The sequence below is a fragment of the Loxodonta africana genome, chromosome 23 (genome assembly GCF_030014295.1).
Source record: "Loxodonta africana isolate mLoxAfr1 chromosome 23, mLoxAfr1.hap2, whole genome shotgun sequence".
NCBI lineage: Eukaryota > Metazoa > Chordata > Mammalia > Proboscidea > Elephantidae > Loxodonta > Loxodonta africana.
The window spans coordinates 68,490,646-68,634,824 of NC_087364.1; the positions used below are offsets into that span (position 1 = coordinate 68,490,646).

A 144,179-nucleotide genomic window follows, 5' to 3' on the forward strand; every position below is an offset into this window, starting at 1 on the left:
CTTATTGGATACGTAATTTGCAAGTATTTTCTCCCAATCTGTGGGTTGTTTTTTCTTGATGGTGTTCTTTGAAACATACACACACACTTTTTTTTTTTTTGAAGTCCAACTTATCAATCCTCTCTTTCATCACGTGTACTTTTGGCATTATGTCTATGAAATCATTACCCAACCCAAGATCACAAAGATTTACTCCTGTGTTTTCTTCTAGAAATTCTATATTTTCAGCTCTTACATTTAGGTCTTTGATCCACTTTGAGTTAAATTTTGTGTGTGGTGTGAGGTAGGGGTCCAGATTTATTCATTTGCATGTGGGTGTTCAGTTGTCAGCACCATTTGTTGAAAAGAATATTCTTTCCCCATTGAATATCTTGGCCTTTTTGTCAAAAATCAGTTGACCCTAAGAGTTAGGGTTTATTTCTGGACTCTCAATTCTGTTTCATTCATCCACAAGTCTATCTTCAAATAGCCTATTTCTGAAAAATCTTTTTATTAACTATAATCTACATGTAAAAATGGGTATAACTTTTATGTGTATAATCTTTGATGAATTTTTACAAAGTGAACACAACTATGTAGCCAGCCCAGACTAAGAAATATAATATCACTAGCACCCCTTAAGTTTCTATGTATCCCTCCTAGCCACTACCTCCAAAGATAACTACTGCTCTCCAGATCTCTATTGACGCAGGTTAGTCTTGCCTGTTTTTGAACTATACTTAAATGGAACATATACCATGTGCTATTTCCTGACTCAGTGGTACTGGGTTTGGGGTTTTTTATTTCCTGTCTGGCTTCTCTCTCTCAGCATTGTACTTGTGAGATCCGTCCATGTTGTTGCTTGTAGCAATAGTTCATTCATTCGCATTTCTGTTTAGAATTCTATAACATTCCAGTTTTTGTTGACACATTCTACTGTTGTTGAACATTTGGGCTGTTTCCAGTTTTGGCTGTTGAGAGCAATCCTGCCTTAAACATTCTCGTGTTCGTTTTTTAGTGAGCCTAAGTATGCATTTCCGTCAGGTATATACCTGTATACCTAGGGGTAGAATTACTGATGGAGTCCCTCAATGGCGCAAACAGTTAAGTGCTTGGCCACCAGCTGAGAGGCTGACAGTTCAAACCCACCTAGAGGCACTTTGGAAGAAAGGCCTGGAGATCTACTTCTGAAAGGTCGCAGCCATGAAAACCCTATGGAGCAGTTCTATTCTGCAACACTTGGGGTACGCCCTGAGTTGAACTGACTCCGTGGCAACTGCTTAGAGCTGCTGAGTCACAGAGTATGCAGATGCTCGGCTTTAGGAGACACTGTGGGACCATTCTGCAAAGTGGTTATACAAGTTTACACTGAAATGAAGAATGTCTGTCTATCAAAAACGTCATTAACACAGTGAAAAGGCCACAGAGTGGAAGAAGACATTTGCAGCACAGGCATTTATATCAGAATAAGTAAATTACTCCTACAAATGAATAACAGAAAGACAAGACCGCTGAATAGGAAAATGGGCACATGAACGGACAGTTTTTGTTCACAAAGAAGATAGCAAAATGGCCAGTGAACACGTGAAAAGGAGCTCAACTTCATTAGTCATCAGGGAAATACAAATTGAAACCACAAAATGATACAATGTGCTCACCAGAACGGTCAGGATGTCGGGGAAAATGTGGAGCAGCTGGAACTGTCACACACGGTAGCTGGTAATTTAAATTGGCGCAAAGAACCTTGGAAGTGTGCCGACTTATGACTTCAATTTCACAAGATTTCGTCCCCACAAACGTGTGTAAAGTGTTTCAACACAATCATCAGATGGAGTATTAAGTTGTATCCGTGTCTAAAAGTTGTATCCATGTGTAATATTTTGCAGGTTAAGGAACTGGGATAGTGTGGTCACCTAGCTACTGCCTGGTGAACCTTCCCTTACTTCTGCTCTCAATATATTTCTTAGAAAATGACAAAGTCTGCTTTTAAGTCCTCAAGCTGTGGTCTTATTCTCTAACACAGTCGGGGCAAGCAACCTTGAAAGAAGCAGATCTGCGAGCCAGCTGGGGCAGCACCGGGAATCCAGGTTCTGTGTGAGGTTTCAGCATCCCCATGGTTTCTCTCTGGCTGTTTCCTAGCTCTGCGTTTGCATGAGCTCTGTGACTCTGACAGCCTGTTCCTGGTTTGGGCTTCAGGTCTTTGGATCTGGGCTTCTTTCCTAGAATGCTGGCGTCTCAGCGGGCTCGGCTCCTGCATCTAGGCTCTCTCTTGGCGACTGCCGGCTTCAGGCTCTGGCTCAGCCTCAGCTCTGCCTTCTGGACATCGTTAGAGTGAGCCCTAAGTCCTGGGCACAGGAAATCAGGTAGGGACCAGAAGTGCACATGATGAGGTGTGAGTTAAACACCTGGGAGGGTGGAAGGGGAGGGGGAGAGCTTAATCAGGGCACAGAGGTCAAGGTAGGCAGAGTGAACACTCAGCCCAGTGCCCAGTCAGCTTTCTTCTTGTAACAGCACATTGATGGTCCTTGAGGAATTATTCCTTCAGTCTATATGATTTGGACAGAGCTAAATCCACTTCCAGCTCCAGGGCACTCAGGTGACCTGAGACTGGCCAATCAGAGCTTCCTATCCCCCTGGTCACAGGGATTGGTTCAGGCAGAGGCGTGTGACCTGGTTAGAACTTTGTGGTATAGCTGAGGGTGAATTGCTTCTTCTGCTGATGAGGCTGAGAAGGGAGAACAAAAGCTGGAGGGTCTCGGAAGCCATTTTACCAGCAGGAACGGAACACAGGACATGGATGACATCTCAATATAAAGAAAACAAAAATCCTCACAACTGGACCAATAAGCAACATCATGATAAACAGAGAAAAGATTGACGTTGCCAAGGATTTCATTTTACTTGGATCCACAATCAACAGCCATAGAAACAGCAGTTAAGAAATCAAACGCCGCATTGCACTGGGCAAATCTGCTGCAAAAGACCTCTTTAAGTGAAATTAGGCAGTTGCAAAAGGACAAATATTGTATAAGACCACTATTATAAGAACTTGAGAAATAGTTTAAACTGAGAAGAAAACATTCTTTTGTGGTTACGAGAGGGGGGAGGGAGGGAAAGTGGGAGAGGGGTCCTTGCTAATTAGATAGTAGATAAGAACTGCTTTAGGTGAAGGGAAAGACGGCACACAATACAGGGGAGGTCAGCACAATTGGACTAAACCAAAAGCAAAGAAGTTTCCTGAATAAACTGAATGCTTCGAAGGCCAGCGTAGCAGGGGCAGGGGTCTGTGGACCATGGTTTCAGGGGACATCTAGGTCAATTGGCATGATAAAATCTATTAACAAAAAACATTCTGCATCCCACTTTGAAGGGTGGCATCTGGGGTCTTGAACGCTAGTAGGCGGCCATCTAAGATGTATTAATTGATCTCAACCCACCCGGATCAAAGGAGAGTGAAGAATACCAGGGACACAAGGTGATTACGAGCCCAGGAGACAGACAGGGCCACATGAACTAGCAACTACATCATCCTGGGGCCAGGGGAACTAGATGGTGCCTGGCTACAACCGATGACTGTCCTGACAGGGAACACAACAGAGAACCCCTGAGGAAGCAGTGGGATGCAGACCCCAAATTCTCATAAGACTAGACTTAATGGTCTGACTGAGACTGGAAGGACCCCGGTGGTCATGGCCCCCAGACCTTCGGTTAACCCAGGACAGGAACCATTCCCGAAGCCAGCTCTTCAGACATGGATTGGACTGGACAATGGGTTGGAGAGGGATGCTGGTGAGGAGTGAGCTTCTTGGATCAGGTGGACACTTGAGACTATGTTGGTGTCTCCTGCCTGGAGGGGAGATGAGAGGGTGGAGGGGGTTAGAAGCTGATGAAAAGGACACAAAAAGAGAGTGGAGGGAGAGAGCAGGCTATCTCATTGCGGGGAGGGTAGTTGGGAGTGTGTAGCGGGGTGTATGTGGGTTTTTGTGTGGGAGGCTGACTTGATTTGTGGACTTTCACTTAAAGCACAATAAAAATTATTATTATTTTTTTTTTAAAAAGGACCTCTTTAAAAAAAAACAAAGATGTTACTTCAAGGGCTAAAGTGAACCTGACCCAAGCCATGATGTTTTCAACGGCCTCATATTGATGCCTTTGAATTATAGCGTTGGCGAAGAATACCAAGTATACAATAGACTGCCAGAAGAAGGAACAAATCTGTCTTGGAAGTATAGACAAAATGCTCCCTAAAAGCAAGGATGGCGAGACTTTGTCTCACATACTTTGGACATGTTATCAGGAGGGACCAGTCCCTGGAGAAGGACATCATGCTTGGTAGAGTAGACGGTCAGCAAAAAAGAGGAAGACCATCAATGATAAGGACTGACACAGTGGCTGCAACAATGGGCTCAACCATAACAATAATGATGGCAGAGGACCAGGCAGTTTCATCCTGTTGTATGTAGGGTCGCTATGAGTTGGAACTGACTCGATGGCACCTAACAGCAAGATTTTGACATTTCGTCTTAAGTGCATAGAAATTATTAAGTGTGTTTGAATTACTATATTACAATCAGACTTGAATTTTTAAAAGCTTACTCTGATGGCTGTGCGAAAAGGATTGGAAGGGGTAAGAGAGAGGATGAGAGGACTCACTGGACAGCTGCTGTAACAGCTCAGGTAAGAGCGGGGGTGCCCGCACGGAGAGGCAGCAATGCAGTGGACTTAGCTCACAGGAGCAGCTCTGACCGCCTGCTTGGAGTGGCGGAGGGAGGGTGGCTGCTAGGTTAGAACACCCTACACACTAGCAAGGTAACACCAATCCTACCTCTGACACCAGTTAAATATCTACTAAATCAGTTTTATAAATCAGTTTTTTAAAATATATTTTAAGGGTTAAAATATGTACATATGATTAAATTACCCGCATTTACTTTGATAATTTGGTTATGTTTTTTTTTTTAATGAAATTGGAAAAAGTTACTTTCATAGCACCACCTTGTGGACAGTAGTGAGAAAGGTTTTTTTGTTTTGGTTTGGTTTTTTGTTGGAATTGGATTCACTCGCTAAAAAAATAAGACGCGCAAAGTTCTTCAAAAGGTTTACCGGTTACCAGTCACCCAAGTTCTTTTTAGAAGGACGTGGAGTATGAATACATTCAATGGAGTTAGATTTAAACTGGCTACCCCCGGTGGCGCAGTGGTTAAGGACTTGGCTGCTAACCCAAAGGTCCACAGCTTAAATCCACCAGTCGCTCCTTGGAAACCCTATGGGGCAGTTCTACTCGGTCCTGTAGGGTCGCCCTAAGTCAGAATCCACTCCACCGCAACAGGTTTTTTTTTTTTGTATCCTGAAAATAGGAGCCCAGTGGCGCAGTGGCTAAGAGCTCAGCTGCTAACCAAAAGGTTGGCAGCTCGAATCCACCAGCTGCTCCTCGGAAGCCCTCTGGGGCAGTTCTACTCTGTCCTATAGTGTCACTGTGAGTCAGAATCCACTCGATGGCAACAGAATCCTGAAAATAACTGGTTGAATTCATTCACATTTGATCCTCTCTGGTTGATTTTAACACAAAGAATTATTGCCTAAAAGTACTTTGTTATTTATCACCTGATTGCCACTAATAGTACTTTTTTTATGTCAAAATACGTTTCTTCAATGCACGTCTTCGTTATGTAGTGCTGCTTTCACAGAAATACCACAAGTGGATGGCTTTAACAAAGAGAAATTTATTTCGTCACAGTAAAGTGGGCTAAAAGCCCAAATTCAGGGCGCCAGCTCCCGGGGAAGGCTTTCTGTCTCTGCTGGCCTTCTCATCCATCTTCCCCCAGACTAGCAGCTTCCCTGCGCAGGCACCCGGGGTCCAAACGACGCACTGTGCTCCCGGCGCTGCCGTCTGTGTGGTGTGAGGTCCCCCTCGTCTCTCTGCTGGCTTCTCTCTTTTATAGTCCCCAGTTTTCAACTTTGCATCCAGTGAAGTCGTTATTAGGTTAATGCCGTCGCCTCAGAAGAGCCCGAGCTCCGTGAGAGAAGAGGGGCTACCTCTGATTTGGCTCATTGTGTCTCCCAGTGCCCGGCCTAGCACCTGGCACGTGGCGGTTGTTAGTTGCCGTGGAGTTGCGACCGACTCATGGCAAACCCATAGGCTCAGAGTAGAACTGCCCCATAGGGTTTTCAAAGCTGTGACCTCTCAGAAGCCGATTGCCAGGCCTGTCTTCCAAGGAGCCTCTGTGCGGGTTCAAACCATTGAACTCTTGGTTAGTAGTCAAGCACTTAACAGTTTCTGCTGCCAAGGGCTACATGCCTCGCATGTAAACCAAAAACCAAACCCACTGACAGCCATGGAGTTGATTCTGACTTGTAGCGACCCCACAGGGTTTCCAAGGCTGTAAATCTCTATGGAAGCAGACTGCCACATCTTTCTCCCGTGGAGCCGCTGGTGTTTTTGAACCACTGACCTTTCAGTTAGCTGTCAATCGCTTTAACTACTGTGCACCAGGGCACATCTGTACCTGTTACCATCAAGTCGATTCTGAATCACAGTGACAGAGAACAGAGCAGAACTCCCTCCCCGCCCCACCCCAGTTTCCAAGGAGCAGCTGGTGGAGTCAAACTGTCAACCTTTTGGTTAGCAGCCAAGAGGTGTTAAAAAAAACTGTTACTGAATGAATGAATGGCTGTGACTCTAAGGCCTGACAAGGCAATTACAAGTAGTTTGTTTTATTCACTTGTAAATGAAGCCAAGTTCAGGTGTGACTCAAGGTTGTATATCATCTGAAGGGCAAAGCAAACCAACCAGGTGCTCTTCAAGGTTCTTTCTGCGGTGTGAGGTGAAGGGATTATCAGGCCTGCCTGCCCCCCTGGCCTTGTCCTACCTGGTCTGTGGCACCAGTGAGCATAGAGTTGAAAGAGCAATACGCCAATCTTCTAAGAACACACAGTAATTTTGAGGAACACGCTGGTTCAATTTGCTATTTGAGAAAAAGAAAAACATTTGCCAGCATCTTGAGGGACCAGTCCTACTAAAGACATGGTCAGTTCAGGTAACTCGTGAGAAAAAATATCTCCATCTTCAAGCAAATGGCTTTCTCTTGCTTTGGGTCTGAGAAGCTGAAAAGACAATGAAAGTCATTTTTCTTAAAACACAGAAAGTTCAAAAGTGAACTAATGGCTTCAGGAAATTCCTAGCTACTTTTAAATAACATGTCTCTACCTTAAAAAAAAAATCAAGTCTTAGTGGGTGCCCTGTTTATAAAATAAAAACTTATTTTCACTGAACATTGACAAAGTGATGAATACCTTTATATATCAAAATTATTATACCTTTATATATAAAACATATATACTTAAACTTTTTTCTACGATTTTACTTATTTATAGACTCCTTCCAGGAATTTTTCCAGGAATAATTTAAGACATTACAAGAACATGTAAACTATGGCAAGATAACATAAATTATAAATAAATTAAAAATTCAAAGAAAAAATAAGGATAGAAACAGGGGATGGATACAGGAATGAAGCCAATTAAAAGATGCCTTTTGTACAGGACCAACATAATGCAAGCAAACACTGCCGGTAGTTCACCCAACAGTCATCTGTTATTTCTTCTACAGAATCCTTATTTTGTTCCAGTATCAATTGTCCTGTGCTTATTTCTAGAAGACGAACTATGATCAATTTATTAGATTCATGGATCCCCTAACTAGGCACTTCTTGTTAGAAAGGAATGTATTTGTTGTTTAAGACACTTTTAGTGAGACCTTCTCTTACTTGCAGCTGAGTGCTTCACCGCTGTTGCACTTCCTATGAGTTTTTAATTTGGCTTTATGTTGCTTGCAGTCAACTCAGAGAGAAACATCTAGTTAGAAATATAATTCAGTGTCCATAAAATAAAAATAGGCCAACACTTCAGGAAGAGCACAACTATTGCTAAGACAAAAACCAAATAAGACCAGGTCTGTAGGTACCCACTCATTTGTCCAATGTATTTAAAATCCCAAATGAAAACTGCAAAGATAGAGATACTGTTATCAGCAATCTGAGCCAAATTGGCTTTCTCTTTTGACATAATTTTTGTTCACCTTGAAGTTTCATTTTTTCTACATCCTCCTTCAGTTAAAACATTCTTTACTCTTTGAGCCAAGTGAAAATGCATTTAACAAATTAATTTGGACAATGAGTGCACAGAAGTTGTTCTTTAGAAACTAACCTTTGGCTTGAGGTACAAGGTCCAAAGTCTATGAGTTGGCAGACCAGTGAGGTGGGTAGGAAAAATGTGTAGATGGTTGCCATGTTCTTCTTTTAGAAAGAATATGTGTCTGCTCTGGGTGTCTCTTCAAAAAAAAATGTAAGCATTTAACAGCACAGGGAAAGATTATATTCTAAAAAGAATTGTTTCCCCATTGAACAATGACATAAGAAGAGATTTTATTTTGGGGATCTTAAAAGCCTATGAGCAACTATCTAAGATACTCCGCTGGTCTTACCCCTTCGGGAGCGAGGAAGAATGAAGAAAACTAAAGACGTAAGGGAAAGATTAGTCCAAAGAACTAATGGACCTCAACTACCATGACCTCCACCAGACTAAGTTCAGTATAACTAGATAGTGCCTGGCTATCACCACTGACTGTTCTGATAGGGATCACAATAGAGGGTCCTGGACAGGTGGAGGAAAATGTAGAACAAAATTCTAACTCACAAGAAAAGACCAGATTTACTGGCCTGACAGAAGCTGGAGAAACCCTGAGAGTATGGCTTTTAGACACCCTTTTAGCTCAGTAATGAAGTCACTCCTGAGGTTCACTCTTTAGCCCAAGATTAGACAGGCCCATAAAACAAAATGAGATTAAAGGGGCACAACAGTCCAGGGGTAAGGACGAGAAAGCAGGAGGAGACAGGAAAGCTGGTACTAGGGAAACCAGGGTTGAGAAGGGAGAGTGTAGACATGTCATGGGGTTGTTAACCAATATCATGAAACAATACGACAATATGTGCACTAACTGTTTAATGAGAAGCTGGTTTGTTCTGTAAACATTCATCTAAAGCACAACAACAAATTTAAGAGGCAAAAAAAAGAGGTTTTATTTTTGTATAGTTTTATCTAGGAATCACACTTCTGTCTTGGTTTATCTGTTTGAGTGTTTATATTGAGTTTATAAAGAAAAGAAACAGCCCTGATAAAAAGAATTTCTCCTTGTTGACTCCTTTTGCCCACATGTCAACCATGCTAGACACCAGGCTACCATGAACAGCCCTGCTTCAACTCCAGCGAAGCCCACTTACTATTTTAATAACAAGAACTTGCCAATGTGGACATGTGAGATGCATCTTTGGAAAGGAATGTGCTCTGTACCAGGAAGTCTTGGACAAGGCTCGAGTTCTTGCCATAACTAAAAATCTAATGATGCACAACTGATGACTTCATCCTGAAATGAAAGCTAGCTGCCTATTACTGTAACCCCTGGGGACGATGATACCAAGAAAAGAATAATTGGGAAATAACTTACAGAAGAGACAGAATCATTCCCTTTTTTTTTGAATAAAATGAAAGAAACAGCCCATGTACTACAGAGGTGTTACCATGCAGACCTGGGGCATTTTTCTACATTGTAAAGGCCCATGTTTCTCCTATAATACTTAAACAATTACAGAAGGGTTAACAGAGAAAAAATGAAAGAAAAAAATGCTATTGGTGTTTTTGGTGGGGTTCACGGGTGTGGAGTGTAGAAATGAAACGGCCTCCCTCCAAATTAGGCTTTTGCATCCCAGCATGCAGTTCTGATGCTTCTGACTCATTGCACATCCTGGTCTCTTTAGAAAAAGGGGACAGCCCCATTCCAGTTGATGGTGGCCTCTCTCCACTTAGTTCTGATTGTCATCTCCACTGGAGAAAACCGTTGTTCTGCTCCATGTTTATCTTCATGCTGGTCCTTTTCCCAGGGATGGGAGTGAGTATCTGAGGGAGGAACACCTGGCATTTAGACCCAGGTCTATGTATGCCATTCCAGAAGAAGTCAGGCCAGCAAGGAAGGAGAAAAGGGCGGGAAGGAGTTGGCTCAGCAAGCTGTGTTCCTAGAAATGGTTAAGAAGAAGGGGATTCCAGTAGAAGATATGTTGAAATGCCCCTTGCAAAATAAGTCTGTGGTAGCCTGGGTTGCTGTGTTTTTTGGGACGTGAATCTTGATAAGTTGTGTAACATGCTTAGGTCATCATGATGTCACACATTGAGTCATGGAATGTCATCACGAAAAACAGAAAAAGGAAAATCTCACCACTTCTTAACGTTTGCTAAGAATACATTGTGGATTTTTTGGTGTCAGGCAAGGCATTCTAGTGAGGGAGTCAAGATTTGGGTTCACGGCCTAGGTTCGTCACAAACAAATTATGTGACATTTGAGAAGGTACTTAACATCTCTAAGCCTCATTCATTCAGTTAGCAACTATTTACTGGACTCCTCAGTGACTTTATCTGTAAAAATAGATATCATAGTACCTACCTCATCTGACTGTTGAGAGAATTTAATGGGATAACATATGCAAAGGTTTCTGCATAGTTCACCAAACATAATGCGTCTGAAGCTTACGAGCTAATAGCAATTTTAAAAACTGTGCTTTCCTCAAAGAAGAGGGTTGAGGTAAAAATGATAATATGTTTTAAGGGACATAGAGTCAATGTCACACTACATTAAACGCACTAGTATATATTTCCCATAATTAAAGGAAAAGAACTAAGAGCACCACACATAAAATCGTCACTAAGATACATTCCCAAATCGAGACATAAGAGTGAAAGTTACTTACAGCCAGGAAACCCATAGGGTTTCCAAGGAGTGCCTGGTGGATTCAAACTGCTGACCTTTTGGTTAGCAGCTGTAGCTTTTAACCAGTATGCCACCAGGGTTTCCAGTATGGCTATAATTGGATGGAAATGGCCCTTTTGGTTGTCTGCTTCTCCCATTGGACAGCAAGGAACCCCTTAAAGTTTTGCTGGGACTGTGACTTCTCCATTGTTGTGTCTAGCCCAGCGTCTGGCACATAGTAAACCAGACCCTTTGCTGTTAAGACGATCCCAACCGAACCTATAGCACAGAGGAGAATTGCCCCAGAGGGTTTCCAAGGAGCAACTGGTAGACTTGAGCTCCTGCCCTTATCATTAGCAGCCAGGCTCTTAAGCAACATGGCACCAGGGCTCCGGCCCTCAAAAATGCCTCCTGAACTGACTTGAACAGAAGTGCACCACCCCTTTGGTAACTCATGTCTCTGGGTGATCATCTCATCTTTGCTTGTGGGATATGGAATTGGCAGTTGGGAACCCTGCTCCCTTCTATTTGTCTAATGCTTTTCTCAGGCTAAAACATAAAAGACCTTGAAGAAGGCTTTTTGAGAACTAGACTTTTCACCTTTTGTTTTTTTCTCTCACCTAAAAGTTGTTTGCTCCTCTGTGCTACGTCTGACCCCCCTGTTCTGCTTGGGTTTAGGCAGATTCGTTCATGGGCCCCATTTCAGAAACTGGGCCTAAGCATTTTCCTGCAGAGCTAGCATGAATAGACACGCAGCTGTTAAACACCAGCAGCCGTAGCCGTGTCTCTTCCAGCACGTGAAAGCACATGGTGTGCACGTCGGAAATGCTCACCTATTGTCAGATGCCCAAGCTTCTCCTGGAAGGGCTGGCTGCTGTAAAAGTACAGATCAAAGAGCCGTTCCATCTTCCAGTCCGATAAGAGCTGCCTGTTTGTGCTAAAAAGGACGCTGTAATTTCCATTGATGTTGCACAGCCAAATCGGTAATGTGGGAGTCTTCAGCATGCTGCCCACCTGGAAGGGGAGAGGAGAATGCAGGCAAGTATCCGAATAGATGAAAACATCGCGACAGGTGCTGATGCGTCATCGTGATCAAACCTCAGCTCCTGGGCTTCTCGTTGCACTTGAGGCTGTGCAGGGCCCCCTGCCTGGAGTCAGCTTTGGACTAAGGCTTCTACCATGAATGCATTTACATTTACGAATGGTGTGGTGAGGCAGTGAGGCTGTACTTTTTCTCTTAGTAACTTTTTTAACAAAAAAAATTTGAGGTGGCCTCATGGAGGGTTGGAACCGTCTCACTCTGGTTTTGAGTGACTAGAGAATAAACAGGTAAACTGAAATAAAAGTGGAGGGGCAACATGAAAACTTCTCTCTTTGCCAACAACTAAAGTGCTGGCTTCTGTTTCATTCAGTAGGTGATCGGAAATTCTGGCAACACCAACCATTTAGAACACGGGAAGGGGGAAGCACATTTAGAACTCAGAATGTTTAGAATATAGAAAAAAGCCTCTGGGAAATGTAGAGAATAAATACACACACACATATCCGTAGGTTAACATACAGATCACTTGTGAAGCTGTGCTTAGAGTGGAGTGTACTGATTCAATATTACATACGATATTAAGTTTACTAATTTAACCAGCTTATTTTCTGGGGTTTTTTTTTTTTTTTTTTGGCTAACTAACTGTCAAGCCAGCCTTGAATTCTCAGAGCTGGGGACTGGATTCACAAAAGCAGCATCAGGGAGACCATGTAGCGAAAGGGCAGTGGTCCAGCACACCTCAATAGCCCATGAGGGCATCACGTATTACAGTGCATTTCTATAAATTATATCCACATTATTGTTTAAAGAGGCAGGGAAGCACCTATTTTTTAAAAGATTGCCATCAAAATTCATTAACATCAGAATTTTTTTTTTTTTTTTTTCCCTACCGAAAGAGGTAGACCTGAGGGAGGAGAGTCAGGAGTAGGAGCAGGAAATGGAATGTGTGGCTAATTGCCTCCGTGAACGACTGCCCCCTTTGCCATGAAACCAGAACTGGATGGTGCCCGGCTACCATTACTGAACGTTATGATCAAAGACTCCATAGAAGAATGTTCATCAAAGGGGGGAAAATGTAGAACAGAATTTCAAATTCTCATGGAATCCAGCCTTGCTAGAGCCATGGAGGCTGGATGAATCCCTGAAACTATTACCCTGTGATAATCTTTAAACCTTAAACCAGAACTATCCCGTGAAGTTTTTCTTAAAAGCAAACAATAGTTCAGCTTAACTAGTGAGGACTGTCTGCCTTGAACATTGTTCTCTTTTAAGATCTACCTCTATGGGATCAAATTGACAATACTGGCTGGAAAGATGAGCTAGGAAACTTAGGGAATGGTGAATTTATGTTAACGGGGAAGGAACAACTTGGAAAAGGAAGGTGAGAAAGATTGCCCAACTCCAAGAATGTAATCAATGTAATTCACACACGTGGAAATTGTTGAATTGGTGTATGTTCTGCTGTGTATATTAACAACAGCAACAAGAATAAATTATATATGAAAAAGAGAGAGAGAGATAAACCTGAGCTACAGGGAAATGGCCATCATTTCCGTATGATGCCTGAGGGTGTTACTTCACCCCTCAGCCTTCCTCTTTCTTCCTATAATGGAAGGACCCAATGTTGCCATTTTGTTTCTTTTCTTCTCAGTCCTCACAGTAGTACTGTGTGATCAGGCACAAATTCTGTTGTATGGCAAATCCACCCAGTGACCCAGTGCCATCAAGTCAATTCCGACTCATAGCAACCCTGTAGGACAGAGTAGAACTGCCCCATAGAGTTTCCAAGGAGCACCTGGCGGATTTGAACTGCCGACCCTTTGGTTAGCAGCCATAGTACTTAACCATTACGCCACTGGTGTTTCCATGGCAAATCCAGCTTGGAAAAATTATCGGGTATTTAGTAAGTCTAAGTATTTAAAAAAAAAAAAAATTACAGGCTAATAATTTGACATTTTGACTTCTCAATAGTTCTATTCAAATATCTCAGTTTCCTTTGGATTAAATTCTTCATGTTGGTGAGTGGGTGGATCAGAGGCACTCTTTCCTTTAAGTTTTCACTTTGAGCTTCCACAGAGAAATTATATTACAGTGCTTAAAAGAAATGACCTCAACCATTTCTTCAAAAGGGAGTTTAAAAAAGGATGTGAGCCTTGCACCCTGACGTGGACATGCTCACGGCAGACGCAGGATTTGCTGATCTCCTTGCACCAGACTGAGCCCCCTCGGGTGGACTATGACATAACCATCTCACATAGCAAATGTGGGGCACGTCTGCCCACTGGCTGCACTGGAAATAAAACAGAAAGGATGTGGCACTGAAACATTGGTATGTGTTTAAATTCCAGGCATCCACCCCCAAATTCCAAATGACTTTGAAATCATTTTTTAGCTATAAAATGAACACTTCTTTTTCAGCCCTTCTTGTGAGGTAGGGTCTCCTTGGATGCTTGGCCAGCTTCTGTACTAAAGTTGTATGCAATCAAACGTAATAAGCAGGACACGGAAGAAGTGAAGCTTGGGAAACATGGGTAAACCTATTGAGAGGCTGAAGGCTCTTTATAGCAAAATGTCATTCCATGTGAACTTGGGGTGTATATTCTGGCTGATCTGCAATCAATGAAAGCTCCTATAAATTAGGCCTGGGTGGATGGAAGAGAATATACACGCCCAGGATGTTATTTCTCGGAATTTTTGCAGACAAAATTCAACTGGTGCTCAGATGAGCCTATTCCACCAGGTGCTGACATCGCACTATGGTTACTTTAAGGCCACTCTTTTCTTTCCTGAACTCAACAGCACTCAAGATTTTGTTAGAGTGGGAGGAAAGTGAATTAGCCATAAATACAAAAACCTCCAACCCCCAGAGAGACCACACAGAAATTTCATCCTTAGCAGACAGAAGCTCTATTGCCTTGACAAATTCTGGTGAGCAGAAATGTCATGCCTGACTGTGGTGGCACTTTGGGTATTAATTCTGAGAGATGAGCCTTACGATTACAGCTGAGAACACTTCTGGTTTAAAACAAGTCCTGCCAAAACAAAACAAAGCACCTCCCAATTGGATCCAGCCAGATATTACACCCCGTAATTTTCCTGGCACACCACATAATCAGTTTGACTGGAATTTTCTGTTTTCAGCACATGTACTGCTTTTGGGGAGACCTAATTTTCCAGCTACCCCCCAAACGCAGGCTTCTAAATATAGTTTATTGGTTAGAGTCCACCAATGCGTAATTTGTGCATGTTGCCATGGCAAAAAGGAAATTAAACTGTGATACAGTGGTGCTATAAATAAAATACCTTTCTCCTTAAGTTCGTTTATTGTGCAATAAGCCTAGTAGTTTCGGCATGTGTACAGAAATCAATCCTTTCATGAAATGTAAAATTCTAAGGACAGGAAGAAGGGTGGACAAATTCTAAACACTAGGCGCCACGGACTGAGTCCATGTAATTTTTTTATGCTGTCTAGGACAATTTTTTTTTTTAGGACAATGGCGCTCAGAGTGGGCCTTTGCATAACGAGTTTGATGTGGTAAGTCCCAAGGCCATGCTGCAGTAATTTGAAGGAGAGGGAAGGTGTTGAAAAAGTTGTGTGTTCTTCTCTGATTCCTGGTGACAGTTCCCGTTGTATAACTGTTAATGGTCTGGCTCTCATCTCTGCCACCTGGAATACAGGGTTGATGTAACTTCTGTCACGGAGTTTGCAGGTATGTTGTAAAGACAAATTAGTTAATATTTGCAGGGTGCTACCTCAGTGATGCGCTGTAGAGTACAGGGCGTGGAGGGCCGTTTGGTCCTTTTGGGGTTGGATTTCGTCCCACCAGAAAATGTAAAGAGGGAAGAGGGTGTGAGCTGCAGGGCCATGCTCCACCAGGGCTGCCCGTGGGAGTCATTCCAGCAAGACCTAAATGTCTTCACTCCCTTTTAAAAATCAGAGTTGATTTTTCCTCTCAGTGGCAGGTGTGAAGATAATGTGAACCTCCTAAGGCTTCCAGATGGTGTTAGACTCCAACGGCTTCATGTTCTCACTTAGGTATTGGAACCTCACACTCAAACCTGTACCTTCAAATAGAAAAGTAACGGGAAGGCTTCCAAACAGCGCTTCATCTTGCGAGTAGCTGGCTGGGCCCTTGGGGGCTTGCCATGTCATCTAGTGAGAATGCCATCTTTTTTTTTTTAAATCTCACCCGCTAGGCTGTGACATTGGGACCAAAAGGCATGTGTTTTTGCAATCTCCGCAACTTTATCACAGATTAAGGAGAGATTTACTCAGGGAAGGGCGGCGTGGCACTGGAGGACGGTTTTCACCTCAATAGCAGAATCTGTCAGGCAGTACTTTGGATTTGTTTTTTTTTTTTTTGAAAACAGAAATCTTTCTTCTGTTAGGTTTTCATTATCAGTTCACGCATATACTCTTTAGATTTTTTGTGCCCACCCTAGCCATGAGCCACTAAATGCTCATAAAGGCTTATGTACCCGGTTGGCACACACATGGACCCTGTATGTTATGACTTGTGTTGGAGCAGAAAGGAAGGCGAGAGGCTGTGGGGGTCTTCAATCCAGAGATACTTAGAGCACTGTTCTAGAAACACACCTGCCTTTTCTTTAAGCCAACTTCTCTTGTGTTTCAGTTCTCTGCTAGAATATTGAGAAATTCAGATGTCTGGGTACACTGCAGTCAGATGGGTCTTCCAGTTAACGCATCTCTGAGTACCACTGAGTTGTTCTCCGCGGGTGGAAGAGTTCCATCCTACCAGATAGATGTGGTTCTGCCAAACCAGGAGGTGAAGTGTGTGTGGGGTCTCTTTATGGAGAGTGCATGGTGCCCAGGTACCTGCAGCTCACACACAGCTCAAACTCACAACTGCTTTAACAGAGAAGTCAATGTGTTAAATCTTCACTTGCTGAGCAAGACTGTCATGCGTTCTAGAACCTAGCCATGATTTTGCCACCATGTCAATATTATAGTCCAACATCAGTGCACCTATGATACCAGTTGCCATCAAGTCGATTCTGACTCCTGGCGACCCCATGTGTGTCAGAGCAGAACTGTGCTCCGTAGGGTTTTCAATGGCTGGTTTTTCAGAAGTAGATGGCCACGTCTTTCTTACAAGGCACCTCTGGATGGACTTGAACCTTCAACCTTTTGGTTAGCTGTGGAGCGCTTAACTGTTTGCATCACCCAAGGATTCCTTTAACTATAGTTGTTGTTGTTAGGTGCTGTCGAGTCAGTTCTGACTCATAGTGACCCTGTGCACAACAGAACGAAACACTGCCCAGTCCTGAGCCATCCATACAATCGTTGTTATGCTTGAGCCCATTGTTGCAGCCACTGTGTCAATCCACCTCGTTGAGGGTCTTCCTCTTTTCCGCTGACCCTGTACTCTGCCAAGCATGATGTCCTTCTCCAGGGACTGATCCCTCCTGACAACATGTCCGAAGTATGTAAGACGCAGTCTCACCATCCTTGCCTCTAAGGAGCATTCTGGCTGCACTTCTTCCAAGACAGATTTGTTCGTTTTTTTGGCAGTCCATGGTATATTCAATACTCTTCACCAACACCACAATTCAAAGGCGTCAGTTCTTCAGCCTTCCTTATTCACTGTCCAGCTTTCATGTGCATATGATGTGACTGAAAATACCATGGCTTGGGTCAGGCGCACCTTAGTCTTCAAGGTGACATCTTTGCTCTTCAGCACTTTGAAGAGGTCCTTTGCAGCAGATTTGCTCGATGCAATGCATCTTTTGCTTTCTTGACTGCTGCTTCCATGACTGTTGATTGTGGATCCAAGTAAAACGAAATCCTTGACAACTTCAATCCTTTCTCTGTTTATCATGCTGTTGCTCATTTGTCCAGTTGTGAGGATTTTTGTTTTCTCTATGTTGAGGTGTAATCCATACTGAAGGCTGTGGTCTTTGATCTTCATCAGTAAGTGCTTCAAGTCCTCTTCACTTTCAGCAAGGTTATGTTATCTGCATAATGCAGGTTGTTAATGAGTCTTCCTCCAGTCCTGATGCCCTGTTCTTCTTCATATAGTCCAGTTTCTCGGATTATTTGTTCAGCATACGGATTCAATAGGTATGGTGAAAGAATACAACCCTGACACACACCTTTCCTGACTTTAAACCGATCGGTATCCCCTTGTTCTGTCCAAACAACTGCCTCTTGATCTATGTAAAGTTTCCTCATGAGCACAACTAAGTGTTCTGAAATTCCCATTCTTCGCAATGTTATCCATAATTTGTTATGATCCACACAGTTGAATATCTTTGCATAGTCAATAAAACACAGGTAAACATCTTTCTGGGTATTCTCTGCTTTCAGCCAGGATCCATCTGACATCAGCAATGAGATCCCTGGTTCCATGTCCTCTTCTGAAACCAGCCTGAATTTCTGGCAGTTCCCTGTCGATATACTGCTACAGTCATTTTTGAATGATCTTCAGCAAAATTTTGCTTGTGTGTGATATTAATGATATTGTTCTATAATTTCCACATTCAATTGGATCACCTTTCTTGGGAATAGGCATAAATATGGATCTCTTCCAGTCAGCTGGCCGGGAAACTGTCTTCCATGTTTCTTGGCATAGACAAGTGAGCACCTCCAGCACTGCATCTGTTTGTTGAAATATCTCAGTTGATATTCCATCAATTCCTGGAGCCTTGTTTTTCACCAATGCCTTCAGAGCAGCTTGGACTTCTTCCTTCAGTACCATTGGTTCCTGATCATAAGTCACCCGTTGAAATGGTTGAACATCGACTAATTCTTTTTGGTGTAATGACTGTGTATTCCCCTACGTGTCTGTCGGCTTGTCCTACTGTGGAAGCTTGAGTGTTGCTGTGATGCTGGAAGCTATGCCACCAGTATTCAGATACTAGCAGGGTCACCCATGGAGTACACGTTTCAGCTGAGCTTCCGGACTAAGACAGACTAGGAAGAAGGACCTGGCAGTCTACTTCGGAAAAGCATTAGCCAGTGAAAACCTTATGAATAGCAGCAGAACATTGTCTGATATAGTGCTGGAAGATGAGCCCCCAGGTTGGAAGGCACTCAAAAGATGACTAGGGAAGAGCTGCCCCCTCAAAGTAGAGTCAACCTTAATGACGTGGATGGAGTCAAGCTTTCGGGACCTTTGTTTGCTGATGTGGCTCAACTCAAAATGAGAAGAAAGAGCTGCAAACATCCATTAATAATCGGAACCTGGAATGTACGAAGTATGAATCTAGGAAAATTGGAAATCGTCAAAAATGAAATGGAACACATAAACATTGATATCCTTGGCATTAGTGAGCTGAAACGGACTGGTATTGGCCATTTTGAATCAGACAATCATATAGTCTACTATGCTGGGAATGACAACTTGAAGAGAAATGGTGTTGCATTCATCGTCAAAAAGAATGTTTCAACATCTATCCTGAAGTACAACACTGTCAGTGATAGGGTAATATCCATACTCCTACAAGGAAGACCAGTTAATAAGACTATTATTCAAATATATGCACCAACCACTAGGGCCAAAGATGAAGAAATATAAGATTTTTATCAGCTGCTGCAGTCTGAAATTGATCGAACATGCAATCAAGATGCATTGATAATTACTGGCGACTGGAATGCAAAAGTTGGAAACAAAGAAGAAGGATCAGTAATTGGAAAATATGGCCTTGGTGATAGAAACAATGCAGGAGAATGAATGATAGAATTTTGCAAGACCAACGACTTCTTCATTGCAAATACCTTCTTTCACCAGCATAAGTGGTGACTGTACACATGGACCTCGCCAGATGGAACACGCAAAAATCAAATTGACTACATCTGTGGAAAGGAGACAATGGAAAAGCTCAATATCATCAGTCAGAACAAGGCCAGGGGCTGACTGTGGAACAGACCATCAATTGCTCATATGCAAGTTCAAGCTGAAACTGAAGAAAATCAGAGCAAGTCCACAAGAGCCAAAATATGACCTTGAGTATATCCCACCTGAATTTAGAGACCATCTCAAGAATAGATTTGACTCATTGAACACTGGTGACCAAAGACCGGACAAGTTGTGGAATGACATCAAGGACATCATCCATGAAGAAAGCAAGAGGTCACTGAAAATACAGGAAAGAAAGAAAAGACCAAGATGGATGTCAGAGGAGACTCTGAAACTTGCTCTTGAATATTGAGCAGCTAAAGCAAAAGGAAGAGTTGATGAAGTAAAAGAACTGAACAGAAGATTTCAAAGGGCCTCTCAAGAAGACAAAGTAAAGTATTATAATGACATGTGCGAAGAGCTGGAGATGGAAAACCAAAAGGGGAGAACACACTTGGTGTTTCTCACGCTGAAATAACTGAAGAAAAAATTCAAGCCTCGAGTTGCAGTAGTGAGGGATTCCATGGGGGAAAATATTAAACGACACAGGAAGCATCAAAAGAAGATGGAAGGAATACACAGAGTCATTAACTATAGTAGATATTATAAAAAAGCTCTTATGATAGAGTAAGGAGCCCTGGTGGTGCAGCAAAGAGCTCAGCTGCTAACCAAAAGGTCAGTAGTTCGAATCCACCAGCCACTCCTTGGAAACCCTATGGGGGCAGTTCTACTCAGTCCTATAGGGTCACTATGAGTCAGAGTACACTCGATGGCAATGTTTTGTTTTTTTAATGACGGAGTATAATTCTGAGAACTGGCATTTGTGTATTTACCACTTTATCAGAAAACAAGCAAAGCTTAGAGTGACGGGCAGCGTGGCAGAGTGGACAGAATGTGGGCTTTGAGTGTAGCTTAGACTGGGTTCGTAAGCCTCACTCTGCCACTAGCTGGTGGTCTCAGGCAAGTTCCTACATGTCTCTCAGTCTGGCTTTCCTCATCCCTAAAATGAATGACCAACAAACACATACTGGACTTCAACTAATGCTGATTATAACTTTGAGTGGAAATGAGGATTAAATGAAATATCATTGCAAGGGGCACACTGAGAGTCCAGCACATAGTGGGTACTCTGTACATGGTGGCTATCAGCACTACAGTGAATATATACGCTTCCTATGTACTTTGTTTAATTATCATCTTTCAGGGATGGTAAGGAATATATATACATGTGTGTACAATATTATTCTAATAAACCCCAAAACCCATTGCTATCGAGTGGATTCCGACTCATAGCAACCCTACAGGACAGAGTAGAACTGCCCCACAGGGTTTCCAAAGAGTGGCTGGTGGATTTGAACTGCTGACCTTTTGGTTAGCAGCGGTAGCTCTTAACCACCGAGCCACCAGGGCTCCATTATTCTAATGATACATATGAATTATCGGTTGCTTTGATGTGTTGGTGGCCCAGTGGTAGAATTTTCACCTTCTATTATGGGGGAGACCCAGGTTCGATTCCCAGCCAATACACCTCATGTGCAGCCACCAGCCGTTAGGGGTGGATTGCGTGTTGCTAGGATGCTGAACAGATTTCAGCGGAGCTTCCAGACTAAGAAGAAAGCCTTGGTGATCTATTTCTGAAAAAAAACAGCCAATGAAAACCCTATGGATCACAAAGGTCTGATCTATCACCAGTCGTGGGGAGGGTGCAGGACTGGGTAGGCTTTCTTTCAGTTGTGCCAGGGGTGGCCACGAGTCAGGAGACGACTTGACAGCAGCTAACAATGAAGTGCTTGAATCCCAGTATAAAGACTGATATAGAAAGAATAAGAAAGTGCCTTCAGATAAAATCAACTCTATGTGTATACATATATGAGTCTAACATATTCATAAATATCAGCAGTTCGAGTGAAAAAAAGCTAACCGCCAGCCTCTATTTGCTCTTTAATATATTTGTTCTGAAACCAAACTCCAAGTGCATGACAGAGACAACATAATAAACATCCTCAGGGTTTCAAGCCATTAGTGTACAATTTCAGGCAATTTTCACCCAGGGCAGGATTCAGAGGCATCTCCTTGGGGACCGAATGCCGTGTCCAAGAAAGAAAGATGAAAAGCTGAATTAGTCATTTTTCTGAAAGACTGAAGCATTGTAGATTTGACATCTCTGTAGATTTTAAAGCTAACCTGGGCGTTTCCATCTTCTGCCCTATTTTCAATCTGTGAGCAAGCATTTGGAGGCGGGGTGGGGGGTCCTGTTGTCTGGTGCATTTTGCTCTCCTCCTGGAAGGAAAGCTTTTATTTTTCACCTTATGCCATGGCCTCTTGACCGACAAACTCTTTTGTAACCAATTATTTTCTGCTTTGAATTTTTTGTTGATACCATGTGTTTTCATTAATGGTAGCATGCTGAATCACTGAGTGTGTCTCAGTGGTTAAGAGCTCGGCTGCTAACAAAAAGGTCAGCACTTTGAATCCACCAGCCACTCCTTGGAAGCCCTATGGGGCAGTTCTGCTCTGTCCTATAAGGTTGTTATGAGTCGGAATCGACTTGATGGCAACAAGTTCGATTTTGGTTAGAATGGATTTTTTTTTCCCTTGCCTCATCCCACGAGCCTTACAGTCCCAAGGGACATATGTTGTCCCACAAATCTACCCCCAGAGTCCCCCCAGAGTCCACAGGAACATCTGTGTCCTAAAAAAAATTTTTCCAAGTTTCTCTTTTCCCTACCGAAAATCCAGGCACCTCGTACAATACCCTGTAAAAGCAGTAACTTGAGGCACACGCCCGTTTCTTCAGCTTCAAACTGTATTGCAGCGCCCTCCTAATGGCTGCTCATACCATCAGTGGGAAAGCAGCTTCCCAATAAACCTGAGAGGTGGAAAATGTGGGTGGGCAACCGTTTATCCCAACGTTCGTGGAAGGTCCCTGCAAACGTCCACTTTATTCCTGGAGGACGTTTTAGGCTCTGCAGGTTATTTTCCTTAGAGCATGATTTAGCAGCTGTATTGCTTTGAAGCGGCAAGAAAGAAGTGCAATCCAAAGAAAACACAGCCCTGGATCCCTGTGAATTCTTGCCTCTTTGGTGCTTTTTTGGGGTGGCATAGTCTTTTTTTTTTTTCTCAGAGACCCTCAGTACCTTTTAAGCAGACGCCCATTTCATTTTAATTTAAGGTCTAAAACTTGTCCCCAAGGCCTTGCAAATGTTAAAAAGGCACAGAGGGCGTCAAACTTTCTGATATGGGTTGAAAGGAGACACTCCTTCAATAAGTTCATTTGAAATAACTAGTTTCCCAATTCCACAGACCATGGATTTTAATCAGCTAAACCCAAAGCGATTTTGTTTATTGCTTTATCTCAAGCAGTAGTTCTTAACCAGTGGTGATCTGCAACCCCCCCCGGCCCCCCCGCCCCCCCCCCCCGCCCCGCCACAATCCCAGGACAAATGTCTGGAGACATTTTTGGTTGTCACAACTCAGGGCGGGGGGTGGGGGCGAGGGGAGTTGATGCTATGGCATCTAGTGGATAGAGGCCAGGGACGTGGTAAACGCTTTGCAATGCACAGACAGCTCCCCCCCACCCCCCCGACCCCCGCCCCAGCACGAAAGAATTCTCTGGCCCAAACTGTCAGCAGTGAGTGTTGAGAAGGCCCGCTCTAGAATAAAGGTCTGCAATAGTTCACATAAGGATTACTTGGGGGATTTTAAAAATCTTAATGCCCAGGCAAGGTCCAGACCAATTAAAACAGAGTCTCCGGTGGTAGGAACAGCTACATGGTTTGTGGGGCCCAGTGAAACATGAGCATGCATATGTATGCAGAGCCAAACCAAACCCCTTGCTGTCAAGTCAATTCCAACTCACAGCAACCCTATAGGACAAGGTAGAACTGCCCCATAGGGTTTCCATGGAGCTCCTGCTGGGTTTGAACCGCCCACCTTTTGGTTAGCAGCTGCTCTTAACCACTACACCACCAGGGTTTCCATGTATATGTATACATGAAAGAAAAAGAGAAGGAAGCAATTCTAGAATGACTGACCCACCACATTTTTAATAGTATTTCCTGGGTGGTAGGATTGGGTTCTTTTGCCTTACTTTAGCTTACCTTTCTTTTCTCATTTTTCTATGACAAACCTAGATTACAAACTCAAGCAAGAATAAGTAAATTTAAAAACACACTTGTGCACAAAATATACTAATTCTCCTACAGTCAGGCGCTATTTTCCTGAGGCTATCAGACGCATGATATATATGTGTTGTGAGATGGTGATTTCACGAATAACAAAAACTATTGTAGCTGGAACCAACAGGAGGGAGGACAAATGGAGCTGTGGATATAAAAACTCCTTGAACCAGGAAACGTGGAACCAGGAAAGCTGAAGGCTAGGACATGTGCTGAGCAGCAGAGGCCTTGTTGGTGCTGGTGGTTGGGGGCAGTTTGGGGGTGGTGAGGCCTGGAGGCTTTTGTCACCATCATATTGAATGATATCCCAGCTGGTTACAAGGCCACTCTGGAGAAAGGCTGCTTTTCACATTGTCTGCCAGAATGCTTCTTAGACGCAAAGATGGCAAGACTTCATCTCATATACTTTGGACATGTTATCAGGAGGGACCAGTTTCTGGAGAAAGGCCTCATGCTTGATAAAGAAGAGGGTCAGAGAAAAAGAGGAAGTCCCTCAATGAGGTGGACACTGACACAGTGGCTACAACAATGGGCTCAGCATAACAACTGTGAGGATAACGCAGGAACGGGCAGTGTTTCATTCTGTTGTACTTGGGGTCACTGTGAGTCAGAAATGCCTCGACAAGGGCACCTGACAACAACAACAAAGCCTTGCCTTGTCTGGGTTTTAGGATGCAAATGCTTGTGAAAATATCACAGAAGCACCCTTGGTTGTGGTTTCTAGTGAGTATACTTGCTTTCCCACTCCTGTTTCTTTTTGCAAAATCACATCTTACTGAATTCTCTGGTTGTGTTTTTCAACAGCACGTTTTACTTTTTGGTCGTCAGAGGCTGTAAACCCCAAGCTGGAAAGTTTTTTGTGAGGAGTTTCTTAAGCGGAGCCCTCTTTCTTTCAGTGATTTTTTTCCCCCTAAAGCTTTGAGTCTTACGTAGAATACCCAAAACCGCGAATAGATGCATTTATTTGTGTAAATAAAGGATTGGGTGGGCACCCATCAAGGCCGGCAGGATTTACTTCTGGGCAGGGGGTCTGTAGCCTGTATATTTCAAATATTGTTTTTAAAAATTTATTTGTGTATTACTTGTATTATCTATACTTCATGAACATAAAAATAAGTCAATTAAAACAGGAGGCTAGTAGACTTGGATCTTCCCTTCTAGGACCTTGAAGTTTCTGTGTGTGTGTGTGTGTGTGTGTGTGTGTGGCGGGTGAGAGATAGCAGGAAGGAAATGGCAAAGGACAATTAAGCTCATATTTGAGTTGTCTTGGTGTAAAGACTAAAAACTCATTGCTGTCAAGTTGGTTCTGAATCATAGCGACCCTACAGGACAGAGTAGAGGTGCCCCAAGGAGTGGCTGGTGGATTGTACTGCCAATCTTCTGATTAGCAGCCAAGTTCTTAACCACCATGCCACCGGGGCTCCGTAGAGACTAAAAAATGTCCACATATTGGCATTCAGGTTGTGCGGTTGCAATTGGAACCCACTTACCTGGGAGAGCCTGTCCCCCTTCAAGGTGCCTCTACCCCACTGCAAATAGCCGACGTCACTGCGGGCCAGGACTCCATGTAAGACTTCCTGAAAACTTCCTTTCTGACAGCCATTAAATACATTTGGGCTTGCTCTTCCGGTTAAAATCATGTTCAGAACTGCCTAGATGGCGTATTTTACAAATATTTACAATTTAGTTAGCAATGAAACAGGGACAGGATTTAGATTTCTTTTCTCTTGGAAAAAACATTTTAAAATTACCACTGTTACTAAAAAGAATGAAATATATAATACATAATTCTGGAAAAGCGTATGTCATAAACGTTTCGTAGAGTTGAAACGACATTTTATTGACTTTTTTTTTTTAATGGACCCCACAACGTTCCATGTACTCCACTCTGACCTTATTGCCCTTCCTCCCTTTAAATTTCTTTTAAACTTTGGTTTCCATAGTTGCAACTTAAGAGACATGAAGTAAATAAAGATGCTTTATTTATTTATTAGGGGGTCCCGGTGGGTCTCATCATGGTATTTTCTAGTGTTTCTAGAATCTCAGGGATGTAGCTCTCAGAGGCGAACTAGAAAGGGCTGTAGTAAATGTGGGAAGGTAGATTCTGATGACAAAGTCAGGATCAAACCAACCAAACCAAACCCCCTGCCATCGAGTCGATTCCGACTCATCGCAACGTATAGGACAGAGTGGAACTGCCCCGTAGGGTTTCCAGGAAGCAGTTGGTGGACTTGAAATGCTGACTTTTGGTTAATAGCCGAGCTCTTAGCCACCAGGGCTCCAAAGTCAGGATCCAAAAAACCAAACTTGTTGAGTCAAGTCGATTCTGACTCACAGTGACCCCATAGTTCTTTCATAACTTGATCACTCTGCTTAATGAGAAAAAACCAATTGCTATGGGGTCAACTATGACTCCCGGCGACCTCCGTGTGCGTCAGAGTGGAACTATGCCCCACAGGGTTTTCAGTGGCTTATTTTTCAGAAGGAGATTACCAAGACTTTCTGCAAAGGAGCTTCTGGGTGGACTCAAACAGCCAGACTTTCGGTTAATGACAGAGCACATTAACTGTTTACACAACCCAGGGTCTTCTTGCTTAAGGAGAAAATAGGCTTAATTAGAAAACAAGCCTAATTTAGATTCTATAATAGAAAGGCAAAGTCTTCCAACCCACCTGCCTGCAGAGGAAGCCACCAGCATTTGGCTGGAGTAGATGAGTGGTGGTGACGTCTAGGTCCTTCTGAAGCCTGCAGAATGGGAGAAACCATCAGCTTTTGGCCAGAGAAGATGATCACATGCAGAACCTGCAGTCTCCCCGTCCTCTGCCCCCGCCCAACACAAAGCAGCGGTTATATGGGCCCTCCCAGACACTACCCCTCACACAGGCCTTCCACGCTTCCACCTCTCCCTGGAAAGGCTTCGAGACTGGGGCTGCAGCAGTGATGGGAAAATTATGGATGTAGTGGGGGGAGGTGAGTGGTAAGTGGTGAGGGAGGAGAAGACACAGATACCTCCTAAGTTAGAACCCCTGCGTGTGTGCTCTAGGTGATGCAGAAGCTGTCTGCACTGTGTGGCAAGAGATTAGGCTTAGAGTGGTGACCTATGACCACACCAGATGACCACACCACAAAGTGCTGGCCCAAGGAGGGGCTGAGCAGGCTGTTCAAATGGAAAACACCAGCTTTGGAGTTGAGCCCATTTCTTGGAGGCAGGAGGGGAGCCTCCACTCTTATGTCAGGGACTTGAGGTTGGGTTCTACCTTGGCAATGTCAGGTCTAGGTGGAGTGTGGCTCCTGCTATCACCCAGGTTGAAGTGCTGAGAACCAGTCTGTGTGCTGTAGGTTTTCGTGAATAGACTGGAGGCAGAGCCCTTCCGTGACCAAGACCTAAAGCCTTGGGTCAATGGTGGCGAGTGCCTTGGTGACGGTGGCATCAGCTATAACTCAGAGCAGTGCTTCACAAAACATGGTAGAATTTTAGGTGATATAGATATGAGCATTTTTAAGTTTTAATGATGACATGTTAATTTTAATATGTATTAGGGAAAACATTAATGCACCAGATAGGTGATTTAAAGGATACTAAAGTTTAAAGTTTAGGAGGAGACTGAGATTTAAACGTGTGTTGATTTCAAGAAAACCTTTAAGCAAATAATAATATACACTATAAAAATCAGATGGTGGTGTGCAAAAGGTAACTTTTGGGAATACGGCTTTGGGACTTGTAATTATTTTGGGGGAGCCCTCCATTTCCGCGACTCTCAAAAGCTTACCTTTTCTTCAGGTCACAGAAGAAAAGCCACTTTTTCTGTGAAGCCTTCCCTGACCACCCAGCTGGTGGGGGCTCTGCCTCCCCTGGAATGGCACTAAGACTCGTTGTTTTTATACCTCACCGGGTACTATGAACACTTCTTGTTTCTCCCTTGGACTGGAGGCTGTGGTGGGTCAGGGCCATATCTTCTTATTTATACCCCCCACGGTGTGCCAGGCACAGGGCTTTTCACTTCAGAAAGACTAAATAAATATTTGTGAATAATGATAATAAATATATATTTATTTATGAAGATTGTACAAATAAGCTTTGGTGTCATCTACCAATACTTCAACCACAAGAAGGATCCTAGTACTGTATTAACAAAGCAGACTCAAACTTTCCCGATGAAGTCCACTTGCCCGTGAACGTGACCATATCAACTATAGAAAAGGGCATATTGACAGAAGAGTATCTATTAGAAAAAAATTTCACAGCATGTTTCTAGTATGGGATAAAAATATTTTTCTAACACAAGAGTACGTTGCTTATGTGATTCCAGACCCTATAGGAAATATCTCAGCAAACGTTCATAGAATTTACCTTTCAAATGTCCTGGAGAAGAGTAGGCTGTAAAGAAACAGAATAACACCGTGGCTTCCTTCCCCTCTGAACTATTTGGAAAACAAAAGAAGAGCATGTTTGCTTCAAAGCAGTACAAATATACGTACCTGTGGCTATCAATTCAAGGATTCCTATGTATATGTACATATAAAGGAGACCTGGTGGCACAAATGCTTAAGCATTTGGCTGCTAATTGAAAGGTTGGTGGTTCAAACCCACCCAGCAGCTGCATGGAAGAAAGACTTGGTGACGGGCTTCAATAAAGATTACAACCTAGGAAGACCTATGGGGCAGTTCTACTCTGTCACACCGGGGTCACTCAGTCAAAACTGACTCAATGGCACCTAACAACAATGTATGTATATCATGTATGTATATGTATATTTCTGCCTATTCCCAAGAAAGGTGATCCAGCCGAATGTGGAAATTATAGAACGATATCATTAATATCACACGCAAGCAAAATTTTGCTGAAGATCATTCAAAAATGGCTACAGCAGAATATCGACAGGGAGCTGCCAGAAATTTAGGCCAGTTTCAGAAGAGGATGTGGAACCAGGGATATCATTGCTGATGTCAGATGGATCCTGGCTGAAAGCAGAGAATACCAGAAAGATGTTTACCTGTGTTTTATTGACTATGCCAAGGCATTCGATTGTGTGGATCATAACAAACTATGGATAACACTGTGAAGAATGGGAATTCCAGAACACTTAATTGTGCTCATGAGGAAACTTTACATAGATCAAGAGGCAGTTGTTTGGACAGAACAAGGGGATACTGATTGGTTTAAAGTCAGGAAAGGTGTGCGTCAGGGTTGTATTCTTTCACCATACCTATTGAATCTGTATGCTGAGCAAATAATACGAGAAGCTGGACTATATGAAGAAAAACGGGGCATCAGGACTGGAGGAAGACTCATTAACAACCTGCATTATGCAGATGACATAACCTTGCTGAAAGTGAAGAGGACTTGAAGCACTTACTGATGAAGATCAAAGACCACAGCCTTCAGTATGGATTACACCTCAACGTAGAGAAAACAAAAATCCTCACAACTGGACCAATGAGCAACAGCATGATAAACAGAGAAAGGATTGAAGTTGTCAAGGATTTCGTTTTACTTGGATCCACAATCAACAGTCATGGAAGCAGCAGTCAAGAAAGCAAAAGATGCATTGCATCGAGCAAATCTGCTGCAAAGGACCTCTTCAAAGTGCTGAAGAGCAAAGATGTCACCTTGAAGACTAAGGTGCGCCTGACCCAAGCCATGGTATTTTCAGTCACATCATATGCACGTGAAAGCTGGACAGTGAATAAGGAAGGCTGAAGAACTGACGCCTTTGAATTGTGGTGTTGGCGAAGAGTATTGAATATACCATGGACTGCCAAAAAAACGAACAAATCTGTCTTGGAAGAAGTGCAGCCAGAATGCTCCTTAGAGGCAAGGATGGCGAGACTGCGTCTTACACACTTTGGACATGTTGTCAGGAGGGATCAGTCCCTGGAGAAGGACATCATGCTTGGCAGAGTACAGGGTCAGCGGAAAAGAGGAAGATCCTCAATGAGGTGGATTGACACAGTGGCTGCAACAATGAGCTCAAGCATAACAACAATTGTAAGGATGGCTCAGGACTGGGCAGTGTTTCGTTCTGTTGTGCATAGGGTCACTACGAGTCAGAACTGACTTGAGGGCACCTAACAACAACAACAACATATGTATATATGGAGCCCTGGTGGCTTAGTGGTTAAGAACTCATCTGCTAACCAAAAGGTTAGCAGTTCGAATCCACCAGCTGCTCCTTGGAAACCCCATGGGGCAGTTCTACTCAGTCGTGTAGGGTCGCTATGAGTCAGAATTAACTCCATGGCAATGGTTTGGTTTTTTTTTTTAATATATATACATACTTACTGTTTTTGTTTTTAATTTCTCACTGCTGAAAGGACAGCTGGAACTCTCTCTGCCTCCCCTAGTTCACCTTCACCCTCAAATTCGTTCTCCTTCCTCCCTTCATACCTGTCAATGGCACCATCATTCTCTTGGTCTTATCTTTTTCCCTCCACGCCTATCAAGTGAATCTCTTCAAGTCCTGGCTAATCTGCATCCCTCCTAACCTAGGCCCTCAGCATTGCTTTAGGCTAGCCTCTTCTTAGCCGGCTTCTCCCAGCTCAGTGCAACCCTCCTCATTGCCCCATCAAATTCAGGAGGAGCAGGGAGCTTTGTAGAAATAGCTTTTGGAGTTCAAATTACCATAAACTTGGTGGCTTAAAACATGAATTTATTATCTTACAGTTCTGGAGGTCAGAAGTCTGGCAGAGGTCTCAGCAGGCTAAAATCAAGGTGTGGGCAGACCTGTGTTTCTTCTGGAGACTCTAGGGCGGAATCGCCTTTTTCATAGTCCCTGGATAGTGCAACAGAAAGGCTGAAGGTTCGAGTCCACCTGGAGGTGCCTCAGGGAAAGGCCTGGTGATCTCCTAAAAAAATCAGCCTTTGAAAATCCTATGGAGCACAATTTTACCCTGACACACATGGGGTTGGTCGCAGTGAGTCAGAGTCGACTCCATGGCAACTATTTTATTATTATTATTTGCCTTTCCTGCTTCTAAAAGGTGTCCTCATTCCTTGGCTGGTGGACCTCACATCACAGTCTTCTCTTCCTGCTTCCCTCATCATGTCTGCTTCTTTCTTTGACTCCGACTCTCAGCTTTCTTCTTATAAGGACCCCTGGTAAAGACATTTGGCCTGCCCACCCAGGTAATCTAAAAGACTCCCCCCATCCCAAGATCCTTAATTTAATTACATCTGTAAAGCCCCTTTTATCCCGTCAGGTAACTTATCCATGGGTTCCAGGGATTAGGACGTGGACATCTTTAGGGAGACATTACTTAGCCTGCCATGATTTGTCAAATGGGGGTAGCTGCCCCCTGTATCAGCTAATGAAGGACATGCAAGAATATAGGCCTGGTATGGCCAGATTGGAGCCCTGGAGGTGCAGTGGTTAAAATCTCAGCTGCTAATCAAAATGTCCGCAGTTGGAATCTACCAGTCGCTCCTTGGAAACCCTATGAGGTAGTTTTGCTGTGTCCTATATGGTCGCTATGAGTCAGAATCAAGTCGACGGCAGCAGGTTTGATTTTTGGGGGGCCAGACTTTCTGTTTTGAGGGAAAAAGCAAAAATCCAGGTTTTCATGTGGAATGCCCCTACCCCACCATTTTTTTTTTTTTTTTTTGATGTTCACTGATTCAGATTTTTAAAAACACTATCTGAGCTACTGCTGTAGATTATATATGACAGGTCTACTAACCACATGTAGCCCTAAGACCTCCAGCTTGAGACCTCTGCATAAACAGAATGGGACACAGGACTAAGGAATTTTGATAGTGAGTGGGGTTTGGTCAAAGTCTGGTTGGGGCACTGTCTTAGTCATCTAGTGCTGCTATAACAGAAATACCACAAGTGGATGGCTTTAACAAAGAGAAATTTATTCTCTCACAGTCTAGTAGGTTACAAGTCCAAATTCAGGGTGTCAGCTCCAAGGGACAGCTTTCTGTCAGCTCTAGAGGAAGGTCCTTGTCATCAATCTTCCCCTGGTTGAGGAGCTTCTCTGCGCAGGGACCCCGGGTCCAAAGGATGTGCTCTGCTCCTGGCACTGGTTTCTTGGTTGTTTGAGTTCCCCTGCCTCTCCTTGCTTCCCTTTCCTTTCCTCTCTTATAAGATAAAAGGTGGTGTAGGCCACACTCTGGGGAAACTCCCTTTACATTGGATCAGGGATGTGACCTTAGTAAGGCTGTTACAATCCCACCCTAATCCTCTTTAACATAACATCACAATCACAAAATGGAGGACAGCCACACAATACTGGGAATCACGGCCTAACCAAGTTGACACATATTTTGGGGGGACACAATTCAGTCCATGACAGACTCTGATCACAGTGTGAAGCCCCGGGTAAGGAAATGCCCTTGAGAGGAAAATACATGCCATCAGTTCCCCCCTCAATCAGGAAATGGTGCCAACCCTTCCCCAAGGTGTTTAAGGTAATGGCCAGCTTGGGTCTGCTTGACCCAGGTGGTGTCTCTTGCGCCAAATCCACTTGTTTTATGGTGTCTGCTTCTGCTTACGGACTTTATTCTAGCTCAATACTTGGTTTTTGACTAGGAAGACCTTGGTGTATAACTTCAGCTCTGATTCACTGATTCTCGTCCCTGGCTATACTTATGAATCCCTTGCAGATGTGGGGGTCCTTCCTATTGAATAAGACTCTCCCAGGTTTGAGCTGAAGAGGTAGAAGATCGACATGGAGGGAGAGGCTTACCTCTTTTTGCTGGAAGGATCATTTCTGAAATGGATCCTCTATATTTGTGTAACATTAGACATCTCCCATCCACCACAAAGCATTCCTAAGTAGGCTTCTAGCTTAACATTTCATGTCCAAACCCAAAAAACCCATGGTCGTTGAGTCAATGCTGACTCATAGTGATTCTATAGGACAGAGTAGAACTGCCCCAAAGGGTTTCCAGGGAGTGGTTGGTAGATTTAAACCACTGACCTTTTGTTTAGCAGCCATAGCTCTTAACCACTGCGTCACCATTTCATGCCAGGTATTTAAAATCTATCGTGTAGGTTTTGTTAGTTTCATATTGCTGCTGTAACAAATTGCCATAAATTTAATGGTGTAAACAATACAAATTTATTATCTCACAGTTCTGGAGGTCAGAAGTCCAAGATGTCAGCAGGACTATGTCCTTCTGGAGGCTCTAGTAAAAAATCCATTTCCTTCCCTTCCCTGCTTCTAGAGGGTCCACCTGCACTCCTTGGCTTGTGACTACCCTCCTCCATATTCAACGCTGGTAAAAGGCAGTTCCTATTCTTCTCATATTACATGACTCTGAACTCCGCTTTTGCCTCCCTTTAAGGAAACCCTGGTAGTATAGTGGTTAAGAGCTATGACTGCTAACCAAAAGGTCAGCAGTTCGAATCTACCAGGCACTCATTGGAAACCCTATGGAGGCAGTTCTACTCTGTCCTACAGGCTCTCTATGAGTCGAAACCGACTTGATGGCGATGGGTTAGGTTAGGCTCCATATTTAAGGATTCCTTGATTACAGTGGGTATACCTGGATAATCCAGGATAATCTCCCTATTTTAAAGTTGGCTGATTAGCAACCTTAATTCCATTCCAACCTTAATTTACAGCCTTAATCCCTCTTTTCCATGTGTAAAAATGGTGTAAAGGAGACATCTGACCTCTTTGTCTAACTTCACAAGGGGGAAGGAGAATCAAGATCAACAGCCCAAGGCTGATTCCTATGAGGTGGACGTCAGACATCCTCTATCCTCCAAACTTTTTACCAATTCTGACACCAGCCGTCCCTCCCACCACACTCTCTACCTCTTTGCTGGGTTTGATAATTCACTGCGATGGCCACACAGAACTCACAGTCAATACTCATGATTATGGGGTTCATTAGGGAAGTGACAGGTTACAATTCAGCATCAGAAACAACTCAGGATATAGTTCTTCTATCAGGACAGGCTCTTCTCAGATATGCCTGCAGGCGCACCTCTCTGGCCCCTTGGCCTATGCCCTGCTCGTCAAGTGTTACAAAGCTGTTTTAGCTCTGCCAGTAAGTGCCTGGGGGTACCCCACTCCACCAGAAAGGCTTGGCCTGAAGGTGCTCAGCTCTTTTGCTCTTGGGTCCGTAAGCCTGGCTCTGCAGCCAAGTGCCTGAGGGGACCCTACTCCACCAGGAAGCCTCCTACCTAAAGATGCTCAGCTCTTTTGCTCTGTAGGTTGGCACACCCACTGTAACTGCCTTGCTCTGTGAGCTGGAAAGCCCACCATGCTGTCTCCTGCCAACCTTCTAGTTCAGCTGCCTCTGCTGCTGCCATTTCTCTGCCACTGCTTCTTGTCATCTCTTGCTGTCTTTGGTGTTACAGCTCTCTCTCTGCCTCCTGGGTCTATGAGGTCTCAGTGCAGGGACCTTGGGTCCAGTGGATGCACTCCACTCCTAGCTTTTCTTTCTTGGTGGTAGTAGGCCCCCCTCTGGGATTGATTGTTCCTTTAAGCCTATTAGGATGGCAGAACTGACCAATCCTCTTGTTAGAGCTCCATACACCTTATTTGCATGGTACCACCCCCCAAGGGTGACATGCATCTTATTTACCTTATTAGCAAGCTATCCAATCCCCTTGGTGGGCCATAAGCACCTCATTTGCTTGTCCCATCCAGTCATTTGGTGAGAGTTACAAAGACTGTGGCTAGAAGGGCCATATTAAGTAATTCACTGCACCACACCATGTAAGCTAATGTATTCACAAGTTCTGGGAAGTAGGACATGAACATCTTTGGGAGACCATTCTACCTACCACATGGGTTAACAACAGACCTATGAGATGACAGGGGATGTAGGTCTAAGGTACATAGTTTAACCAAGATCAATAAATAGAATGTGGCTGAGAACTTATGCCCAAGGTTTCTGCCTCTATAGAACTTAGAAAAGAATGGAATAGTGAGTTTCACGAATCACATTCCTCTCGTGCAAGTCCATGGTTTAATGGTTACCCTGCTTATTGTCCTTGCTTTCTGGTTCTTCAGAAACCTGCTTTCATTCTCCCCCTTCCCAGAGAAGTCTTAACAACGTACCTTCTGTTTTCCACCATCACAGTGCCCCTGTTTTGTCCCCTCTCCACCTGCGATAGGGGTGGGGTGGGAGAATCATTGCAGGAGAGGACATTGTGTGGAAGGAAATGAGAGTAGAGGTAAAATGGGACCACCTTTTTAAGACCAGAAGCCATTTACTTGGAGTCAATGCAGATGGTCGTTTTGGCAGCTAAGACGAGGGCCTTTGTTTTCTACCATTTTTGTTTTTTATTCATTAGATGAGGCAAGGCAGCTTTAACATTTTTCTCCCCCTCAAAAGAAATCCCGGTATAGGCCCCCTAAAGTATTATTCTCTGAGTTTGATTAGCCCAGGAAAAAGGGGCATTAGTGAGTGAGCCTTTGTGATCTGGGTCTCTTTCTAGGTTGTGGGGAGGGAGAGGCAGGCTTCTCTTTCTCTGGTTCCGCCTTTCTTAGCCCTCAAAATGACCTGGTTTTCTTAACAAGCATCATTAGGAATACACTTTATAAAAGAAGGAAGATCCCTGTAAGATCAGTTGAGCATAAAGGGGTTATCTCAACACTTAAACACTTACACATTGTAAATGATCATAGATGAATTTCTCAGTGGCTTCTTTCTCTAGAAATTCAAACAGCTGGAGCTATAAATCAGGAATAAAAGATAAAAAATGAAAAGGAAGATGAAAGTCACATCTAAGAGATGTCAACCCACTGCTATTACCTCAAAGGGTTTTTTGGTTTCATTGCACAATCGAGTAGCTAAAAGTTTGACACATTATCTTACATAAGACCATGTAAAACACACATGGCAAAATTGGGTGGCTGCTGGCACCATGACTTTTACATTCCTCAATTTTAAATCAATAAGCATTAAAACCACAAATAGATTTTTTTTTTTCCTAGTAGAATTTAATTACCTTTAAGACAGTAGCTATGGAAATGCAGTTTATGACGGTTTCAGGAATGGGACATTCTTGATCATGGTATATTCTGGAAGGAGAAATTCACAGCAAGGCTCTCCATTTTGAGTGCCTGGGTCACTTACAGCCCTGGGCACTTGCCTCTTTGAAAGGTGCCTTTGACCCCAGCCAGCCATTGTGGGAGCATCCCTGGGGCTCAGCTCCATTTCTGTCGCCAGTCTAGATGCGAGCTCAAGCATCACTGGCCACGTATCTGGCAGGACAGGCAGAAGTGCACTCACCCGCTCTGTGAAATCATCCCTGGAGTAGTCAGGAGTTGAGGCAACATAAGTGTCCTCAGTGACAAGACAGATGGTGGCCTTCTGAGCTGCTCCTGCAGCCCACAGGATGCCAGCGAGCACTGTGGCCAGGGCTTGCTCCTGCTCCCGCTTGCTTATTTCACGTAAACTATAATGCAGGGGGTGGGAGTATGAAGTCATTGGAATGAACAGTTTCCCACTCATGGGCAAGGGCCTCTGATTTGAGCCCTGGTGGTACAGTAGTAAAGAGCTTGGCTGCTAACCAAAAGGTTGGCAGTTCGAATCCACCAGCCGCTCCTTGGAAATCCTACGGAATCCACTCGATGGCAACTGTTTTTTTTTTCCTGTATACAGGATAGGCCTATGTGGTTGCTTCATCAACCTACAACTGAAAAGCCACCAGAGGTCTTGTCCTTTCTACTGTTGCTGGAAGTGGAGTTGATATAGCAGTACATTGTTTTCCTTAGTGATTTCAGCCAATCCTGCCATCGAGTATGATTCCAACTCATAGCAACCTTACAGGACAAAGTAGAACTGCCCTGTAGGGTTTCCTAAGTGATAATCTTTATGGGAGCAGATCACCAGGTCTTTTCTCCCACACTGCCACTGGTGGGCTTGAACCTCTGACCTTTCGGTTAAAGCTAAGAGCTTTAATCATTATGCCACCAGGGCTCCTCGCCTTCTAATCTGTGAGGAAATAAATTTGTTTGTTAAAGCCACCCACTTGTGGTATAGCAGTACATAACTAAAACACCCCCAGTGAATCCCAACACTGTCCTCTCTTCTGAACTCCAGCAGGAGTCCATTCAAACTCTCTAGCCCAATAAAATAGACCTCTTCCAAACTCAGCCTCAAACAATTCCTCCAGTTTTATCTCCAATGTTTCCATTTTACATATTCTCTTCCCCAGATGGACCAGCCCGGTGAACATATTTTCCACATGCCCACCTCCGTACCCTTTCTCATGCATTTCTCTGCCTTGAATGTCCGCACCTGTCCTTCCCAACTGTTATAGATCGAATTGTGTCCCCCAAAAACGTGTATCAATTTGTCTAGGCCATGAGTCCCAGAATTGTGTGGTTGTCCTCCATTTTGTGATCTGATATGATTTTCCTATATGTTGTAAATCCTAATCTCTATGATATTACTGAGGCAGGATTAGAGGCAGTTATGTTAATGAGCCAGGACTCGATCTACAGGATTAGGTTGTATCTTGAATCAGTCTCTTTTGAGAGATAAAAGAATCAAATAGAGAGGAGAAGGCCTTCGTACCACCAAGAAAGCAGCGTTGGGAGCAGAGCTCGTTCTTTGGACCTGGGATCCCTGCACTGAGAAGCTCCTATATCAGGGGAAGATCAATGACAAGGACCTTCCCCCAGAACTGACAGAGAAAGCCTTCCCCTGGAGCTGGTGCCCTGAATTAAGAGTTCTAGTCTCCTAAACTGTGAGAGAATAAGCTTCTGTTTGATAAAGCCATCCACTTGTGGTATGTCTGTTACAGCAGCACTAGATGACTGAGACAGCCCGGAAAACCCTATGGCGCAGGTCTACTCCGTTGCATGGGGTTGCTATGAGTTGGGGTTGTCTCGACGGCACACAACAACAACAAAGGCTTATTAAAGAACTAAGCAATGATTTATATAATCCATCCAGTTCTGTGGCAATACAGAAAAGAGTACCAAGGACCTTAATATGACAAAACTCTAGTACAAGGTAGAAAGATAGAGCGCTGTGAGAGTGCAGAGGAAGGACAGAGAACTTCCGACCGGGAGGATTCAGGAAGGCTCATGGGACGGTAGCATTTGGAACAGGTCTGTAATAGCTGTTACTCATTAACATTTACTTAATATTTACCACATGCCAGGTACTGTGTTCAATGCTTTACATTCAGGTAGCAAATGTTGTGTGCATTCCATCTAGACTTTGGGATCTCTTTTACTCAGTTGATGGGCACACCTCCCATCTGCTGCTAGTGGTGCTTTCGCTGGAGAAATGGTGCCATCTTGCCCACAAGTGACTAGGAATTATGCCCCCTTCCTAAGGATGGCCCATAGCCAATGACTGACTGGGGTGGGAGGTACAAAATCCCCACCCCCTTATCTGAAGGTGGGGCCGACTCTACCGTACTTTTAATGCTCCCTCCAGAGCTCCCTGTGGGATCAGGCTGAGGCTGGTTGTGGCTGAAAACCACATCCTTACTTAGCTTCTTAAGGAGCCCTGGTGGCCCAGTGGTTAACAGCTTGGCTGCTAACAGAAAGGTCGGCAATTTGAACCCACCCAGCAGCTCTACAGGACAAAGACCTAGTGATCTGCTCCCATAAAGAGCACAGTCTGGAAAATTCCATGGGGCCATTCTACTCTGTCACATGGGGCCACTATGATTTGAAATTGACTCAACCCCACACAACAACAACACTTAAGTTCTTCTCCTTTGACATTTTGCTTCCCACTCCCCCCCTTACAGATTTTTCCTGAGGGCACTTCCTTAATAAATCATTTGCATAAGAATTCCCATCTGGGGCTCTCCTTCCAGGGAACTTACCAATTTGTGATCTTAAAGTGTACCATACGTTTAGTTTCTGTTTTCGGTGATAACTTGTCCTGCCTGAGGGGAGATGTATGCCTTTTACTTCTTTACATCTCCTCTAATATCCCACATGGAGCTTTGCAGATGATAGGGTTTGTTAACTTCTAAAGATAAAACAATTTGAACTGATTTTTTTTTTTTTTTTTTTTGTCTTAATAAGCAACTACTAAACACTGTATTTTGTCAGCTGGGTTAAATAGAATTGATCCTTCATTTATCAGGTTTTCCATCACCCTTCTTTGTTCCTCTCTAGAATTGTCAGGTGGGGCTTCCCATCAAACTGTAGACAAGCAAGCCCACCTGAGACCTGGTGCTTCCTTAGACCTGACAGGGCGGTCTGCAGCAGAGCATAACACCTGCCAAGATTATTCCTGCAGCTGAACATTGAGGGTGACCCCAGGAGAGCCCTCCCCAGCCATGGAACTCATCCCCCTGCTAGAAATAGAGCCTGTCTTATGAGGCAGGTCCCCTGCCTGAAAAGGCTGAATTTTTCAGTCGTGATTATTTAGCACATAAAGGTTCTAGTGAAATGGGTAACACGTTCAAGTACTTCTGACGGTCCTCTCACCTGTGAATGTTACCATCTTTGCCCTTCCTTGTAAACAACAAGTATTTGATGATGGATGCTTGTACAGCCATCTGAATGCCTCGGGCACCTCCCTGAAACAAAGAGGATAAATAGTGAGACGAGTGAAGATGGAAGCAGGGGTTTACAACTGTAGTGGAACTACTCGGAGCCAAAGTTGCAAAAAAGAACTCTTATAAATGGATGGCATTGTCTATTCTTCTCTGCGGTCTTTTCCCTCCTGGTATAATGACATACCCCAGGCTAAGTCAAGCGTGTGGATGTGGTACAGGTGTGTACCATCCCTTTCTTTGGGTCATGGCTGGGCTAGAATCTGCAATGACTAGTTTTTTGTGGAGTTCTGTAGACTGGGGATACATGTCCTCCTTTATTCTACTTAAGGAGCCCTGGTGGCACAGTGTTTATGCACTCAGCTGCTAACTGAAAGGACAATGGTTCAAACCCACCAGTGGCTATGTGGGTGAAAAGACCTGGCAACCTACTCCCAGAAAAATTACAGCCTAAAAAACCCTATGGGGTAAGTTCTACTCCATCATAGAGGGTTGCTATGAGTTGGAATTGATTCAAAGGCACACAACAACAACATTCTACCTTAGGAGTACCTGGGTGGTGCAAACGTTTAACATACTTGTCTGCTGACCAAAAGGATGGAGGTTCAAGTGCACCCAGAGGCACCTCAGAAGAATGCCCTGACAACGTACTTGTGATCACTCAGACACTGAAAAAACTTACGGAGCACAGTTCTCCTCTGACACACATGGGATCACCATGAGTCGGAGTTGACTCTATGACAACTGGTAAATCCTACCTTCACTATGCCCCTGCTTCATAACAAATTTTTAGGTTGTAGGAGATAAGGGGGAAACCCTGGTGGTGTAGTGGTTAGAGCTATGGCTGCTAACCAAAAGATCGGAAGTTCGAATCCACCAGGCACTCCTCGGAAACACCATGGGGCAGTTCTACTCTGTCTAATACGGTCACTATGAGTTGGAATCAACTTGACAGCAATGGGTTTGGTTTGGCTTGGTTTTTCAGGAGGTAAGGGAGGAGCCCTGGTGGCACAGTGGTTAAAGCGCTTGGCTGTTAACCAAAAGGTCAACCGTTTGAACCCATCAGCTGCTCCATGGGAGAAAAAGGTGGCAGCCTGCTCCCGTAAAGATTTACAGCCTAGGAAACCCTATGGGGCAGCTCTACTCTGTCCTACAGGGTTGCTATGACTTGGAATGGACTCAACAGCAATGTGTTCAGTTTTTGGTGTAGGGGGTAAAGAACTAGTTAGCTAGCCCTTGAAATTTAGGCGTTGCCTGGTGGTCGATGGCATGAATTACTGTGATTTTAAAAAGCCAGAAAAAAAGTTTCTAGATCTCCTCTTGCCTCCTATACCCAAACTAGAATTTGAAAACAGGGATGTGGAGACTTGTTACAACGCAGACAGGATGTTAGAATTTCCAACAGTCTGTTACAATTTAAGGTTAATTTTAGATTATAAGTGTGTTTCTACATATGATTATAATGAAAACATACATTCATATGGATGAGGAACGAAAGGAAGCCTGAGTAGGGAACACGGGGAGTAGGATTTAAAAAAGTCATCAGCTGGCTATTACCTTTCCCACTTCCAAAGCAAAAGCCAGGTCAGAAAAAGGTTCACGGAACTTGAAATAGGCCTTTTTCCAATCATAACTGAAGATATGGGCAGTATTTCCAAAGAGGCTCTGTCGCAACTTCTGAAAAGAGGGGAAATAGATGATTCGATCAAAGATAACTGCTCTCAGACATCCTTCTCATCAGACCAGCTTTAAGCAAGATGGAGGAACCGTAGAGGTAGGTGGGTCTTTGTCCTCTTTCTACATTCAGGTTCACACTTCCTTCTCGTATTTTAATTATAAAAAGTCCTGTGCAAAAGAGTCATGTCAGGTTCAGTTACGAAATTTTCTTCTGAAGGCCCAGTGTGTAATCCTACAGCGTAGCGTCCTCTAGAGCGTTTTGTCCCGTGTGACTTACCGTCCATTGCCAGCCATCTTCCCTTCACCTCCTTGTAGTCTGTCGTGGGCTGTGGTCTGTCCCTGGCCCTTCGTCCTTATTCCGATGACTTCCTAACTCCTACTGCCCCCATCTGTGGGCCTTTCTCTCTCTCCCTCCAGAAAAGAGGACCAGACAGAACCCAATGTTTCTAGCCTGTGTGCAGTAGTGATTTATATATTAAACCAGCATTATCTCTTCTCTTGCTCTAGGATCTTTGAGGTTCTCCTGGATACTGCACAGAATGTTGAAATTGGAGAGGATCTTTAGAGCTTCGCTCAAAAAATATGAGCAAATTTTTTGTACGTCTTTATAAACATGAAAACAAAAGGGGGGATCCATTCATAATCAAGGCCCTTTGTGGAATATAGATATGTCAATAGGCTAACACCCTACGACTATGTATAAGACAATATATGACATCCCATAAGACAAGGACAAAGTACCATGAGAGAACAGAGGAAGGGGAGGGAACTTCTGATCAAAATACTTAGGAAGGCTTCATGGAAGAGGCAGCATTCGAGCTGGGTAAATGGCAGTCAGCATTTATTGAGCATTTTCTATGTACCAGACACTGGGCTAAGTGTTTTACGTTCAGAGTGTTGTTGTTAGTTGCTGTCCAGTTGATCCCGACTGATGGCCACCCCATGTGTGCAGAGTAGAATGGCTCCATAGGGTTTCCAAGCTGTGACCTTTTAGAAGCAGATCACCAGGACTGTCTTCCAAAGTACCTCTGGGTGTGTTTGAAATGCCAACATTTCAGCTAGTAGTTGAGTGCTTAACTGTTTGTGCCACCCAGGGCTCCACATTCAAGGAAAACTCTGCTAATATCCTTCTTTTACAGATAAGGGAACTGAGGCACAGAGAGGTTAAGGTACTTTCCTCAGGTCACACAGCTAGTAGAAACGGAGCTGGTGGAATTCGCACCCACTCCTCTAACACTGCAGCGGTACTTTCCGGCCTTTCACCCTGTATGCCCCACCTTTATGATTCCTGCCATATTCATGTGCCGATCATCACTTACTTAATAGTATTCATTAGCTTGGGTCATTTTTTTATTTAAAAAAAAAAAAAACCCACTGCCATCCAGTTGATCCCAACTCATAGCAACCCTATCAACAGAGCAGAACTGCCCAGGGTTTCCTAGGCTCTAATCTTTACGGAAGGCGACTGCCAAGTCTTTTTCCCTCAGAGCGCCTAGTGTGTTGAAGCCACCGACCTTTTGGTTAGCAAAGCCGAGCTCTTTAAGCCGAGCTCTTTAATCACTGCACCACCAGGGCTCATTTTTTTGTTTTTTTTTAAATAACTTAGGGAGCATTTATTTTCAAAAGAACAGTTTATATCATTTCCTTAAATGGGAATCCAAACCACTTTCTGTAAGTGATAAAATATAATGAAAATAAAACGTTACAGTATTACAGCTAGAGACTTCCCTGTGATGGCTCTGCCTGAGGCCTGCACTCTGATTAAAAAAGGAGGTTAAGAAAACCAAACCTGTTGCCATTGGGTCCATTCCAACTCATAGTGAACCTGGAGGACAGAGTAGAACTGCCCCGTAGTGTTTCCCAGGAGCACCTGGTGGATTCGAACTGTTGACCTTCTGGTTAGCAGCTGAGCTCTTAACCACTGCACCACCAGGGCTCCAAAAAAGGAGATAGGAAGTGTTAAAGAGATGTGAACGGGTACTTCTTCTGGCCTTATTAGAGGGATTGCCTGCCAGAGAGGAGAAGGGGTTAACTTTCTCATTAGGCTACTCAGTGTTACACAATATGTTTCTCAATGCCACATGCCCAAAGCACTCCACGTTCCATAGAGGCTACCTTCACACACTGAGGCACACCACACAAGAGAGAAAGATCTGCAAGCACACATACTCTAAGTACCCAGTGTCCAAGGACAAAGGAGTAGTTCGGCATGATTGGAATACTCTGTGTGTGTGGTGTGTGTGGTGTGTGTGTGTGTGTGTGTGGTGTGTGTGTATGGTGTGTGTGTGTGGTGTGTGTGTGTGTGGTGTGTGTGTGGTGTGTGTGTGGGGTGTGTGTGTGTGTGGTGTGTGTGTGGTGTGTGTGTGTGTGTGTGTGTGTTTGGACTCCGAGTCAGGCAGAGGGGAAGCTGAGGCTGGAGAATGACCAGTTACCAGTTGCTGTCAAGTGGACGCTGACTCACGGTGGCCTCATGTGCCCCATAGGGTTTTCACTGGCTGGTTTTTGGAAGTAGATCACCAAGACTTCCTTCCAAGGTACCTCTGGGTGGACTCGAACCTTCAACCTTTCAGTTAGCAGCTGAGCGCGTTAACCATTTGTACGTAGCTTGGGTCTAATCCTGGAGGGCTTTGTGTACCATATTCAGACATTTAGAGCCAGTTTAAGAGTGTGAACAAATGGAGCATGGGGCCAATGGGGGAGATACCTCTTCCCAGGTCTGCATCCGTGACAAGGAGACGCAGCAGGCCCCTGAGAGCAGGCCCTGATGGTTCTTAAAGAGGAAGGACACAGGCGGAGCATGCATCTGGAATGGCCTTCCCCAAAGCACGTCAGCCAGCACCTGCTTCCTTGGCTAGAGTTTATTTTCTGGCCTTCTCTGCTCTCGCCTTCAAAAGAGAAGGTTTTCTCTGCAGAGAAATAGGGGCCGGTGACTTTCAATGTGAACAAGGGCCCAGAAATGCACTCAGGGGGAAAGTATTCCTACCGTGTCCTAGGGTGGACACAACGTGCTCTCCTGGTCACAGACAAGAAGGGGGAGCTGGCAAGCACCGAGGCAGCTCCTGGAAGACCCAGACTTGAGGTGTACGATGGCCAAAGGGGGCCCCCAACCCAGCATATCCCCACGAGAGACATAGAGAACGAATGGAAAGTATCTCCCTCAACCAAGGCTGCACAGCAGAGAAAAAAGATGGCTACTTGGACTTGAGGACTGAGAAACCCCAGTTTGGTTACCTACTGAACGGGTGACCCTGGAAACAAATTGTCTGACTTCTTTATGTGCTTATCCAGAAATGGGGACAACCTCTGCCAGTCCACGTCTCAGATATCATCAAGGAGACAAAGTATGGAAAAGGCATTGAGACCCGTAAGTGCTGATCAAATGTAAAGTATTAGCACCTCTGTAAAAACACAGCCTGTCTGCATTGGAACGCGTTGTTGTGTGCAAGAAAGTCCTGGCACAGAAGGAAAAGGATCAGAGACTGGCAGGACGAAGGGAGGAGAAGCCGTTGTGTAATGTGAGAAATTAGGACCATCGAGACTAAGAAAGTTTAGAATTCAGATTCAGTTGAAATAAATTCTGCAAGCCGAGCCAAATTCCTGCCTGTGCTGCCTGTTGCTACCTCTAGCTTAGACAGCGTCACCCTCCAAAGGCATATCAGCGCTGACCTCTGATTATAGAATTTTAGGAATCAGGAGGGCATTTGAGATCTTACCAGGCGTGGAAATCATACTGTATAGGATTCTTTTGATAGGATTTGGAAACCCTGGCCATGTCCTGGGGGAGCCTGGGAAATAGATGGACTGCAGGCCTCTCAGGCCAGGCCCCATCGGCCAGGGTGACAAACAGATGACTCATCTTCTCTGTGTGACATCGACTTTTATATCATGTAGGAGATGGAATTTATAACAAGATTAACCTGACACATATTTAATGCCATGCATTGTGGTGGTGCTGGATGGTAACTAGACGTGAATGGCAAATGGTTCTAATAATGACTGTAATAGCTGTTATTATTTAACACAACCACGCGTGGTTTGTGGTTTTTATTTCACTTTGTTACCTTTCACGTGTTTGTAAGGAATGCCTATTTTTCATGACATTAACTTCCATTTGATGATGATGATGATGATGGTAACAGTGATCATAGTCATTACACACATACACACACATACACAGAGTGAAAGTCAGAGGCCCCAGGTCATTCTTCCCAGTAGCCTTAGGTTTCTAATCCCGACCCCTTGTACCTTGTCCCTGAGCTCAGAGATTCCCTTGACCACTTGTCCCTGTCTAGGCCTCCCCAATCCTTTCTCCACCCAACTGGAAGGAGAATAACCATCTTTGAAGCCTCTTCTCTAAATCCTTTCTAGCCTTATAAACTACCGGACCATCATGGAATCAGAGATTTTAGAATTAATGAGCCTGGAGGGAACATTTATATCCTAGACCATCAAATAGATTGGTAGACTCTTGGTTTTCCCATGTTCACCATCGATTTGTCTACATCTGGCATAGTGCCTGAGTACAGCACTCACAATGAGTATTTGTTGAATCAGAAAATCTAGTTCTGCCCTTTCATTCTACAATTAGAGGATCTGGAGCCCAGAGCAGTTAAGTGGCATGCCCAAGACTACATGTCTATTAAGTGGCATTGCCAGGACTCAAATGCAAGCCTTTCAACTTGTGCCAGCCACGGTCCCAGCAGGGAACAGATGGCCCTCTCCAATCAGGATGATTCATTTAAGGAAAGCTGAATACAGGTACTATGTATAAAGATGTGGGCTGGATGTAGGAAACCACAATGGCTAATGCAGTGTCCCAGGACTCGCAACAGTGAGGAGCCTTTAGGGTTCCTAGACCAGAAGGGTCAGGGGAGGATGGTTACTAGAACCACAAAGGAGAGCGTCCTGGTGGGAATGCTACCTTGAGAGGAGCTGTAACTTCAGATACAGGAGACCATAAACAACCCAACTTCATTCCCTCCGTCCCTCCAGCCTCCCTCCAGGGCTCCATGCTGGGCCAGACTTCTGGGCAGACAGCTGGGTGGAGAAGGATGGAGCGTGGATTTGGGTAGGGCCAACAGGAGACATCCACTACCCCATACTGAGACACCTCTCTAGAGATGGTCCACAGACGCTGTGAATCAGTTAATTAAGCCACCATCTATTGAGGCCCATCTATGAGCCAGACCTTATGCTGGGGGCACCAGGCTGTGCCTCTTGCTCCCAAAAAGCCACCCCATGCCTATTATCCTGCTCCTAGAGCTTTGTTCCTTGGGGAGCTCAAAGTTGGCCTCCCAGTATTTCATTTTTGATATTATACCACTGGATGGTATGCAGATACACCAAGTATTTGCTTCTTGGCTGCTGAGAAGAGGCTACAGGGATTCATCCAGGCTGAGTCCAGGAGAAGGGCCTGGGACTGGAGGAGGGTAGAGAACTTTCACTGGAGAGAAAAAAAGGCAACTGGATGGGGCTAGTGGGAGGGCCCAGAACAAATGCTCACCTTCTCTACAGCCTCCGCCACAGTTCATTACACCGAACACACTAGCAAATGTCAGGTTGCGGGAAGAGATGCTGCAGTGCTGGCACTAGGTCAGGACAAGCTGAGAAACAGGAGATCTGGGGGAAAGGAAGGCACATGGGTGCTTTACCACCTCACACAGCCAGCTTTCTCAGCAGATTCCCAGGAAAGAGAGAGTATGCACCAACATTAAGAAATGCCATGTATTCCTACACCAAGGAGAGAAAGGAGAAGACAACAACCAAGCAACAATAAAGGGCATTCTCAAGTGAATATTAGTATTCCGTCAGCTCTGATCGTTTGCCAGGCTGCTGCGCTTGCCGGAACGTCGATTCCAATCGGTCAAGCTTCCAGACCGCCGCCCCAGAACGTGCTTATTCAGAATCCCCAAGGCTTGCCGTCTTTAAATCCCAGGGTGCGTTTAATTAATGCTACTGCTATTTAAAGGAATGTTATTGTCTGGCCTACATAATGGGAATAAATCCAAATTCATTTTTTTTCTTTTTCTTAAAAAAAAAAAAAATCAATTATCTCTACTTCTGGGACTTCCTTAACACCCCGTCAACCCCGTTTCAGGCTGCAGTGGTCTGGTTCTTTTGTCTCCAGGCTTTTCCAAAGGGAGAGAATTACCTTGGAAAAGTCACCCAGGAGGTCTCAATTGCATCACATTTGTGTTTGTAGATAAGTCAGGGAATTCAGACCCAGACTCTTCTGCCTCCACCATAGAGAAAGAGACTGGACGACTTTGGAAATGTCTGTGAATGCTTTCTCTATACTTTGTCTTGAAGTTATGCTGTGAAAAGACTCCCTCTCATCCAAGTGTCTCTGTGTCCCACCTGCAACGGGTGACCACTGTTATGTCTTAGGAAACCTTCTGGAATTTCTATATGTATACTGGCAAATGCCAACATGGAATCATAGTTTTCTTTTTTCCACACAAAAGGTAGTGTATTATTCAGATAGGTATACATTGTAAAATGACATTCTCCCTTGAAATTCATTACCAAAAACCAATCAAACCCATTACCAGCGAGTCGATTGGGACTCATAGCAACCCTACATGACAGAGTAGAACTGCCCCATAGAGTTTCCAAGGAGTGCCTGGTGGATTTGAACTGCCAACCTTTTGGTTAGCAGCTGTAGCTCTTAACCACTGTGCCACCAGGGTTTCCGAAATTTATTACAGAGGCCAATATCTCATTATTAAAGATGGTTCACTAAAATCATTATTTTGTCGAGTGAAATACAGAGAGTTGCTCTAACTCCTGCTTCTATACCATAATGTGGATAGCATAACCACTGAATACTGAGGACCCTAATAGGATTACCCGTTACTGTCTTCATTGCTTAAAGCAGAAGGATTAACTAGGTAGAGAAGGCGCTCTGAGGCCAATGAGCAAAGTGCAGGGTCTTGTGAGAGCTCTGCCAACCTGCCATGAGTAGGAAATGACTCAATGGCAACTAACAACAAGAAGTCCCTATACCTGGAGTCCCTAAGTGGTGCAAAGTTAACGCGCAGGGCTGCTAAATGAAAGGTTGGAGGTTCAAGCCTACCCCAGGGCTTCAAACTGGCTCAGCCATGGCTGATGAAGCAGAATGAGAACTGACCTGAGCTGTTACAATTTGGGTGATCTGGAACAATAGCCAGAACAGAAAATATTATAGGTCAAAGCCCTGGAATGGGAGACTTGGAAGAGATGTAGTGAGCCCTTTCAGGAGCCTGATGCATGACACTGGATTATTGGCAGGACTGTGGACAGCGACACACATTCAAAGCAGTATGTTCGGCCGCCATCTCTGAGCGGGGCACTGCTGTTTCCAACTCTGCTTAAAATCTGACGGGGAAAGAGATTTGGTTGCTATGCAATGCTTACTCTGCCCTTGCTTTCTAAGAGGGAGAGTAAATTTCAGCAGGGCTTAGACCTCTAATTTTCTCATTCCAGATCACCCAAATTTTAGAAATTCGTGTCTGTTCTGGTTTTGCTTCCTCAACCATGACTGAACCAAGAGGAACCAGTTTGAAGCCCTCGTCTACAAGAGGCACCTTGGAAGAAAAGCCTGGCCATCTACTCCTGAAAAACCGGCCATTGAAAGACCGTATGGAGCACAGTTCTCCTCTGACACACGTGGGGTCACCATGAGTCGCAATCAACTTGCCAGCAACTGATACTGGTATTGGTAGTCCCTATATCTGGTTATATCCTGTCTGAGGAGCTTAAGGAAAGTTTACATTGAAGTTGGAAATATTGCAGTCAGACCTAGCCCTGCCTTTCTGCTCAAAAACCAGATGTAGATGTTGCGTGAAGGTTTTGTGTGGGTTCCAGGAAGGGATTTCACTCCACACACTCCTCTCAGTAAAGGCGTTGTGTGCACTGCGCAAACTACGAAACTTTATATGCATGGTAGCTCTGACTGCAGAGCAAATGTGAGTCTTTGCCCAGATAACTAGGGTGGCCCTGGGTTGTTTGTGCTAACACGCCTCAGTGTGTGTCAGCATGTCCTCAGAACAGGAGTGACCTCTTTCAACTCTCTCTTGTAGGATCCCAAAGAGAGGTCTCTGCCTGATGTTCTAGAATGTAGGTGGGGTGGGAGGGTTGGGGTGTGTTACAGATTCAATTGTACGCCCACCCCCAAAATGCGTGTCAACTTGGCTAGGCCATGATTCCCAGTATTGTGTGGTTGCCCACCATTTTGTGATCTGATGTGATTATCCTATGTGTTATAAATCCTAACTTTTACATTGTTAATGAGGTAGGATAAGAGGCAGGACACACTTTACAGGATTACGTTTCATCTTGAGTCAATCTCTTCTGAGATATGAAAGAGAGAATCAAGTGGAGAGGAGAGGGACCTCCTACCGCCAAGAATGAAGAACCAGGAGGGGTGCACGTCCTTTGGACCTAGGGTCGCTACGCTGAGAAACTCCTCAGCCTGGGAAGATTAGTGACAAGCACCTTCCTCTAGAGCCGACAGAGAGAGAGAAAGCCTTCCCCTGGAGGTGGCACTCTGAATTCTGGCTCCCAGCGTTCTGGACTGTGAGAAAAGTAATTTCTCTTTGTTAAAGCCATTCACTTGTGATATTTCTATTATAGCAGCGCTAGATAACCAAGACAGGATGGATGTGGCCAACTTGTCTTGAGATGCCCTGGGTCTCAATATGATTTAAAATCCAACTGGTGAAATCTCTCACCATAGCTGTTACTGTTGCCTCAGCTTGACCCGTGCCTCAGCTTCCCCAGTTGCCAATCATGCCTTTTTCACCATGATAGCTGGTCCTTTGGACATTTGCCAAGGCATCTATCTCCAGCCTTGGCCTATTTAATGCAATGAGGAGCACCTAGTTTTGCCTCCTGGCTGGGTTTCTGCCTCAGTCCTTTGTCCCCGCCCTGGTCAAGTCTTAAGGTGGAGCCAATGGTCCCTGGAACCAACAGTTTCCAGATCCACTTGGATCCTCAGCCGTTGGGTTCTCTTCAAATCTGTGCATTAGCTGGCAACCCCAGAAAACATTTCCTACTTAGAGTCAGCTCCTTGTCCTGGGACTGGGGCTGGCACAGGTCTCCCAGCTACACCACTGGCACATGGCATTTGCTTGCTCCCTCCTTCCTTCACATGGGCTGGGTCCTTTCTTCCACATCAACGTTGTTTTACGCATTTGCAGCCCTCTGCAGTCTGCCTCTTAAAAGGTCTGTCCTATCCTACTTTACATAGTGAATTATTTTAATTTTTAATTCGCCCAGTCCCTCAATTTTAACTGTCAAATCCAAGAACCGAGTAAACAGAGACTCCATGAGTTTAGGAGGGAAAGACTGTAACATCACTAGTGTCCTTGAAAAATACCATAAATAAATCATTTGAATTCTATTCTCTTTTTACCAGTAACAACCATCCAGAGTCTTATCTTCAATAATACTCTCACATGACAGCAGATAAGATTCCCCAACCTTGTTGTTTTGGGAAGATTATGTTTCGTTTCATGTTTAGTTGACAAGCTATACTTACCATGACCATTGCTAGGGAGATAGGCACGCCATTCAATTTTGAAGAGATGATAGAGGGGTTGGGAATAGAACAAAGGCTATTTGATGGCAAATGTCCTTGTCCTTTGGGATGAAGTATTCCTGTTACATCTTCAGTTTCATCAGCAGGTAGGTGGTTGCCTTCATGATTCTGTGCAAAATTTTGCCCCCAAAAACAAAGCATACAGAGCTGGTAATGATCTTTTTTTTCTCCTTTTCTCTTTCTCTGAAATACCAGTATTCAGAAAATGTTGTCTCCTTTTTAAAGATGTCTGAAAACTGTGATAAATAACAATGAAAGAGGGGGGAAATCTCTGGGTCTGTGTCAAAGGGGGCCTCTCATAAGTTTTCTATGACTTGCAGAGGTTAAATGTAACTATGGAAACATAATTAGTGCTATCAAGACCTTGACTTGAAATTACATTCAGAGAATGTAAATGTCACTATCTCTTTGTTTTGAGAAGACAACATTTTATGAACACTGAGTGAACCTTTCCAGGCTCTATGAGGTCTTTCTCGTTATGTTGTTAACCGGCCAATAAACCAAGTCAGATTATCTCCTTTTAATTCTTTCAAATTCCCGTTCCCCACTGAGTATAATAATATTCTTCCTCAAAAAAAAAAAAAAAGACATCCCCACCTTTCGAAAATCTATTTTAACTTTTCTTGACTGATTCTTATAGCATTTGAATGTAGCTGAGTGTCCGCTCTTCTTCCGATTTATTTAACCTCTCTCCTAATGTGGTTTTGGACCCTAATGTCATGAAACAAACCTGCTCTATCGGTAGCTGAAACAGGAAGGAAATTGCCTTCTTTTTCCGGATTGCTGGAGGTGAAGGTGCTTTTTTATCTCTGAAACACAGCATCCGAATCACAGACTACTACTCATGGAATAAGACACATTTTGCAAATCAAATGGGAAGTTTTTACATTTGTGGCAATGGGTCTCTCCCCCACCTTATGTAAAGCATAACTTGGTATTTATTTATTTTTTGCCTTTCGAAGATTGTTTTATCTTTTGAATGTTCTATCCCCCAAATGACAGCTATCTCCATTCAATAATCCCAAGACTAAAATAGCACCATTATCTCCCTGATGCTTATTTAGACTGTGGTTAACAGAGTTGAAGCACAAATAAGACTTTTGATCACGGGTTACTTGGAACAGGATGCTTCGGTGTTAGGGTATTAATAATTTGAGCTTTTGATCATATCATATACTAAAAACAAAAAACACCATTGCTCCCAAGTCAATTCCAACTCCTGGCGACCTTACACAACAGAGTAGAACTGCCCCGTAGGGTTTCCAAGGAGCAGCTGGTAGATTTGAACTGCTGACCTTCTAGTTATAACATGCTAGTGCCAGGAAAATCCCTCTTAATATTTTGTGTTGTGCTTGTTCAGTGGCTGAACTAACAGCTCAAATACAAAGTCCATTATTGCCTAAATTTTCCAAGGTAGAGTCAGACATCTTTCATCTTATATTGTACAACACATTAAAAAAAAATTTTTTTAATTGGGGTTCAGTCATCTTTCCCTTATTTTTTGAAAATGGTAAAGGAAAACTTTTTTTTTTTTTTTTCCCAGAAGCTGAATAAGGACGGTAACTATTTTCAAAACTACCTCTCCTCAGAACATGGGAGCACTTGGCTGTCGGAACCTAGTGTTATTTCACAAATGTAGGCACTCTAGAGTCTAATATTACTTTTTTTCTAAAATAATAAACATATGGTGCTCTTAATGATGAAAACTAGCTCTCAAAAGCAGGAAGAGGGTTTTATAAAAAAGAAAGCACAAGAAAGGATCCTCAGAAGAGGTTTTCTAGTTGCATGTCTTCACATGTTAAAAGCCCGTGACATTACGTGCATGGAATAAATGCAGATTATATTGTTAATGTGATTGTTTGAAGAAGCAACTAGAGGAAAACACACTGGCTTTGAGAAAAGTCATTACCTGAGGAGTTGTATTATTGGCTCCTAACCTACAAATGAAAGAGAAAACATCAAGTAAATTACTCACTTCATTCAAACGTCACACCCTCAATCCCCCAAACTCTACCCTTTCTGAGGAAGTCTCTTTCCACAAAGTAGGTATACCTTGAAGCATTTTAAAAGTAAATCTATAATCGAGACTTCTCACATAGCATACATAAAAGTTGATTACTTAAACACCCTCTAACACCCTCTCATTTCTAGAGAAATGAGAAAACAACACCTTACCTGTGATAACTAAAGATTTCCCTCCATTTGTCAAGAAATGAAATTTTCCTGGTTATCTCTTCCAAATCCAGCTTTTGGGAGCATTGTTCCTGGCCTGAGACCTCCCTGTCCATTTGAATAGTGTGAGAAATTGAAAGAAAGGAGTTATTAGACTGAGAGAGGGAGTTCCAACCGTGGAGAAGAGAGATGGCTGGTGCAGATGGCCGGATGAAGCGCGTTACCCCTATTTTGACCAGCAAGGAGATCACACCACACGACTGCCGCTCGGGGCTCACTGTAAGCCCCTGCTATCAGATCATAATTAAACTTTCATTAGAGGTGGAATACTTTCTGTGTTTTTGTTCACTGTATAGATGCCATGAATGTTTAATACAAAACACAGATTTATAAACAAAGGGATTACAATTGCTTAGCTGTATCAAAGCAAACTTGAATAATTTAATTGATAAAAGATATCATGCTGATGAAATGTGATAGTTCCTTATTCTGTGGTATCTCCTTGGAGGTGTTGGTCGAACAGAAATACATAGCCAAAGGGGCTAGATCTAGCCTGCTGATATCTAAAAACTGTGTTGTCTTAGTTATCTAGTGCCTCTATAACAGAAATACCACAAGTGGATGGCTTTAACAAACAGAAATTTATTTTTTCACAGCCCAGGAGGTTAGAAGTCTGAATTCAAGGTGCCAGCTCCAGGGAAAGGCTTTCTTTCTCTGCAGGCTCTGGGGGAAGGTCCTTGTCATCAGTCTTCCCCAGTCTAGGAGCTTCTCAGAGCAGGGACCATGAGTCCAAGGGACGTGCTCCCCTCCTGGTTCTTCATTCTTGGTGGTAGGAGGTCTCTCTCCTCTCTGCGCGACTCCCTCTTTTAGATCTCAAAAGAGACCGACTGAAGATACAACCTAATCCTGTACATTATTTCCCTTCTTTAATCAAAAATCATCCTTAAAAACAAACAAACCTTTACTAGTTTTCTCTTACTTTATAGTGTTAATGTTGGCGTCTGTATTTCATATTTATTAGGCACTCCCAGTGTAGAAAAAAAAAATTAAGAGATTACGTGGTTTTTGCTCTCAAATAATATAACAGTGAGAAATGGCCTGGAATTTCCTATTTAGAAACCATATTAAAAAATAAATTCTGGATCTGCCATTTAAATTATTTAACAGCTTAAAGCTAGGAAAGGGGAAGAGCTAAGAAAATGATTTCTCTTAAAATTCATTATTGAATCTGTGCATTTTTGCTAAACAACCAATTGGCTAGACTATGTCCTAATTTACAGAGACTTCTGCAAAACTGGAAGCATAAATCCCAGTGATTAGACGACTTATCAATAACCCATTTTGTTGGTAAGTTTTGAGTATTTCCTCTGTGCTCAGGTACTTGGAGGTGTCAAGGTAAGTGAGACAGGACTGGTGCCATTTCTCGTGGAGAAGACAGACACCCAGAGGGGAAAATGCCATGAGGACAGTGGCTTAGGGGGCAGTAGGAGGACAAGGAAAGGCAGGAGAGAAAAGTGGTTAAGAGCACAGCTCCGGGGCCAGACTGCTAAGTTCTGAATCATGGTTTCAGCTCTCACTAGTGATACAGCCTCAGACAAGTTGTTTAACTTCTCTGTACCTCAGTTTACTCACATATGAAATGGGGAAAATTTAATATCTTTACCATATTAAGACTTCTGATCCATGAACATGGTACATAACTCCATTTATTTTAAAACTTGTTGCTGTTAAGTTGATTCTGACTCATAGCAACCCTGTAGAACAGAGTAGAACTGCCCCATAGGGTTTCCAAGGAGCGCCAAGTAGATTCAAACTGTTGACCATGTGGTTAGCAGCCATAGCTCTTAACCACTACGCCACCAGGGTTTATTTTAACCTTACTTAATTTATCTCCCCATTGTTTATTTAGACTTAATCCTGAGAAGTAAAATGCCTGCATCCAATGATATGAGCATTTCAAAGACTTTTGATATACACTGCCAAGTTTCATCTTTGTTCATGAACATCCCTTGCCAAGTCCCTCTTATTCCTTTTATTCCCAGGTTGGAATTCATTCCCCTGTGATGTGTTTGTAGTAGTGGTGGTGACGAAAGGTCTTTAAACTCACGATGAGAAGGGAGAATCACCATCAGCACAAAACTGATTCCTATGAAGTCAAGGTCAGCTATACCTCCACTCTTCAACCAGTCATCCTCCCCTGGCACTCTCTGCTTCTCTGCTAGGTTTGATAATTTTTGCAATAGTCACACAGATTTCACAGATCATACTCACAATTATGTGGTTTATTAGGGAAGTAACAGGCTACAACTCGGGATCAGAATCAACTTGGAAGTAACAGGAACGACACAGGAGACAGAGTTTGTCAGTCAGGGCAGCTTCCAACCAAGACAGGTCTCAGCTCTTCCTTGGCAGTTCTGCAGGCTGGACACCGCTTGGGCCTCTGCCACCAGCCTCCCACCTCCGCTCTCCCCCCACACCCTGGCTTGGGCAAGTGTTACAGCTCTTTTTGCTCTGTTGTCAAGTACTTGGAGGCACCCACTCTGCCAGCAAGTCTCCTGTCTGAAGGCGCTCAGCTCTCTTGCTCTGCAGGTTTGTGAGGCCGCTGCAGCCCCCTTGCTCTGTGGAATGGGAAGCCGAATGCAGCTGTCTTGCACTGGCCTCCTGATTCTTGCCACTCATACCATTGTTACCAAATGCAATCAAGCAGACTGAAAGCAGACATAGTTTATTACTTGCAGCAAGCAAGGAGACAAGGAGATTGGTCTCGGAGCACTTTCTCCCCGAACAAAGGGCTGGAGGAAGTTTTTATGTTACACAGGAAAGGGGAAGTCATACATATTCATTAAATTCCTGAGAAGTGGCACGTATATTTATTGTGGGGTCAGTCTAGGAGTTAGCATGGAAGTAGCAGATGGACCCCTGCTTCTGAAGTCCAGTGATTTTTAGTTTCTTGGCATGAGTCTCAGAGCTCAGGTTTAACTTCAGGTCACTGATGTCTCACAGCACATGCAAAGGGGTCTGGTTTCAGCTAATTTGTCTGAAAAACATTTTTAAGCAGGGAGATTAGGACAGGGCAGGGGTTCACAATTTTGCTTGCAATTTGCTGTCCATAGGTGTCCTGCAAAATACTTCACTGGCACAGACCCCAGCTCGGGGCCTGTCAGTTTCCTAACTGGTCTCACCATCTCATACCATCTTGCACTATCTCATACCATCTCCAGTGTTACAGCTCTCTTTCTGTCTCCTGGGTCCAGGAGGTTCTCAGCACAGGCACCCTGGGTCCAAGAACACAAGGATGTGCTCTACTCCTGATTCTTCTCTTTTTTTCTCTAGAAACTGATGTTTATTTTTCATCAACATTATTTCCATTTTCTGTCTGTCTAAGAGACTGGAAAAACAGCTGAAGACCACTCAGCAGTGGCTCTTACCCATCAGTGACCTGAGCAGGGAGCTGCAGCCCAATCTTCTGAGCAGGCTGAGCACTCCAGTCTTTAGTAGAGAACTGCTGAACAGGCACAGAGGGCACCTGCATGCCTTCACATCAGTCCTCAACCTCGGGCTGAGCAGCAGTAAATTCAAGAGCTGGAGCAGTCTGTTTACCATGAAAGCACTCCTTGGTCACAGCTTCTTCAGTAGTGACTTACTTTTCCTTTACAGACTCTTCAGGATTTCTGTAGAAGTAGAGATCAGGCATGACCTCCCATGAGTACTCACGGGAGATGGGACCATGTATGCACAGAACTTCCCCGGCCAGCATCCACCATATCAGACCCACTGATTGAGCTCTTTTGTTGTTGCTTGGGACAGCAATGTCCATGTAGCACAGAGGAGAATCTGTGTGACACAGAGCAGGGGTGGACAGGTTAACATAAGACGCTTCAGTGAGAGGCTGGTGGTCAGCCCTGGGATCAGTAGCCACCAGAACATGTGGCTCCCAGAAGGCTGCCTGAACCTGGCTAGTGAAGGTTTCAGGAGTGAGGTGCCCAGCAATAGGAGTGGCTCCAGCGGCAGCAGCAAACTTCAGCATAGTCTGCTGACCAGTATTGCCAGAGGATATGACACTGACATCAGCTGAGTTTTCAATGGCAACAATGGCCCGAGCTGCCAACAGAAGATTCTCCTAGTAGGTCCTTTTCAGGTTTATGATGTAGACACCATCGCTTTTCTTTTTGGAGATGTACTGTTCCATTCGGAAGTCAAGGTTGGTGCCATGTAAGTAGGTTCCTGCCGCAACGCATTTGAGGACATCCTCCTGTTTCATCTGCAGAACATGAAGGGCTCTGGACATTGTGAAAGTTTCCCCTTTGAGTTAAAATGGGAACCCAGGACAATGCCATGTGGACCCTTCTCTGGGTAGCACAGAAAAGCCTGGGAGTGGCCCTTTTAAGCCTAGCAGGATGGCAAAACTGACCAATCCCCTTGGTAGGCCAGTCACCTAGTTTGCATAGTAAACTGTCCAATCCTTGCAAGGGTTTTACAGACCTTATTTGCATAGCAGACTAACCAATCCCTTTGTAAGATTGTGACCTAGCAAATCCTGTTGGCAGGACTACAAACTCAGGGCCAGAAAGGCCATATATAAAGGGGAACCTGTTGTACTGCAGCCCCTCATTTTTAATAAAGAAAGTGCCATCTTTGGTTCCTTACCCTCCTCTCTCTTTTCAGTTAGATGCTGACGAAGATTCTACAGATGGAGAAGGTTGATTTCTGGTATACACCAAGAGTTGAGAATGTAATTCAGCTACAGGCAAAGGAAGCTACCACTCTCTTGAGTATTATATCAAAAATCTGGGGCAGGTTCTTTGCTGTAAGAAGAGGGTGAGAAGGAAAGATGAGATTGGGGGATCCTGGACAGGTAGGAGGAAGGAGGCGGGGGTACAGTGATATGTGTAATTTGGGGTTGCTTTGTTCCACATTTACCTTGTCCATATCCCATGGCATATAAAGTCACCCAAAGCTCTGTCCCATGACTGCCAATCATGCAGCAAAGGACTGGTGCTGAACATAGGGTCTCGGGCAGCAATGGGTCTGCAGCAGCAAAGGAAAGCGTAAGTATAAAGTAGGAGGGTTTCTGTAGCTATGCAGCGGGGTGGAGGGTCCGAATTTATTCACCTATAAAGGAAATGCATTATGTCAGTATAGAAATCTGTACCCCAATCCGTTTTCTTTCTTTGTTGATAGTTTTTGAAAAATAATATCAATAATTTCTTGAGAAAAGCTATTATACATTTTATCTTAGTTACCTAGTGCTGCTTAACAGAAATACTAGAAGTGGATGGCTTTAACAAGCGGAATTTTATTCTCTCACGGTTTAGGAGGCTAGAAGTCTGAATTCAGGGTGCCAGCTCCAGGGGAAGGCTTTCTCTCTCTGTCAGCTCTGGGGGAAAGTCCTTGTCATCAATCTTCCCCTGGTCTAGGAGCTTTTCAGGAGCAGGGACCCTGGGTCCAAAGGACACGCTATGCTCCCAGCGCTGCTTTCTTGGTGGTATGAGGTTCCCCTGTCTCTCTGCTCGCTTCTCTTTTTTATATCTCAAAAGAGATTGACTCAATACACAACCTAATCTGGTAGATTGAGTCCTACCTCATTAATATAACTGCCTCTAATCCTGCCTCACTAACATCACAGACGTAGGATTTACCACACATAGGAAAATCACATCAGATGACAAAATGGCGGACAATCACACAATACTGGGAATCATGGCCTAGGCAAGTTGACACACATTTCTGGGGGACACAGTTCAATCCATAAGTTTTCAAATCTTGAAATTAGTATATAAGAGTTTAATGTTATTAACGTTTGCTATGGTTTCGCAGAAAATTGTGTCTGATCTTCAGAATCATGTACTCAATTTGCCCTGAAAGTCAAATTAAAAACTCTGGGCTTGCAAATATTTTGACTAGCTTGCAAAATTACCCCCATCCCCCCAATTTTTTCTCGCTTTTTTCATATGTTACTTCATAAATGGAAATCCGGAAGCAGAGTTTTAGAGCCTTTTGATTTTTTTTTTTAAACAAAATCTTGTTAGTGTTTAATTAACCTTACCCCAGGAAAGCGCTTCCTTAGGATTAAGTTAAATCCTTTAAGCTTAATTATCATTCATTTTCTCAGTTCTACTTTCTGTGGAGATGGAAATTTCCTGATTATATTCCTTCCTAAAAGAATTCTGCCAAATTTAAGGAAACTAGAAGATGGATGATATATTCCTTCTTTTGCTCTTTGGTGGTTTGGTGAAGAGGAAATAAGATGGGTGCCAGGTCCAGGGTCAAATCCCAGTGCTTCCACCATGCCTGTCTGTGGAACTTGGGAGAAATTAGTGTCTCTGAGCGCCACTCTCCATGCCTCCTTTGACTTACCTGATAGAATCGTAATAAATATGACTTATGTGAAAGCTCTTAAGCTTTAACCAAGGTTTTCTTGCTGTTAAAATTCTTCTTCGAAAGTTCTATTTTTTATGCCTTTATACATATTTAGGAACTGACGTACGCGTCAGGGATAGAGCTAGAAGTCAAAATCCTAAAGTGAGGAGACATGGACCCTGGTCCAGGCTCTGTCCCTCAGTCACTAGCCATGTGGCCTTTGGTTTTTCACTTAGTCCCTTGTGAGCCCTAGTCCTTGTTGTTGTTGTGTGCCATCAAGTCGGTTGACTCATAGTGACCTTATAGGACAGAGCAGAAGTGCTCCATAGAGTTTCCAAGGCTGTAATCTTTCTTCATGGGTGCATATCGCCAGTGGAGCCACTGGGTGGGTTTGAACGACCAACCTTTCAGTTAGCAGCTGAGATCTTAACCATTGTACCACCAGGGCTTGGGAATCTAGCATTTAAAGCATGGGTTTTGGAGTCAGACTGCCTGGGTGGGAATCTTTGCTCCTCTACTGTGTTATTTATTGCTGTGGAACAAATTACACAAACTTAGCAGCTTAAAACAACACCTATTTATTACGTCACAGTTTCTATGGGTCAGGAGTATGGGCAAGGCTTAGCCAGTTTCCTGCTCAGCATTTCACAAAGCTGAAATCAAGGTGTCTACTGGGGCTGTGATCTCATGTGAGGCTCAAGTCTTCTAAGTTTACATGATTGTTGGCAGAACCCATTTCCTTGTAGTATAGAATTCATAGTGGCTTGCTAATCTTCAAGGCCAGCAGGAGAGAGTCTTTGCTGCCTTAAGTCTCTTTGAATCCTTTTTTAAAGAGCTCACTTGATTAGGTCATGCCCCAGGATAATTTCCCTTTTGACTGACTTTAAGACCAAGTCAAACTGATTAGGACTTTAACCAAATCTGCAAATTCTCTTCACCTTTGCTATGCGCAGTTGGTAAGAAACAAGTCACAGGTTCTACCCACACTCAAAACCAGTTGCCATCAAGTTGACCCTGACTCGTGGAGACCCCATGTGTGTCAGAGTAGAACTGCGCTTCATAAGGTTTTCAAATGGCTGATTTTTCAGAAGTAGATCCCCAGGCCTTTCCTTTCTTCTGAGGGGCTTCTGGATGGACTTGAACCCGCAACCTTTCACTTCAAGCACAGCTGAGCTCATTCACAGTTTGTACACCTCCCAGAGACAAAAGGCCTGACTTGGTGGTCGCCCTAGTGTATGTCTACCACATCTACTTACTTACTGGCAGTCATCTTGGGCCAATCGTATTAACTCTCTGTGCCTCAGTTTCTATTCTTGTAAAATTAACTACCTCAATGGGTCACTCTGAGGATTCATTAATTAATACCTAAGAGTTTCCATGGGTCAGGAAACATAGAACAACATACAACAGTAGCATAACAAGCATTTAATAACCTTTAGATACGGCTATTTCTTTTCAAAGTAGAGACAAAAATTCCTAGCCCATTGACCTCTCAGGGCTACGAGACTCAGGAGGATAGAAGGACCCTGTTAACTGAAGAGCACTATGCAGACGGGGTGAGTTATTGCTATAGGGCTTGTCTTCCATTTTATTTTGTTTCTCTGGCTTAATCAGCACTTGACTTTAAGCAACAGAAACTCAATTTGAGCTGTTCCAGTAAAAAGAGAACTTAGTGTCTCATTTCATTTCAAGGGAGAAATTCAGTTTAGATACAACTGGATAAAAAACAACTGGATACAGAAGCTCAAATGATATTGTCGTGTGTAGTCTCTCTCCAAGTCTGGGCTTGCTTTCCTCAGTGTGGGAGACTCTCTTGTGGAAGAAAAGATTGCCACTCCAGGCTTACCTTTACCAGCTAAGCCACCCCAGGAGAAAGAAGACCTTCCCCCTACCTTTCCGAGTAGCTCCAGCAAAATCCCAGGGTTGATTTTCATTGGGTCACTGGTCCATCCCTGAGCCAATCTCTGTGGCCACAGCAATGGAAAGCTTTGATTGGTCAGGTCTGGCTCATCTGCTTACTGTTAGAGCTGAGAATGAAGCCAGATCCCCCTGAACCACATGGACTGAGGGTGAGGAAGAGAGGCTTCCCAATGGCAAATTGAAATGCTCGTACCAGAATGGGAATGGATGTTTGCAAGCCAAAAAAGGCTCATCGTGTTCTTCTGAAGTCTGGACAAAAGTACTAGACCTGCAGTCCAAGGAAGAACAAGCAGAACGTTAAGAGAGACTTCTGAGAATGTGTGGTCTACTCCTGTGAAGCCACAGACTGTCATTGCTGCAGGGAGCACAGAAGCCATCTAGTCAACCTCCTGTAAGACCATATCCCATACAAGTGGTCATCCATCTACCTTCCTTTTTAAAAAATATTTATTTATTTATTGAACTTTAGATGAAGATTTATAGTACAAACTAGTTTCTCATCAAACAGTACACACATTGTTGTATGACATTTGTTAACAACACAACAACATGTCAACACTCTCCCTTCTCAACCTTGGGTTCCCTATTACCAGCTTTCCTGTTCCCTCCTGCCTTCCAGTCCCCGCCCCAGGGCTGTTTTGTTTTGTTCCATGAGCCTGTCCAATCTCTGGCTGAAGGGTGAACCTCAGGAGCGACCGCATTACTGAGCTGCAAAGGTGTCGGGGGGCATACTCTCAGGGTTTCTCCAGTCTCTGTCAGGTCAGCAAATCTGGTCTCTCTTTTTGAGCTGGAATTTTGTTTTACATTTTTCTCCCAGCCAGCTACCTTCTGCCACTTCTTTCTTGTTGCCTTGGCACTCATGACTGATCTTGCATGCTTGTGGGCTACATGGGGTGTGATGGTGGGGGAACTGAGATCCTATTTAGGATCCTATTTTCTCCTAAAATAATACTGGATATCATTACCATCGATATGTAGCTGCTTACTGTATATACAAAATCTGTCGCTGTCGGGTTGATTCCCACTCATAGTGACCCTGTAGGACTGAGGAGAACTGCCCTATAGGGTTTCCAAGGCTGTGAACCTTTATGGAAGCAGACTGTCACATCTTTCTCCTGCAGAGCTGCTGCTGGATTCAAATTGCCGACATTCCGGTTAACAGCCGAGTGCATAACCACTGTACCACCAGGACTCCTTGTATTTATACAGACAGATAGATATAAAATGTATCTATATATAGATATATATATCTTTATCTCTAACTCCACATATAATGAAAAATACACCCCAAACCCCAATATTCCTTTCTGAATGAGCAACAAGGACAAAGACAACTGTTGCTTCAAACAGACCACCCAACATTCCTGAGCAATTGCTCATTCCTTTTGTCCAAGGAACGGACACCCCCTTGCTCCTCCAGAGCCCTGGGTGACCCACTAAACCTAAAACCACATTCTGCAAGTCATGGGTCTGCAGTCATCCACTGGACAGCCTGTGGCCCATGGTCTTTTTGTTTCCCGTTCTCTTAACAAATGCCTGCTTTCCTGCTGCTTCCGGTGTGCAGTGACACGTAATTGTCTATTTGTATTTGTGTGCAGAAGGAGGTGAAGGCTCTGCTGTGATTCACCATGTTAGCATTTCACGGCTGTCAGCCTGCCTGTTTTGAGGTATCTTCCGCCTTGTTTTAGAAGCTGCCTAGGCAACAGGAAGCTCACCGGGCAGCGAGTAACCAGATACGGGTTCTAATATTCAGTGGATTTGCTGTGTGATTTTCTTGAAGTCACTTAGCTTCTCTGGTCCTAAGAAGGTAGAAGGAGAGGTTGGAAGACTGCAGGTAATCTCTAGAAAACCCCTCCAGCGCTTCTGCCCTCTGACTTGGGCACAATCTGTCAATTCCACCTAACTCCGCCTGGGACCTCTTGACCGAGGCCCATGAGCCTTCTATTTATAGGCTCTTTGTGGATTTATAGTGCTTTGTGCTCTCTTCCTGGACTTCAAATAATCCAGTGTTCTATGGAGCCAAGAAAGCTGCTTTTGGAGGCAGCAGAATTCATTCTCAGCTTCCTAATTCTAGGAAACAGAAGCAATGTAATGCAAGAGTGTCAAAACAGCAGGCGAAATTAACAGATGCTCTGGGTAACGAACACGGCGAGAAAAGGTTTTCTATAACGACTGCCTCCTTAGAGTATAAATGGGAATCTGTCCGTTTGCTCCCGGTGGCCCCGCACACCATCTGTTACTTATGTCAGGTGGTCAGTAATTGCTATATGTGACCCGTGTTGTTAGTAACAGGAACAACACTGCACATTGTAGCTTTCTTTGCTTTCTCCCTTCTCCCGGCGACTGTGGCTGTAAGGTTTGTGTCTTTCCTAAGATGGTAGACCAGGATTTCCCGGGCCCTTGTAACTAAATATAAACAAATCACTCACTCTCCCTATTGGGAAATAAGTTATAAATAACGCATCGGAGCAATCTTTCATCAGAGAGGCCGTGGTTACTAGGAAACGGGTGCTGCAGTCAGGTTCTCTGTTGTCATTACGTATCTATACCGCTTTGAGTACAAGCTCTGGTTCTTTGGCTTTGGTCTTTCAAATGGCTCTTAAGTATGTTGTTCTTGCAAAGTAAGGTATTCTGCTCACTTGTACATTTTAAGGGAAGAAGGTTTGGGTTCTAATTTGGCCTCCGCTGTCAACTTGCTGTGTGATTTTGGGTGACTCAATTCACGTCTCTGGTCCTTGGTTTAATTCTCAAGAAAAGAGATGAGAAGATTGGGCTAGATCAGGGGTTGGTGAAACCTGGCCTGCCATCTGTTTATGGATGGCCTGCAAGCTAAGTATGGTTTATACATTTTTAAGTGCTTAAAAACAAAAGAAGGCTATTTCATGACATGCAACCAATGTGTTGGATGGGCGTACTCCCTCCCAGGTCTCTGGGGAAGATCCTTTCTTATCTCTCCCAGCTTCCTGTAGCCCCAGGCACTCCTTGGCGCAGATGGACACCATTCATTCCTTTGTTGTCTCTCTCTTTTAAAAGGACACCACTGGGGTTGGATCAGGACCCACCCTACTCTGGTGTGACTTCAAGTTCCAAACAAGGTCACATTCACAGGTACCAGAGGCTAGGACATCAACATATCTTTTGGGGGTGAGGGCCACAGTTCAATCCATAATAATCCCTTAGTCAAAAATACAGTACTCTCCCTTTATCCATATCTTCTGCATTTTGAGGTCCAACAGCAAAACTAGCACAAATTTGTTTCCTTCTTCACAATTGCATGGAAAGAAGATTCATTCTTACCATGGATCTTAGCAACCTCAGCATAGGATTTTTTTTTCTTTCCTTATTAAGTTGGAAACTTTCACTTTTTCACTTAAAGGAAGTACTTTACGGCTCCTCTCTGGCATATTTGAATTGCCAGCATCACTACTCTTGCACTTTGGGGCCCTTGTTAAGTAAAATAAGGGTTACTTGAACACAAGCACTGTGATACCATGACAGCATTGGACAAAGGCATGATTCATGTCCGGGGGAAAGACAGAGTGGGATGACACAAGATTTCATCATGCTACTCAGAATGGTACATGATTTAAAACTTCTTAGTTTTTTATTTCTGGAATTTTCCATTTAATATTTTCAGACCTTGGCTGACCACAGGTAACCGAAACTACCAAAAGTGAAACCGTGGATGGGGGAAGGGGGGACTACGTATCCACTTTTTCTTTTTTATTTTTTGCCAGTATATCAATCATGAAACATTTAGCATTTATTGGGTATCTACTATAATGCTGTACATGATATATAGCATTTTGTTATTTCTTACATATGACTATCATAAAGTTATTTCTTGGACTTGAAAATAAGTCTCACTTGGCGATTACTGGTGCCATAGAGGTTAAGAGCTACAGCTGCTAACCAAAAAGTCAGCAGTTCGAATCCACCAGGGAGCCTCTTGGAAACTCTATGGGGCAGTTCTACTCTGTCCTATAGAGTCACTATGACTCGGAATCCACTCGATAGCAACAGGTTTGGTTTGGCTTTGGTTTGGCAGTCACTGGTATGGTGGCTTCTCAATCATCAGGGACCTAGGCTTCTTCCATTTGGTTGCTCTGCCATTCTCACACTTGGTCCAATATGGCTGCTTTATCTCCTGCCATCAACCCTGTGTTCCAGCGGAATAGTGGAAAAGATATGCCCTTTAAGTAAATGACACAGAATTTTTGCTCACATCCAACAGGTGAATCATGTGGCCACTAGCTGCAAGGGAGGCTGGCAACATAGCCCTTAGTTGGGCAATCATCCATTCTATTAAAAATGTGATTACTACGTAGTAAGGGGAGAATGGCTGTTGGGGGTCAATCAGTAGCTTCTGCCATGAATGCCTCACAGATAAGTAAGGAGCCTTTCTCGATCTGAGCCATTTCTTGCCTTTCGCTTTACTCTGGCTCCTCCTCCCCTTTCCTCTGCCTCCTTGTAAACAGCTTGGTTTGTGAACCCAAGTGAGCACATTGAGTCAGCCCTGGTGGTTCTGATGTAGGCACCCAGTCATTTATTGTTCATGCATTCCTACCCACACAGCCACTCACTCCCCACACACCTACACTCAGAAGTAGCTCAGAAGACATGGGTTTAAGTCCTGCCTCCTTCACTTAGTGACCTTGGGTAAGTCAGCTAACCTTCATAAGCCTCATCTTCTGCACCTCGAAGAAGGCGCCATTGCATGACAGAGTCCCTGCTTAGCGTACCTTATATAGGAATGTGAGGACTTAAGGAAAGCCATGGAAAAGAAGGACACAGCTGTGGAGAAATATGTGGAGGAAGCCCTGGTGCACTGCAATGTCCCCTAATCTGATCACACTGCCCTTCTTGTAGAAGGAGCCCCCAGGAACCCCGTGTCTGCACATGACCCCTACGCTGGCCACAGCTGATGGGTTCAGGTGTGGAATCTTGTTACAAAAGGGCCCATCAGATTGTTTCTTTGGGGAATATGCCATTTTGAACTCATTACGATGAGCCCTATTAGTAACAAAGGACTGTAGGGGCCTGGGGTCTTGGAGCACTCCCTGAGGGCTGGAAGTCAACAAGTTCTTGTATTCTGTGAGATATCTTGTCTTTTCAATAAATTCCATGTCTTCACTTAAACTTTTTAGAACAGTTTCTCTTCCTTAAAATAAGCATCTTAACTAATCAACTCCACTACTGGCAAAGTTGGCAAAGTTTAACGTTTGATGCCTTCTTGTAAATGTGTGTGTCCTTTTTGTCCCCTCAGGGTAAAAGATAAATTATGCCTTCTTCTTGTTCCCATGTTTCCCTCCCCCATCAAAATTAGCCATTAGACAAGACTCCAACAGCAGTCCTTTGTACCAAAAAAGTGTGATTTTGTAGAAATATATACCTCTCCTGGGGTGATCAGGTAAGCCTTAATTCCAGTTACAGAATAAAACATAATTTTTCCCTGGTAAAGGAAGGAACTTAGGTGTCAGAAAGGAGATGAGCAAGTATACTCTCTGGAGGAAGAGGTCTTTCAACCTCTCCACCTCCACTTCACATGGCATCACGCAGTTGGCTGCCTTGTTTGTTGCGTGCACGTCCATGCGTCTGCATCCCCACATTAGACACACATCCACACCACGCAGAGTGAACTTACAGGCAAGCTTGTTACTGTTGTTGTCAGTTGCTGTCAAGTTGGCTCCAACTCATGGAAACCTTACGTATAACAGAACAAAATGTCACCCAGTCCTGCACCATCTTCTTGATCTTTGGTATGTTTGAGTCCATTGTCATGGCTATTGCGTCCATTCATTTCATTGAGGATTTCCTTGTTTATTGCTGACCCTCTTCTTTACCAAAAAGAATGACCTTTTCTGGTGATTGGTCTTTCCTGATGATGTGTCCAAAGTAAGAGACCTAAAGCCTCGCCATCCTTGCTTCTTAGGAGAATTCTGGCTGCAGTTCTTTTAGGACTGATTTGTTCATTCTTTTGGGAAGTCCACAGTATATTCAATATTCTTTGCCAACCCACAATTTGAAAGCATCAATTACTCAGCTTGAAGACAGAAAACTTGGCTCTTCATGTATTTACCTGGCACTTTCTCCTTGCCCATTGAGGCACCACCCAAGTATTTAGACCTTCGTATGGCTTCTATCTGCCCTCACTGAACTACGGACCCCACCTCTGAGGCCCCAGTTCTATCTTTTGCCTTTTTACTCATTATCCACCTCATAATATTTGAGTGGTTTGTCTGTGGTTGTCTTTGGAAGGGCATTTCTTCAAGGTGAATTCTATATCTTTCACCTATCTATGCTCGGGGTCAAATGCTGAGAAAGGAGATGGTCAAAAAAAAAAAAGGGGGGGTTTATAGACCAATGGAGCCCTTCTCACTAACTCTCTAGCTTTAGCCCCACCCTCCTTCCAGGGGACTGCTCTGGTCAAGGGCTTCCATGACCTATTGGTTAATCAGCCTTACCTGGCTTTTCTGTCCTGTTTAACACCTTTGATCACTTCTTGAAATATGTCTACCCTCCTTGGCTTTCTTCACCCTCCTCATTCTTCTCCTTCTCTAACTGTAAAAAAAAAAAACCACGGCTGTCGAGTCAATTCCGACTCATAGCGACACTATAGGACAGAGTAGACCTGCCCCATATGGTTTCCAGGGAGCAGCTGGTGAATTCGAACTACTGACTTTTTGATTGGCAGCTGTAACTCAACCACTGCGCCACCAGGGCTCCTTTCGCTGACCAATTCCTTTTAATCTCTTTCATTGGTTCCTCTTCTTCGTGCCCTTTAAGTGCCACTGTACCTGGGGTTTTATCCCGGATCCATACTTTCCCACCCTCCCTTGGTGATCCCTGCCACTCACCATGATTTTAGCCATATGTTGATGACTCACGAACCTGTCTTCTGCTTATGCCCTCTCCCTTCAGCTTCTCTCCATTGTCATTCAGACTCTTCATCTTAGGCACTTCACACTCCATGTCTTTAAATCAAACTCATCATCTTCCCTCTAAAACTTTACTCCCCCCATGTTTGGCCTCTCAGAGCCCTGGGGGCCTTCCTTATCTCTTCTCATCCTGTTCCCTTAAGTTAGAAGCCAAGGGGTCATCCCGTTTCTTCCCTGTCCTTTACTCCTCTCATTTGATCAGTCACCCAGTTTTGACTGTCTTACCTCATCAGTGTTTGTTTCCCTCCCTCCATTCCCTGAGTCAGACTCTCATCACCTTGGGCCAGTTTCTGTAAAATTTTCTTATTGGCTGTGCCCAGTCTCTTCTTGTCCCCTCGCAATAGGTCCCAGCATGTCCTTCTTCTGTAATGCAAATCTGACCACGCCATTCCCTTCAGTGGTCTGCCAGATGAAGTTCAAGCACACAAGCTTCTTCTGTGCTGCCCACAGAGCTGATGTCCACCAGGACACTGAGCACCTCTCTAAGGCTAGAGAGATTTAAATCAGCATTGCTTGTGCCTTCCTCGGCCTCTATCAGCTTGCTAAATCAACACAGCCCTCTCTACCTTTAAGCAGTACCAGGATGATAGCTGAAGGCAGTGATTAATTTGACTTGGAACTAAGAGGATCGGCAGTTCACAAGGTGCCGAAGATACAGCTGTGAACTTTCTGAGCAGGGAGCAGATTTGGAAAACCACCAAGGTGCCCTATATAGAATCTTCCAATTTCCAAAATGAACCGTTTAAAGAAACATGATATAAATCTTTCACTTCTTAGAGAAAAATGGGACGTAGTACTAGCATAAAGGAAAAAAAAAGGGAGGAAGAACCTGAAAGTTAAGTAAGGAATAACAAGAGCTTACTGAGTGTTCAGGGACAGTGGTGGTTCAGTGATGGAATTCTCACCTTCCACACTGGAGAACCAGGTTGGATGGATTCCCAGCCAACGCACCTCAAGTGAAGCCATCACCTGTCTATCAGTGGAGGCCTGCTTGTTGCTACGATGCTGAACAGGTTTCAGCAGAGCTTCCAGAGATGAACAAGAAAAGAGGCCTGGTGCTCTACTTCTGAAAACCAGCCAGCGAAAACTCTACGCATCACGTTGGTCTAATCCTGTTGTGCATGGAGCCACCATGAGTTGGGACCCATTTGACAGCAGCAAACAACTGACTGTTGATCCTTGCCTCTGTGGTCAGTATGATGGGGCCATGCACAGAACAGCCTGGCAAATGCCCACTAAGTGAGACCACTAGGTCATGGCAGTGCTCTCTGCTCCCCACTGTAGTAAAAAAAAAAACAAAAAACTAAGCCACTGCCATCTAGTCAATTCCGTCTCCTAGCAGCCCTATAGGACAGAGTAGAACTGCCCTATAGGGTTTCCAAGGCTGTAATCTTTACAGAAGCAGACAGCCCCATCTTTCTCCTGCAGAACGGCTGGTGGGTTCGAACCGCCAACATTTCGGTTAGCAGCCGAACACTTAACCAGTGCACCGCCCCACTGTACAGCAGATGTAAATGCTTCCAACGGTGGGCTGCACTGTCTGGAGGAACTGCGTGTTCATGGAGGCCCTGGATTCCTTAGAACACTTGACTGTTTTAGCTGTGAAGGACCTTAGAGATCTTTCGGGGTGGCCCTCTCACCTCTCACATAATGGATGATCCAGGTGTGCCCCAGACCAGACTGAATTCTGACTCTACAGAATGTGGGCTGCAGAGCCTTCTGGATGCATTGATAAGACACTGCCAAGTTGACAGGCATGAGACCTCCTTCTTTGGTTGGAGAAGGAACTGTGTGGCCAGGTACATGGAGAGAAGAAAGACTTGTGACAGGAGAGAATGCAAACTGATGCCTGGTCTTTGTCAGGGGATCAGCCTGAGCATCTGGTTTTGAGTTTCTTGAGAGATGTGTGACACCCCAGACACAGCTAGTGTGGTTATGGGCACAGATGACAAGATGGCATGGCAGGGCTGGGGAGGAGCTGTTCTCCACACCTGCCTCCAGCCTGTCACAGACCACCGTTCATTCTGGGACCCAGGGGTTGCAGAACACCCCTCAGGGAAGGGTCCTTTTGCAACGCAGTCTTCTCGCAGAGGCCTTGGAGGCAGAAGCATAACTAGGGTATAGCAGGTAGAGTGCATGCCATGGGCACCACTTGAGGACAGGCAGTAATGAGCAGCTTCTTTGGCCATGGCAGTTTCCATCACCCACTGTAAGAGATCATTTAGCAATTTAAAACTAATGACCATAGGTGCTATTTTCTGTAGTTAAGCCCCTGCTTGAAGGTAGGTAGGCTGTGAGCTTTCTTGGTGCGCAAACTGGGATGAGGACACCAGAGTGTCCATAAACTCCCAGAATGAAATAGGAGGAACTCGAGGGAGAGTTGGGGTTGGAGAGCAATGCCTTAGTTCTCCATTTGGCAGTGGGGTTTTAAGAGCCATCAAAATTCGGAAATTAAACTGGTGTGATTATTATTTGTATTCATATACTGCGAAGGTCCGGGGACATTTACATTAGTTTCAGATAAGTAAATGAAAATCAGGAAAAGTTAGGTGACACCCTGACATCACAGAGCTGGTGAGAGGAAGAGTTTAGGCTTGAACCTAGTCCATTTTTCACTTCCCCCAACTGGTTAAACTTCAGTTCACTTATCGAGAAAACAATCTATATTTTAGCAGCAGCATAATTTCTGTGATTTTTGGAAACTGGCTTAAGTTCTCAAGAGTAGGGGCCACGTCCAACACTTCTCTTTCCCTCAGGGCACATGGTTGAAGCTTAATCAATATCTGATGAGTCATTTGATTCATTCATGAGAAACAGCTTCAGCGTCTTCACCGCATGTTGTGGGCAGTTACTGGCAAGGGTTGGGAAGATGTGGCAGTAAAATAGATCTTATGTCACCAAGGAATCACTCAGTTTGAAATGAAGCAGCGGAAGCCCTATGAGAGTTAGTTGGAAATGAAGGAGAAAGGTAAGTGTAAGGTGGTAGGAAGGTGACTGAACTTAGGAACTTCAGCAAAGATTAGAAGCAGTCAGGTCTCTGAGACAAAAAAAAAAAAGATTGAAAATGGGCCCATATTCATTCAACAAATATTTATTGAGTGCTTGGCCCATGCCAGGCCTTGTTCTAGGGACTAGGCATTCAGCAATGGACAAAACAGAGCTGACTTTAAGTGAAAGCATTTTGAGAATTGTTGTTGTGAGTTAACATCGAGTTGATTCTAACTCACGGTGACCCCACGTGTGCAGAGTAGAACTGCTCCATAGGGTTTTCAAGGCTATGACCTTTCAGAAGCAGATGACCAGTATTTATGCCTCTCCATACCCTTGTGGAAACTCTTATGGCCTAGTGGTTAAGTGCTACAGCTGCTAACCAAAAAGTCGGCAGTTCGAATCTACCAGGTGCTCCTTGGAAACTCTGTGGGGCAGTTCTACTCTGTCCTATAGGGTTGCTATGAGTCAGAATCAACTTGATGGCAACAGGTTTTTGTTGTTGTTGTTGTTGTATTCCTTTGTAGTCCTAGGATGACAGTAAGGCTTAGATTTGTAAAATTTATAACTTACCTTGTTTTATAAAACATAAGGTGTATAAAACCAAACCCACTGCCATCAAGTTGATTCCAACTCATAGCAACCCCATAGGACAGAGTAGAACGGCTCCATAGAGTTTCCAAAGAGCAGCTGGTAGATATGAACTGCCCACCTTTTGGTTAGCAGCCAAGCTCTTAACCACGGCACCACCAGGGCTCTGAAAATAAGAAAGGACAGAAAAAAAGGAGGAAAACTGGGAGACAGATGGGCTCCAACACGATGGTAAACAAAAACAAAAAAAAAACAACCCAGTGCCTTCAAGTCGATTCCGACTCATAGTGACCCTATAGGACAGAGTAGAACTGCCCCCATAGAGTTTCCAAGGAGCGCCTGGCAGATTCAAACTGCCGACCCTTTGGTTAGCAGCTGTAGAACTTAACCACTATGCCACCAGGGTTTCCGTAACATGATGGTATCACCCATTAAGACAAACAAACAAACAAGAACGACAGAAACAGTTCTTTGGAAGGAAAACAGCAAATCCTGACACTAAGACCAGAAGGAAATGTCTTCAAGAGTTCTACAAAAAAAAATAGAAGGGCCTATGGATTTGATTGAAAACCCTGGTGGTGTAGTGGTTAAGAGCTAGCTACAGGTGCTAACTAAAAGATCAGCTGTTTGAATCCACCAGATGCTCCTTGGAAACCCTATGGGACAGTTCTACTCTGTCCTATAAGGTCGCTATGAGTAGGAATTGACTTGACTGCAACAGGTTTGGGTTTTTTTTTTTTACGGATGTGATTTGGACTCCATGGTTGGTGTAAATGGTTAAAACTTCACTAACCGAAAGGTTGGTAGTTTGAACCCACCCAGAAGTGTCTTGAAAGGAAGGCCTGGCGATCTGCTTCTGAAAGGTCACGGTCTTGAAAACCCTATGGGACAGCTCCACTCTGTTCACATGGAGTCGCCATGAGTCAGAATGGACTGGACAACAACTTTTATTCTACTTGCCTTTGTGGATGTGATACACGACTACATCAAAAGCAAAGGCCTTTCAGATGAGGCTGGGATGTTGTCACCTTGAATTGAATGGCTGAGTCTTCATGAGTTCACACTGCATCTTCAGGCAGTAACTAGAAGGCAAGCCCATCCACGGTAAGTCCCTTTAGCTGTATGCAACAAAGGCATTGAACACAAGGGAAAGGTGTGGCTATTGATCTTGCATGTGCCTCAAGAGATAAAGCGTTTCAATGTGCTTCGGAGAATAGCCGGAGGCAGGCGGGAGGGAGGTAAGAAAGCTTGGTGTCTTGCAGAGAAATGTGTGTTTACAAACTTCCTTGGAACAATCTCAGCTCCGATGAACAGGTTTGCCCAGCTCTTTATATGGATATAGGTTTGGCTATAGGTTGCTGTGACGTGGTGGGGAAGACCAGGTAAAGGATAGCAACATTCTGTCATGTCAGAAGAGAATGAATCAGTCTAGAAATGAAACTGCTTTCCCTATTCAGTAGAAATTATTTTTACTTAAAGAAAGTACTATTCAGTCAGCTGGGGTATCTGTGAATGACATCCCACTTACTGCCGTCCAGTTGATTCCAACTCATAGTGACCCTATAGGACAGCGTAGAACTGTCCCATAGGGTTTCCAAGGCTGTAAATCTTTACAGGAGCAGACTGCCAAATTTTTCTCCCGTGGAGCGGCTGGTGGGTTTGAACTACAGACCTTTTAGTTAGCAGCTGAGCTCTTTAACCACTGCACCACCGGGGCACCTGTGAATGAAATACATAGAGAGAGATAGAAAGGAAGGAAAGGAGAAACTTTTGATCTTACTGGCTTTTCAAACTTCTGAGGTATCATAGGAGATGCCACCGTGGCTTTTAACTGGATCTCTCTGTCTCTCTCTGACTCGCTCCCCTTCTCTCCCCCGCTCTGCTTAAGCTGGTTTGAGTGAGTTTTTGTTTTTCACATCAAATGCTCCCTGACCAAGTTACCATTGTCAGGTGTTGTCCAGTCAGTTCCAACTCATAGTGACCCCCTGCGCAGCAGAACGAAACACTGCCCAGTCCTGCGACATCCCAACAATCGTTGTTATGCTTGAGTCCATTGTTGCCAAGACATTCAGTAATAGGACGTTATTTTCTTTTCCCTTTCCTTTTCCTTGAGGTGGAGAATAGAGGGGTAACTTGCTGTTTTGTTGTTAGGTGCTGTCGAGTCAGTTCCAACTCGTAGCGACCCTATCTATGCACAACAGAACGAAACACTGCCCAGTCCTGCTCCATCCTCACAATTGTTGTTATGCTTGAGCCCATTGTTGCAGCCACTGTGTCAATCCACCTCGTTGAGGCTCTTCCTCTTTTTCGCTGACCCTTGCTGACCCTCTGCTTTACCAGGCATGATGTTCTTCTCCAGAGACTGGTCCCTCCTGATAACGTGTTCAAATTACATGAGACAAAATTTTCCCATCCTCGCTTCTAGGAAGCATTCTGGCTGTACGTCTTTCAAGACAGATTTATTCATTCTTCTGGCAGTCCAGGGTATATTCAATATCCTTTGCCAACCCCATAATTCAAAGGCGTCAGTTCTTTTTCTGTCTTCTTTATTCATTGTCCAGCTTTTGCATGCATATGAGGCAATTGAAAATACCATGGCTTGGGTCAGGCGCACCTGAGTCCTCAAGGTGACATCTTTGCTTTTTAACACTTTAAAGAGGTCTTTTGCAGCAGATTTGCCTAATGCAATATGTCGTTCTTTCCTCTAAAAAAGTAGAAATATATGAAATGTATTTATGCCAGAGGGGTAATTAATATCGCATAAATACGTTTTATGTATTTTTAAAGGAAATAACAAGCATATTTTTCTTTAGGAAGCTATGAAATGTTAAAAAGTAAAAAAAAATAATAAATCTGAAGGAAAACGTTTCCAGCGTAGTGTGCATATGTGTGTGGTGGGAGAATATTTCACCGGTTGTATTTAAGGTGCTTGTTTTCTTCCCCATGTTCATTGCATTTCTTCCCCCTGCACTTCAGAGGTCTCTGCACAGCCCAGGTAGCTGCACATCAGGCTTGGGAGAACAGGGATGGCTCTGGATTCAGAGAACGAAAGTGAAGTTTAGGTTCAATGGTCACTGGTTTAGGGGGAAAACAGAGCTGGACACATTCTTGCAGAATGAGTTTGTTTTTGTTTCCAAACTCCATTGGCCGGGGATGATTGGGAGGGAGAGGGGAGGTATCCTAGATGATCCTAGAACCTCTGCTGGAGCAAGTACCATCCAGCACCAGAGAACACCAGGGAAACTGAGTCCATGGCCAGTTGAAAACCAGCTGACACCAGGCAGCAGGTCTCCCATCAATTACCCTGCAAGGGGGACACTATTGTGGACCTCAAGACTTTGCTCAGTCCCCATCTGACACAGAGCTGTGGCAATTCCCTCCTTCAAATGCCCTGACTCCCCAGAAAGGAGGGAGCAGCCACAATCTTCAAGAGGAAAAGTGACGCCTGAAAGGGAACATGGCTGCCAGACTAAGGGTTGAACCAGGTGAAACCCCCAAACCCAGGGAGTGATGGAAGTCTCCTCCCCTCCACCCAGCCACTTCTTTCCTTGGCATTGTTTAATTAAGTACATAGTTCTTATAACTGTTTTGTGAATGTCGATACCCTAGGATAATTGTTGGATTTGTGTGTGTGTGTGTGATTTAGGTAAGTAAGGAATCTCATTCTTTTTTTTTACTGGCGAACTTTTAAAGGAGACCCTGGGTGGTGCAAATGGTTAGTGCGCTCAGGAGCTAACTGAAAGGTTGGAGGTTCAAGTCCACCCAGGGACTTCTCCGAAGAAAGGTCTGGTAATCTCCTTCCGAAAAATCGACCCTTGAAAACCGTGTGCGGCACAGCTCTGCTCTCAGACACGAGTCGGAATAAACTGGATGGCAACTTTTTTTTTTTTTTTTTAACTTTTAAAACTCTGACTTTAATAACACACCGACGCTTTGAAAAGAAAGGGGGGACCAAGAGTCTTGAAGGATAGTCTTCCATTGCGGAGTCAAGGGAAAATGGAACTGGAAGATTGCATGTGTTGTTTTTCAGAGCCTGGAGGTGGCGTACATCACTTCAGCCCACAAGCCATTGGTCCAGACTCACTCACACCTGACTGCAGGGAAGGGTGGGCAATGTAGTTTACAGCCGTGTACTAGCCAAGGAAACTTGGTAGGGACACATAACATCGTGTCTGCCACAGTGGGCAAAAAGGGTGACAGTGAAGGGGCAGGGCAAGGGGAGCCCCTATGTGGCAGCGAGTGAAGGTGTAGAACCAGCTTCTTGGGCCTGTGTATCTGGGGACGCAGCCTTGCTCCATTTTTCCCCAGGTCTCTAAGCTGAGATGCATAGCCCTCCTCCCCCATGTTAAGGCACACTATTCATGAATCCTGGCTAAAAGGAAGCAGAGCAATTTAAGCGCAGACCATTCAGCTGCGGCATCCTGATATCCATACCTCTGAACTGAATTAGGTACCATACACTTTTTTGCATAGGTGAAGTCCCTGATAAACTGGAACCAGGCCAGTTTGCAATGACAGCGTGAGCTGCATGTTTCTGGAAGGAAACAAGCTTGAATTACTTGGGGGCCTGAGACACCACCTCCATGCATGCTTACACAAACCAGGTTGAAAGAGAGAGGAGACAAAGCCTGTTGGGAGCCCCTGAATCTCCACTCTCTTCTGGAATCGAATTTAATAATCGCAGACAGAGTGGACCTTCTCCAGGGAGGAATACACCGACCTTGCAAGTCATTCTGTCCATTTTTAGAGTGGGTTGGAATGTCTCAGACCAAGATTCTAGCAAAGGAGCACAATCTCTTAGGACATTTGTCTTTTAATTCCTGAGTGGCTTTCACAGCACTATAAATATAGCCCCTGGGCGTCTACACCCACTGTCTGCTCCTGTCCACTAGGACTGGCAGAGATGACTCACTAGAGATTTCTGATTTGGGTTATCCAGTTGGCCTTTGGCTCCTTTGACCTTTCCAAATAGGCCAGTGAGTCCCATCTCTGGGTTGTGACATCTGCAGGTGTGTGTGGTTACCTAGGTGGGGAGAATGCAAAGTCTGCCAATCTAAATATAATCCAGTTCCACTTACATTACTGTTTTTTAAGAGCAAGAGGTCTTTTTCCCAGTGGGAAATTCAGCCCAGAAGCCAGGGCCCCAGGCCTGCCCAGTCCTTCTCTCTGCCTTTTAGTTTCCAAGAGCAGATGCCTTCTTCTCTAAATTGACCAGACTTGCTCTGCCCCTTGTCACTTGGGGGAGGTGGCCCATCTGCCAAACCAGCTACCAGCCCTGAGTTGTGACCTACCGTCCCAGTGAAACCCAAAACCCACTGCCATCGAGTCGATCCTGACTCATAGTGACCCTACAGGACAGAGTAGAACCGCCCCATAGAGTTTCCAAGGAGCGCCTGGTGGATTCGAACTACCGACCTTTTGGTTAACAGCCATAGCACTTAGCCACTACGCCACCAGAGTTTCCGTCCCATTGAAGGAGGTGGAAAATGCATGTATCACCAGATCAAACACAGAGCATCGAAGAAGCAGAGGTTTCAGAATATTTAAACGAAAAGGTTCAGGAGCAGCAAGGCAGTTAGAAAAATGAGGCAGATGGCTCGAGACTTGTCTTGAAGCTGCATTTCTATAACAAATGCACTGTTTTTATCTAAACTGGATCTTACAGGAAGGGGAGAGGTTGAGGAAAAGTAAGGGAGATTAGTCCCCCACACCCCCCAGCCACTCCAGCAGCCACCCCTTGGTGGTTTATTTGGGTTTTGCTAGATATGTGGTTGGGAGGAGTAACCACCGGAATGGCCACTCACCCTTCCCTGGAAGCTGGTGGAACCATCTCTGCATCAGAGTCAGGAGGAGGCGACAACTTACCCCTCTGCTCCCCTCCCAGCCTCCCTCTGCCCATCTGGGCGGAGGGAGAAGAGAGGAATGGCACCGTCCCCTGCCCTGACTGCCCTGGGATTGTGTACACGTGGGAGCCACCAGCCAGACTGACTAGCCTTGAACTCCTGTCAAGTGGCACGAGAGCAACTGCTCAGGAGCAGAAGACACCAGAGAATAAACCAAAACGAACCCACTACCATCAAGTCCACAAGGAGTGGCTGGTGGATTTGAAATGCCGACCTTGTGGTTAGGAGCTGAGCTCTTAACCACTACGCCACCAGGGTTCCCCAGAGAGTAAAAAGCCTTTGTAAGCTGCAAAGCCCACACAAGGTTATGGCCTCCTCCTCCTCATTGTAGCCCACCCTGTCTGCCCTTGCTTTCGCTTGGTTCTGAAGCTTCCTCTATTTCAGAGGATCTACCCCAAAAGGACTTCGGATGGCTTCCATCGACTCTCCTGGCCTCTTCTGTCCCGTGGCATTAAAAGCACTGATATCCTCAGGCTGAGGGTGTTAGGCGTTGAGGACTTGGAAACACGCCCAACCATGGTTTTGTGTTTGGTGCCCCAGAGCCAGCAGGGGGCCCTGCGTCCTCGTGAGAATGCTGGCTGCCACCCGGGGAGGGAGATCGAACACTGGGCTCACAGGGCAAAATGAATGCCATTCTGCCCAGGCCTTTGATTCCCAAAGAGAGAGAACAAGGCAGGAACATTGTGGCCAGATCCCTTAGGCCACTGTGACCGCACGTTTCATCTGACAGAAGACAGGCAGACAATTAAGTGCGCTGCCCTGAGCGTCCAGATTGTATCTGGCTTTATTTTTGTGTGACACGATTTGCAGGGACCTTTTAGGCGTCTGTGACAGTCTTGCTTCTACTTCCCACTGAAGGACTATTGTTGGTTTACCTATTAGTTCCTCATTAGATTTTCAGCTGTGCCCTAGCTTGCTTTCTCTTTTTACAGAGCAGAGAACAACCAGAGACTTGTTTTCTAAAGAAGAAAGCTCAGGGTTAGAGTTTTTCAAACCTCTTCAAGGAGAGAGGGGGCGGAGTGGGGACCTAAGTTTCTGGGACCCCAGGCCAGTTACCCACAGCTGGGTGACGATGGTCCTTATGCCTTCTTGTCCGCCCCTAGTTCCTAACACTTCTGCAATTAACCATTCCAGGTTCAAGATGTCCAGCGTCCCGAACTGGGCTCCAGCCCAGCACCGAAATAAACATCCCCTTCCCTTCTGGACTGGCTTGTGGTCTTCTAGAAATTGTCCAGGTGTATTTCCTGAATTAAGGTAACGTGGTACCAACTCCTAGTGACCCTATAGGACAAAGTAGAACTGCCCCATAGAGTTTCTAAGGAGCAGCTGGTGGATTCGAATGGCTGACCTTTTGGTTAGCAGCTGAGCTCTTAACCACTGCACCCCCAGGGCTCCAATACAGGACTAGTGTCTGGACACTAAGGGTTTGTCCTAATGTCAGCCTGTGAACAGCAAATCACCATCAGAGCAAATTAGTCCTAAAGTATCCAAACAGTCATTTGTTTTCATAAATTGCTCAAAGAGGGAAAAAGTAATTTTTTTTTTTTTTAAACGAGGACTTGCAAACCTTTTGTAGAGTTAAGTACACAAGATCTGTGGCCAGGATCCTGACGGTGTGCTCCTCATCATTCTCTGCTCCTTCAGCGCTTCCTTGGGGGCAGCAGGTTGAGGATGGAGGAAGGGCCTGCTTAGCGGTGGCCTTCGGTCCGCTGCAGATCAATTACGTGGGTAATTCGGGAGAAGGAAATGCTGACTTGGGTCAAGTTTCATGATGGCCAGACCAAAGATCAAGATGACACAGTGATACCATCATGATTTTAGAACTGAATATAACTTTCGGAATTGGGAATTAGCACTTGAGATACTCTAATTAGAAACAACAGCGCCCGGTGAATCGTTTCACCTCAAATTTTCTGGGAAGAATCTTTGCTCGTAATTCCTCAGTGGTCCCAGCCATTAGATCCGTTGAAAGTACTGTGCGAATGGAGCTGGGTCTTCCATACATGACTGAAAATACCCTTAGCTTTGTTATGTCTCCTTTTTTCTTTTTGAGGTTTGCAAATTTTGACCAACAAGCAGGGTTAGTGAGACTGTGCTTGAAATGAACTTTTTAAAAAAGTGATTGGTACATTTTATAGCTGCTTATTTAATGCGCCATTGCCTTAAATCAATTTGAGCTTTGTTTTCTGATCTTGGCAGCAACCAATGTGTGGGTTATCAGAAATAGTGCCTGTTTTCATAAAGATATATTCCACATGCCTTTTTATTCTTTCTCTTTGACGGAACAGGCATCTGGCACTTGGAAATGTACATCCAGTAGTAATTTCTCCATTCTAGTCAACTGCCTGTGGCCATGTGGGTAAAGCAGTTCCCCACCTTGTGAAACGTTTCAGCAATCTCCCTTCTGCTTTCCTTACTTGCTTACTTAGTGCATAGCTGGTAAACATTGTCACCAAGGGTTCTGGTGCTTTCAGTTTGTGTGGTGTAAAAGGATGAGAAAAGTTATCCATACCTAAAAGTGACCAAAGTAAGCCTACTCTCTTCCTTGGAAAATCACAGACATGTTCGCTTTTCAGTACATTAGGTCTGCAGCTACATTCGTCGTCTCTGTCTCTTTAGATTTAGCAAAAGGGAACTGAAATCCAGCAAGTCGTATTAGGAGTCCATTCAGAACATGAACAAAAAAGCAAATGAAAACGACCCAGAACGATATGGTGTATTTCTCGCTTTGCGTTTTGTAGGCATAGGTTCCTTCTTTATAGTTTGCGATTTTCTCTGAGAGGTGATGGATTTTCACTTCGGAGGCGAACAATATCATGACAAGACAGCCACAGGAGCCTGCAACAGAAGGGACAAACAATGCCTTGGGACAAATATTTTCTGATCGTAGGGGACAGGGAACGGGGTCAGTGTGCAAGCTGAAGAAATAGATTGTTTCAAAGGTGTGATCATGAGCCCCAGTCTCCCACCTATGGAACGTGGTGCTTGAGTTGTGGCTCTCACCGAGGAAGATTTGGGGCAGAGGGTGTAAAATCAAGCTCACTGGCTAATTTTTTTTCAGAGGGAGATGGATTAAGAAAACAAAATCCTCACAGCTGGACCAATAAGCAACATCATGATACACGGAGAAAAGATTGAAGTTGTCAAGGATTTCATTTTACTTGGATCCACAATCAACACCCACGGAAGCAGCAGTCAAGAAATCAAACGTTGCATTGCATTGGGCAAATCTGCTGCAAAGGACCTCTTCAAAGTGTTGAAAAGCAAAGATGTCACTTTAAGGGCTAAGCTATGCCTGACCCAAGACATGGTGTTTTCAGTCACCTCGTATGCACATGGAAGCTGGATGATGAATAAGAAAGACAGAAGAAGAACTGACACCTTTGATTTGTGGCATTAGGGAAGAATACTGAACACACCATGAACTGCCAAAAGAACGAACAAATCTGTCTTGGAAGCGGTACAATTCACATACTTTGGACATGTTATCAGGAGGGACCAGTCCCTGGAGAAGGACATCAGGCTTGGTAAAGTAGAAGGTCAGTAAAAAAGAGGAAGAGCCTCAACAAGATGGATTGACACAGTGGCTGCAACAGTGGGCTCCAGCAGAGCAATGATCATGAGGATGGCACAGGGTCGGGCAGTGTTTTATCCTGTTTCATTCTGTTGAGTCGCTACGAGTTGGAACTGACTCAACGACACCTAACAACAGCAAAATCAAGCTCATCCTACAAACATTGGGTGAGGTTTCTCTCTGAGTGATATGACGTTGGAATTGCTGGGCATCGTAAAAGCGCAATAGTGGAATCAGGCTCAGAGCTGTTGCTGCTGTGATGTGGCTTCTAGGGAGCAAATTTCTCTGCCTCACAGGCCATGCAGGATAAATGCCAGTCAGACAGCTAGCTGCCTCATGAAAAGCTCAGGGCTTCCTGCAGAGGGTTCCCGGGACTCCTCTCCCTCTACTCGCTGGCCACAGCTGCCTGGAGGAGTACCTGAGCAAAGTAGCTATGACTGAGGTGTTGGGGCAGACAATAGGCGTTCCCCTTGTTTATAACAGAACTAAGAATGTTTAGCGGCTATATGAATAAAGACTATATTGTTTAGCTGAGGGTGGCTGAGCGTAAAGGCAGTAAATTTCCTTGAATAATATATATTGAGGGCCTGCCCTTTCTTCCCCCCTTTCCCCTTCCTGTAGCCGAAATAGAAATGCAATGGCTGGAGCTCTAGCAGGTGACCAGGCAACCTCAGGAATGGAAGCCATGTACTGTGGAAAAACAAGAAAAAAGGAGCCAGGGTCCTAGATATCTCGAGCGATCAGACTAGCCTTGGACTTTAACTCTTTGACTTTTATGTGAGACAAAATAAATGACTATTTTGTTTAACCTCTATTATTATTTTTTGTCCCCGTTTATCACTCTCATAAACTAAACCAAACCCATTACCGCTAGAGTCGATTCCAACTCATAGCGACCCCCTAGGGCAGAGTAGAACTGCCCCATAGAGTTTCCAAGGAGCTGGTGGTGGATTTGAACTGCCAATCGTTTGGTTAGCAGCCAAGCTCTTAACCACTGTTCTACCAGGGCTCCTCTCTCATAGTTGAGTCTAATCCTAACTGATGCAGCTGTAGTCTGGAATGAGACCTCTGCAGGACAGGGCACTCCGTACTGGGTGAGACCTAGCAACTCAGACAGAAGGGTGAATGGGAGACCCCTGAACAGAGTGGATTGCACAGGGAGCATAGACAGGTAGCAAGAGGAGCCGAGTCAGGAGCACAGTGAATGGCCAGAACTCTACAGGACTTTGAAGGCTACTGTTGTATCCCAGGCCACCATGGGTTCCATTCAACGGGAAGCATGATGAGATGGTCTTCAGCTATAATTAATGGTGAGTTCCTGGACCAAGGAATTTGGGTTCAAACTCTGATTCCTCTACTTACTATACGAAATTAGGCAAATTTAATCTCCAAGCCTCAGTTTTCTCATCTACGGTGAATAAAGGAGAGAACGCACTATTAGCACTTAGCATTGGAATTGACACATATAAATGCTTAGCAATGGGTAATTATCTTATGGGTTTTATCTATTCTTTTCTTCTTGCAAGTCTTTACCATAATCCTTAACCGGTCTTACCTCACACACAGACACACACACACAAAACTGACTACATCAAGGTAGGCAACCCAGATGAATCCATTACAGAGCCTTGTGTCAGCAAACACTCTTCCACTAGGTTTATAACTCTTTTAATATGGATAAGTGCCTTTTATTCTTCAACTATAGTTAATTCAAATATCCTGGAGCAGCAACATAGTGGCTTAAATTCCCATCCATTCATTCATTCACTTATTCAGTTAGACTTATTACTTGCCAAGCGCGGGGTTGATGGTGGAGATTCAAACGCTACAGAAGGTGCACACGGTTTCTGCTCTCATAGAGAGTGTAATCTGCTAGGGAACACAGATAAAACAATTAGAAACCAGTTACTGTACAGCCAATGTAATGGTACGGGGAGAACAGGGGGCTATTACAGAGAGGGTGGGCAACATCATGGAAGGTTCCTTAGAGGAGGTTGGAAAGAGCTGTAGGAAAAGTTAGCCAAGCAAAGGGAGGCTGGACTGTGCAGGAAGGGTGTTCCAGGCAATGGGAGCGACAGTGCAAAGGACTCCCCCGTTCCCTTTCCAAAGGTCAGGTTTGGGTTGGGGTAGAGGTAGAGACCGGATCACATGGGGTGCGAGGCGGGGGTAAGCAAGAAAGGTAAATCACATTTCTTGTGCTTTGGAGTTCTGCACAGAACTGTCCCCATCAGCTTGATCAGCATCATAAGACATCCCCAAACAGTCAAACGATTTACTTTTCTTGAAGCTTCACGTCCCACCAGCCTCAGAGCAGTAGTTGAGAACATTTCTTTGTAAAATTTGTCTAAGTATGTTTGCATTCTGAGCTTAAAACCAGAGCTCTCCCCTAGCAAAACCGTATTATTCCTTTATTGTCAGATGCTTACAAAAGGCTGCAATGCTGTTTTCTTTTTACCTTTGATTTGAAAATTGTGGAGAAAATGCCATTGCTTTTACCATAAGGTCCTTCTTTGTCTGCGGGGATGGTGAATTTCAGGCAGAAGTGAAACGCTGGTATTTCTTTAGCTCTTGAAAGGAAAATTCAAGCTTGGTTTCCTGCTTAAGCTATTAAATATTTTAAAGGTACTACTCTTGTGGTATAATGGTTAAGAGCTGGTAACCAAAAGGTCAGCAGTTTGAAACTACCAGCCGCTCCCTGGAAGCCCTATGGGGCAGTTCTACTCTGTCCTGTGGGGTCGATGAGAGCGGGAATCAGGTATATTCTGTTAAGAAGACAGCAGCACAGTGAGCCTGCATTTCAGATTCCTAAAGTCGAAGTTGCTGTGGTATCTTAAGACATAAAGCCTTTTGCTCTACCTGATATTTCAAGCAGGCAAGCTCCAGAGACAGAGTGATCCAGGTAGTAGCTGAGAGGATGGGTTGAGGTTCTGCCTGGATTCTGGGATTGACTGTGAGGTCAACTTTGTCACTACAGAGTAAGGGCACAGAAACCTAGCCTGAGTCTCAGACAAACCTCCACTGGCCACTCAAAGACATGGAGGGAGAAAAACTCCATGTGTATTTGGGATGTTTTTGCTTCTATTTGTCCATGGCCCCAAAAGGAACATGGCACAAGGATCACTATCGTGACTCATGGGCTAAAATACACACACGAAGAGCTTCCTTTGGTGGCCTGGATGGGAGCGTCTTTGAAGACAGGGTATGGTACCTTTCTAGCACTGCCCTTAGACGCGGGCAAAAGGGGTTCCTGCCTGGGGTCCCACATCTAGAGGGCCCTGTCTCGTCCTCTTCTGCAGAAGTCCCTACCCATGAGTTGAGGAATCCTGAGGCCAGTGGGAGGTGCCCATCTAGACTCCCTGACCTGAGTTCTATGCCTTGCTCCTAGGACCCTGGAATTCCCTGCCCAAACAGACCTGAGCCAGTTTCCAGGGCCCGCACAGGCATCTTCTCTGGGTCGGCCTTCCTAAGGGTAGACTGTATGGCTGATATTGAGCAGTCCTGAGGCCTGAGGGGTTGTTGGGGGGGGTGTGGTCAGAGCTCAAGTACGCAGTGAAGCATTCGCTCAAGTCCCTTTCCTGTGTGGGATGGGATCAGGCATGGGAAGAGAAGTGGACAGGACAGGGGCCGCTCTCCTACTGTCACTACATTCAGGTATAGAAGTCTCATTGTGGTTAGGTGCTGTCGAATAAGCTACAAGTCATGATGACATTATGTATAATAGAACAAAACATTCCCAAGTCCTGTGCTATCCTCACAATTGTGGGTATGTTTGAGCCCATTGTTGCAGCCACCATGTCATTCCATCTCATGGAATGTTTCCTGGATTTTTGTTGACCCTCTACTTAACCAGACAGGATGCCCTTTTCTACTGAATGGTGTTTCTTGATGATGTGTCCTAAGAAAACAAGACAAAGTCTCACTATTCTCACTTCTAAGGATTCCTAGGGCTCAAGAATTCTAAATTTGAATCTGGTTTTCCAGGAGATTATGGAGGGATGTTTGTCAAGATAGGAGGATAAGGGAAAAACAAAACAAAGCAATTCTGACTCATAGTGACCCTATAGAACAGAGTAGAACCACCCCACAGGGTTTCCAAGGAGCGGCTGGTGGATGTGAACTGCCAACCTTTTGGTTAGCAGCTTAGTTCTTAACCACTGTACCACCAGGGTTCCAGATAGGAGGGTAGAACAGGTTTTATTTTAAATATTTAGACTCGTGGTACACAGACTTGCACTTGTTCTCTTGCCCCAGGCCTCACCAATGTTAGGAGCAGGGCTGCATCCTCCCCTCCTTCTCACAGTTAGCCACGTACTCCAACAACCCAAACTCAGCTGGGGCCATTGGGACAGATTCCCCGCATGTCTGTCCATCTGACCACACAGCTTCTGCTCACAAGAAGGGTTAGAATAAACTAGGATTTGGAGAGTCTGCCAACCCTTGCTCAAGCTAGAATTAAGCTGGAATATAACCAGGCACCAAAAAACACCAACTGCTATCAAGTCAGTTCCAACTCATGGTGACCCAATGTGTGTCAGCTTAAAACTGTGCTTCGTAGGGTTTTCAGTGGCCGATGTTTTCAGAAGTGGATCACCAGGCCTTCCTTCTGGGACCTCTCTGGGTAGACTCGAAACTCCAACCTTTCAGTTAGCAGCCAAGTATGCTAACCATTTGCACCGCCCAGGGACATCTAGCCCGGCACAGGACCTAGGTTTTGCTGTCCAGTGTCTTACGTGAAGGCCTACAGCCATTTTCTTTTCATCTGTCTGATTTCCCCATCTGGCCGGTGCTGTAGTTCTTTTTTTTTTTTTTTTTTAATTAATGACTTTGATTAGTGAGTTAATTTCAGACTGAAAGGGGTAGCTGAGTTATAGGGTTGTCACGGCATGAATGATTGGTAAATTAACAAACATTTGTAATGTGCTAGACACTGTGCAGAGCCCTAGTAGTTTAGTGATTAAGAGCGTGGCTGCTAACCAAAAGGTTGGCAGCTCGAATCCACCAGCTGCTCCTTGGACACTCATGGCTCTTCACTGGTAGCTGTCTGTGCCTGCAAAATGGGTGTCTCTCTCCTCCAGTCCTTGTGATACGGAAGTGTAGGTCACAGCCAACAAGAGACATGCCTCTTCATCCGTGGCTGACCCTGAAGATAACTATGCTTTTAGGGCTAGGGACACCCTGCCAAGGTCTGTGGGAGTCCATGGTGGTGTGGATTTCCTCAAAGGGGAAGAAATCTCTGAAATGATCTCCAACTATTGCTAAGATTATACATTGGGAAATAATAAATAAGAACTTCAATTTCTTTAAGGCAATGAGTCATCTTTAAATTCTTATATAGGTGACCAATATTAAAGGCATTCTGTTCTCTATACAGAATGATAAATTGATAATTTCCTTCTTTAGGGGTCTTGAGAGATGATAAATGGAGTGGGAAAACCATAATTCTGCAGGTGGAGTTACTGATTTTCTCTGAAATTATGCCATCTTGCTAGAAAGTCAGTAATCGAAGGCAAGGTCACCAGCAGTGATTTCTCCACCAAAATGAAGCTGTCTGGCTCCACAATGCTTCAAGACTGATGGCTACCAGCCAAAAAGGGGGCAAGGGGACAAGGAAAGCAGGTTAATCCTAAGAGTAGATTCTGAGGTCATGATCGGGAGCAATTTGGTGATGCTGCCAAAGAGTAGGTGTGGACAAAGAATGACGTCGGTTGGGTTTAACCTCTCTCTGTCTCCTGCAACGGAGCGTTGAAGAGCCCACATCCAGCTGGACTTTTACAAATGCCATGATATTGAGAAGTGCGATTAACACAAAGAAGAAACATTTATCTAATATGAACTTGGCTTCAGAAAAGAAAGATGACATTTGTTACTGGGAAATCTGCAGCAACACTTCTGTTTCGTTTACTTCTTCAACAAATCTGTACTGGATCCTTACCGCATTGTTCTGGGCACCAAGGATACAGCACTGAACCAAACAAATAAAAATTTCTTCCTTTTTTTTTTTTTCCAAGAAGCTCTCAGTGGTAGAAGAGGTGGAGAGAGAGATAATAACAGTTTATCAAGGAGTCCCTGGATGGCGCAAACGGTTAAGTGCTAGACTCCTAGCTGGAAGGTTGGCAGTTCAAAGCCACCCAGAGGTGCCTTGGGAGACAGGAGCTGCTTCTGAAAAGTCACAGCCTTGAAAACTCTATAGAGCCATTCTGCTCCGCACACATGGGGTCACCGTGAGTCCATATCAACCCAGCAGCCACCTAACAACAACACAGATTACCAGAATGTGACGAATATTAAGGAAAATAAAATAAAACAGGAGAGGGGGATAAAACATGTTGGGGGAGAGATGCCATTTCAGTACATCTTGAAAGAAGTGAGGAAGTGAGAGGGTGGGCTTTGGGGTGGCAGGGCATTACAGGCTCAGGGAGCAACGAGTGCAAAGGAGTCAGGTGATTCAAGTGAGGAGAGGAAGAGAGCAAGGCAAAGCGTCGTGCGAGGTGAGCAGTCATGTGCTTCTGGGGTGGACACATTATGGGGTGCCCAGGAGGCCATAACAGGGACTTGCGCTTTGGCTCTCAGTACAGAAGGGATGACACACGTCACATTCTCAATAGGCCAGGCGTGTCTTTGCAATTGTCATAGAACAAGATGGAGCATCTCATTGCACAAGGCCACAGGTGGGCCCCATACAAGGTGCGTTAAACGCGGTCCCCCCATCATAAGCTTGATATGAGTGACCTGAAGTCAATCCTCTCCACTCTGCCCCTTCAGCAGCCTCCCTGCATTGGAAATGGAATCCCCTTGCCCACAGCCATCATGGGCTATCTGACATTTCTTTTTCTTTTCCTTCTCTGGCCTCCTGTCTAAGGTCTATGCTGGGAGTCTTGTAGAATATTTTTGTGGCTGACTTTTCCTACCACCAATCTTTATCCTCTTTCAGGCTCTGCTGTTGCTGGGTGGACATCCTCTATGTCTTTCTCGGGCTCCTGGACACCAGCTCCTCCATAAAGATTGAATGGAAACAAGATGCAGATTTTTTTCCCCACCAACTGTAGAATAATGTGCCCCAGACATATTTCAGATGCCAGATATTATTCATACTGAAACTGATACATGTTGTAAGCATTCTTTTATTTTTGTACTGCTCTTTATTTTCCCCGTCTTCACGTTTCATGCATGGCTGTGCTTATTTATGTTCCATGCCATAGTCGTAATTATCATAATTAATTAGGCCCATGCCAGGAGCGTCCCCTTTTTAAAGAAAGGCAGCAATTATGCTTGTTTGCCTTGCTTGGTATAACTCATAACACGATGCTATGTGTAAGACAAGGCGTAATAAATACAATCTGCAATAAGCCCACATTTTGGTGGTTTTCGTCACCTCCCAAATCCTGAGCCAATATATTTCATGTCATCCTTGAGTAGTCACTGAACCACCTTGGAGGTTCTACCTTTGATCCATGGCAATCTTTCTACCTGGCCTGCTCTCTTTTCCATGAAGACCTGAGTAGGGTGTTGTCTCAGTCACCTAGTGCTGCTATAACAGAAACACTACAGGGGGATGGCTTTAACAAAGGCATATTTAGTTTCTCACAGTCTAGGAGCCTAGAAGTCCGAATTCAGGGCACCAGCTCCAGGGGAAGGCTTTCTCTTTCTGTTGACTCTGGGGGAAGGTCCTTGTCATCCACCTTTCCCTGGTCGAGGAGCTTCTCAGCACAGGGACCCCGGGTCTAAAGAACACACTATTTTCCTGGCTCTTGTTTCTTGGTGGTATGAGGTTCCCACTCTCTGCTCAATTCCCTTTAATCTCTTGTAAGAAAGAAGGTGGTGCAGGCCATACTCCAGGGAAACTCCCTTTGCATTGGATCAGAGATGTGACCTGAGCAAGGGTGTTACATCCCATCCTAATCTAATCTTGCCTCATTAACCACAGGTGGAGATTAGGATTTACAACACACAGGAAAATTACAATCACAAAATGGAGGACAACACTGGGAATCATGGCCTAACCAAGTTGACACATACTTTGGGGGGGACACGATTCAATCCATGGCAGGTATTCTGCCACCAACTGGAAAACCTCTAGCACCAAACCAAACCCACTGCTGTAGAGTCGAATCCAACTTATAGAGACCGTAAAGGAGAGAGTAGAACTGCCCATAGAGTTTCCAAGGCTGTAACCTCAGCGAGGGGGATTGACACAGTGGCTGCAATAATGAGCTCAAGCGTAACAACGATTGTAAGGATGGCGCAGGACCGGGCAGTGTTTCGTTCTGTCTTGCATAGGCTTGCTATGAGTCAGAACCGACTCGACAGCACCTAACAACAACAACAATCTTTATGGAAGCAGACTGACACATCTTTCTCCCCTGGAGCAGCTGGTGGGCTCAAACCACTGACCTTTTGGTTTGCTTTAAGCACTGTGCTACCAGGGCTTCTTAATTCTACGACAGAATATATGAAAGACATACACTCAAATACCAGTGCTCCAATTTGTTACAATAGGCCCAGTCACTCTACGCTCAGCTCACTCTCCTCTGACTTCCTGTCTTCCTCCACCTCCTCGATGTATTTGTGTACGTCTCTCTCTTTCACTGTGCTGTAATCCTTGAGGGAGGTGTTTTTTGTCTAATTAGCCTCAAGCTGTCTTCTCCTGCTACCCTCCCTCTCCTTCACTTACTCTCACAGGTGGCCGCCTTTTTTTTTTTTTTTAATTGTGCTTTAAGTGAAAGTTTACAATTCAAGTCAGTTTCTCATACAAAAACTTACACACACATTGTTATGTGACCCTAGCTGCTCTCCCCCCAATGTGACATCACACTTCTCCTCTCCACCCTGTATTCCCCATGTCCATTCAACCAGCTCCTGTCCCCCTCTGCCTTCTCATCTTGCCTCCAGACAGGAGCTGGCCACACAGTCTCATGTGTCTACTTGAGCTAAGAAGCACACTCTTCACCAGACTCATTTTATGTCTTATACTCCAGTCCAATCTTTGTCTGAAGAGTTGGCTTCGAGAATGGTTTTAGTTTTGGGCTAACAGAGAGTCCTGAGTCCAAGTCCTCCGGTGTCCCTCTAGTCTCAGTCAGACCATTAAGTCTGGTCTTTTTACTGGAATTTCAGTTCTGTACCCCACTTTTCTCCTGCTTCATTGTGTTCCCTATCAGGGCAGTCATTGATGGTAGCCAGATACCATCTAGTTTTTCCAGTCTCAGGATGATGGAGTCTCTGGTTTATGTGGGGTGGCTACCTTTTTAAAAGCTCACTGTTGACCGGTACTTTTGAAACATCCCCCTCTCCTAGCCTTTGGAACACCACAGCCTCCTGGTTTTACTTTTTCCTTTCTGGACACTCCCGGTCAGTCTCCTTTGCTGGCTCCTCGTCCTCAATCCCTCAACCCCAAAATTAACTGATGGTGCTCTACAGGGATTGGTGCTCGCCAAATTTTTCTCTATCTGCATTCTCTCCCTAGGTGATCTCCTCCATTTTCATTACTCTAAATTCTATATCCTGGCAACTGTTAAATTTATGTCTTTCATCTAGACCTCCTCCCTGAGATCCAGACTCATATATCCAACCGTCTACTTGACATCTGCACTTGGACATTTCATAGCATCAAAAACTTGACATGCCTCAAATAGAACACTTGAATTTTCGGGCTAAGCTCCTCTCCCCACCTCTCTCTTGGCCTGAACCATCAGCCTGTTCCTCCCCTGGTCTTCTGCATCTTGGTCAATGTTACCACCGTCCACTCATTCCATAGGCTACCTACAAGACACTCTGGATCCACTTTCAGAATGTTTCTGGAATCCACTCATCTCTCTCCATCTCTTATTTAACAACCTGGTCTTTCACCAGACTTTTAAAAAGGTAAATCAGCTAGCAGGCATCTTAAAGGCTTTCAAAAGCTTGTCACTGCAATTAGAATCAGTTTCAAACACCTTACCATGGCTTTTGAGGTCCTGCATTAACTGGCTTCAACCAATCTCTCTTTTTTTGCCATTTTCTCCTCATTGTCTATCCCTCAGTGGCACAGTGGCGAAAGTGATCGACTGCTAACCAAAAGGTCAGTGGTTTGAAACCGCCAGTGGCTCCAAGGGAGAAAGAAGTGGCAATCTGCTTCTGTAGAGGTTAACTGCCTTGTGTCAGAATCGACTCAATGACAGTGGGTTTGGTTTAGTCTGCCCCCTGGCTTTCTTTCAGTTCCTATAGGAAGCCAACCTATTTCCCTAGAGCCCTCATGTCTGCTGTCTTCTCCACTTGAAATGCTATTTCTGAAGGGAGGTTCCTTTTTGTCTTTCAAACTCAGATACTAGGAATAACCTTCCCTGAATATCATATCAAAACTCGACCCTCCTCCCCATCATTCTCTCTTGCAGCACTGTTTATCATTTCTACTGCAATTATTGCACTTTTTCATTATTCAATTATTTATGTATACTTTTTTTTTTTTAACTCTCCTACTAGGTTGTAAGCTCCATGAAGGCCGTGATTTGGGTACCTGAATCATGTGGCATCACCAGTGCCTGTCATTATGGTTGGCACATAGTGGACACTCAATCAATGTTTGTTGAATGAATAAAACAGACACTCCTCTGTCAGGGGTTCTCAACACTGGCCGCCCATTAGGATCACTTGAGAGAGCTTTTAAAAAATATCAGTGGCCAGGCCTCACTTCCAGACACTCCAATTGTATAAGTGTGGTGCAGGACCTGGCTTCAGAAGTTTTAGAAACCTTCTCCTGTTATTCTAATGTACGGTCTGGGAAGAGAACGACTGCCCAGAATAAGCTGGGGGACCAGTAAGGTCCTAATATAGCCCTGATTTACAGAAAAGACTTCTCAGGGCCAGGTTATAAATAACAAGATGAGAAAGAGCAAATGTTATGTGAAGAAGGCTGGGGAACATGAGCTAATTTTTTGGGTTTTGAAGGCTATAAGAAGAGAAGGAGTGTCTGTTCCAGGGAGCAACAGGATATTAAGTCATCAGCATGAGCAATCTGAGGTGATGGAAGCTATTGCTGGGCGGGTCCGAGGAGTTGTTCTCTTTCCGTTTCCACCTCCAGGGTGGCACACACCAAACCAGGGGACATAAGGAGATGCCCACGGTATTGTGTCTCTGCACAGTGCGGAAGATTCTGGATAGCCAAGTGGGAAGACCTTGTTACCCCTCTCCCCCTTGTTCATGCTTTAGGATGCCAGAAGAAATGGCCTCTGGAATGACAACAGCACAAGGGACAGGGGAATCCTGGGGAGCCTGGGAGGTGTAGAAAGGAAGTCCAAGGGGGAAAGGGTTCCTTTGAGACTGAGTGAGTCCACCTGGGCAGTACACGCAGGTGAGAGAAACAGGGGAAGGGACCCAGTGGAAGAGAGCTGCCCCTGGGGTTTCTTAGTGGAATATAATTTACACCTGAAATAGAGGACCCTTCTAATGCAGTCTTCTGGTCTATCTGATTGATTGACTCCTATTTAGACTGTAAATGTCCCTGGGTGGCATAAGTGGTTTGTGACTGGCTGCTAACCCAAAGGCTGGCTGTTCCACCCCACGCGGCAACTCCACAGAAGAGAGGCCTATGGAGAAGCTCTATTCTGTAACACAGAGAGTCTTCATGAGTCGGAATCGACTTGACAGCAATGGGTTTGGTTTTTGCTTTTCTGTGATAAAAAAAAGAAAAATGTGATAAGGGCTCTAAAATCTCCCTTTTTCCACAATCAGGGTCCACAGGCATGTTGCAATGTTAGATAAACATTTCCAAAAACTCTAGGGCTTCTGGTTACTCTGGATTTAAGGGAAATGAGATTGTCTGTGATTCAGGGGTGACCAATACATTCCCAGAAAACACAAACTCCCAGTCTATCTGACCCTCAAATATGCCTGTGGGTCATACACAGTTTTTTTTTTTTTTAATTAAAATTTTTGGTATTTAAAAATAAGGTTTTGAGGCTTAAAAAACAAACAAACTGGGTGACCTGGAAATACTGGGCTTTCGTCCTCATCAAGACAGGGATCTGGAGCGGGCTTCTTCCCTTCCTTTCTCTCCTTCTCTTCCTTCCCTCACCACAAACCTTTATTGCACATCTGCTTTTGGAATGAGCTCAGAAATGAATGAGATCCTGGGAGCACAGGGTCTGTTTGTTTCTGCTTATGCTCGTGTCCTCAGGTTCTCCTTTCGTCAGGTTTGGCCAAAGACCGAGATCAGATCTGGGACTTGGGTGAAATTCTGCATTCTCTGAGTCATTTTATTTTTCAAATACCCTTAGTTTGCTCGTCCATTAGGACTGTCAAATAACTTGTCTTCCAAATGGGCCATTCTTCCGCATTTCATTCACAAAGGGAAGGTTCCATAGCCGTGTCAGTTAATAAGCCGCTGTCTCTTAGCTCCAAACCCACTCTTCTTTTCTCTGCTTGGTGTTGCTGGGTGAAGACTGCAAACTCTGGTTCTGCTTTGTCAGCTTCTTCCCATCAGGGGTGGGAAGAATGGACTGGTTCCCTCCACCTGGCTTGCTCTTCCTGACAGCGTTGCCAGGATGGCACTTCTCCCCAGCAGCAGCAGGGAAGTTTCCATCTCCTCTGAGGACTGCCTCACATCCCTCAGAGGCACCCACAGGAGTGGACAGTGCCCTCTCCTCAAAGGCCTAGGACCCAGACTCCTGGGGCCTATCCTCAAGCTTTTATTTTCTGGTAACCCCAAAGTCTTCCCCTTGTTCCCCAAACCCTAGGGATGGTAGCTACTTTCTGTAATTAACCATCTTTAGGTTACCTCAGAGTCTCCTTTTTGTTTTTTTTCTTTTTCAGTCCCCCGAAGCCTATTTAATCAGGTCCTTATAACACTGGCTCTCAGGCTTGTGTGTGCACCGGAATCACCTGGAGGCATTGCTCACCTTTCCAGTAGAGAGTCTGTGATTTAGTAGGTGTAGGGTTAAGAAGAATTGAGCCTTTTGAATTATCGTGTTGGCGAAGAATATTGAATATACCACGGACGGCAGAAGAACCAACAAATCTGTCTTGGAAGAAGTACAGCCAGAATGCTCTAGAAGAAGCAAGGACGGTGAGACTTTGTCTCACACACTTTGGACAGATTATCAGGAGGGATCAGTCCCTGGAGAAGGACATCATGCTTGGTAAAGTAGAGGGTCAGTGAAAAAGAGAAGACCTCAGTGAGATGGATTGACACAGTGGCTGCAACAATGGGCTCAAGCATAGCAGTGATTGTGAGGATGGCCCAGGACCAGGCAGCGTTTCGTTTTTTTGCACAGAGGGTTGTTATGAGTCGGAACCAACTAGCAGCACCTAACAACATGGTAAACCAGTTGCTGTGGAGTTAACTCTGAGTCGTGGCGACCCAAAGTGTGTCAGAGTAGAACGGTGCTCCATGGGGATTTAATGGCTGAGTTTTTAGAAGTAGATCACCAGGTCTCTCTAACAAGATACCTCTGGGTGGACTTGAACTCCCAGCTTTTTGGTTATCAGCCAAGTGCATTGACCATTTGCACTACGTAGGAATTCCAGGTTTAGAATGGGGCCTGAGAATTAGCCTCTCTATGAAGTTCCCAGATGCTGCTGGTCTGGAGACCACGCTTTCAGAACCTCTGCCTACATTATATTCCTCCTGTTAAAAGAGTGTGCATTATGTTTTCTGGATGGACCCTGACTGATTCCATGGCCTTCATTAAAATAGCACACCACCCAGATCTACCAGTTTGGTTTTGGTTTTAGGGGAAGTAATCACAACATCCACTTGTAATCTGGACCTTCACAGGAGATTGAATCTTAGACTTGAACTGCCGAACTTTTGATTAACAGCCAAGCTATATATGAGCTACATATGTACCTGGGAAACCCTGGTGGCATAGTAGTTAAGTGCTACAGCTGCTAACCAAGAGGTAGGCAGCTTGAATCTGCCAGGCGCTCCTTGGAAACTCTATGGGGCAGTTCTACTCTGTCCTATAGGGTTGCTATGAGTCGGAATCGACTCGATCTAGACTCGATCTATCTATCTATCATCTATCTATCTATCTATCTATCTATCTATCTATCTATCTATCTATCTATCTATCATCTATCTATCTATCTATCATCTATCTTTCTATCTATATAAATAAAAAATCATTGCCATCAAGTCGATTCTGACTCATAGTGACCCTATAGCGACCCTATAGGATGAGTAGAACTGCCCCATAGGGTTTCCAAGGAGCGACCAGTGGATTCAAGCTGCCGACATTTTGGTTAGCAGCCTGGGCTCTTAACCACTTCGGCACCAGGGCTCCATTATTATATTAGCGTACGTATTAAATATAGTATATATATGTTCTCTCTATATATGGATGTGGAGCCCTGGTGGTAAATCCACCAGCTGCTCCTTGGCAACCCAGTTCTACTCTATCCTGTAGGGTCACTATGAGTTGGAATCGACTCGACAGCACACAGAAATGACAACAACAGCAATATAATAATATATATTATTTTATATGTATATTATTTCTGTACATTTATATATAATAAATTTGGTTCATAATGTTTGGAAAATCTTGTATGCTGCTTTTTCCACTTAACCTTTTGATATAAGCATTTATCTTTTTATGACATCTTCTTCAAAAATATAATTTAATGTCAGCATAATATTCATTTCTATGGACTACCACAGTGTATTTATTAAATTCTCTAATGCTGAATAATTATGGTTCCCCCTAGTTTTTGCTATCATATACAAAGCTATAGTGAAACATTTATGTACATATATCTAACTTTATATCTAGGTGGACCTGTCTTTGGACACATTGAAAAGCACATTTATCTTCAGAGGTAGAATTTCTTACTTACCTGAAATGAAGCTCAAGAGATATAGCCCTAGTGGACCATGCAGAGTTTCGAAGGGCTTGCCGAAAGCATTGTACATGAAGAACGCTGTCCCCACCGTGGTTAAAAGAATAAGAATTGTCGAGAAGAGAATGACATTAACGTGGATGCTCACTGGGATTGCCTTGAGAAAATCTGGGAAAACTGAAGATAAAACAAGACAAATATTAGAAGAAATTTCATGGTCGGCAGTCTGCAAGTGTCATTTTTTTTAATTAAATCCCTCTTTTTTTTAAACTTCAAAAATCACTAAAATCCTTCAGATGAATACATTGTCATTTACTAATTCACAAAGGAGTCACCAAAGGATTATTGTACAGAATTAATCAGTTCAAACTCGCAAAGGGGAAATTTGAAGGAATTTCTTTTATTGCCCTTTTTTTATACATAATTACTTATGTAATTATGTAAATAAGTATTGACTTCATAGCCAAAAATTATGCATTTTGATGACCAGATTTTTTTTATAACATTTCTCAGTAGTTATTTTTTTATTTTTTAAATCTATCTTAACATTCTCAGGTTGGGGATGTTTTGAGGTAGTTCAAACGTTAGGAGGTTTTTATATTTTCTTTGCTACAAAAAAGTGGTTTCTATCCCACACCAAGATTAAAGAATGGGGTATCTTCAGGCAACTTCAGTATTTTGATGTAGCACAAACCTGTGGGAAAATAATTTCTGGTGATACAAGAAATATTTTCCATTTAGAAAACATGCCAAATCTACTTCTACATTTTATGTTCAGGGCAAGTTTTTCTTGTTTGCAGAGGAAATAAAATATAAATGTAGGGTTCCTCTTATCCAAGTGGAAATGGTGGATGTGCAAATGGTCACTGCGCTTGGCTGTTATGGAAAAAGTGGAGGTTCGAGTCCACCCTGAGGCACCTGTAAAGAAAGGTGATCTACTTCCAAAAAATCAGCTACTGAAAACCCTTTGGAGCACAGTTCGACGCTGACACACATAGGTTCACCGTGAGTAGGAGTTAACTTGATGGCACCTGGTACTGGTATTGGTGAGTGGATTTTAAGTGACTGGGTGAATGGATGGAGGTGGCCTGGAAAACGACATGTGAGCTGATACCTGAAAGTTGAGAAGGAAGCAGCCCTATAAAGATCTGGAGGTAGAGCTTTCCAGGGAAAAGAACACAACTGAGGCAGGAATGAGCCAGTGAGGCTCAGCCTGGTGAATGAAGGGGAGGTGGATGTCGGACAGTTACGCTGAGCCAGACCAATGCACCCACTAGATTGTGGTCTATTGACCACGGCAAGAAGTCTGCTTTTTAGTCTAAATTCATTTGGGGGGGGGGAGGGCACTGGAAGGATTTAAACAGGAGAGTGACACATCTCATCCATGATGTTAAAAGGTCACTCTGGCTGCTGAGGAGTGAGTATAATACACGGCGGGGCAACTGAGGAAGCCAGAGACCTGGGGAGGCCACTTACAGAAGTGAGAGATGGGGACTTGGCCTGAGGTGGTAGCAGTAGAAGTGGTGAGAGGTTGTCAGATTTGGGACCTGTTTTAGAGATAGAGGAAAGGGGTTGTTGAAAAAGAGGAATTGAATGGTGATGCTATTAACTGAGGTGGACTAGCAGAAGAAGCAGATTTGGACATGAAGCTGGGAAGTTACACAAGAGTTCTTTTTTAGATATTTTTCATTTGAGTTCCTTTAAGACCTCTCAGTAGAGATGCCGAAGTGGATTTATGTCTCTGGAGCTCCAGAGAGAAGACTGTGAAATTTAACACAGTGGAACTAGGCTGAGGCAATCAAGGTGCAGGGGGTGCAAAATTTGAGGAGACAGTTGCTCTCTGGGGCCAACCCTGCACTTGCATGAGTTAAGAGTGAATGTCTTCTTAAATTTTATACCCTAGGTGCCCCAGTGGCCTAACCCTAGTCCTGGCCCCATATTTAAAGGCTGGAAACAGTCATCATCTACAGAGAAGCTGTAGCTGGAGGAGAGAAGGGGCCAGAACGAATCCTGGTGCTGTACCACTCTCTCCCATGCTCTTCCATCCAACTCAGAAGAGGAGGAGACAGCCAGAGACTGAGAAAGAGCAGCCCATGCGTTGGAGCCAAATCCAGAAGACGGGACAGCTGGGAAGTCAAGGAAAGGCAATGTTTCAAGGAAGAGGAAGTGGTCAGCTGCGCAGATGCATGTCCAGTGGCCACAACACTCTGCTGCTGACCATGTGTCAAAAAGGGGACCAGGTGAGGATGCTGGATTGGTTCAGAAGAAACCCTTCACCGCTGCTGGATATAACCAACCAACTACATGCGTACCTACGTAAAACATGCTTAGTGCTATCGGATAGGGAGCGTTCTTTTCATACACGCAGACCAGGTTGCTTGTATCCTGGTGGTGTTCACCATGGCACCCCACTCAGAGTTGTAGCTAAGTCATTTGACTGCCGAGGTTTAGGTGCGCTATATTTCCTTTTCTTCTCATAATCAGAGAAATACACATTAACGCTATTAAATGCCATTTCCCACATATCATATTTACAAAAATAAAAGCAGTCAGTAATATCTGGTGTTAGCTGGGGTGTAGGGAAACGGGGACCTTTGTGCATTTTTCCTGGGAGTGTAAGTTGGTACAACCTCCTTTGTGGCAGATTCCCAGTACCTATAACGTGTTAAAATGCACATACCTTGTGGCTCAGCAATTCCACTTCCAGGAATTTATCCTACGGATATCTTTGCACATGAACCCAATAAAGTATGTACAATGATATTCATTCCAGCATCTTTGTAATAATAAAGGATTGGAAGTAGCTTACACATCCAAAAATAATACATACATGATGGAACACTAACCCATTGCCACAGAGTTCATTCCGACTCCTAGCGACCCTAAAGGACACAATAGAACTGCCCCATAGGGTTTCCAAGGAGTGTCTGGTGGGTTCCAAGTTCTGATATTTTGGTTAGAAGCTGTAGCTCTTAACCACTGCGCCACCAGCGTTTCAAATGGAATATTAGTCAATGATTAAAACGTGTGAAGCAGACCTATAACAAGTATAGAATTATCACCAAAATGTGATGTTATATGAAAAAACAAATAAAGAGAAATGTGCATCATTCTGTCATTTGGGGAAAAGCTGAAGAGGGGGATGTAAATACAGTGATTATTAAGCATTTTACTTATATTATCTGATTTAATTCTTTCAACAACTCTATAAGACAGGCATTATTATCGTTATGCCCTTAGGTGTGTCGAGCCAGTTCCAGCTCATAGCAACCCTATGTACAACAGAACAAAACACTGCCCGGCTCTGCGTCAGCCTCACAATCGTTGCTACACTTGAGCCTATCATTGCAGCCACTGTGCCAATCCACCTTGTTTAGGGTCTTCTTCTCTTTTGCTGACCCTCTACTCTACCAAGCATGATGTCCTTCTCCAGCGACTGGTCCCTCCTGATACCATGTCTGAAGTACGTGAGACAAATTCTTGCCATTCTCACTTCTCCGTCCTTCACATTCTGTCTGTGTTTTTTCCAAGGCTGACTTGTTCATCCTTCTGGCAGTCCAGGGTATATTCAATATTCTTTGCCAACACCATAATTCAGAAGCATCAACTCTTCTTGGGTCTTCCTTATTCGTTGTACAGCTTTTGCATGCATATGAAGCAAAAGAAAATACCATGGCTTAAGTCAGGCTCACCTCAGTCCTCAAAGTGACATCTTTGCTTTTTTTTTCGTATTATTGTTAGTCTCACTTACTAAGCACAGATGCTATGTAACATGCCCAAGACTATATGCTTAGTAAGTAGCAGGACAGGGATTTGAACTCATGTTGTCACTCTTGTCCACCATGCTACAGTAGCCTCAGTGACAGGCTTGCTTGTTGGGCATAGGCTATTTCTAGAAGGTTCCACATGAAACTGGTAACATTGCTTCTGGAGGGGGAGTCTGAGGAATACTTCACTATATACATTTTTGTACTATTTGAAAAAGCATTTTTTGCCTTGTGCAAGTATTATCTATTCAATAAATACATAAACACTTTTCTTAATAATTAACAGAATAAATGACATTAAAAAATTCCTATGTATGGAGAATGGTCACGCAACTCGAAGAACTTCAGCAATGTTACTGAATTGTACATGTAGATATTGTTGAGATAGTATGTGTTTTGTTATGTATATTTTCACTGCAATAAAATTTTTTAAAATCCTATGACTGTTATAGATTAAAAGGAACGTTAGAGAAGTAGCAACCAAATGCAATGCCTGGATATTGTTTGTGGATGTGGTTTGTGATCAGAACTAATCATTTATAAAAAGACATTTTTGAGATAACTAGGAAAAATTGAACATGGATGGGTATTAGATGACATTAAATAACTATTATTGATTTTGTTGGTTACATTAATGGTATTATGGATGTATTCTTTTTGAAGTCAGTATCAGTTAGAAATGACATGAATGGATAGATAGGCAGATAAGGTAAGATAAAATAAGAAAACTCTTCAGCTCTGTATGAGCAGTGGCAATGTGGGAGTTGAAGCCCACAGGCCAGTTCGGTGGTAGAATTCCCACCTTTCGAGCCGGAGACCTGGGCTTGTTTATGCCCAGGGCACCTCATGCATAGCTGTCAGCGGAGGCTTGCTTGTTGCTACGATGCTGAACAGGTGTCAGTGGAGCTTCCAGACTAAGATGGACTAGAAAGAAGGGCCTGGTGATCTACTTCTCAAAATTAGCCCCTGAAAACTCTATGAATCACAAAGGCCTGATCCCCAACCAGTCGTGGGGACGGCGCAGGGCCAGGCAGCATTTTGTACTGTTGTGCGTGGGATCGCCACGAGGCCAGGCTGAGTCCATGGCAGCTGGGCCAGCAACACCGAGCTTCTGTTGTACTGAGTACACTGGTGCACCCTGCCTCTCTCTGGACCATAGCAGGGACCCAGCTACTCTGTAACTACAATTCCCTGCCCCTGAAGCTTCCCATACTGAGAGAACATGACCCATTCAACCTGCTATTCTCATACTCGGTCAGCTGCTTGCTTGGTGTATACTGTTCTGCTGTTAGGTGCCATCAAGTCAATTCCGACACGTAGCTACCCCATGTGACAGAATAGAAGCGCCCCATAGAGTTGTCTGGCAGTAAACTTTACGCAGATTGTCAGACCTTTCACCCATGGAGCCGCTCAGTGGGTTTGAACCACCAATCTTTTGGTTAGAAGCCGAGTGCTTAACCACTGCACCACCAGGGTCCTTTAGTTTATACTACCCCGTTGCTATTGAGTTGACTCCAACTCATAGCGACCCTACAGGCCGGAGTAGAACTGCCCCATAGTTTCCAAGGAGCGCCTGGTGGATTCAAGCTGCCAAAATTTTGGTTAGCAGTTGAGCTCTTAACCACTATGCCACCAGGGCTCCATAACTTTATAAGATGTTGCCAAAGTGTTTTCCAAAGTGACTGTACCGTTTTACATTCCTACCAGGAAGGTAGGAGAGCTCCAGTTGTTTCACATTCCTATCAGCACTTGGCAGGTATTTTTTAATTTTAACCATTTAGCAGGCATGTAGTTTATCTCACTGTGGTTTTAATTTGCACTTTCTAAATGACTAATGATGTTGAGCATCTTTTCATGAGCTTTTTTGCCTTCCATCTATCTTTTTTTGGTGAGGTATCTGTTCAGATCTTTTATGTGTTTTTTATTGGATGGTCTGTTTTCTTACTACCGAGCTTTGAGAATTTTTTATGCGTGCTGGGTACAAATCTTCATCAGATAAGTGATTCACAAATATTTGCTCCAAGTCTGTGACTTGTGTTTTCATTCTCTTATCAATGTCTTTTGAAGAGCAGTTCTTTTATGAAACCTAATTTATCAATTTTTTTCTTTTATGTGTCGTGTTTCGGGTGTCAAATCTAAGGAGTCTTTGCCTAAGCCACGGTCACAAATATTTCATCCTTGGTGTTCTTCCAGAAGTTACATAGTTTTAGGTTTACTTTTAGGCCTGTGGTCCATTTTGAGTTAGTTTTGAATATGTCACAAGGTTTGGGTGAAGGTTCTTTTTTTTTTCTTTTTTTGCATATGGATGTCCAACTCTCTTAGTTCTTAGAAAGTTAGACATAGACCTAACACATGGCCCAGCAATCTCACTCTGAGAATGGAAAATATATATCCACACAAAAATCTGCATGCAAATGCTTACATTGGTTTTATTCATAATTTCCTAAAACAATAACTAGTGAGTGGATAAACAAGCTGTGGCCCGTCAATATAATGGAATACCACTTGGCAACAAAAAGGAACAAACTACCCGGACACACGAACTAACTCGCACACACAAATCTCAAATGCAATTATACTAACTGAAAGAAACCACAGTCAAAAGGCTACATACTGTGTCATTCCATATATATGTCATTCTGGAAAAGACAAAATGAAAAGGACCGAAAACAGGTCCTTGATTGCTAGTGGCTGGAGCTGGGGCTGAGGGTGGGGGAAGAGACTGACCACAGAAGGAGGGAACTTTTAGGAATGATGGAAGGGTCCTATTTATATGACTGTATGCGTGTTTTTTTTTTTTTTAATGCGTTAGCCAAAATTCACAGAAGATACTGCTACAGAATTCTCTCCTCTCTCTCCCTGTCTACTGAGTCAGTCCCATCAGCACACAAATATGCTGTCATTTTCTCATCTTAAAAAAAAAAAAAAACATTTAAGTTCTCCTTCAACTATTTCCCCCTTTCTTTATTTCTCTTGCAGCAAAACCCCTCAAGGCTCTGCCTACCCTCTCACGCTCTCATTCCTCTCCCCACTTCTCTCTGGAACCCACTGTACCCATGTCACATTCCCCAAGGCACCAGTGATTTTCAAGCTGCCAACCCAAGGGTCCTCTCTGTATCCTCACTTTACCTGGTCTATATCTGACACACTTGTTCACTCTCTCCTCCTGGAAACATTTTCTTTTTCTGGCTTCCCAAAACCACACTCTCCTGGTTTTGCTCCTACCCCATTGGATGCTCCTTGGCCTACTGTGTTGGTTCACTCTCATCTCACTACGATGGGGGATTGGCTCAGTTCTTGTCCCTCTTCTCTGTCTTCACTCCCTCGATGCGCTATCCAGTATAATGACTTTTACTCTAAGCATTCTCAAATGGATATTTTCAGCCCAGACTTCACCCCTGAATTCCCCACTTGTATAACCTCCAGTTACCTATTCAACATCTTAACAGTGATCTCTATTAGGCGTCTCACTATGTCTCAAATGGAACCCCTGTTCTTTCCTTCTTCACAGTTTCCTCTAGCTTTCTTCATCTCAGTTGCTGGCAGTTCCATCCTTTTTTGGCATCCTCTTTGATTCTTCTCTTTCATCACATTTCATGTACAATCCATCAAGAAAACCAGCTGGCACTGCCTTTGGAATCTGATCACTTCTCACCATCTCCTCTTCTCCACCCTGGTCTAAGCCACTGTCCTCTCTCAACTGGATGAGTGTAAGAGCCTCTTAACTGGTTTCCCTACTTCCATACTTGCTTCCTACAATCTGTTCTTGACCCAGCAACCACAGGGATCTTTTTAAAAATGTGAATCTGTTCCTATTAATCACCTGCTCAAACCCTTCCAGTGGCTTTTCATCTTACCCAGACTAAAAGCCAATCGCAACAAAGACCTACAAAGCTCTACATGATCAGACTCCTTGCCAGACCTCCGGCTTCATCTGCTGCTCTCTTCCTTGCTCACTGTGCTTCAGACACTGGTATCCTTCTCATTCCTCAGATATTTCAGGCATGTTCCTACCACAGGGCCTTTGCATGTACTGTTCTTCCTGCCTGAATATCCCCCGAGAAGGTCCTCCCAGCTTGCTCCCTCAGGTCCTTCATGTCTACTTACATATCACCTTCTCAGGGAGGCCTTCTTAACCGCCTTATTTAAAGTTGTAACTCCCTGCCCAGCCACCTCCACACTCCTGAAACCCCTTTCCTTGGTTTTATTTTTCTTCATAGCAATTATCACCATCTGACTGTACATTTTTATTCATTTGTTTATTGCTTGTTTCCCCCTCAATGTCAGGGCAGGAGTGCTGGTCTGTTTTATTTGCTGCTATATTCCTAGCACTTAGGAATACCTGGCAAAATGTAGAACAGCATTTCTTAAACTTTTTTTTTTTTTTATTACCCCTTCCTCAGGAGTCTTTTTAGACATTTCCTCCTAATCATCATCCCTCCATGAAATTTTAACACAACAGATATATTTTATGTTACTTTCTCTACTGTATTTGGAGCCCTAGTGGCCCCATGGTTAAGAGTTCAGTTGCTAACCAAAAGATCAGCAGTTCGAATCTACCAGCCACTCCTTGGAACCCTATGGGGCAGTTCTACTCTGTCCTATAGGGTCACTAGGAGTCAGAATCGACTCGATGGCTGCAATTTTTTTTTTTTGTACTGTGTTTCTATCTGTGATTTATACATAAAAAGAGTAAGATGGTTTTTGCCCCCCAAGAACCAGTTTCCAGCTCCTTTTGGGATGTTATTGCTCGCATTGAAAATACATGCCATAGATGTTCGATACACATTTGTTGAGTGAATGTATTCTGCTTGGAGTAGGGTATCGGGATAGAATCTGATGTGGTTAGCTGTTGTGGGGTTTCTTGGCAGAAATCAGTGGTTCAGACTGAAGAGAGTTACCACCACATTTGTGATGAGAGACAGACAAAGAGGAGCAAGAGCAGGCAGTCCAGTTAACAAACCCGAGGTCAGTGGGAAAAGCAGTGAGGGGTTGTAAAGTCAAGTGGACGGAAGCTTCTGGTTGAGAACCAGAACTTGTCCAATGGGTGGGTCAGTCACTGTTGACCTTGGTGACAGTTTGGGTAGGGAATCGGGGAGATGGAGACAACACAGACAAGTTACCAGTGTCCCGATAAGACACCGTAGTGTTGTTTTGTTTTGTTTTTTAAGAAGTTAATAGAACTGGGTTGGCAGCTGGGATGGAATTTCAAATCCCTTTATTAAAAGGAAAATTTTAATCCAGCATACTTGGGGGATGTCAACATGTTACATGGAAACTGACCGCTGTTTAATAACAAGATTAAAGTTCAGGTTTGAAAAAAAGAATTCATCTCAAACCTTCGGATGACAAAGCTGTTTTTTATTAGCAGGGCAGGAGGGTTGGATGAAGACCAACTTGCTCTTCACCGTGTTTCTATTAGTTTGTCTAATGATCCAACAGCCTCTGCAGGGCTTTTCTATTTCTTAATGAGCAACATTATAACGATGAAACAAACTAAGATAAAAATTTCACATGGAATCATAGCAACTTCAAAAGCAATGTTTTCCTTTGTTTTGTCCACCTTAATGTTTATTTCCTATATTAGTGCAATCATGATATAGTTTGGGATCACATTCTGTTCTTTTCACTCAGAATATCAGCATTTTCCATGTCATACATATTGCCTACAACTATCATTTTGATAACTACATGGATTTTTTTTCATCAGGCTGATGTACTCTTCTCCTGTTCCTGTTCATTAGGCTGGCTTCCAGTGACTCAGTATTACAGCCAATGCATCCATGAACACCTTTTTTTTTTTTTTTCGCTCTTCTTACAGAGATGGGTGATCAGTGAGGATAATTTTTTAATTTTTATTTATTTATTTTTAACATTTTTCTTTTTAATTGTGATTTGGGTGAAAGTTTACAGAGCAAATTAATTTCTCATTAAACAGTTAATACACAGATTGTCTTGTGACATTGGTTGCCAACCCTGCAATGTGTCAACACTCTCTTCCACCCCAGGTTCCCTATTTCCATTCGTCCAGTTTTCCTGTCCTTTCCTGCCTTCTCATCTTTACTTTTGGGCTGGTGTGCCCATTAGTCTCGTATACATGATTGAGCTATGAAGCACGTCCCTCATGTGTGCTGTTGTTGGCCCTGTAGACCTGTCTGATCTTTGGCTGAAGGGTGAACCTCAGGAGTGACTTCAGTACTGAGTTACAAGGGTGTGGGGGCCATCCTCTCAGGGTTTCTCCAATTTGTCAGACCAGCAAGCCTGGTCTTTGTGTGCATATTTGAATTTTGTTCTGCATTTTTCTCCTGCTGTGTCCAGGACCCTCTATTGTGCGTGATCCCTGCCAGAACAGTCGGTGGTGGGGAATAACCTTTTTAGTTGAGTTCCCAGGAAAGGGATTACTTGGATCAGTTGTTGTCGCTAATTACTGCTGAGTCCATTCCAACTCATGACAACCCCGTGTGTGTGGAATAGAACTACTTCATGAGGTTTTTAAGGCTGTGACTTTTTTGGAAGTGGATTGCCAGGCCCGTCTTCCAAGGCTCCTCTAGGTGGGTTCGAACCACCAAACTTTTGGCTAGTAATTGAGCACTTAACCATGTATGCCACCCAGGGACTTCCTCTAGGGAAACGAACCCATGCCACCTGGGTGAGAGCTCCAAATCCTAACTATTAGACCACCAGGAAGCAACACTTGGGTCAGTGTGCTTTTAGATACACGGTAACCAAGGGAACAGATCTTATATTTTTTAACATACATATTAAATTCCACTTTTTCAACCCTGTTTCAAAGCTCAATTTCCTTTCTGTGAAGTCTGGAAAGCAGAGATTTCTGACAAGATATGTAGTCATAAACAGAGGGCTAGAGGAAACTCGGTATTTGATTGAGTCTCCTGATAGGAGGTAAATGAGGAAATCCACATTGTGTAACTCGGCGTGCAGAGGAAGGCTGCCATGCTTTCATCAGGACAGTCCCCCATCATGAAATGGGGCTGAGGAAGTCAGCGTTAATGAAGCTCCCTCTAGGAAATTCACCCTCCTGCGATCATTTGGTGCTGGTGGCGGGGGGAGTCCTACTCTTGGGGCTGTGTTCCTTGCCTCCTCACCCCACTCTCCTGCTCAGGTGGTGACCTCTCCAGCCACTGCTGGCCTTCCTGTCTGGAAAGTTTTTCCAGCCTTTCCCTCTTCGGCCCTCTTCTCAGATATTCCAGACCTCCCCCATCTTAAGCACCCGTCACACTCTTAGTGTCATGTGCCTGGCTGACAAAGAGCTCTAAAATGTCTAGTGAGCTAAATGTTCCCATTTCACAGAGAAAGCAGAAGCTATCGAGAGGACTTCCTCAACTTTTTGACCCCCCATTGCCACTCACTCATACCTTCCCTGTGGTCCATGCCCAACCTTCCCCCCCGTTCTTAGTGAAAGAAATGTTTTTTCTCTCGTCCAAGGCTTGGCCTCCTCCCTGGCTCTCAGACCCATCCTTTTCCACCTTCACAGGGTCCTATTTACATCCATTACCCACCTCTCTCGTCTGCTGGCAGTCTTCCTTGTTACTGCTCTGTCCCTTCAGCAGTATGGAATTATACTCCAGATCTTCCCATTGTAGAAACCTACACACACACCCCTAACCTGACCTTTGTTGTTGTTGTTAGTTGCCGTCAAGTTGGCTCTGACTCATGGAGACCCCATGTACAACAGGACGAAACATTGCCTGGCCCTGTGCCGTCTTCACAATCATTGGTATGCTCGAGTTAACTGTTGCATCCACTGTGTATTTTGAGTGCCTTGAAAAAAGGCCTGGTGATCTATATCTAAAAATCAGCCAGTGAAGACCCTGTGGATCACAACAGTGCAGGAAGATGAGCCCCTTAGGTTGGAAAAAAAAAAATTTTTTTTCCTAGTCTGTCTTAGTCTGAAACCTGTCCACCATGGGCGACCCTGCTGGTATTTAAAATATCAGTGGCATAGCTCTCAGCATCATAGCAATACCCAAGCCACCACAGTACGACAAACTGACAGTGGTGAAACCTACCCTTAGGGATCCTCTAGCTATTGTCTGACACAGTCTTTCCCTTTACAGCTCCAGCCCATATCCCTGGCTCCTCACCACCCATTCATCTCTCAGTTCCTTCAAGGACCTCCCCTCCCCTACCACTCCATGGACCAATTTGGAAAACACCACTGTGACCTTCTGGTTGTAAAATTCAAAGTACTGTTTTCATTTGACCCCTCTGTGGTGTTTAAGTCTGCTGAGTATCACTTCCTTGTTGAAGGTCTCTCATCCTGCGGTTCCTTCTCAGCTGGTTCTCTGCCATCTCACCCACCCTGCCTTCTCAATTGCCTTTGCAAGTTCCTCTTCCTCTACCCCTAAATATTAGTGTCTTCTAGGACATCTTTGTCCTCCTTCTCAACCAGTTGCCCTCCCTGGGAAACCTCATCTTCAATTATAGCCCCGCCTACAACCTCTAGTGAGCACAGTGATGCAACAGTTAGGTGCTTGGCTGCAAACCAAAGGGTTGGCAGTTCGAACCCACTCAGCAACTCCCCAGGAGAAAGCCTGGCAATCTGCTTTTTTAAAGATTACAGCCAAGAAAACTCTATGGGGCAGTTCTTCTATGAGTTGAAAATCAACTCCAGCACCTAACAGCAACAACAGCCTGTAATCTGCTTATTCCCACTTCTCTACCACTACTTCATGCCTCTCTCAAATTTGTGTAACTGATGGATATCTCTTGTTGATGTTCCAAAAATAATTTCATCTTCCCTCTAAACATACTCCTTCTGTATTCCTTATCTTGGTGAATTGTAGCAATTATCTGTTCAACAAAATCTGGGTTTCATCTTCTGTCACCAGTTGATTTGTGCTTCTAAGTATTTTGGAAATACTTCCCCTCTTTTTTTATCCTTCTGTGAGTGCTTTGCCTTCAACCTCCAACTATTGGAGGTGCTTCCTGAGTGGACTCCCTAACACTCTTGGCTCTCTTCCAATCTACCTCCTGTCCTGCCACATACCTGTTTAACATCCTTAAATGGCTCACCATTACCTAAAAGATAAAAAAATCAGCAAAAAGACCCTTCCCATTCTGGTCACTGCCTTCTTCTCCAGCCTTGTCCTCTTTCTCTTTCTTTCTCTCACTCATCCTCTGTACTCTGGCCACAATGGACTCATCACACCTTTGCTCTTTTGCTTGAAATGGCTTCTCCAAGACCATCCAGTAAAATCTAACTCACCTTTGGAAACTTTCCCCTTGAGTTCCCTGTGCCTTGTCTTAACAGAGAATAATTCTGCGTCTTGGAGCTTTCTGAATCAATACAGTGTTTGAATATTTGTGATAGTAGTTAGTGCTGTTCGCCAGCTATAGTTCTGGTTCTTCCCCCATTCTGGGCACGTGGTAGCATTGCACACTGTGGCCCTTCTCAACTTGGGTGTGACTGTGTGACAGGCTTTGGTCAATAAAATGTAAGTGGAGGTGACATCTGTCAGTTCTGGGTGAGAGAATTTAATCATCAGTGTGTAAATCTTTCTCTGTGTTAGAACAATCGGCAATATCCCAGGTTCATCGAATGGACCTACAGCTGATCTCTGAAGAATATGTACTGTGACCAAGAAACAAATATTTGTTTATTCAAACCTATGAAGTTTGGACTTTTTGTTACTAAAACATAACCTAGTTCATCCTGACGGATACAGTTGTCCAGCTTTTACAAGTCGTCGGTTATTTAAAAACATGTCTGCTAGATTGTGAGTTGTTTGTGAACAAGTACCCTCTCTCATTCACTTCATATCCTCAGAGTCTAGCAGAATGCTCAGGCCATAGCCCAATACCAAAAACCCACTGCTGCTGAGCCGGCTCCGACTCGTAGTGACCCCACGGGGTTTCCAAAGCTGTGAATCTTTACAGAAGCAGACTGACACATCTTTCTCCCTTGGAGCCACTGGTGGTTTCAAACCACTGACATTTGGGGCAGCAGTTGATCACTTTACCCGCTGACCACGAGGGCTCCTTAGACACATAGCGGGTACCCAGAAATCTTTGTTTAGAGGGTGAGGGCACATATACCCTTCAGTTTACAAATAATTTGTGTCTGCCATGTAAAGTCATGCTGCTTTCAGTAGATCACTGGAAGTAATAAGGATAGATGAAAACTACTTGTTTTTACTAACTGCTCAGTTTTTTTTTTTTTTAATATGTTCCTTTATTGCTCTCCATTAATCTGTGTTTTATTTGATGTATCCAAATATATGGCTTTCATTTCGGTTGCCTTAAAATTTATTCTACTTCAGTCCACTGGGTTCTCCTGTTATATTTCATCTTGAAACTTTGTTCTTTTATCTGTTGCTGATTCCAGGCTAGCAGTCATATTTTTTATCCACCAGTTCTTAAAACAGGAATTAGGAAATTTCACACGAATTCTATATATAATGGCATTACCAGGAGTATTAGGTGTTTAAGGAGCCCCAGCGTCAAGGTGGTTAAAAGCTTGGCTGCTAACCAAAAGGTAGGTGGTAAGAATCTACCAGCCACTTCACTGGAGAAAGATGTGGCAGCCTGTTCCCATAAAGTTTTACAGCCTTGGAAACCCTATGGAGCAGTTCTACTCTGTCCTATAGGGTCACTATGAGTCAGGATCCACTTGATGGCATTTTTTGTTTTTTTTAGGTGCTTGGAACATAATGTCCCACAGAAGCAACAGGGGAGCTGGTGGGAGGAGAGACCGATGGCCCCGGCATTAACTGAAAGGTAACCTGGCAGGTTAGAAAGAGCTTTTCGAGTTAGGAGAGCTTGGGATTAACCGGGTTTTGCATTTAGTATGTATATGGTTCTCTGGATACCTCAGTTCCCTTGTATGTATATATGTGAATGGTAGAAGAAATAAATCACAGAGCTTTCTAGAAGCAAAAGTGAGATAATTGATGTGGAAGCACTTTGTAAATTTTGAGTGATTGCCTACGTGTTTGTAGCATGATGAAAACAATAGGAAAGCTGTATTTCTACCGGGAAAAGTGAGGGATGTAAGAAGTCAGCAAGTGAGTGTCTGCATTTTCGTCTCAGGATCAATCATTAAAAAAAAACAAAGAAAAAAACGTAGCCATGGAGTCGATTCCAATTCATAGCGACCCTATAGGACAGAGTAGAACTGTCCCATAGGGTCTTCACAGAGTGGCTGGTGGGTTTGAATTGCCAACCTTTTGGTAAGAAGCTGAGCTCTTAACTGCTGTGCCACCAGGACTCCTATCATGGAGGCGGGCTATTTGACTCACAGGTGGTCAGAGTACTTCTCTGTACACTGGGACCAAGACACCTCCCACAATGAGTCTCCAGCTTACACGGAATTCATGAACTTTCTGTTTTGTAGCTAAGGTACATACTTTGTTTTTCTGACCGTGTGGATGACTATTGCTGTAAATAACCCCGGAACCTTGGATTTATAGTTAATTACTTATCTGATACCTGTCACACGCTTTCCTCAGCATCTCATCTATTATTCCCATTCTCGTTTCTATTGCCCTCATGCAATCTCTTGGATAGTCTCCAAAATGGCCTGTCTAAAATGGTCTTTGGGCTTATGATGCACTCTAAAGAGGACCCTTGGTAGTCTCTTTGGAAGGAGAAGAGCCTTTCCATAGGAAACAGGAAGACAGAGGCCCCAAGTCACAGAAAGCTCTCCGTCAAGGGCAAAGCCGGCCCCTGAACCCTAGCCGTGTAGAGAGCAGACCCTGTAACGATGGGTAATAAGATAAAAAGATATTTGGAAAGAGGGGAAGTGCTCTGGGGCTGAGAGCTAAGCATGCTCAGTTTCTTACTGCAGACTCACCCGTCAGATCCCTCCCTCCCTCTGAGGCCAGGTGCCAGTGGAAAAAGTGGGAGACTGTCCATAGAAACATGCAGTCAAGGAATGAAAGCCAAGGGTCCCAGCTTGAGTGTGGCTAGAAAAACCTCCCAGCTGTGTGGAAATCATAGTACATGCTGCTTTTCACCCCTGTCCTCCTTCTGGAGACCTCCTCCACCCCGATCATCAAGGGCTCTGACCCGTGGCCTCACCTGATCCCACCTGTCTTTGCTGCCATTCAGAAACGTTGATGACTCAGTGGTTAAGAGCTATAGCTGCTAACCAAAAGATCGGTAGTTCGAATCCACCAGGAAACCTAATGAGGCAGTTCTACTCTGTCCTATAGGGTCGCTATGAGTTGGAATCAACTCATCAGCAATGGGTTCAGTTTTTGGTTTGCTGCAATTCAACTTAGTGGTTCTCACCCTTGACTGCACATTAGATCCACCTGGGGAGTTTTAGACCACGCAGGTGCTCAGGCCCTGCCCCCGGAGATCCTGATTCAATTGGTCTGGGAGGGAGTCTTGGCATCAGTGATTTTAAAGCCTCCCCAGGTGATTCTGAAGTGTAGCAAGGGTTGTGGTCCCCTGATCTAGCAGCTCTGGTCTCATGGACCCTTTTCACCTTCATCTGATCAAACGTAAAATGCAGATAAGGCCATCTGCAAAGCTCTCAGAAGAACGAAGCCCACCTCTGACAATGATGTCAGCAACCGGAAGGCAGCTTTTTCCTAGATTAAAGCCATAATGGTAGCTTCAGAGGTCCTGTTTTTCTTCTCAACTTTTCCTTTTCCACAAAAAAAGGCATGTATATGTATATTTTTTAAAGTTGTATTTGGTCTCTTGATGCTCAGCTATTCTTTTTCTAGAAAGGGAATAAGAGGGAAGATTTCTTTCTTCTGGCAGAAAAGCTCTTGATCTGACTTTTTCCTCAGCCCATCTGCAGCTGGTCATTATGAAAATCCAGGAAAAGACGTTCCCTGACATGAGTTCAGGGCATTCATCTCCTTTAATGTCACCTGTAATCTTACATCCCAGGTATTGAGCCAGACTTCTGATGGCTACCTGGTCCGAGAGAATGAAATCCATGACCCCAGCACTTAAAAGGAGCCCTGATGGTGTGATAGAACAGTTTAAAAGATCATTTTCTCAGTACGCCTCCTGAATCTGTCTCAGCTGAAGTGTAGCTACCTGAGTCAAGCCTATGCGGAGGCAGTCGCTATCAGTGAACGAGTCTTAATCACCCATGGCGGCTTAGGAGAGACAGCTGCTTTGGTGCATATGTGTCTCTGATAACAGAGCCCATTTAATGGCTCCTAATCCGCAGGGGTGTGATTATGTTGGGGTAATAACTCCCCAGAATGACTAAGCCACCATTATAGCACGCTAAGAGGGTGCGGAGTATGAACTCTGTATAAATTAATCTGCCAGGTACAAAGTTTGCTATTAGTCAATTCTATCGGGCCTGTAATAAAAGTGGATCATACCACAGCCAGCCTGGGTGTTGAGCTGCGTGACCAGGTGAGAGGCAAATTTTGCCATGGTTTAACTGATCAGTTTTTTTGTTAACGTGCCTATAACTTCACAAATTCCCTAATAGATCCTAAAGAACAGAAATGAGCTTTTATTTTTTTTTAACGGAGATTTTCATTTATGCTCTAATTCTAACCCATCTTTTCTTAGTAACACAATTGCTTTTGAAATGAATCAAATGTTACGTACCTGCTTTCTCTTGGTCCGTGACCCTATTTGAAACTGTTCACGTGACCCCAGGAAAGAGCCTGCCGTTTTGATCAATGCTATGGCGAAATAATTGTTGGAGTCAAAGTGACTAACCTGGACAATCGCTTCCTAGATAGCTTCATCTCACAAGCTATTAGAGGGCGGTCATCTTAGTCCGTCGCTAACTCTGTGTGCGGTCAGGTATCTCTGCCTTCAACCAAGCGTGTCACCGTCAAGGTAACAGACTCATGTAACCCAGAGATGAGCCATAAACACCTGACCTGCTCGACCCAGGCTATTAAGCAGACTTGACCGACTATTTTTTATTCCAAAGGCCAAAGCTTGGGGTTTAAACATCAGGGCCACTGAAATGGGAAATAAAGAGGCAATGAATGAATTCTAGTCTTAAGGCCAAGTACTAAATCACGTGGACACGTGAGAACAATCACTTGTAAAATAGCAACATCATTTTTAGATAGGTGGTGAAACGGAAGGGTAATCTGACATTCTCCTCATCTCTTTGTAGCCTTTTAGTGTGTTGGAGAAGGCGGAATGTGGCAGACGAACGGGCGTACCATACGCCTCTGATTGTGAATCCCAGGTCCGTTAATCCTACCTGTGTGACTCTGGGAAAATTTTGTGACCTCTCTGACTCTCCAGTTTCCATATTTGCTAAAGTGGATCATATTACCTCCCACGTAATGGTTGGCGATAATACATGCAAAATGCCTGGTCCCAATTACAAAACCAGCTGCCGCTGAGTCGATCTGGCCACCCCGTGTGTGTCAAGGTAGAATTGTGGTCCATAGGGTTTTCTATAGGTGATTTTTCAGAAGTGGATTGCCAGGTGTTTCTTCCGAGGTACCTCATGGATCGCATGACTCCTTTGCCAAGGAAACTCTGCTTTTCTAAAATATAAAGTAAGCTAAATTTCTGTTAAGCTTTTTACAAATTTTCACATCATGAGGTCTAAATTAAAAATTTATTAAAAATTCAAGCATAGCAACAATTGTGAGGGTGGCACAGGACCGGGCAGTGTTTTGTGCTGTTGTACATAGGGCCGCTACGAGTTGGAATCGACTCCATGGCACCGAACAAGAACAACAACAACAACAAAGTTGCAAGCTGTGATACTTGTTAGCTTTTATTTTTCACATTTCAAAAAAAAAAAAATCCATATGTTCTCACCAGCTCACTGAACTGTCTTGGCAATGACTAAATCAACTTGTCTAGGAATGACTGATACCAAATTATTCTTGGGTATCATATTTTGATGATGCTTTGTGGTGTTTTGAATCACCAAAACAGAAGCCCTCCCCCCACCACCTCCCCCCCTCCCCATGCATACTGAGCTCAAAACTGGCAGTTTTGGTCTTGATGGCTACATTTAGAGTTTAAACAACATCATTAAAATTTTACAGGTGACATACCAGGAAAAATTAAGCCCACCAGTTGTGTTGCCTTGGAAGGAAAACACTTCTTCATTATAATGAATGAAATTGTGCACTAAGTATGAATGTTGCTGACCTCCAGAAAATGAACTGCTTGACCCATGAACAGATGAGAATCTGCCAGAGTCAACGAGGCAGAAGCTTTCCCAGCATAACTGTGCATGCTGGCAGGGCAGATTCATTTTATAATTAAAAGAGATAGAGAGGCCAATAGGGAACATTTAATAGGAACAAACATGCCTAAATCACCTAACCTATTTTTCTTGTCCATCCTTCCTCCTCTCATTATACCATGCGTCTGGGTTTTAAATGGGACGCATACATTGCACACAAAAATAACTCACAGCAACTCGTAGGGCAGAACCAAGCGAAAGTTCATGTAGAAGATGGCCGCTGTCAATGCCCAATATATCCAGGGTGAATCTCCATCTAAATCCGCACTGTCCACTACAACAGCCATTAGCTCTGTGTGTCTGTTGAGAGCTTGAAATGTGGCTAGTCTGAATAGAGATATACTGTAAGGGTGAAATAAAATACATACCAGACTTCAAAGACTTAGTATACACTCACCAGAAAAAGCCTGTAAAATATCTCAGTAATTCTTTGTATTGATTATATGTTAAAATGATAATATTCTGGATTAAAAAAAAAGCAAACCAAACCCATTGCCATCAAGTCGACATCGACTCGTAGTGACCCTATCGGACAGAGTAGAACTGCCCCACAGAGTTTCCAAGGAGCACCTGGTAGCTTCGAACAGCAACCTTTTGGTTAGCAGCCGTAGCGCTTAACCACTGTGCCACCAGGGTTTCCAATATTCCGGATAGCTTGGGTTAAAGAAAATATATCGTTAAAATTAATTTTAACTCTTTTCCCTTTTTTAAAATATGGCCACTAGGACATTTTAAACTACCTACATGGCTCGCAAGGAGCCCTTTTTGGCACAGTGATTAAGCTCTTAGCTGCTAACCAAAAGGTTGTCAGTTTGAATCCACCAGCCACTCCTTGGAAGCCCCATGGGGCAGTGTTACTCTGTCCTTTAAGGCCACTGTGAGTCAGAATCGAGTTTTTTAGGATAGTACAGAGAGTGAGTTGTCACCACAGAACAAACAAGTAAATGTAAGATTTTCTTCACTAGGCTGGGGGGAGGGGAGATGTTCAGAGTATCACGGGAACTGAAGCAATTCTGTGAAATAAGTGAGTCAAAACCCAAACCAAACCCATTGCTGTCAAGTCATTTCCAACTCATGGTGACCACATATGTTACAGGGTAGAGCTGCTTCATAAGATTTTCTTAGCTGTCATCTGTATGGAAGCAGATTGCCAGGACTTTCTTGCACAGCACTGCTGGGCATGTTCCGACTGCTAACCTTTAGGTTAGTAGCCAGTTGCAAACAGCTTCCACCACTCAGGGACTGTGAGACAGGTGAGAACATTGTTTAAACCCCACTAGCTCTGCAGAGTTTTCTCAGAAAGCAAAGGAGGAAAGAAAGGGACACCTGATTAGAATGACTTGGTGATAGACAGGGCCAGCTTATAAGGGCTCAGGCATAAAAACCATTTACTGAACCAAAGAAGAATGTAAGCATTATATGAGACAACGTACATGCAGTGCTCTATGTATAGTAAGTGTTTGGAAAAAAATTGTATTTTTTAAAAGGTATGTTCTATGGTATAAGTAATGTTTATCTCCAATTTACTGTAAAAAAATTTTTTTTGCAAAGGCTGAGGAAGGTTCATTGTATGCTCCCTGCTTTTGTCTAAATTCACCCGAGAGGCTTTACTCACGCATTAGCTGCCAGTGACCCATGGTTAAATCTTCCACTCACCTTTTTTCCTTTTTTATTTTTTAATACAGTTGCATATCACATGACATTCTGCTTTGTTTCTGTTTTTTTTTTTTTTCTTCCCCCCAAGGAAAGCAAACAGCCCCGTTACTTTAATGAACTAAAACCATTCAGTGAATACAGTTGGTATCCGCTTCGTCAGATCTAGATTATGATAATTTCTTGGAAAGCTGAAGACTAATTCTTGGGGATTTCTGAAGCCCGATGAAAATTCATATCACCTGGCAACCCAGGTGGGTTGAAGGTTGGTGCCCAGTGACTGCTAAGAAGAGGGAAGGGACGTTGCAGAAATATAAATAGGCCAGCACCGAAATTTAATTAGGCGCTGTATATGTAACAATAAATTCAATTAATTTAGCTTTCTACCTGTGCTAGAGGAGGAAAAAAAAAAACCCAGGCAAAATGATAATTCATTTTCAATGCCTCAATTGGTACCCTTCTTTCCTGGAGACTGATTTATGCAGTAATTTACCGGCTGTGTCTTCATAAGATTGTTTCAAACCAGCCCTTTTGAAATAATAATAATTTCTGAATGTGTGTTGTGAGAGATATAACAAATGACTTCTTATTAATTTTCATTTAATGAGTTGCCTATTCACATGGTAATTTTTTTCTAAATTCTCTTCTTAGGATAAACGGGTTATAAATACGGAGGGCAACACTTGCATTTCACAAAAAATCATGCCGGGAAAATCTGCCTCATGTTCTCTACGTGATGCGAAGGCCTATCGGTTATATATTTTCTGTATTCAATAGGCACCTATTTCTTTCCCAACTAGGACCGCAGATCATTTAAAATTTCCAAATTGATTAAAAACAAACAAAACTCACAACATTTATAGGCAGAGAAGGTAGCCCAGCAGAGATAACTGGGAGCCAGTCAGGAAATAAAGTTACGAGGAAGGTAAAAAAGCAGGGTAGGATTGTTTAAGGAATCCCACAACAGTGATCCTGTTTTAAACAAAAAAATGCAAACAAGGCCACAGAGACCATCGATTTCCTCAAGTTGCCCGCTTTTTTAATAACAACGACAACAAAAAGCCCCAAACCTATTGCTGCCCAGTCAATTCCAACTCATAGCAACCCTAAAGGACAGAGTAGAACTGCCCCATAGGGTTTCCAAAGAGCAGCTGTTGGATTCGAACTGCCGACCTTATGTTTAGCAGCTGAGCTCTTAACCACTACCCACCAGGGCTCCTAACTATTTTAACAGAACCCCAGAATTTCATACATGTATATTAATAGTACGGGGCAGTTCTACTCTGTCCTATAGGGTCGCTATGAGTCAGAATTCACTCAACGGCAGTGGGTTTGGTTTATATTAATAGTTAAGCACAATTTTAATTGCTAACATTTTCAGAAATTTCAATTACGTAACCACGAGTTAATAGGTTCAAGTAATTAAAATTGCAAGAATGAAATAGCCGATAAATAAAAACAAAACAATAAAAACCTGGAAGAAAAAATTTGCTCAAGTGGCTTCTATTTATTTTGAATGTTTCACACTTGTTTAAAAAGTCCCGCAATAGACAGGGCAAGCCTCGTGCAAACAATTCCTTGGAACCTGGAAAGAGTGTGCCCAACCTAGTAAATAATTGAAATGCAGTTGTGACTTACATGAGAACCGGAAGGGCCTGGCCCCTAAGCCGCACTGCCTCACGCCCTCTCCGTGGAAAAGCCCGTACTGCATCTCGCCAGTGAACTTGGCCAGCTCCTGTCCTGAGGCGTTGACGAGCAGAACCCCTGTTTTGCAAAGGAAGGTGGCTTTGATCCACGAAGGTGTCCCTAAGGCTGTCACAACTCCGAGGGCACACGCCAAGCTTAACACCCCGGCTGTGCAAAAAATGACTTTCTTCTGCTGACTTGGCATGATGGGACCCGGCGTTTATGAGGGTGAGGTTCAAAAACAAGACCTTTGTGAGCCAAGAGGAGGGACCGCCCCTCTGACTGCATGTATTACAGAGGCTGAACAGACAGACCCCACCTGACACTGCCACTTCACCATCCACGGTGGTTCCCGTCCAATTAAATATCAGCAGAACGCCAGGACGAAGGTTTCTTCCTCACACATACTTTTCTTCTTCTCTGCCACTACAAATTTGAAATCTTTGGCCTAAGACTCTGTAAAATAAAACTCTTTCAAACTGCCTTGGAGTATCTCGTCCTGCGTCACTTGGTAACAAAGGTTTAAGATAACAGATGGAGCCTTCCCTGTAACTTGATAAATGCCCCTTCTTTCCTCAGCCCTATGTCTGACTGGATGAGTTGAAACTTTCAGAAGAAGGCTGGGCTCCTGTGGTAAATTTTCAGGCACTTGAGAAGTTCATTTGTTGAAGTATTTTCATTTTTTACTTTTTTGGGGTTGGGGCAGAGAGGAGCTTTGGTGAAGGAAGAACCTATGTATATCTACTGGTAATTAATTGATTTTGAAAATGTTAATTGTAGCAGGATGAAATAACGAATGGAATTAGGTTCTGCACGGGTATGAAATGCCCTCGCCCAACCACGGGTGGTTGTCATCCAGACGCCATATCTCCCAGAACCAATGGATCAAAAGAGAATTGATTCGGATTATTCCTGGCACACAGGCATGTGGAGATGCAAGTGTAAATAGCTGGATTTCTAAATGTCTTCTTTTAAAGCATTTGGTTACTTCAGGGTAACAGCAAGAGGGTGTGGTTCTGGGTGAGAGTATCAGAATCTGTATAGAAGGCCAGGGCACCGTCATGGAAAGATCAATTGTGGTCAGAAAGATAGCACCAAAAATTGACCCCAGAAAAGCAGTAGTCCCAGCAGAGGTACTTGGTTAGGGACAAAGTCACCAGCAAGTTTAAGAAGCAAGGTGGGTTTGGTTAAATGGTCAAAGCCTGAAAACTAAAGCTCAGAATTCAGTGACAGGTTTTTAAAGTGGTTGTTGATATGTTTTTTGTTGCGTGCCATTGAGTCAATTCCAACTCACAGCAACTCTATAGAACAGAGCAGAACTGCTCCATAAGGTTTCCTAGGCTGTAATCTTTATAGGAGCAGATCACCAGGTTTTTTTCCCCCATGAAGCAGCTGGTGGGTTCAAACTGATTACCTTTCAGTTAGCGGCCAACCACTTAACTACTGCGACACCGGGGCTCCTTGGTTATTGATACACAGGTAGTTCCCAACTTACAAGAGGGTTCTGTTCCAATGACAGCGTTGTAAGAAGTTAGTATGTCTATCACCTTGTAACTTTTTGCCTAAATTATCTTATTTAATTCTCACGATTATCATGGAGAGTGATGATGATGATACCCTTGTTTTACAGATAAGGAAACTGAGGCTCAGATCAAGCAACTTACTCAAGAGAGTAGGATTTAAATCCAGGTCTTCTGACTCTGAAGTTTATGTGTTATTCTAAGTAAAGTTTTTGACCTTGATGAGATGGCAAGTACTTCAATTTGGGTTGGGTTGGGGTGGGAGTAGCAAGGGCAGAGTGGCCCATTTTCAGCTCTGATGTCCCTCTCCTCTTTGCTTGATTCTCTCTATTATATCTCAAAAGAGATTGACTCAAAATACAACCTAATCCTGTAGATTGAGTCCTGCCTCATTAATATCATAGAGGTTAGGACTTACAACACATAGGAAAATCACATCAGATCAAAAAATGGTGGACAACCACACAATACTGGGAATCGTGGCCTAGCCAAGTTGCTAAACATTTTAAGGGAACACAATTCAATCCATAACACTTGACAAATTAAAATATTGGTGACAGTAAGTCTGTTCTCATTGGGGAAAGAAAACTTACTGGACATACAGGAGCCTGGATCCCTGTGTGGAAAAAATCAATTGCTATCAAGTTAACGCCAACCCATGGCAACCCCGTGTGGGTCAGAGTAGAACTGTGTTCCACAGGGTTTTTATCGGCTGGTTTTTTCAGAAGCAGATTGCAAGCCTTTTTTCCAAAGAGCCTCTGGGTAGATTTGAGTCTCCAATCTCTTGGTTAGCAGCTGAGCACATTAGCCATGTGCATCATTCAGGGCTACCTGCTTGAAAAACCAAAACAAAAAAAAAAAACCATTGCCATCTAGTCAATTCCAATTCATAGCAACCCTGTAGGACAGAGTAGAACTGCCCCAGAGGGTTTCCAAGGAGCAGCTGTTAGATTCTAACTGCCAACCTTTTGGTTAGCAGCCAAACGCTTAACCACTGTGCCACGAGGGCCCCCTCTGTGTGAAAGGAGAGGCTAAAAGCCTCATCATCATGGTGTGATAACCTCTTTGTTCTAACCTATGGGTTCTTAGTCCTGGCTGCATTTTGAAATTATATGGGGAGATTTTAAAAATATTGATGTCTGGGTCTGGGTCCTAACCCCTGAGATTCAGATTTCTTTGGTCTGGAATATGACTTTAACGTCAAACCGCCCTAGATGAGTGCAACGTGCAGACAAAGTTGAGAACCACTGCTCTTACCCCATCCTAGCAGAGCTAGCTGTCTTCCGATTACTTGGTCCTGGGAATGAAGATGCTTGTATGCAGACATGAACATCCCAGGAACTGGAAAGGAATATTCTCATTGCAAATGAATAAATTGGCACCACTGTTTATAGTTGAAACCTTCCTGAATTTTGTTTAGCACCAAGAGCATGATTGCGCTGAAAAGTCATAATGGGACCAAGTTTCCTAAAGACTACAGACCAGGACCTGGATAGTAGGTTTACACCAAAGCCACCATGTGAATGTCAACAGTCATGTCTCTGGGTCGTGAGGCGGCCCTCCCCAGGTCCTACGCCCACCCACCTCCTCTCTGTACAGCTTCCTTTTAAACTCCAATATCAACCACCCACAGGCTACATAGTGGTGTGTGTGATCCACCCTCTGAGAATGATATAATCGAACCTGGCATCATTATGCCTGACAGCCTTCTTTTACATTTTCATCTTAAATGTCTCCGGTGACAGTGATGACACCATTTTCCTTACAGTCTCTCTGAGAATTTGAGTCGTTAATGTCAGCAAGTTTTCACCAAGTATCCTACGGAAATCTTTACTTCTCTCAGTCTTAATAGGAATACATTTAGTGACACAAGAAAATGGAACTGAGACGCCCCACCTTCCCCCATGGCCCCTTTCAGGTGCTGGGTGATAACGTAATTCTCCAATATGGCCAGGAAGTACTGCAGACATAGGAGTACAACTGCAGACTATGTTTTGCTCTTAATGGAGCGTTTATGCCTCTTCTCACACTAATTTGGCTGCAGTGGTTTTTCCTTAAGGTCATTTGAAAACAAAAGCAAAACCAGAAGGCCAAGATCCAAGGGTATGGGTATTCCTCCCCAAGCGAAAGATCACAAGGTGTTGTGTAAATATCACTGGGTAGAAAGACATGATCCAGGGTCTGGCTCCATGTCTGCCACTAAATTAAAAACCCAGCCAAAAAAACCCGTTGCCATCGAGTTGATTCCAACTCATAGCGACCCTGTAGGACAGAGTAGAACTGCTCCTTAGGGTTTCCAAGGAGCACCTGGTGGATTCAAACTGCTGACCTTTTGGTTAGCAGCTGTAGCTCTTAACCACTGCACCACCAAGGTTTCCCTTAATTTCCCTTGTATTCAATTTATCATTTATGAAAAGAATGGCCTAGGCTACATAGGTGATTCTCAAAATGTTCATTTCCTCAACTGAATGCTTGGGTGGAATAAATTATAAAAACTAATCTGCTATACTTGAAGGAGTAGGGGGTCGAGGAGCTCTGCCACTGGTCCCCCTCACTCCTTACTTCCTGTTGTTATTAGTTGCTGTCAAGTGATTTCGACTCATAGCGACCCCACTCATAGCAGATCACCATGTCCTTCTCTCCACGTAGGCGCTGGATGGGTTCAAATCATCCACCTTTAGGTTAGCAGCCTTTTTCCTAAGAACCCCCAAGCCCAGCCCTAAAGTCAGCTCTGAGGAGTATAGTTTGGAAGGCAGGGACCAGATGACCCTTTACTTCCCTCGTAACTTAGAAAAAAAAAAAATTATGGCATTAAAATTTGCCTATTTGTTAGATTATTTCTCTTTTTTCTTTGCTGTACTAACCTGTTAGCAGTTAGCGAACATTGCATTGCCTAGAGACACTGGATGACTGATTATTCCAATTATTAATTTTTGGATTACTTAATGAACTTCTGGGTTTTGTCTGATTTGTCACTGGTAGTACTAATTTCAATTTTCCTCCAAATGGACCCTTATGCTCCAAGGCCTCTCTGAGAGAAATTCAACAAGGGTCTATCAAGCTCTCTATTCTAAGACAAGAGGCCTTTGTGAATCTACCCCATTGTCCTCATCTTGAAAGCAAAATCTGGCAAGTTTGATTGACGTTCCTTGACTAATTCAAGTTGCTGGTGATCCTCAAGTAGCATTGTAATTCTCTAACGACTGTAAGAGGGGAAAAAAAAAAACACTCCACAGAAAGCATTGATTGATTTATTAGGGGGGAAAATTACCACATGTGCGAGACCTTGATTGCAGCTAATATTGGTAGAGCTAATTGCTCGAACTAGAGGATTAAAAGGGCTGAAGGAAGGGAAGAAAAACAGAGTTGTCTTGGAATACAGATGAACCCACGTGCCTTTGGATTGGGAGCGAGAATTGGGTGCAGGCATTTTCAGGGCAGATGGCGGGTGTGGGACTTTAGAGAAAGCGAAGAGTTTGGCGGCTTCAAAAGAGCAGCCACAGAGAGGGAGCTGGCAGGGGAGGAAAGCTGTCATCCACGGGGTCTGTCATGTGAGATTTTGTGTGACACCCCAAAACCAAAAAAACCAAAACAGTTGCCGTTGGATCAATTCCAACTCACGGTCACCCCATGTGTGCAGAGTAGAACTACTGCCTAGGGTTTGCAAGGCTGTGACCTTTCCGAAGCAGGCCTCCAGGCCTTTTTTTTGAGGCACCTGTGGATGGGTTCAAAACACCAACCTTTCAATTAGCAGTTGAATGCTTAACGCTTTGTACCCCCGGGGGCTCTGAGCTCTTACAGGGAGAAAGAAAAAATTCCTTAAAGAGGTGAAGAAGGAAGGGACCAGATCCCTACCAGGGACGTAGATAATAATTTTCCACATGGATGAAAGCTGGGGTGGATGTGCTGAGTTGGTAAAGTCTAGAGTAGTGTGATTCTGTCATTGCCAACTATCATTATTATGTAAATGTTTTCCTTTGTGTGGGCGTGTGGCACTTAAAAAACTGACAACTTCCTTGATGACTTGCATCAAAATAATAGTAACGATATTAACAAAAATTTAATACATACGGGGTTCTTACTAGGTGTCAACCTCTAGTCAGAGTGCTTTATGTGTAGTGACATTTCTTTTCAGAAACACTGATCTCCTGCCCCTTCTTGGCAGAGAAGGAGGAGGAAAGTTAACTTCATTAAGTTCAGCCAGACAGATCACAAAGTCTCTTAAAATATTCTTGTAGCAAAGAACTGGATAATAGTAGAGTTAGGTGGATTTATATCTTGTCAGATCTCCAGAAGGAGCGTTGACATGTGGAGCAAAGCCAGCTAGAGAGATCTTTAGATTAATGCACCCAGACATTTTTTTCGGTGACTTGGATAAAAGCATGGAGTGTATCTCAACCAAAATTTTGCTTTGTCTCAAGTCTTTATTTGAGCAGTGACTATCAGCAAGAAAAAAAAAAAAACTTGTTGCCATCAAGTCAATTCTGACTGATAGCAACTTCCACTCCCAGTCTGCAGAGGGGACCCTTATGAGCCTGGATGGACTTCTGACCGGTGGGTCTGGGCATCTTCCTTTGAAATCCATTTCAGATGTTTTGCCCATTATTTACAACTTTGCCGGTGTTACCTGACAACAGAGCTGGAGCACTGCTGAAAGAACTTTTAAAGCCCCAGGTGAATCACAAGCCAGAGACAATAAAAAAAAAAAAAAAAAAAGAAACCATGAATACTCTATTTACTTTGCCAGAAAGTGGCCTTTTGGAAAAATTCATGTTTTGGTTTGCAGTTGTATTTTTTCCAAATCTAATAAAAATATTCTTAATGCTTAAAAAAAAAAAAAAGAATGGCCAAATGGAGATTCAAGGTTATCTCAATACTGTGTAAGGATAGGCCCAAAGCAACAGAATGTGTTCAGATTTGAAAATGTAATGGCCTAAGGGAAATCTGGGTTGGCAGCGTTCAAGTGAAGAGACAATTAACCAGACAACAGGCTCAACAGGAGTCAACAGCGTGAAATGCCTATTGTAAGTGCTACTACAGTGTATAATATTCAGGTTTGGGGTGTCTGCCCAACCCTCAGCCCTTTCTTTTGAGAAATCCTCTTAACACCCACAGGGGTAGACTCTGTGGCAGCCATATTTAAAATATGTGACCCATCCTGTCTAGCCTACTTTGATTAGGAAAAGACATGTTGACCAACCATATTCCTTCTCCTGGAAATTTAGAAACGTTATTGACAGACACAGGTCAAAACACTGGGAGCCAGGCTGCAGAGAGAAGGAAGCCAAGTCTTTGCCCACAAAGAAGGCCTTTTGGATTACCTTTTGCTGCCCAAAGGGATTGCTCAATTTGTCTACCAGCTGTCATCATTCTCCTTCCCTGCAGTCAAAGGTAGTTGTCTACTTTCAAAGTTCTTCTTTTTTACCTGTTGGTTTGCTTTCTAAAGAAAGCTCCCAGGAAACACTGAGTTTCAGATCTCCTCACAGTCTGGTTCTCTGTCCAGTGCACCAGGTGAGACTGGCTGTGATGGTTCTCCTGGGTGAAGGACCTGAGGACGTGTGAGGTATGTAAGCGAATATGCGTTAGAGCCACCTGTCCCTGGTCTCAGGGCCTCTGTGTCCAGCGCCCCCTAGATCAGCGGGAAATGTCAGCCCAGCTGGCCTTGTCTGGTCTCTCCTTCATTAGGGATGAGCACTTCGCCTTCATGCCATTGCTGTCCCCATAGGTGGCCAGGGCCCCACATAGGTGTCCCCAACCCTGGAGGAACCACAAGAGTCCTGGGCTGCTGAATTTCCTGGGGTTGATGTCATGGAGAAGAACAAGAAGGAGCAGGCAGGGTTCAGCTAAGGACTGGAGCACAGACAGGCAACCCTACTGCTGGTCAACCGCTGGCACCATGCTGGCTACTAGCGGTGGGCCTCACTAGAAGGCCACAGGAAGGATTGGATAACAGTACAATTAGGTATTATGGTCTGGAACTTTACTTCCACCCAGGCTCTAGCTCTCTCTACTCTAGTCTCCCAGTCACACTCTTTCCTGACTACCAGGTCCGTTCCTCCTCTTGCTCTTTAGTCTCCAGTGCCCTTTGGCGGATCTGCAGCAGCAAAGCATGCCCTAAACAGATGGATCTGACTCTTTCTGTCCCATCCTCAGGGCAGAGAAATCTGCCACACAAGCCAAGAAGAGAGGTCATACATGAATTAATCCTTCAAATATCTTTCCTTCTACCGTAATTATTCTAGAGTCCATCAATCTCTCTCTGTGTGTGTTTAATTAGCAAGGATAAACATTTTGTTCAGCTATTGAACTGTGTCTCAGTCCTAGTCTCCAAATGAACTGGAGGAGTTGAAAATCCTAAACGAAGTGTGTATTTTTGCACCTCAGACAAACAACGCTGTCCCCCTGGATGGTAAGCCATCGGCTAGTCTCTGGGGCAGTGAGGTGCTTAAAAACAAAGCATTTTAAACCTGGTGGCCAAGGTTGGGTGGCCAAGGCCTTTTCCACTGAGCACTTGGGAAAGTACAGCAAAATTTCTAGGTTGACTCCTTTTGGAGAAAATTCATATTGAAAGAAAAACAGGGTCTTTATTAATTTTCTGACTTCTCTGTGTATAGCCTCTGTGCATAGTCCTTATCTGAGAAAAAAAAAAAAAAGGCAGATTTTAGACAGAGAACCTGGGGCTACCAACGCCTCCTGCCAAGATGAGCAGCCACAGAAGTGAGGGGGTGGGGAGTACTGGGAACCCAAGCTGGACAGGAACTGCTGGGAGTCAGGTCTCTTTGAGTCGTCCTGTGCTGAAAACCAACAGCAAGGCAGATCAGACATGAGGCTGTGTCTTTAAATGATGAAAAATGCCAGGGCACTGAGCCACAGACCCTACTGAGAATCGATGTAAGATCTACGAACCTGGGATCCGTCTGGGGCAGAACTAAGCTTTTCACTCTGTACCTTCACTTCTATTGAAATGAAAGCTAGGCTCAAAAATAGAAAAAACAAAACAAAAAATCAAACCCACTGCCGTTGAGTCGATTCCAACTCATAGCAACCCTACAGGACATGGTAAAACTGCCTCACAGGGTTTCCAAGGCTGTGAATGCTTACGGACACAGGCTGCGGCAACTTTCTCCCGCGGAGCAGCTAGTGGGCTCCAACTGTCTACCCCACTTTGACCACTGCGCCACCGGGGCTCCTCTGAAAGCTAGGCTAGCTAATGAATTTTTTTCATAGTAATCACATTAGGCATATTTCATGATTGTGAAAAAGAGTATGTTAACACAGATACTTAAAAAGGAAAACCATATCATATTCAAAATTTAATTAGAAACGGATTATAGAGCTATAAGTGTAAAACTTTAAATATAAGACTTCCGGAAGAAAACATAGGAGAAAATCTTTGTTACCCCATGTTAGGCAAAGATTTCTTAGCTAGGCACAAAAAGTATGAGCCACAAAATTAAAAACAAACTGATAAGTTAAAAACATCTCCTCTTGGGAAGACACTGTAAAAAAAAATGAAGACATGCCACAAGCTTGGAGAAAATATCTGAAAGATACATAGTGATAAAGGGCTTATATATATTATTAAAGGGTGAACAGCCTAAGAACTAAGTCTTCTCCTAGCCTTGACCTTTAGCCCTCCAGGTCCCATCCCCTAACTTCTCATCCACTCTTCCTGTTACATTCTCCAACATCTTAGCATATTTGTAAATACGTCCCCCCTTCACCACCCGCCCTTTAAACAGATAGTGAGATGCAAACTCTTCTGTATCTAGCTTTTTTCACTTAATAAAATGTCTTATTGGGTCCACAAACATCAGACTGCTTTGACGGTTAAGAGCTCGTCTGCTAACCAAAAGGTTGGCCGTTCGAATCCACTAGGTGCTCTTTGGAAACCCAATGAGGGGCAGTTCTAATCCTTCCTACAGGGTTGCTATGTGTCAGAATCGACTCCACCACAATGAATTTTTGTTTTTTGTTTTGACAGCAATGTATTCAACTGTTAATAGCTCTGTTTGGCATGGGATCTCACTGCACATGTCTGTGCCCTGGTTCTTGCTCATGCCCACAGCCATCCGCTGCAGCTTCCAGTGACAGACGCGCACCCTGTCCTTCGTTTGACCTCTAGAAGCAGTTCTCTTCTGGGTTCCTGCTGGACACCCTTTCCTGACAATGACTAGTCCAAATGTGCATGGTCAACGTTTCTGAGTTTGGACTCTGTATGTGTCACGAGTGGAACCAAGAGCTTAAATACCACTATACGCTGTCACCAACCTGGACAGTTTACTCTCTGCCGTGAGGTGGCTCCTAATACCTGATTTGGAGAAGACTTCCTTGCACAGACGGTTTGAACCCATTGAACGTTTTGTTGCCTGAAAGCAATGCCCTGCTCAGTCATCCCTTAAATCTGTAATACTCGATACTAAAAATTAGGGATGGTCACAGGTTTAAAATGCAGGTAATAATGGGTTGTGAGGATGAAATGAAATGATAGTGTAAACAACCTCGAAATCAAAGTAGTGCCTGGCACATAATTGGTTCTCAATAATTGTTAGCAATTCTTTATCATAATAATTATTCGTATTACAATTACTTTTTAAACTGGGGTGATGCCTCACTGGAAAGAGTTAAAATGCTAAGGATGTTTTAAGAAAACCAGTGAACTAAGAATCAATACTTGCTACGTATTACACTTGGCTGGAGGTTGGAGGTTGGAGTCTACCCAGAGGTGCATCAGAAAAAAGGTTGGTGATCTACTTCTGAAAAACCAGCCTGTGGAGCACAGTTCTACTCCACACACACGGGGTTGCCATGAGTGGGCAGTCAACTTGATGGCAACTGGCATTTTTTATTGCTGTTGTTTTTTACATATTGAATAGTTTCTATTTTTATGTTAAGTTCAAAAATATTAAACACAAGACCTAAATTTTCTGCATTTTCTTGTCCAATGTCCCAGTATGCTCAGTTATCATTCTAATACATGTTTTGGTATAGGTCCTCTCTGCTACATAACTCTAGAAAGATTTAGAGTTCTTAAATGGAGCTATTTTATTCCATTTAAATCCTTGATAGTAGCTCACGACTAGTAAATTCCCTGTAGGAATATGCACAATTTAGTATGTGCAATATGATTTATTTTAGCTCCATAAAAGAGGCAGATTTTTTTTCCTCTGAAAATAAGTTCCTTTTATGTATTGTGAGTGTGTGTGTGCCTGTGTGTGTGTGTGTATGTGTGTGGAATCCCATTCAGCTGTTTTTCTAATGCCATTAAAGTCATCTCTTCGTGCTCTTATGACATTTGCCTTATTTTAATTTGCAGGAGTAATATTATTCAGAGATTCATTTCTTTCTCAGGAGAGAGAAAATTTTCCATAGCTAATTCTCCAGCTGAAAGTGGATGTACGTGCAAACACAATCGGGCTGGCATTTCCAGGCATCAGATACCAAAGAGAATATATTTTATATTTAACTTTGGGGTATGAGCATACCTAGGTATAGGAGACTTTTTTTTTTTTAAAGAAGGTTCACCAATTTAATTGCTGGTGCATTGCACCTTGGCTATTGTTCTTAGGTGTCATCGAGTCGGTTCCAACTCTTAGCGACCCTATGCACAACAGAAGGAAACACTGCCTGGTCCTGTGCCATCCTCACAATTGTTGCTATGCTCGAGCGACACCTGGGCATTGGCAGCAATTTTTCGGCTCTTCAAGTAACTAGTGAGTCTGTGACATGGCTGGACATGAGCTCCTAGAGGTGTGGTTCCTTGAAGAAGTGTCATTGCTGAAATTGTCCCCCTTCCTGAAAGTTTACCCAACAATGTGATGCACATGGTTGTCTGCAAACAGTCTCCCTAGAAATGTCAACGATTTGGCAAAGATGTCTTTGTAGCAGAAGTGCTTCCTGCTTGAAGGATTAACTGTGTTCAGTGTGCTCACAGAAAAAATCTGGAGGGGTATACCGAACGGTGAACAGCAGCTACGTTTTAGGGAGTGGTTTTGGGGGTGAAGGAGGAAGAAAAGAAGGGAACTTCCCCGGGTTACTTTATTTGCTTCTGTGTTATTGAATTTTTTCACAACCTGCATGTATTACTGCAGAGAAGAGAGGGAAGGCCTTTACCATCTTCTTGGTCTCCCAGTTCAGGAACCAGAGAGGCAGAGTCTTTTCTGTCTCTTTCTCTCCCCATGCCTGATCAGCAGCCAAGTCCTGTGAGATTACTTTCTAATTGCACACCCTGCTCCCTGTCTCTACCTTGTTGGCTCAGGTCAAACCTTCATGAGCTCTGTTGGGCTAATGCAAGGAGTCTGGGACCCTGCAGCTCCAATCCATTTTCCTCACAGCTCCTCAGAGGCACCCTACCCTCCCCTTCCCTAAGAGCAAACCAGACTCTGTCACTTCCAGCTCTAAATCCCCCACCCACTGCTCCCACCCAGCTCCCACCCCTTCTCCACAACTTTCTGAGTTTAGCTTTGTTTTCAAATTGCAAATCTGACCAAGGTTACCCCATGACCCAATGAAAAAGACTTACTCCTCAGCTTCACATAAGCACTCCCCCCAACCCCAGCTGCCCATCTGCTCATCTTCCCAGTCTCACCTCCAGCAGCATCAAAAAAAAAAAAAAAAAAAAAACCGATTGCCTTCGAGTCGATTCTGACTCATAGCAACCCTATAGGACAGAACAGAACTGCCCCATAGAGTTTCCAAGGAGCGCCTGGCGGATTCAAACTGCCGACCTCTTGGTTAGCAGCCGTAGCTCTTAACCACTACGCCACCAGAGTTTCACACCCCAGCTATTCCTAGACATGTCATCTGCCCATCTTCCCATCTTCCCAGCCTCACCTCCAGAAACATCAGACCCTAGCTATTCCTTAGACACATCATCAGCCTGCATCTCACACCCATGTCCTCCTCTCTGCAGGTTCCTCTCCCTGCATTGCCCTTCCCCATTTGAGCTTCCTTAGAAAAGAAAACTTCTCTTCCTTCCTTGGGAAGTCTTCCTAGCACCCCTAGGCCGTTGGAGCCTTCCTCTTTAAGTAGCTGATTACTGGGTTATCATATTATGGTAAGGAGTTAACACCTTTTTCCCAACCCTATTGTTCCTTTGAGAGCAAAGAGCCTATTGATTTATTTATCTGTATGTTTATATTTTTTATTTTGGCATCCCCGACATTTTCCACGTGTAATAAATGAACACTTCCCATGTTCATGAAACTGCCATGCTGAATGAATAAAAGAATGAATGGATGGACAGGTGGATGAATACATGGGTGCAAACAGCACAGTACTGGATTCAATAGCATCTTCTCAAAGTTCATGTCCACCTGGAACCTGTGAATGTGACCTTATTTGGAAATAGGGACTTCGCAGTTGTGATCAAGTTAAGATGAGGTCATGCAGGATTAGAGCGGGCCTAAAGCCAATATGACTTTTATCCTTATAAGAAGGGATTTGGAGGGCTGCATCTACAAGCCAAGAAATGCCAAGGGTTGCTGGAACCCCACCAGAAGCTAAAAGAATAGGAAGGATCCTTCTCCAGAGCCTTCAGAGAGAGCACAGCCCGGCTAACACCTTGATTTCAGACTTGTAGCCTTTAGAACTATGAGAGAATAAGTTCCAGTTGTTTTCAGCCTCCCAATTTGTGGTACTTTGTTACAGCAGCCAAGAAGACTAACAAAAGCACAGACTGGGGCATAATAAGACATGTGGTCTGGTTTCACTCCTGTCTCTAGCTGGATTCCATTTTTTTCCTCATTTTTATGGCACGTTGGACGCACCAGCTGGCTGCGCAATGCAGTGATTCTGAAATAAGAATTCGTCAACTTATGACTTCATCAGATACATGATCGGGAGATTCCTGGGGGCCTAGGAGGAGTCCCAGAGGCTGGTTCTGTCCGGGTGCCTCTCGTAGATTTTTGCTCCATGGTTTTCTTCAGCTTAGTAACTGTACCTCCTTGAGCTGTACCTGCTTGACTTCTCTGCATCTTAATTTCTTTGGCTGCAATATGAGATTCACGGTGTGTCTACCTTATAGAGAATTAGTGAGAATTAGATAACTTACATAAATTGCTTAGAACAGCACTGACCATATTGAATGTATAATAAGTGTTCAATAAATATCGATGATGGAGATAATGTTTTCTTGATATTTTTGAGGGCACTTTTCTGCATAGAGAAGGGTAAACTATAAGGCTTACTATGAATAGCTGCATTCTATAATGATTAATAAAGAGCTCTGGTGGCACAGTGGTTAAGAGCTACTGCTGCTAACCCAAAGGTCAGCAGTTCAAATCTACCAGCTGCTCCTTGGAAACCCTAAGGGGTAGTTCTACTCTGTCGTATAGAGTTGCTATGAGGTGGAGTCAACTAGATGGCAATGGATTTGGTTTGGATGGTGGTACAGTGGTTAAGTGCTCGACTGCTAATCAAAAGTTCTGAGGTTTGAACCCAGCCACTCCACGGGGTTGCTATGAGTTGGAATCAACTCAACAGCAATGGGTTTGGTTCTTATTTTTTATAGCTGGTGCAGTGGTTAAGAGCTATGGCTGCTAACCAAAAGATCAGCAGTTCAAATCCACAGCCACTCCTTGGAAACCCTATGGGGCAGTTCTACTCTGTCCTGTAGGGTTGCTGAGTCAGAATTGACTCTCCGGTAACAGGCTTGGTAGTTTTGGCATATCATTGTATTCTGTGATCAACATATAGCCCTATAAAACCCATTGCCATCCAGTTGATTCTGGTTCAAAGCAACCCTATGGGACAGAGTGGAACCACCCCATAGTGTTTCTAAGGAGGGGCTGGTAGATTCGAACTGCCAACATTTTGGTTAGCAGCCAAATGCTTAAATCACTGTGCCACCAGGGCTCCAATAAATTCATTTGCCTGCAAGGAATTAGCCTTCGAAGACAATGCAGTAGACCAAGGGAATTTCAAATTTTATGTAACTACTCTCTTGTGTCTAAAGAATTCCACTAGAAATTTTATTCGTTATTGGGATACTCTGTCCCCTTTTGAAATGCAGATACTCTCACAAGCAGGAACATATGAGTCGTATAAACCTTAGCATGAATGAATTGAGCGCTGGGAGCCTGAGGTGTGGGGTTAGGGGGCAGGTAACCTGCAAGAATCTATCAGATGCAATGGGTTTAGGGACTACAGCAATTCTGTGTACTCTAAGTTCTGCTAGGTGGGCCAACTTTGTGAATTGCAGGCTGGTCTCAACCTGCCATTAGGCTCTGGCCGAGCACAACATTGCCTCAGTATCAAGGGGCCACATGCTGGCTCCTGAAAGCCCATGCCCAAGACTGCTGGCCTGGATTCTGACTGTGATTCTGACTCTCCAAACGGCTGCCTCATTTTCTAGATCAGCTAGGACTCTTGGTTGCAAGTGACAGAAATGCCAATCCAATCTGGCTTATATATAAAGGGAATTGTTTCGGCTCATGTAAATGAAAAGATCAGGGGTAGTGCCAGCATCAGGACTCAGAGGGAGTCATCCAGGCTCAGTATTGCCTGGCTCTTGTCTCATTGTGTTGCCAACAACTTCAGGCTCCATGGGTACCTTGATGGTGACAACAGTTTCAGTCGCTACATCCCCTTGGACTCATGCACAGGGAAAGAGACCCTGCCTTTGCTCCAGAAATCTCTGGAAAAGTCTCCTTGTGTCTTCTTAGCTCTGAAAGGACCATCCCTGAGGAAATTACTGGGGTCCTGCAGCTCATGGGCTCTGATCCCTGAGACTCGGCCACACTTGGTATGAGGGTTGAGGCACTTCCATTGGAGCTACCTGGACAGGAAGTGGAGGAACGTCAGCTCTCCAAACAGGAATCGGAGCTCAGTAGAAGTAAAATGAATAAATGCTGAGAAGCGTTTTTTTGTGTGTGTGTGTGTCCACAACATTTTCTAAAATTTGTGTCTCCTTGTTTCTGGGAGCCCACCCCTCATTTTCTAGCTCCTCCCCAGCTACCAGGGATAGCTGATGCCTGCAACTCAGGCCTATCCTGCTTGGTCCTGTCCAGGATCAGGGAATACTCAGGCTCCACCATCAGCATTACCCTCTTCTGCCCTAGACCTGATGGTTTGGGGAAGATGACCAGGTCTAAAAAAAGCATCCCACTGGGGCCTGCCTTCCTAGCCTCCACTTTGGGGCCCAAGGTGTCTTGCTGGGTTCTCTCTTGCTCCAGCTTTTCTGGGATAAGGGAAATGAATCCCTAACCCAGTGGCTCTCAAGCCTGGCTACCAATTAGAATAACTTTGGAAGCTTTATGAACACACCCACCTTAAGCTTAAGCTTCATACCAGATCAGTTAAATCAGGTAGAGTGGGACTAAACCAAGAAAAAAAAAAGAACCGAACCAGTTGCTGTCGAATCAATTCCAGCTCATAGATGTCAGGGTAGAAATGCACTCCACAAGTTTTTCAAGGCTTTGGCCTTCCAGAAGCAGACAGCCAGACCTTTCTTCTGAGGCATCTCTGGGTGGGTTCAAACCACCAACCTTTCAGTCAGTAGCCAAGGATTTAGCCATTTGCACCACCCAGGGACTTCTTGGAGTAGGACCAGGCCTTCGATATTATTTCAAAGTGCCTTGGGTTACTTCATGGTACAATCAGGATTAAAAATGGCTGCTCGAATCTCTAATCCTCAACCTAACGTGTCTATCTAATCTTTCTCTGTAGATACCTATAGCAACGGGTAGGCTCTCATCCTTCTGCGCAGAGCAGCATGGAGTCAGGATTTTATTAAGCACCTTCATTCTAGAACTGGACTGTACAGTAGATTGTATATGGGCCTCCGAATCATCTCAAATAGATTGGAAGCAGGACATCAGTTAACCCCAGTCTCAATACAAAAGCCTTTGTATAGCTTCTGGGCAGGTGGAAAATAAGAGACACCTCACGTAGCTTGGGGTGAGGTCCCAAGCAGAGTCAGACCTTTCCTTGGGAATAGTTAGCTGAGCGAAGGAGGGCAGGCAGGGAAGAGAGAGAGAAACATGGGTAGTCCAGCACACTGACGAGGAGTGGAAAGCCACAGTGGGCAGCAGGAGGTAAGTGACCATCTGGGTTGAGATGGGCAGAGTGATAGTAGAGAGAAAGTCCAGAAGCCAGGAAAGGAGAGTTGAAGAAACTAAAGAAGGGGAAATAGAATATATGTATATTTTTTTGTCCAGAACCTCCCCATTCAAACAAACAAACAAACAAACATGTTGCTGTCAAGTCAATTCCTACTCATGGCAACGTCCCCAGGTGTTACGGAATAGAACTGTTCCATAGGGTTTTCTTGGCTTCTTCACAGACGCAGGTTGCCAGGACTCTCTTCTGTGCTACTGCTGGGTGGGTTCCAACTGCCAACCTTTAGGTTAGTAGATAAGCACAAAGTGTTTGCTCCACCCAGGGCCCCTTGTCTAGAACCTCTACTTAATTCATTTTAAAACAAAATCAAGGGTGATGGAAAAATTGGGGAACAGTCAATGGCGATGGTTGAAAAGCAGGATGAACGTTAACTAATGTCACTGAACCATACGTGTGAAGATTGTAGAAATGGCAAGTGTTCCGGTACCTACATATTTAACATGATAAAAAAAAAAGCAAAAGCAAAAACTGTTGAATACCATTAAAATAAAGAAGTGATAAAAATAAGTAAATAAAATCAAAACTGCATGGTTGGGGTGAACCCTCACTCTTCACTGGGGGAAGAAGTGGGAAGCAGGTAGTGGAATTTTTAGGTGGGGAGCAACAGTCAACATTCAAAATCTTGCCTCTTTAATACACCAATGGATTGAATTCAGGCTTTAGCATAATTTAATTAAATGGAGTATGGTTTTTTTTCTCACTGGCTTTAGTGAGAGCGTTGCAAGGACAAGGTGAGCGGGATTAGACTTTAATTGAAGCAGATCTGTCTGCCTCCCAGCCAAGAAGTGGTGTATAAACAGATTGAGAAGGCTTTTATTTAAATTTCATATTCAAAATGCTGTGGGCTCACAGATGGGGACCAGTTACCTCTTTGCTTTCCAGTTTTAGAAAGCAGAGGAGAAAATGTTTGGTAAGTTCACAATTTTTTTTTTTTTTAATTGCAGTTGGGTTTCTTCATAAAGCATATTAGCTAGGTGGTATTGGAACCAGGCTCTATCATTTCTGCTTCTGCAACACTTTCCTCCAGAAAATGGGTTTCAGTTTTATTTTCATATAAAAAATGAACCCATATTTGAGCATATATTATATAGTACCAGGCTAGGAGTTTTAAAAGTACTCCCTAATTTAATTCCCAAATTGAAACTGTAAGGTCGATATTATTTCCAGTTTTCAGTTGAGGAAACTGAGGTTCTGGCAGATTGTATAAAAATTTCAGGTTAACTTGGCTAATAAATAGCAGAACTGGAATTTGAAGCTCATTATTTTTGTTTCCAAAGTCAGTCAGTATTCTTTCTGTTAGTTGCCCCAGGTTTTGAAGGAGACGAAGCTAAGGTGTATAATTCCTTTAACTCAGTTTTCACAGATGTAAACAAGTAGTAGATATAAATCTCAGTTCTCAAACTCGGGGGTGCAAAAAAAAAAATCTCATTTCTTGAATTTCTACACATCACTGGAGCTTTGTCTCAAGATGGCACATGAACCAGGACAGCGGATAATAAGAGCATTTCTGGAAGCTGTTCCTACACTGGGAAGATCGTAAACCACCTAAAAACACCCCCACCAAATCCAAATTACATGTAATCCCAACTCGACTTCCCTTTAGCCAGATCCAAAAACGGCCCACAGCCACTCAACACCACCTGACAGGAAAGAAATGCGTGGTGACAGGAAAGTTTGAGTGGAAAGAGACTTTCTTGATTGATTAAGGCAAATATGTTTTACACTTGCAAATTATCCAATAACATACAGCTATGTAAGCATATTGCTTTTGTTGTGTGCTGTAGAGTCAATTCTGACTCACAGAGACCCCATATGACAGAGTAGAACTGCCCCATAGGGTTTCCTAGGCTGTAATCTTTACGGAAGCATATCGCCAGGTCTAGGTCTTTCTCTCGTGGGGTGGCTAGGTGAGCTCAAACCACCAACCTTTCAGTTAGCAGTCTAGTCTTAAGTGTTGAGCTACCACGGCTCCTATACACATAGCTAGGGCCCCTGTAAGGATCTTGGAAGGTGTCCGCCCAAGTGAAGGGCCCTAAAGCTTCAGCTTGGTTAGTTTCATGGTAAATCACTTCATGAGTATTCAGTGGGATTATTCATGTAGAGGACATAGGACCATTGTGCCTCACATAGTCAACAAATGTCCACCATGGTTGGCAGTGAGAACAGTAGACATCATTTATGCCCACTACTTTCCGTGTGCTCTCTTCTCCTTGCCTGGCCATTCTCTGCCTTTCTTTATCTTGGTAGACTGACCTCTAAGTTCTCTCTCACCTGGACTTCCTTGCCCCTGGCTTCTAGTTGGGTTTGGAAAGCAGCAGGAGAAAAAGTGAGGTTGGGGTATTTGTCATCCCCCAAAGTCCACTTCCCCCAGTTTTTTTATGGTTTTGGCCAGTCTGCATACAGCTGCAGCTCCTATTGTACGGCTTCTCTTCTAGAAACGTAGATCTTGTTGGCTTCAATAATACCACTCCCACCCTTTGCTCTCTTCAGGCCTAGAAGTAGTAAAGGCTTCCTCCTATCGTTAGTCCCTGGGTGCTCCACCATTCCTTGTTTGTTCCCTGAACCTGCCCACACCTCTGTAGCTAGTCCTTTCATTAAACCCCTTTCAGTAAAGCCTTTTGAGTGTGCCATCTGTTTCCTGCTGGGACCCTGACTAATACATTGTTTGTTCTGACCCCAAACAGTATGCCTCGCTGTCATTTTTGGCTGTATTACTTTCTCTATGTCCTGAGATTAAAGATGTTGCTTATTCTTTCCTTCTCAGAGTCACGAAAAATGTGTACATAAAGTCATTTCCTCCTCCAGTGTGCAGTCATAAAAATATACAGATCAACAGTAACTTGGGGACAGTGCTACTGTGCTTGTTGACCCAGCTGTTAATTTCCCCTCGGGGTGACATGCCCCTTGGAGTATTTAGCCCCTCTTCAAAATGTCTAAGTTTCCATATGCGTTTATGTAACCACTTAGCTCCATTCTATGTAGCCCTAGGGAAATTTGCTACATTCATTGGAAGTTGAATTGTCCCATCACATTACACAAGACGGAAACGTGACCCCATTCAACTGCCCAAGCAATAGCGAGAGAAGACATTGAGAACTGATTTTGGGGCCGGAGGTCCTTTTGCATTCATGAGTCCTTTAGGGTTTCAACAAGGCTGCACAGACCATCATTCTTCAAAAGGAATATAGTTTTTTTTTCCCTTAGGAAAGACTTAATCTGGACATTAGAAATGTTTCTGAGAGCAGAGAGAACAGAGGAAAAACTCACTAGCACAATATTTATCTTTAATAAGAGAAAGGGAAGGGAAAGAGCAGATATAGAGCACGTTTTCTTCTTGATACAGCTGCCGGTGAGATCTCTAGAGATGCCAACTTTACCATGCAGCAGACCAGGAATCTCTGGAGCAGCACCACCTTTGAGAAGTATTCTGCAGGTCCTCATTCCATCTGGTGCTCATGATCACCCCAGAGGGAGTTGTTAGGTGCCATTGAGTTGATAACAACCCATAGTGAGCCCATGTGACGAGTAGAACTTAGCTGTAAGCTTTACGGGAGCAGATTGCCCAAAGAGTTACTGGGTGCGTTCGAACCACTAACCTTTCGGTTAGCAGCTGGGTGCTTAACCGTTGTGCTGCCAGGACTCCTTGGGAGCTGTACTCCCTGAATATTCCAAGGAAGTTCACATCTGAACATGTCCTAGACTGAACTGTTGATGTGTGCTTTCATTCCTTCAACCAGTATTTGTTGAGTGCCTCCCGTGGGGAAGACCTTGTTCAAGGTGCTAGAGATGCATCAGTGAATAAGAGAAGATCCTTACCTTCATGAGCTTACATTCCATTGGGAGAGGGAGATAATAAACAAGTAGGCAACCAAATACATACATACATACATATTATAATTTTATCTAGTGGTGACTACTCTAAGGCAGTATTGCAAGGTAAATTTATTATAACCCATAAATGTCTTAATAAAGTTTTGTGCAGACAAGAGTTAATATAAACCAAACCAAACCCATTGCCACTGAGTTGACTTCAACTCGTAGGGACCCTTATAGACAGAGTAGAACTGCCCCATAGGGTTTCCAAGGCTGTAGTCTTTATGTAAGCAGACTGCCACATCTTTCTCCCATGGAGCATCTGGTGGGTTTGAACCATCGACCTTTTGGTTAGCAGCTCAGTGCTTAACCACTGCACCACCAAGGCTCCTTAAGAGTCAACATAGATGATCTGAAACTGCTGTCCTTAGAAAGGGCTGCTTGCAAGAGCGGCCCTTTGCTGGTAAGTGGAAACTTGAGTGGTGAACAGTTCCCTACGGTGATATTAAACTTTCCTTAAATGGTAAGAGGGCTCACTGTGCCTAAATTGTTCGTACAAACAATATGCTTATGCTGACGCCCTTTTCCGTTACGAGAGTCTGGAATTTTGGTACATGGATCAGAGGCTGCCTATGTGGCCAGCCCCAAATAAAGAGACCTCGGACCCTGAGTCTAACGAGCGCTGTTGGTAAGCAGCATTTCTCACATGTCATCACACTCATTGCTAGATGAAATAAGCATGGCCTATGAGATGCCGCTGGAAGAGGACTCTTGGAAGCTTGTGCCTGGTCTCCTCCAGACTTCACCCACATGCCTTTTCCCTTGACTAACTTTGCTTTGTGTCCTTTCACTGTGCTAAATCATTGCTGGGAGTACGATTACATGCTGAATCCGCGAGTTCTAGCAAATCACCAAACCTAGTGGTGGTCTCGGGGGCTTCAGAATTTCTAGAAACTAGAGAATTAAGGGAGGCAATCCAGTTGGAAGGTAGTAGTGAGGTAGCTTAGCATCGAAAACTGGGGTGGTCTCAATAAAGTTGTTATTAAAAACAAAGACAAAATAACAAACAACAACAACAAAAAAAACTGGTGTAGTGTCCAAAGGAGACTAAACCAAAAAACCAAACCTGTTGCTGTTGAGTTGATTCTGACTCACAGCGACCTCATAATACACAGGACTGCGCCATGGGATTTCCTGGACAGTAGTCTTTATAGAAGCAGATTGCCACACCTTTCTCCTGCAGAGCAGCTGCTGGGTTCAAACCACCGACCTTCCGGTTACCGAGCAAGTGTTTAACCACTGCTCGACCAGGGCTCCTCGAAGGAGACTTAAAACCCCTTGCCTTCAAGTCGATTCCGACTCATAGCAACCCTACAGGACAGAGTAGAACTACCCCACAGGCTTTCCAAAGAGCGGCTAGTGGATTCGAAATGCCGACCTTTTGGTTAGCAGCCTGAGCTCTTAACCACTGTGTCACCAGAGCTCCGAAGGAGACTTAGGAGGAGCTAAAGTCTCCCTGGAGTCCCTGTGTGACACAAATGGTTAAGCAGTCTGCTACTATCCAAAAGGTTGGTGGTTCAAGTCCACCCACGGGCCACTTGGATGAAAGAAAGGCCTGGTTCTACTCTGACACACATGAGGTCACCATGAGTCAGAAAAAACTCGATGGCACATTTTATTTTTAAACGGTTAAAGGTCCCTCTGCTAAGGGACACCAGGCAGTGGCGTAGTCTAAAAAAATGTGGCCACACACGCATTGTCCCTTTACTAGTCAGTAAGCTCTTTGAGGACAGGGAGTATGTTGTGAGGTCTTTTGTACCTTTGCACTCAGAGGTCATTTTGTAGAACAATGAAATGAATGAATCTTTATTATACAGATAACAGGATCTCAGAGAGATTGGGCGGCACACCCATGATCACATAATCAACCGGTGGATGCAGAAAGTCTTAAATCTCTGTTTTCTTTTTGTTTTATCAGCAAAACAGACTTGGTTTTGAAGCTTAATGGCAGCCTATTGTGTTTACAAGGAGCCCTGGTGGCTCAGCGGTTAAAGTCCTCGGCTGCTAACCAAAAGGTCAGGAGTTTGAATCTACCAGATGCTCCGAGGGAGGACGATGTGGCAGTCTGCTTCTGTAAGGGTCACAGCCTGGGAAACTCTACACAGCAGTTCCACTCTGTCATATAGGATCGCTGAGTCGGAAATAGACTCAACGGCAACGGGTTCGGTTTTTTGGTTTTATTTTGTTTACATGGAGGTTAAACAATAAAAAGTGAAGAAATTTCAGCAGAGTTGTATTCTTGTAACTTCTCTTGGACAACACTGTCATGGACCCTTTAAAACAAAAAGACCTGGACTTTCAACAGCAGTGTGCAGGGAAGGGCCTGGGTAGGAAATGGGTGTGCCCACAATGTTCGTGGTACCAACAAGGAAATATTTACAGGCGGGACCCCTGGTTCAACTCCCGGAGCAGACAGTTCCCAGAGTTATGATTATTCTTCTCTTTTCTTATTCTTCACTTTTCTTTTTCCTTTTTAACACTTCTCTTCCTTTCTGCCTCTGTACTTTCAAACATCTTCCTTCCTTTCCTTTTTCTCTGTTTTCTTCCGCCCTCCCTAGGCTACCACCCATCTTTTGTTCCTTCTGTCCCTGACTCCCACCTCAACCCAATCTTTGTCCCTTAATTCTTCCCACCTTTCCAATGGCATCTTCTCCATTCCAGCTTTAACCCTACCCTTGACTGAGCTTTGGACTTGGCCTTTGCCTTTGCCTTCTGCTGTGGGCTTCCCCGAGACACAGCCATCTTACCCTGGACCAGAATCAGCACTATCGGCTGAAAACTGGGAAAACCAATTGTGGTGACCGCCTCCTCCTGCTCCTCTTCCTCCTTCTTCTTTTTAATTGTATTCTGGTAAAATGTGTACATAAGGAGCCCTGGTGACACAAAGATTAAGTGCTCAGCTGCTAACTGAAAAGTTGGGGGTTCAAACCTACGCAGCAGCTCTGTGGGAAAAAGACCTAGAGATATGCTTCCATAAAGACCACGGCCAAGAAAACTCTATGGGGCAGTTCTACCCTGTCACATGGGGTTGTTATGGGTGAGAATCAACTCTACAGCACCCAACAACAACAAAATATACGTAACAAAAAATTTGCTGTTTTTACCGTCTTTAAGTGTACAATTCAGTAGCGTTAGTTATGTTCACAGTGCTGTGGAACCATTACCACTCTCCATTTCCAAACGTTTTTCATCATTCCAAACAGAAACTCAGTGCCCATCAGGCAATAACACCCCATCGCCCCTCCCCCACCACTAATAAACTTTTGTCTCTAGTCTAGATATTTCATATAAACACACACACACAAAAACATTGTCTTCGAGTCAATTCTGACTCATAGCGACCCTATAGGACAGAGTAGAACTGCCCCATAGGGCTTCCCAAGGTGGATTCAAACTGCTGACCTTTTGGTTAGCAGCTGAACTCTTAACCCCTACACCACCAGGGTTTCCAATATTTCATGTAAGTGGGACTATACAGTATTTGTCCTTTGGGGTTTGAATTATTTCGCTTAGCATGGTGAGAACCTTCTTGAGTCAGTGTATCTTTCTCCTATTGCTAAAACATGGGCAGTGTATAAAAGATGACACCAAGAGTTCACTTGAGGTCTCTATAGCACTAACACCTTAAAGAGGACAATGATGTATGTTTTATCAGTAGGTCTGTATTTTTAGCCATAGCATTTGCCACTCCTAAAGCTAGTACTGCCATGTGCTATGGTAAATACACTGCATACCTGCCAATGTTTCTCAGGAGCTGAAGAAAATCACTCAACCATGCAGACTGGCGTCGCTAATGATTCCTGACCTCCCTGCTCCCGTTCCCATCCAGGAACTCTGACAAACCTTCACCATTCTCCTCAAGAACTTTGCCTCAAATCTATAGTTATCACATTTGGCAGATTCTTCTTTCTGCTTTATCAAAAAAAGTGGTTGCACACAAATGATTTCACCTTACAAACTGACCTATCCTCACAGCTTTCTTTCCCTGTATTCATTTAGGATAAAGAGCTCCTCTTTCTGTTCAAAGCCTGCCCCTTCAGCTGTTTTCTTGATTTCATCCCCTCCCATCTCCAAGACCTTCCTCTATAAATTATCATCTCTCTTATATATCGTCATCTTTTTCCTTTTGTATTGGTTCTTGCCACACAATCTATAAATATGCTCAAAAATTTCCTTCTGGAAAAGACAATCTTGTTTGGCCCTGCCCACCTCCCAACGCTTCTGGCTACTGCCCTAATCTCTGCTTCCCTTTCTAGTCAAATTTCTGGAAAGAAGGAAATTAACTTGTCTCCATTTTCTCATCTCTCATTCACTCTTCACATCCTTGAGATCTGACTTCCATCACTTTCTCTTCTGTTGAAAATTAACCTGGTGAAGATCTCCAATGTTCTTCTTGTTGACAAACCTAATGGACACTTTTCCATCCTTGGCTTATTGGGCCTCTTCATAGTACTTCCCAGAATCTCTGGGTGGTGCAAACGGTTAACACGCTCGGCTGCTAACTGAAAGGTTGGTGGTTGGGGTCTAACCAGATGTACCCCAAAAGAAAGACCTGATGATCTGCTTCTAAGAAATCACCCTTGAAAGCCCTTTGAAGCACAAGCCTATCCTGACACGCAAGGGGTCGCCATGAGTTGGAACTGACTCAACAATAACCGGTTACAGTACTTGACGCTATTGGACTCCTTGTTTTTTGAAATTTCTTGGCAACCAGGACATTGCTCTACTGGTTTATTCCCATTCTCTGGCCATACTTTTGGTCTGTCTAGTGGGATTCTCTTACTTTATTCACTTCTTAAGCTGCGAGTTAAAAATTCAAATATCTTCCAGAACCTAGCAAGTAATATAAATAAATGAAGCAGATACAAGAAAGAGCAGCATCAGAGTGATGACTGATGCAAGTTGACATTGGCCTTGTTCCTAGAAAGACAGCAGGGGGGTTTGGAGTCTATAGAGAAATGGAGAACATGTATCCCATTTAAAGGGGGAAGCAGCTACTCAGTTCTGACAGAATGTTGCTATGCGAACATGCAAATCCAGGGTCACCGAAGTTCCTGATTTCAAGAAAATCTGGAAATTCTGATTTTTAAGTGAAATTTTCTGATTTTTAAATATTTGCAACCAAAAAAAAATGGAATTTGACTGTGTCAGCCAAACAAAATGTGCTGAACTTCTTTGTAAAATCTGCCTTAAATATTGGTGCACCTTGTGGCCATACTTTGGTTCCATACGCTGGTGTGACCATGCACTGACCATACACTGAACACTGGTACAATGCTGTCCTTGTACAGGCTCATCTATTCTCATGATTTTAACTCCCACCAAGGAACTGAAGACCCCCACCTCTCAGGTCCCACCCTGCTGTCTTCTGTGACATTCAGATTCATAGGTCCAATCATTTGTTAGACATTATACTTGGATGTTCAATAAGCAATTCAAGTTCCACATGTCCAAACTTGAACTCATGGTCCCCAGACATCTCCCCCAACTCAATCATTCTCCTGTATTTCTGATCTCAACTAGTTGTATCACTGTCTTCTAACAGATATCTGGGGGTTAATCTGGATTTTTACTGTTTGT

General features: G+C 44.0%; 2 protein-coding genes and 1 pseudogene across 2 annotated transcripts; all 3 read right to left on the reverse strand.

Annotated features, from left to right (window-relative positions):
• Nucleotides 1-8,601: 8,601 nt before the first annotated feature.
• On the reverse strand, nt 8,602-52,965 carry MINDY4B (MINDY family member 4B). Its single transcript, XM_023555424.2, has 12 exons — nt 52,724-52,965; nt 52,458-52,485; nt 50,489-50,656; nt 40,849-40,968; nt 39,224-39,315; nt 36,051-36,216; nt 35,425-35,490; nt 28,205-28,275; nt 26,526-26,598; nt 25,344-25,505; nt 11,608-11,788; nt 8,602-9,930 (listed from the first exon to the last, which is right to left on the reverse strand). Exons 1-12 carry the CDS (start codon nt 52,834-52,836, stop codon nt 9,788-9,790), a joined length of 1,383 nt encoding a protein of 460 aa, XP_023411192.2. The 5' UTR covers nt 52,837-52,965; the 3' UTR covers nt 8,602-9,787.
• Nucleotides 52,966-55,935: 2,970 nt separating this feature from the next.
• LOC100671966 (small ribosomal subunit protein uS2B-like) lies at nt 55,936-57,008 on the reverse strand (annotated as a pseudogene).
• A 22,558-nt stretch (nt 57,009-79,566) lies between these two features.
• CLRN1 (clarin 1) lies at nt 79,567-118,476 on the reverse strand. Its single transcript, XM_003416155.3, has 3 exons — nt 118,039-118,476; nt 95,803-95,982; nt 79,567-80,258 (listed from the first exon to the last, which is right to left on the reverse strand). Exons 1-3 carry the CDS (start codon nt 118,289-118,291, stop codon nt 79,993-79,995), a joined length of 699 nt encoding a protein of 232 aa, XP_003416203.1. The 5' UTR covers nt 118,292-118,476; the 3' UTR covers nt 79,567-79,992.
• Nucleotides 118,477-144,179: the final 25,703 nt, after the last annotated feature.

Excerpts from the sequence above, each read along its gene's own strand:
- MINDY4B (XM_023555424.2), bottom strand. The coding sequence starts at position 52,836 with ATGGACAGGGAGGTCTCAGGCCAGGAACAATGCTCCCAAAAGCTGGAT. Across the intron at positions 52,486-52,723 it reads GAAATCTTTAGTTATCACAG|GTTAGGAGCCAATAATACAA; the intron begins GTAAGGTGTTGT and ends TTTCATTTGTAG. Across the intron at positions 25,506-26,525 it reads GTGGCTTCCTCTGCAGGCAG|GCAGTTCTGAACATGATTTT; the intron begins GTGGGTTGGAAG and ends TACGCCATCTAG.
- CLRN1 (XM_003416155.3), bottom strand. The coding sequence starts at position 118,291 with ATGCCAAGTCAGCAGAAGAAAGTCATTTTTTGCACAGCCGGGGTGTTA. Across the intron at positions 95,983-118,038 it reads CAGGCCCTTCCGGTTCTCAT|TTTTCCCAGATTTTCTCAAG; the intron begins GTAAGTCACAAC and ends TTTTATCTTCAG. Across the intron at positions 80,259-95,802 it reads TCTCTTGAGCTTCATTTCAG|GCTCCTGTGGCTGTCTTGTC; the intron begins GTAAGTAAGAAA and ends CTTCTGTTGCAG.